This window comes from Rosa chinensis, chromosome 6 (genome assembly GCF_002994745.2).
Source record: "Rosa chinensis cultivar Old Blush chromosome 6, RchiOBHm-V2, whole genome shotgun sequence".
NCBI classification, from domain to species: domain Eukaryota; kingdom Viridiplantae; phylum Streptophyta; class Magnoliopsida; order Rosales; family Rosaceae; genus Rosa; species Rosa chinensis.
This window is the reverse complement of record NC_037093.1, coordinates 6,956,650-7,100,828: the sequence shown is the minus strand read 5'-3', so window position 1 is coordinate 7,100,828 and position 144,179 is coordinate 6,956,650. Positions and strand designations below refer to the sequence as shown.

The 144,179-nt window shown below is 38.6% G+C and overlaps 9 protein-coding genes, 3 long non-coding RNA genes and 2 pseudogenes across 23 annotated transcripts; 8 read left to right on the top strand and 6 right to left on the bottom strand.

Moving 5' to 3' along the window:
• Positions 1-19,007: 19,007 nt before the first annotated feature.
• LOC112170070 (basic leucine zipper 23) lies at positions 19,008-22,657 on the top strand. 6 transcript variants are annotated; one of them, XR_002925008.2, is made up of 4 exons: positions 19,008-20,316; positions 21,288-21,400; positions 21,760-21,817; positions 22,640-22,657. XR_002925008.2 is itself a non-coding variant. In XM_024307216.2 (2 exons), the coding sequence occupies exons 1-2, from the start codon at positions 19,515-19,517 to the stop codon at positions 21,314-21,316; spliced, it is 831 nt and encodes a 276-aa protein (XP_024162984.1). In that variant the 5' UTR covers positions 19,008-19,514; the 3' UTR covers positions 21,317-21,643. The 6 variants fall into 6 exon arrangements, 2 of the variants coding, with proteins under 2 accessions (XP_024162984.1, XP_040364288.1); XR_002925012.2 differs by lacking the exon at positions 22,640-22,657 and adding an exon at positions 21,918-22,266; XR_002925009.2 differs by lacking the exon at positions 22,640-22,657 and adding an exon at positions 21,913-22,266.
• Positions 22,658-23,651: 994 nt separating this feature from the next.
• On the bottom strand, positions 23,652-25,322 carry LOC112170072. Its single transcript, XR_002925016.2, has 3 exons — positions 25,193-25,322; positions 24,607-24,674; positions 23,652-23,768 (listed from the first exon to the last, which is right to left on the bottom strand). It is a non-coding gene; the product is annotated as an uncharacterized LOC112170072 (long non-coding RNA).
• Positions 25,323-25,425: 103 nt separating this feature from the next.
• LOC112170071 lies at positions 25,426-26,940 on the top strand. Its single transcript, XR_005801636.1, has 4 exons — positions 25,426-25,623; positions 25,863-25,975; positions 26,353-26,410; positions 26,506-26,940. It is a non-coding gene; the product is annotated as an uncharacterized LOC112170071 (long non-coding RNA).
• Positions 26,941-28,666: 1,726 nt separating this feature from the next.
• On the bottom strand, positions 28,667-31,972 carry LOC112174831 (WD-40 repeat-containing protein MSI3). Its single transcript, XM_024312648.2, has 6 exons — positions 31,511-31,972; positions 31,021-31,344; positions 30,773-30,916; positions 30,175-30,299; positions 29,345-29,440; positions 28,667-29,226 (listed from the first exon to the last, which is right to left on the bottom strand). Exons 1-6 carry the CDS (start codon positions 31,814-31,816, stop codon positions 29,004-29,006), a joined length of 1,218 nt encoding a protein of 405 aa, XP_024168416.1. The 5' UTR covers positions 31,817-31,972; the 3' UTR covers positions 28,667-29,003.
• A 22,520-nt stretch (positions 31,973-54,492) lies between these two features.
• Positions 54,493-55,682, bottom strand: LOC112174515 (heavy metal-associated isoprenylated plant protein 26). Its single transcript, XM_024312295.2, has 2 exons — positions 55,463-55,682; positions 54,493-55,084 (listed from the first exon to the last, which is right to left on the bottom strand). Exons 1-2 carry the CDS (start codon positions 55,538-55,540, stop codon positions 54,701-54,703), a joined length of 462 nt encoding a protein of 153 aa, XP_024168063.1. The 5' UTR covers positions 55,541-55,682; the 3' UTR covers positions 54,493-54,700.
• Positions 55,683-70,766: 15,084 nt separating this feature from the next.
• LOC112172417 (probable BOI-related E3 ubiquitin-protein ligase 2) lies at positions 70,767-72,247 on the top strand. The gene is made up of 2 exons (XM_024309748.2): positions 70,767-71,217; positions 71,358-72,247. The coding sequence occupies exons 1-2, from the start codon at positions 70,915-70,917 to the stop codon at positions 71,889-71,891; spliced, it is 837 nt and encodes a 278-aa protein (XP_024165516.1). The 5' UTR covers positions 70,767-70,914; the 3' UTR covers positions 71,892-72,247.
• A 1,418-nt stretch (positions 72,248-73,665) lies between these two features.
• LOC112172701 (SKP1-like protein 1A) lies at positions 73,666-74,801 on the top strand. Its single transcript, XM_024310157.2, has 2 exons — positions 73,666-74,073; positions 74,400-74,801. The coding sequence occupies exons 1-2, from the start codon at positions 73,753-73,755 to the stop codon at positions 74,571-74,573; spliced, it is 495 nt and encodes a 164-aa protein (XP_024165925.1). The 5' UTR covers positions 73,666-73,752; the 3' UTR covers positions 74,574-74,801.
• Positions 74,802-75,400: 599 nt separating this feature from the next.
• On the bottom strand, positions 75,401-76,474 carry LOC112170714 (annotated as a pseudogene).
• A 10,998-nt stretch (positions 76,475-87,472) lies between these two features.
• LOC112174144 lies at positions 87,473-88,360 on the bottom strand. The gene is made up of 5 exons (XM_040507572.1): positions 88,347-88,360; positions 88,140-88,250; positions 87,948-88,017; positions 87,746-87,844; positions 87,473-87,597 (listed from the first exon to the last, which is right to left on the bottom strand). The coding sequence occupies exons 2-5, from the start codon at positions 88,196-88,198 to the stop codon at positions 87,499-87,501; spliced, it is 327 nt and encodes a 108-aa protein (XP_040363506.1). The 5' UTR covers positions 88,199-88,250; positions 88,347-88,360; the 3' UTR covers positions 87,473-87,498.
• A 10,345-nt stretch (positions 88,361-98,705) lies between these two features.
• LOC112170713 (putative UPF0481 protein At3g02645) lies at positions 98,706-100,370 on the bottom strand. The gene has a single exon (XM_024308033.1). It carries the CDS (start codon positions 100,368-100,370, stop codon positions 98,706-98,708), a length of 1,665 nt encoding a protein of 554 aa, XP_024163801.1.
• Positions 100,371-108,697: 8,327 nt separating this feature from the next.
• Positions 108,698-109,800, top strand: LOC112170712 (annotated as a pseudogene).
• Positions 109,801-110,517: 717 nt separating this feature from the next.
• On the top strand, positions 110,518-112,868 carry LOC112174095. The gene is made up of 4 exons (XR_002925852.2): positions 110,518-110,654; positions 110,805-111,100; positions 112,029-112,107; positions 112,760-112,868. It is a non-coding gene; the product is annotated as an uncharacterized LOC112174095 (long non-coding RNA).
• Positions 112,869-113,261: 393 nt separating this feature from the next.
• On the top strand, positions 113,262-117,716 carry LOC121049701. Of its 4 annotated transcripts, none has more exons than XR_005801103.1 (10): positions 113,262-113,338; positions 113,992-114,065; positions 114,838-115,344; positions 115,444-115,551; positions 115,773-115,897; positions 115,983-116,064; positions 116,225-116,357; positions 116,466-116,623; positions 116,946-117,328; positions 117,416-117,716. XR_005801103.1 is itself a non-coding variant. In XM_040507666.1 (10 exons), the coding sequence occupies exons 5-10, from the start codon at positions 115,538-115,540 to the stop codon at positions 117,079-117,081; spliced, it is 648 nt and encodes a 215-aa protein (XP_040363600.1). In that variant the 5' UTR covers positions 113,262-113,338; positions 113,992-114,065; positions 114,838-114,993; positions 115,075-115,344; positions 115,444-115,537; the 3' UTR covers positions 117,082-117,390. The 4 variants fall into 4 exon arrangements, 2 of the variants coding, with proteins under 2 accessions (XP_040363600.1, XP_040363599.1); XR_005801104.1 differs by having other exon boundaries at positions 117,501-117,714; XM_040507666.1 differs by lacking the exon at positions 117,416-117,716 and having other exon boundaries at positions 114,838-114,993; positions 115,075-115,344; positions 116,946-117,390.
• Positions 117,717-122,257: 4,541 nt separating this feature from the next.
• On the top strand, positions 122,258-126,712 carry LOC121050170. Of its 4 annotated transcripts, none has more exons than XR_005802242.1 (10): positions 122,258-122,334; positions 122,988-123,061; positions 123,833-124,339; positions 124,440-124,547; positions 124,769-124,893; positions 124,979-125,060; positions 125,221-125,353; positions 125,462-125,619; positions 125,942-126,324; positions 126,412-126,712. XR_005802242.1 is itself a non-coding variant. In XM_040509496.1 (10 exons), the coding sequence occupies exons 5-10, from the start codon at positions 124,534-124,536 to the stop codon at positions 126,075-126,077; spliced, it is 648 nt and encodes a 215-aa protein (XP_040365430.1). In that variant the 5' UTR covers positions 122,258-122,334; positions 122,988-123,061; positions 123,833-123,988; positions 124,070-124,339; positions 124,440-124,533; the 3' UTR covers positions 126,078-126,386. The 4 variants fall into 4 exon arrangements, 2 of the variants coding, with proteins under 2 accessions (XP_040365430.1, XP_040365429.1); XR_005802243.1 differs by having other exon boundaries at positions 126,497-126,710; XM_040509496.1 differs by lacking the exon at positions 126,412-126,712 and having other exon boundaries at positions 123,833-123,988; positions 124,070-124,339; positions 125,942-126,386.
• The last annotated feature ends 17,467 nt before the right edge of the window (positions 126,713-144,179 follow it).

Sequence of the window (144,179 nt, the reverse complement as noted above, 5' to 3'; positions counted from 1 at the left end):
GCCACTTACAAGAGGTATAGAGAGCCTAAAGAACAAGAGGCTCACTATATGGAAGAAGGAGGCCATGACCCAGATGTCAACCTCACAATTGCAGACTTCAATGGCAACAAGGAATTTGCTCAGTCAATGGATGGACTAGATTTTGACTGATCTACTTTCTCTATTTATTTTCCAAAGATAGTTGTGAAGGCATAATGCCTTATTTTTAATTAGACTATTGCTTGGTCTTAAAGTTTATTTTCAATCATGGATTGATGAATAAGATTTCTGAACAAGACCTTGATTTGATTATCGTTGGCTTATTAATAAATTTTGAATTTTATTCTGAAGCACTGAATTTATTCAAATTTATTTATTACCTATATTTACATGGTTCGAAATAGCACTATAAAGATGTAAAGCAATACATCTAGAGAAAAAAATTATTTGAATGAAAAGATTATCATTCTACCAAAATAGAAATACTCTAAAGAATATGAGATATGCTTTGTATGCAAAAAGAGCTAATCGAACCTTGTTAAGTTTCAAAGCTATTTGTGCCAACGGTTATCCAGTAGAAACACACTATGAGAATGGAATTGAATACCTTTATATTACCTCTAATAAATGTGGAAGGAAACGCATTTTAGAGAAACTTATGAGTCAATCTGGTGGACTGTATCTCACTACGATTCAGATCATTGAATCCTATACTGTCACCAACAATGAAATGTGGGACACTGACTCATACAGGCTTTGGCATGACCGCCTATGGCACCGAAGTCGTGACATGATGATCCGTATTTTAAAGAACTCATATGGACATCCCTTCTTTCGAGTGAAAAATAAAGTGGGAGAAAAATCCGTCACACTGCAAGGTGTCGGTCATAGTACTGCTCAAATGCAGTCATTGCTTTCTGAAGTACCAGAAGCACTACCTCCCATTATGCCTCATTGACTATTTCAAAGGCACACCACTCATTTTGCAAAGCCTGCTCTTTAGCAAAAACAGGATGGAGACCTTCCTATGCTAAAGACACAAACATTTCATTCTTACAAAGGATACAAAGAGATATCTGTGGACCTATCTATCCAAAATGCTGACCATTCAAGTACTTCATGGTTTTGGTGGATGCTTCGACAATCTGGTCACATGTCGTTTTATTGTCCACAAGAAATGCTGCAAAACTCCTAGCACAGATTATACGTTAAAGGGCTCACCACCCTGATCCCTATCAAGTCTATAAGGCTTGATAACGCTGGAGAGTTTACATCAAAAGCATTTGATGAATATTTCATGTCTATTGGGATCGAGGTAGAGCATCCTGTACCCCATGTGTATACACAAAATGGTCTCGCAGAAACCACCATCCACAGGCTACAGATGGTGGCTAGGGCATTGGTTATGCGCACCAACCTGCCTATATCTGCATGGGGTTATGCAATATTGCACGCAGCTTTACTTATTCGTTTCAGACCCACAGCTAGCCAACCATTTTCTGCGTACCAGTTGGTAACTGGATATGAGCCTGACATTTCACACTTACGCATATTTGGTTGAGCAGTATATGTGCCTATTGCGCCCCCACAGTGCACCAAAATGGGTCCTCAGAGATGATTAAGTATTTATGTTGGATACGAATCCCCAACAATTATCCGGTATTTGAAACCCTTGACAAGCGATCTCTCTACCGCTAGATTTGCGGATTGTCACTTTGATGAGCCAATCTTCCCGTCGTTAGGGGAAGATAGGAAAAAGGATTTTCCAAGGGAACGACAGGAATTATCGTGGTTTGTTCCCACTCTATCTCATTTTGATCCCCACACTTCACAATGTGAAAGTGAAGTGAAAAGAATAATTGATCTTCAGAATGTAGCAGATTCGATGCCTGATGCGTTTACTGATATCGCAAAAGTGACGAGATCACATATACCACCTGCAAATGTGCCTGCAAGGTTAGAAGTCCCCAACAAGGGGCACGGTGCCGCAGATAGAGGCACTGCAACCACACTTAGTGGAGGTGTGGTTGAGGCCGTGGCTCCTCAAAAGAAGAAGGGGAGGCCACTTGGTTCGATTGACACTCACCCAAGGAAGAAGAGGGCGAGTAAGGCACAAACCAATCCGTTAATCATCAATGTAGAGTATCCCTCTCATGAGATTGTCTCTGATTATAGTTATGTCCATGAATCAATACTGGAGGACGCTCCGATGTTTGAAATGATTCCAGAGAACAAAGAAATCTCAATGGATTATGAGAGTGCGTATGAGTTGATAGAAAGATCTTCCATACACAGTGATGATGTATTTGCATACACTGTTGCTCAAGAAATCATAGAGCACGATGATATCGAACCACGCTCAAGTGCAAAATGTCGACAAAGAACAGATTGGCCTAAATGGAAAGAAGCAATCCAGGCAGAATTAGATTCTCTGACAAAGAGACAGGTATTTGGTCCGGTAGTGCTGACCCCACCAAGTGTAAAGCCTGTATGACATAAATGGGTCTTTGTCAGAAAGCGTAATGAGAAGAATGAAGTCCTGAGGTACAAGGCTCACCTTGTGGCTCAAGGTTTCTCACAACGCCCTAGAATTGACTACGAGGAGATATACTCTCCCGTAATGGATGTTATAATGTTCCGCTACTTAGTTAGCCTAGTAGTTTCCGAAGGACTGGAAATACAGCTCATGGATGTGGTGACTGCATATCTCTATGGGGATCTAGATTCAGAGATATATATGAAAGTGCCTGATGGCCTTACATTACCCAAGTCAAGTGACTCTAAACCACGGAGTGCGTTTGTAATTAGGTTGAAACACTCACTATACGGATTGAAACAATTCGGGCGGATGTGGTATACCCGTCTAAGTGACTACTTGATTGGGAAGGGATATAAGAACGATGAATTATGCCCCTGCGTATTCATAAAGAAAACAAGCTCCGGATTTGCAATTGTAGCAGTATATGTCGATGATATGAATATAATAGGTACTCTTGATGAAATAAGAGAAACCGCGAGTTACTTGAAATCCGAATTTGAGATGAACGATCTTGGGAAAACTCGATTCTGTCTAGGCCTTGAACTAGAATACCGAGTTTATGGAATACTAATCCACCAGTCTGCGTATGTCCAAAAGATGCTCAGGAAATTTAACATGGACAAAGCGCATCCTGCTAGCACTCCAATGATCGGTCGAAGTTTGGATGCAAGGAAACATCCATTTCGTCCAAAGGAAGATGATGAAGAGGTGTTGGGAGCTGAAATTCCCTATCTAAGTGCAATAGGCGCATTATTATATTTAGCCCAATGTACTCGACCAGACATTGCATTCTCAGTGAACTTGTTAGCTAGATTTAGCTCAGCGCCAACACAGCGTCACTGGAATGGTATCAAGAACATTTTCCGATACCTAAAAGGAACCATTGATTTGGGACTGTTCTTTCCCTACAGAGACACAAGAGGGACCGCAGATGGAACTGCAATCCCTAAAGGAAATATTTATGGCGAAAGCGCCACTCACTACACTGAACGCCAAATGACGTTTTGGTTGGTTTTGCTGATGCTGGGTACCTCTCTGACCCACATAAAGGTCGTTCCCAAACTAGTTATGCATTTACCATTGGGAACACGGCGATATCTTGGAGATCAACCAAGCAAACCCTTATGGCTACCTCCTCGAACCACTCAGATATCATCGCTCTACATTTGGCGGTTCGTGAGTGTGTATGGTTAAGAGCTATCATCACACATATTCGAGGGACTAGTGGTTTGAGTTCTACCACTGAAGAGCCTACTTGCATTTATGAAGATAATGCAGCTTGCATCGAACAGATGAAGCTAGGATATATCAAGGGTGATAATACAAAACACATATCGCCAAAGTTTTTCTACAATCAGCAACAACAGGCCCTCCTCAAGATTCAAGTGAATCAAGTAAGGTCTGAGGAGAATGTGGCAGATTTGTTCACTAAATCACTGCCTAAGGCCACATTTGAGAAACATGTGAAAAGCATAGGAATGCGAAGACTTTCCAAGCTCGCTTGATTAATGTAAAGATCAGTGGGAGGTGTAGACGTCAGGGGGAGTCTAACACACACATGTCATCCTCAAATGTAAAAGGTGCGTTGTGCTCTTTTCCTTCGACCAAGGTGTATTTTTTTCCCACAGGGTTTTTATTGTTACTTGGCAAGGTTTTTAGTGAGGCAACAACTCATGCACCATTTCATCTTTGACTTGGCACAAGGGGGAGTGTTAAAGGAAAAACATATTGTGTGCCTTCGTCAAAGCAACTGACGGAGAGGGAATCAAGGAATCAGTGGTTACCATCAATCAGCACAATTACTGATCAATCAGCACTTAGTATTATTAATGTAATTGATATTTCCGTTGTAATTCTATCCCTATATAAAGGGACTATGAAATGAAATGAGTAGACCATTCCAATTATCATTTTACTTTTATAATTTCTTTATTTTTAACCGAAATTTTCTTAAATTTGAAGTACCGAAATCGAAACCGAAACCAAAATTTGAAACCTTGGTAAGGCTTTGGTCTTTCATTTGAGAGGTCAGGAGTCTGACCTCTATCAAAGGTAACATTGGGTTTCTTTTTAATGCACGATGATTTTGTATTTTCATTTTTTTGTTTTGCTAGGAAATATAGTAAGTGTACTTTATGGTAAATAGATAGAAATAAAATATGTATCAAGAAATATATTGATTTAAAGTTAGTTTATGTGTTTTTTTTTTTTTTGAATAATGGTAATTCCATTGATAATAGCGCATGCCAAGAAGGCCATTACATACTCACCCGCCGACACATAACAATGGCCAGATCAAGGTTTCGTGGAGGAGCCACAGTAGTACATAGGATAGACCAACTATATTTGAACTAATCGCTCACCTTAAAAGCGAGCCAAAAAGCTATGGAAACATAGTGAATAGACAAGCCAAACTACACTCGTTAGGTTCTTAATACAAGAAACTTATTGTAATTAGATAAAAGCTAAAAACATAGGTTTGGGCCAAGAGCCTAAACCCTAGCCCAAATTAGAAGCTATTGGACTAGGGTAGAAACCCCAGCCCAGAATGGACTAGGGTAGAAACCCTAGCCCAGAAACTCAAAGCCCACCAAAGCAAAGTCCACCCAAGGCCCATTCAGCCAGATCCGGTCCAATCCACCCACTTCCACATCCCCGTCGTACGAACCAGCCCAACCCTGCTCCGTCCGCCGCACCCCGCCACGACCTGCACCTGCCTCAATCTGCGCCGCCACTAGCGCCCACCGCCGTCGACCCAAACTGCACAGACCACGCCACCACAGAGAAAAACCAAACCCCGATCCAGGAAACTCATCTCCCACCACCACCAAGACCGATGACACCGCCATCAGGGTTCGATCGCCGAACTTGTTAGCACGACAACCTCTGCTCACCATCCCAGCCAGAACCACCAAGCAGCCTCGAGCAAAACTCCCTCTGATGGAACAAGAGCAATAGCCTTGACTACCCGTCCGGCAGCAGATCCCAAGACGACGTCGAGGCCAGAGGCCAGCCCATTAGTCCGAGCGCCGCCGGACGAGAAGGATTGCTCCGATCGGGACGCCGCCGGGCTTTAGGGTTCTCTCGTGGAGAGAGACTTTTGTTGGTTAACAGCAGTTTGCTTTCCAAGTTAGTTTATGTGTTAGGAAGTTAGAATATGTATTAATTGAAAATATTATCCATGTCGAAAGATTGAAAAATTATGTTTCATTCATTGTAGTATTTTATATTTGTTTGTTCAACCTTTTTTTTTGCCCCCACTCACAAAAATTTATGCGTCCGCCACTGAGTGGAATGATGAAACTAAGTGTCGTTGAAATTACTTTCTGGCGGCAATAGACTAGGAAAGCTGTGCTTTTGGTAATTATGATTCGTTGTAATCGAGCTATCTTTCCCGTGTGTCATTGCTATGTCAAAGAAAATGGAGTAGCCAGTCGTGGACTCTTTGCTAATTGGTGCTTGTTAGAATACACGTAATTTGTAAAGACTCCTGATATTATTTTGGGACGATCTCTAGGTGCTTATTGTAATCAAAAGTTTAGGCTCAATGTCCCCCCCTTGTATTCGACAGTTTCATTAATTAAGGCTTGTGGGCAGCCGCACCAGCCCTTTATTCAAAAAAAAAAAGTGACGTTAGAAATTTCCCTGTGTGTTTGGCATACACCCATTTTGATGAATATTTTGGACCATTGGATTAGTAATATATCAAATGGTCCAAAATATTTAAAATGCGGTAACCAATTTACTTAACCAAATCATTAATAATTAGATATGGAATCTTTTCCTCTAAGAAAATAAAAAAATTAAGGAGTCTTTCTATTACTAATTAACTGCATCATCAATACTAAATACAAGTGTGACAACAAATTTGTTGTCATAGTAGTAAATCTTTATTTTTTATCATTAACGAAATGATTACTTTAATGACTATACATTTTACCCCAATTCATAACAATTGATGTATGGAATGGTAAGTTTTGTTATATTTCTGATGATAATTACTTCATATATGACATCATTTACAAGATTATCAATCATTTTACAGCTATGACAACATTTGTGTCCTGAACATGATAAAGTTAATATTAGACCAAAAGATTTGAATCAGGAAAATTATATATTCATCACAAGTCAGAATAGGCCGTTACATACCCTTCCATTGTCATTTAAGGCCATAGACTGACAAGAAGATAGTGGTAGTACCCACAAGTGGTACGTTCAAATAGCCCTACTCATTATACATTCAAATAAGTAGAGGTAGCAGAGACCCTCCTTTGGTACTATTCTAGAGGCGTTAGAGGTACATAGAGTGCACTAAAAAGTGCATTAGCAGAGGCGGAACTACATGGGGGCGGGAGATGGCCCTGCCCCCCCCCCCCCCCCCCCCCAAAAAAAAAACTTCGGAAAATATAGACGTGTGCATTTGTAATTGATTGTGGATTTAATGAGATTGAGACCATAATCATCATGATTGGCCCCCTCAATTACTCAGCTATGCATGAATTGATGAAAGCAATAAGAAATAATAATATATTTCACACTTGTATAGTATAATTTATTTATCAATTTATTTATCTAATCTATTAATAAATGCTTGTGAAAAAATAAAAAGAAGACCTAAATGAATACTGTAAAAGAAAACATTAATACGTAATTTAAAATATTAAAGGTTGATTTACAACTGATAAATATATCATACGTTAAATTAATTTTTATAACAGATTTTTTTGTCAAAAATACTTCATCATTTTTTGCCCCCCCCACATGTAATTGTCTAGTTCCGTCACTGTGCATTAGCTTCCTAAAAGGAATTTATTGTAAAAAGACAAGCTAAACCATTAGAGGACCAAGGCAAGAAGCCCAGCCCAAATTATTAAGCCTAAGAGCCTCAAAGGAAGAGTGCCACTCAGAGCCCATCAAGCTTGGCACGATCCAGGCCCGCATCTCCCACATGCCATGTCGTTTGCACCAACCTCAGCAGCTTCGCTTGACCCGCTCCGCCTGGCTTGTGCCGCCATGAACCACCGCCACGCCACTATCCAAAACGTCGCGCACCACCCCTCCACAAATTTAACCGGTCCTCGATCCAGCGCCCCACAATCCTCACCGCTGTCAATGCGAAATCCATGCCACTGCTGATACAAGCCGCTATCACCAAGGCCGGCTAGTCTTGGTCAGCACGATCGATGCTCAGAGATGCAGTCCCCGACAACGATGCCAGAGCCGTCCGGTTACCCTGAGCACTGACAATCACCCAATGAGCCCCGTCGAACAATAGAAATAGAGAACCAGTCCGGCAGTAGCCTGCAAGACATCAACGTGGCCTAGAGGCCAGCCCAGACGCCAGGGGCGCCACCAGACAAGCACAAACATGCAGTCGGAGAGAACCAGCCTTTAGGGTTTCGTCTTTAGGATTTCGTCTTAAAGCCGAGAGGTTTACGCAAACAATTTTGTATATCAAAAGATATATAAGTACTCGGTATACGTAATAATCAAATTTTACTAAGTGTAATTTATTATTTTGAGAATATTTATTACATTGTTCAGAAACAATGTTACATAAGTTGTTAATATGGTAAATATTATTTTTATAAATGACACATATCAACATTTTAACTTATTAAAAATAACAAAAAGAATTATAAAGAAGAATAAAAATGTATCAGGCTACCATAGATGACCCCAACAGCAAAGCTTGTTCTTCTGGCATGTGAGGTGGATCACTGGAGCTAGAAGTACCCTGCCGGGTAAAATACCTGTGGGCATGGCTTGCCACCTGAGTAGGAGTCCTAGTCTTTACATAATTTCCCGCTATCCCACGCCAGTCTCCTTTCCCCAATTTCTCAAGACCAATTAAGAACATTCGATGCTCCTCTTGTGCCCATGGGATCACTCTTTTTTGACGATCTCCACGGCGATTGGCGGAGGAGGAGGAGGCATGGGCCGGGTCGTCAGACAGGTCACCGTCGCGGACGTGAAGCGGTGGGTCGTAGCTGGGAGGAGAGTCCGGATTAGGAGAGGCGGATCCGTAGTCTTTCTTTTTCTGTTTCTCTTTCCGATTTTCTAAAGACATGAAATATGTGCCGCGAGCAATGGTTGCACTGCATATAGTGGATATGGCGCTACAGGAGACGACCACTATACACCAAAAATTTGTAGGCCAGTACAAGTATATAGCAGCAAAGCTCACAAATCGCTCAATCAACAATAAAAGATAATATTCTCCCAGCGCCTGCTATTAATATAAACGTACACAACCAAAATAAATTTGTTCAAACATAATAATCAATCATTTTGTTCCTCAAATTGAAGTTGAAGTAATGAAGTGTGCGCGTCTATAATATAAACACTTACCACTGATGTCAGATATCCGTACGACACTGAAATATGTAATCTCAGCGGAGTAAAGCCTGTGGAACAGAAAAAATGAACAAAGCTGGGATAGCTTAACAAAAGCCACATTGTAAGCCTCTCAAGTATGACGAGGAGAATATCTAAGACGATGAGTTTGAAGTTGATCTTGGTCTTGGTCTTTCTAATCTTTTGACTCTCAAGATCTGCCATTGTTGCCTTGCAGCAATATCAATTAACCTATCTAGCTAGCGTTTCAGATGTTGAACATATATATGTATGTGTGTGCATAGAGGACTCCTAGCGTATTTGATATGACTATTGACTACTATTACGCATCTAACGGCTTAACAACTGATAGAGTCATAGAGATATAGGAGGACTAAAACTGGTCAACTATCTATTATTATAAACTCCTTTTGTTTTTTTTGTTTTTTGTTTTTTGTTAGTTTCATCACTGAGGAAATACAATGTCCGTAACCATTTAGCTCGTGGATGATGAGTCGTTATTTGATAAAAACAAATAATTACATAGAGATTAATCTTCATGTGCCAAAACAAAATAGAGAATTCGATACATCCAATGATCTAGTAATAGAATAAATCACGGAAGATGCTTCCAATTGCAAAATTAGTATAAGCTGGTTCTCGCACAATACGCTTCTTTGTGCTGCAACGCTTTTCAATGAGATAGTCCTTGTCTTCCTCAAATGCCCAGCATTTCTCTTCCCACTCTTCTACAAGTTCAAGAAACAAATTAGCCGACTTGGATTCAGCCTCAAGCATTACATAAAGACCATAGGATTCTGGAGTGGCGAACATAATTAGTTTTTTCCTCAAGCGTGTCATGAAGATCATTGCATTTTTCTCTACTCACGCAAACAAGCTCGGTAGTAATTATATAATCACAGTTATCCTCTGCAGAAGCAGCAGTTGCTTCTGCAATCATAGAGTCAAGTTTTGCAGCTATAGAGATCTTCTCCTGCTTCCATTTGCGGCAATCTCCTCGATAAGCTCGACGCCTTGCCAACATTTCCAAGTCCTCATCTTTATTCTCCTTAACCAAGGGAGGAGCTCGAATACTACAGAACAAATCCTCCTTCTCTTCCCATTTGATATCTTCTTCTTTTTCTTCTCCCTCTTCTTCTTTAATTTGAGAAGACTTTTCTGGATTCAGTGGAATATCTTCCTCACCTTTCTGTTTCTCTAATTGTTCAGCCTTGTTTGTTGGAGTTGAAAACATGAAATCGTAATAATAATATGAAAATATAAGGACAGAATACGTTTTCTGGAAAATGGGGATTGCAGTATATGGATCAATCCCTACTGGGCAGAAATCAGAAATAACAAACTAAACTCCAGATTTTTGGTTACGTAGTAAAAATCTCAAATATGAGATTAAAAACACTGCGGAGCTCTTACTCTTGAGAACCCAAAATAATAATGAACTTATTCAAAAGGATATGTTCTTGTACAAACTTGTATAGCACTTGCTCGGCTATAAGATTTAGACAAAAGCTAACTCTAAGTTTGTCTTCCTTCTAGAACTCCTTCGCTTGAATGATCTTCAATTCTTGTTCTTCTTTCTTCACAGTCTCTCTACTGATCTCGAGAGAGTATTATGCATATGAAACTATGATCACAAACACTTATACATGGACCAAGTGTTTTGACTCTTTGTGAAGACCCAAACTCAAACAAATATGCAAGACCCTATCACCAATTCTTGCGTTTCTGAATCACCCTTTTGCCGTGCATATTTTTTGAATATATATCAAGCACCAACGGCAAAACCTCTATCCCAAGATTCTAACCTAATTCCTCTTTAATTGAGAAAGAGACTTTCCATATAAAAAATACAATAAATCTTAATAGAATATATATCAAGCACCAACGGCAAAACCTCTATCCCAAGATTCTGACCTAATTCCTCTTTAATTGAGAAAGAGACTTTCCATATAAGAAATACAATAAATCTTAAAGGAAATCAATTACACAATTTCATAAACAGAAAAAATATCTTTAAATAAAGGAAGTTAAACCTCAAGGATATTTTCCCGTTTTGTATGGGAATGCCAACACATCAAGTTGATCAAAACTTGTACCTACAATCTCCCCCTTTGGCATTCCTATACAAAACATAAAGTAGGACAAACTCTCCCCCTCAACAAGTACAGGAGGAGCATCACAACTCACAACTCTTCATCCATTCATTCCTGAAACATTTCTCACATATTGGTTAAATGCATAAGATAAAATAATGTTATCATATTTATGCATTTCTCACACATCTAAGTTCTCCCCCTTTTTGAATAGGAATGACAAAGGTAACTGACGTAGCGGAAGCGATGTAGAAGGATCACAAATAGATGGTGCACAATAGACACTAGCCCAAGTCGAATCAATCAGAGGAAGATAGTCCAAGTATTAATACTCCCCCTAAGTGTGATCATGTTATGAAAGATGCAATAATGAAATGCAAACACACAATGAGTGGGTTGTATCCAAATGCTAAGAATAGATTTAATTCACATAGCTTTTCCAACAAGAGCAATACCACTTAACCATAAATAAGAGTGCAAGAAAATAAGTTCACACGAGTGAATTTATTCCGACAATCACAAGGTAAGATAGAGGGTGATCAAGTATTCTATACCTCTTGTTGAAAAGTGAACATATCTCAAGATGGGGTGGGTAATATTTGTGGAAACCTGAAAAGCAAGGCTCACATACGAAACACATTTAAGTACATAAACTTTATTCCCCCTTATAACACCGTGTGGGCATGATTTTGAATTTTTCTTTTGGCCTTTCACACAAAGTAACATTTTTGCTCAAGAAGACTACGACCTTTGTAACGAGTATTATGCTAGCAGCTCCCAAGTCATATGACTTTAGGGTACTAGATGTAACAAGGACATCTCAAAGAGCACATCTACTCGAGTCAATAGTTTCACAATCCACCGGGGTGACCAAACCATTCCTGTTTCTTCCCAATCCACATATCGTTCGTCACGACCAAGGCTGGTTTACTTTGGGAATAGTGGCCATGCTCCATTAACCAACTTTTTTTTTTTTTTTTTTAAATTTTAATCAAGGAGCAACCAATAAGAGAAATTTCGTACATGAGCAATGAGAACAAGCCAACCATCAATTAAGACTTACCACCACTTAGAGTATGTGTGCATGTGAGGTTTCAAGATTGTAGAGAATATGTTGTTCAAGCTCACAATTACAGAGTGACGTAAGTACAAGTTCAAAACGTGCTAGGCACCTTATTGCACACACATTTAAAGAAAAGAGTATGGCCCTTGTCAATCTAAGTTCAAAATAATCTGTCAAACACTCGGGGATACAAACCACTATTTTTCAGTCCTAAAATTCCAGAAACTGAACCTAACAATGCAGAAACGTAAAGAAAATGCACCTATACTATCATGAAGACATACACCATGAATGCATGCAAAATGAATCAAGCGAAGTGAAAGTATCAATACTTAGAGCATCCACCAACGGTGCTTCTAAGTGATTCAAATTGAGTTATGTCTAAAGGCCTAGTAAACGAATTAGCCAATTTGTGATCAGTAGGAACAAAAGCACGCTCAAGCATATTATCAAGATTATCCATATGAGTAGAAAAACGATTATTTGATCCTTTTTTAATCCAGATTTGTTTCTTCTTCGTTTTTGTTTCCAGATCCACGGGGATTGAAGCCAGCTTTGCAATCCTCGCGATCAGATTCAGACCCTCTTTCAACTCAGCTTGCAACGAGGCAGGTGAGTTAATTCTCAACGTTTTCCTCTGATTTTGAGTAACCCTGCGAAGCATATTGCACCTAGGACGTATGTGTCCTAATTTTCCACAATAATGACAAGTAGGAATGAAGTTTTTGGGGTTGTGAATATACCTGGGCTGACAAAGTTTGTCAGGACTTTCCGAGGAGCTTTTCTGAAGTGTTTGGTGAGCCACACGTGGTTTTGATTTTGCAAGCAACTTGGAACCAGACCCATTTTCACAAGAACTTTGTGACTGACTTGAAGAACTCTCACCTCCCTTACTTTTTACAAAAGCCGATGGTTTGCAGGATTCACCATTATATCCTAATCCTTCTTTATTCCCATGAGCTTTGCCATTCCCATCATCTTAGAGACTTTTTCAGATCCAATGGAGAATTTGTTAAAGCTTTCCTTGACCCTCTATAATTCTTCTTGCAATTTCTCATTCTCAAGGGTTAGAGACACATTTAAGGAAGATTGAGCCTTAATTTCAACTTTGATTTTGTTAGTAATCTCATCATGCTCCTTGTCCCAATTTTGGGACTTGACCTTACCTTGCAAAACATTTATCTTAGCAACAAGGTCAGTACGCTCATCTTCCCATTCTTTCAAAGATATTTCAAATCTTTTCTCAATCTTCTCTTTCTCACCCCTTAAGAATTCAATTTCCTCTTCAAGTTTATTATTTTTCTTAAGAACAATTCTTGAGGCATTATACAATTGCTTGCATTTTTCATTTGTTTCTTCATCAAAAGTGTCATCTTCTAAATCAGAAACATCAGATAAATCAGAATTAAAAGAGGAAGTAAGAGCAAGATTTACCTCTTCATCACTATCACTCCATGTGGTCTTTAAAACCTTGTTACCACGTGAATTATACTTCTTGTTGCCACAATCGACAGCAAGATGTCCAATTCCACCACACTCAAAGCATTTAGGTTTGTTAGGAAATTTTTTTGAAGAGTTTCCAAAGGAGTTTTTGTTTTTCAGAAAATTTTTGAACTCTTTTGTCAACAACGATAAATCCACATAAACATCATCAACATCATCTTTCTTTTTAACAGAAGAGAAAGCAATATTTTTTACCTTTTTCTCGGGCTTGATCCTCATCTCAAAGGTTTTGAGATTACCTATCAGTTCGTCAAGAGAATAGGTGTCCAGGTCTTGAGTCTCCTCTATGGCAATTTGTTTGGCTTGAAATTTTGAAGGAAGAGCCCTGAGAAATTTCTTGACTATTCGGTGCTCCTCAAAAGGATCATCAAGGCTACAACATTGGTTTGTCACATTGAGAAGTCGAGCGTGAAAATCATCAATTGATTCTTCTTCCCCCATGGTCATGTTCTCAAATTCCAATAAGAGTCTTTGAAGCTTCTGACCTCTAACCTTCTTGTTTCCCTCATAAGTAAACTGAAGTAGATCCCAAGCTTGTTTGGCTATGTCACAGTGGCTAATTCTCATCCTCTCCTTCTTGGACAAAGCTGTGAATAGTGAATTCCTTGCCTTAAAGTCACAAGTTCTATCACGAACTTCCTCTTCTGTCCATTCCTTCCTAGGTTTGAGAACCCTTGCAGAGGACCCTTCTACTTTCTTTGATTCCTCTGCCTTGGTTGGGTGTTCCCATCCCCATTCTCAACTATATTCCACATGTTTTCATCTTGAGAGTAGAGAAAAGCCCTCATCATAATCTTCCATTGTGAATAGTCTTCACCATCAAACAAAGGCGGGCAATTTATAGAACTAGAGGCTCTGTTATATTCACGTTCCATCCTTGACCACGGATCAACTAAAAAAACTTTAGAACCCGCTCTGATGCCAAATGAAAATATAAGGACAGAATTCGTTTTCTAGAAAATGGGGATTGCAGTATATGGATCAATCCCTACTAGGCAGAAATCAGAAATAACGAACCAAACTCCAGATTTTTGGTTACGTAGTGAAAATCTCAAATATGAGATTAAAAACACTGCGGGGCTCTTACTCTTGAGAACCCAAAATAATAATGAACTTATTCAAAAGGATATGTTCTTGTACAAACTTGTATAGCACTTGCTCGGCTATAAGATTTAGACAAAAGCTAACTCTAAGTTTGTCTTCTTTCTAGAACTCCTTCGCTTGAATGATCTTCAATTCTTGTTCTTCTTTCTTCACAGTCTCTCTACTGATCTCGAGAGAGTATTATGCATATGAAACTATGATCACAAACACTTATACATGGACCAAGTATTTTGACTCTTTGTGAAGACCCAAACTCAAACAAATATGCAAGACCCTATCACCAATTCTTGCGTTTCTGAATCACCTTTTTGCCGTGCATATTTTTTGAATATATATCAAGCACCAACGGCAAAACCTCTATCCCAAGATTCTGATCTAATTCCTCTTTAATTGAGAAAGACACTTTCCATATAAGAAATACAATAAATCTTAAAGGAAATCAATTACACAATTTCATAAACAGAAAAATATCTTTAAATAAAGGAAGTTAAACCTCAAGGATATTTTTCCGTTTTGTATGGGAATGCCAACACATCAAGTTGATCAAAACTTGTACCTACATAATATATGTTGAGAGCAAGAATATAGTTGAAAATGCGCAGAAACCGATCGGGACAGTTAAATTCCATAACTTTGTAGGCCAAACCAAATATAAATGCAGAACGCTAATAAATCGATCAATGATAAACAATAGATCAGTATAATAATAAGACAGCATATGCATATATAACTGATGTGGGAAGCGTGAACACGACAGTAAGGGGCTCCGTTAAGCGTCGAAAGCCATATGAGATAAGCTAGAATCCACTAGCAATTACGGCTGTGTCCGTAAGAAACATAGAGAAACTTCTCTAATATTTGGTTTTTTTTATTGATAACTTGAATGAAAATTACAATCTAAGATGTGCCGGGCACATAATATAAACCTAATACAACTAGAAAATATATAGAACAATTTATTGTAGACTAAAACTAGGAAACCTAATTAAACTTGATTAAATAAGAATCAGAAATAAAATCCTAGATACTAAAGAATATTACGCTTGGAATCCCAATCAAGATTTTGCTCGAGAATCCTGATATATCCAAAAGAGTACTTTATGATTAATTTCATCATTAAGAAGCCTATTTGAATACCAATTTCTAATATTCAAATTATTCTTCTTAATGTGAAGACGCTTCTTTCTTTTCAAGATTTTTGGTTGAAATTAGCTAAAATCTCGTCCTACATCAGTCTCCTCCACTTGAAAAGAACTCGACCTCGAGTTCCTCTTGTATGCAGCTCAATCATTAGTAGAAATAAAACATGATAAGCCATCAACTTCAATATTCTCGAAATTAAAAGGTATCACCATGAATCCAATACCGTAGACAAATTTAGAATAAGCATCTTGAAACTTGAACTCCTCCACTTGAAAAAGAATGGGCAATGACTTCTCCTTGGGTTGATCTTGAACACAATTAGGCATGCATGACAATGATATCGAAGTGATGAATGGATCAGCTTCCTTATCCTTAATGAGTTTCTCTTCAATCTTCAAAGTTGCTTCTTCATGTTCCTTTTCACACACCTCAGGATGGTCATTCTTGATGTTCTTCCTTCTAGGCTTGATTTTAATTTTGTGCGACTCCCACCTAAATAAATATGTGTTGTCTTTGGAATAACCACCTTTGACGCTTTCATGCCATGGTCTTCCAAAAAGCACTTTAGTGTAGTCCATGTCAATCACATGACAAATAATCTCTTCTTTATAAAATTTTCCCATAGAGACAGGAACTTTACAAACCTCTGTTACTTGTGCATATTCATCCCCTCCAAATGGAATCCAGTACGGATCACTCAGCTTCACTGTCGGTAAATGAAAATAATCCACAACTTTGTTTGCTACAAAGTTCTCTCGTAGACCACTGTCAATTATTACAAAGCATACCTAGTCTTTGATGACACATGTAGTTCGAAAGTCGTCGTAATCCAGCGTTGTGAATATCCAACGTTCCATGTTTTTTTTTTTTTTGGATTGATGAGGTTGTCCTAGGGCGAATCCCTTGGCATATTCCTCTTCAACGGAACTTTCTTTGATAGATACTCTACGACCAGCGTCGTTGAGGTTGGTGGTAGTGAATTTCTCCCTTGGATCGTCCTCTGCTAAGGAGCGAGCGATACCCACTCTGATACCAAATGATGCGGGAAGCGTGAACACGATAGTAAGGGGCTCCATCAAGCGTCGAAAGCCATATGAGATAAGCTAGAATCCACTAGCAATTACGGCTGTGTCCGTAAGAAACATAGATAAACTTCTCTAATATTTGGTTTTTTTTATTGATAACTTAAATGAAAATTACAATCTAAGAGGTGCCTTATATAGGGCACATAATATAAACCTAATACAACTAGAAAATATATAGAACAATTTATTGTAGACTAAAACTAGGAAACCTAATTAAACCTGATTAAATAAAAATCAGAAATAAAATCCTAGATACTAAATAATATTACGCTTGGAATCTCAATCAAGATTTTGCTCGAGAATCCTGATATATCCAAAAGAGTAATTTATGATTAATTTCATCATTAAGAAGCCTATTTGAATACCAATTTCTAATATTCAAATTATTCTTCTTAATGTGAAGACGCTTCTTTCTTTTCGGGATTTTTGGTTGAAATTAGCTAAAATCTCGTCCTACATCAATAACACAATCAAAACTAGTTAAAAAAATTTATGTATAGATACAAAATGATGATTTTGAGCACACAATTATTGAAGGTACGTAGATATTGTAGTTATATACAATATACTTACATCTGATGGAGCATGAAGACAATATCGGCAGACAACTAATTAAGTATACTAATCTCATCATAGTAGTCAGAACGCTGCCCATGTTAAGATAGTGTAGGTTGGGTAACAAGAAGCCACATAACAAACCTCTCAAGTATGAGATGGTGAAGCATTTTTAAGCCGGTCTTGATCTTTCTCTTCTGAATTACATCCGCCATGGTTGCCTTGCTACTATAGCTAAACTATCTAGGTTTTAAGATTGATGAAGAATTGAAGATATAGGAGGGGCCCGGTAATTGGTCTCTGAATTTAATTATTTATAGGCTCGCCAGCTAGCTAGGTAGGTATGTATCAGATACATATATATACTGTGATCATATCAGATAAATATGATCAACTCAATTACCGATAAGCTGGTTAATGTAAAATATGATGGTGATCATCTCATCGGATACTTAGTTTCCGGTTTGCGATGTCATTTCGTTTTTACTATATTATTGCACGTGAAATTGACGTCGTGCGAATATTTACAAGACTTTTTCATGCATTTTATAAAGATCGGATGGCTTACGTCTATTGCAATAGGAACAGGTCTTGTTACTATATATATATGCACATGACGTAAATGCTCAGCAAGCTTTTGGTTTCCATGAAAATTTTGAGAACTTGAATTTATAAAAAATACATTGAAATTTTGAAAACTATTGGCCAATATTGATAGTTAAATACTGATTTCAAAGAAATTTTCAATTTCAATCAAATATTTATGAAGTCAATTACACGTGGGAGTTTCAGTAGTGTCAAAGAAATTTAAACGCTTAAATATATTTTTTTCCTAGTAAGGATACTGTAAATCGTATTGACAATTGAGGATGAAAATTATTATTTTATTTTTTTTCAAATTTTACATTCTTCACAAAGTTGGTGCACATCATAGAGAAAATAAAGCAAATTTCGATAACATGACCCAAACCAACAATCGACATTAACAATCAACAATGACTATGACATTTACAGTTTTACACATCTATACACCGCTAATACACATGATGTACGTGGTAACTTTCGACACCATTGTATGTAACCAACTTTGGCTCAAATTGCCACTCCCATTTGTATCTTTTCTCCATCTCTCTTTTGGAATTTTGATAAATATCTGTCAATAACTCAATATCAATACTTAAACGACAATGTTTGCAAAAACGGAAACGTAAGTCGAGGTGCTTTGAATCTTTGATGCTCTTGTGGAGTCATAAGGCAGTAGGACAATCATAGAGTTGCAATCACGGGGTGCGTAGTGTACTAGTGTACCGGAGAGAGTCGTGCACCACACATTAGCGCACTAGAAGCTAAGCTGTCCCTATTACCCTGACTCCCTGAGGAGGCCAACATGCACTTCCCGATATAGAAAAGTAAACGGCCAGAGGCCAGACCATCATTCCCTCAAAAATAAAATAATCTTCCAATTGCCCCCACAATTTCACATTCACCTCCAACCTTTGAATTTCTTATGATTAATCCCCAAAGGTTTCTGAATTTACGTTCCGGTCCTCAAATACCTATATATTGAGAGCGAGGACATTGTCATCTGACTTTTTGGCAAAAGGAGGGGAGACTTGGTTCGGGGAATTTCTGAACCACACCACTAGCCAAATTCTCAATTTTCCATCTCTCTCTCTCTCTCTCTCGCTCCCTCTGGTACGTCCATTTGTTTAGGGTTTCCGCCATTTATAAACAGCCTCTGTGCTCTACTAGGGTTTTTACACTAGTATCAAAAGTTGATGATGTGCCGCGCAGCTTTAATCGCCTTTTGAATCCTCCATACGCAGTTGTGATTTCTGCTCAAAGTTTTGATTTTGGGGATTTTAGGGGCTTTGCACGGCTGAAATCTCATCTGGGTGGTGATTCAATTGGGGCTAATTTCACTGTGTTCGTTCAGCGCATTAGAATTTCCGATCTGGGTTTAGCTGGGTTCGGTCAATTTAAGGTTCGGGGATTGAGATTTCATCTGGGTTGGGGCCAAAATTTGAAATTTTGGTACTTTTTTATATTTCGACTCAGTTTGAGAATTAGGGTTCTTTCTCTCTGTGGCGATGGACGACGGAGAGCTTGAATTTTCGAACCAGGAGCTTGATTTTTCGATTCCAAACATGACCGGTGAGCTTCCGAGTAGTTGCTCCATGGAGAATATTTTCGGTGACTTCTTCAAGGATACTGATACCGCTTGCACTCACAACCACATTTGCAACCCTCCCTCGGGCCCTGACTCGTCTCATAGGCACACTTGCATTCATGTCCACACTAAGATTTTGTCCTCTGGGCAAAGTGAGGACAAGGCTGGAACTGATGATACTGCCGAGTCTGGGGAGAAGAACTCCAAGAAAAGGCCTTTGGGTAATCGGGAAGCTGTTCGCAAGTACCGGGAGAAGAAGAAGGCTCGAGCTGCTTCGTTGGAGGATGAGGTTACCAGGTTGAGAGCTTTGAATCAGCAGCTGATGAAGAGGTTGCAGGGTCAGACTGCATTGGAGGCCGAGATTGCGAGGCTCAAGTGTTTGCTTGTGGACATTAGGGGAAGGATTGAAGGAGAAATTGGATCTTTTCCGTATCAGAAGCCGGTGAATCCGGGTCTGCAGAGTCACAACATGACCGGTACTTATGTGATGAATCCATGTAACATGCAGTGCAATGATCAGCTTTATTGCCTTCAACGAGGGGATGATGGAAAACGTGGAGATGGGACAGGAATGAATGGCCAAGGGTTTAGTGGTTGTGAATTTGAGAATCTTCAGTGTTTCACAAATCAGGATGGAGGATCAATGGGTCTTTCTGGATGTGATCTTGGAAATGTGATGTTAGAATCCAATGTCAATCTTTCTGGCACAAAGAAGAGGAAAGGTGAAAATTAGATGCCTTAATCTTGTAAGCTGTTTCTATTTACAATTACGACTACTTTGCAGTTAGTTAGTTGGCTAAAAGGAATCCTTTATATGGTTGTGTATTAGTCTGTAAATGTGTTGCTTGTTCTATTGTTGTGGTAGTAGTCTACTTGTTCACGTCAGTCTTTTGTGGATATATTGAATGTATGGTTCTTTGGGGCTCTACATCTACGTTTGAAAGATTATTTTCATTGAATCCTGATCGAATTAATATGCAATGTGAGTTGTGTTGTTCATTGTGAGGTTTGTTTAATGTTCTATGCCTCTCTAGATTTGGGATTTGGATTGGTGGAATACAAATGTTAAACCTGTATAGTTTTAACTAGCATATTAATACACAAGTCTTGTTAACTCTGTGAATCTTATTAAAACGTAGCAAAGTTTAGCTACACCTTTTTAAAGATTGGCTAAAAATATTCTAGTTCGTTGTGGCTAAGTACTTTATATTGTCTCTGGTCTATTAACTGCAAAATCAGCTATTCCTACCGTATAACGAGACGTTCTCGTGGAAGATTGAACTGATTAGAGAAGTTGAGGATGCCATTGCACCGCTGTGGAGACTAGTGGATTATGAAATAGTGCAGTAAGTGGAGACTTTTTAAACTGAATAATACCTTAAAATATATTAAGATATCACTCATAGGAGCAGAGTTTAGTTGGAAAAATCAAGAGAGTTGGAAAAGGATCTCCTATGTGATGATTCCAGACAAACTTGCTATTGTAAGGATTGGCAGTATGTGCAAATCTTCTGTGTTTATTCAGTAATTCAGAAAATGGGATTGTTGAACCACTTGGGGGGTGGGTGAAGATTCTTCTTTTGCTCAAGATTAAAGGAATGGACCTAATTACTGCTATAGGAATTCTGCAATTTTTTATTTTTTTTTACTTTCCAAAGTGTGGCACTGATTATTATGCTGTCTGTTTGGTTAGGAGGGGCTCGAGCTGCAGCAGCGAATTGAAGGAATGGGAAAGTAGTGTCATCAAGAGTACATATGGTCTTGCAATAAGCAGTTTGTCAACTGCAACATCAGCTTTCCCCTCAGGTCGTTCTGCATTCTATTGTTAAATTTTTCTCATTGAACCATTGTTGGGTTCTTTGAAAGGGCATGATTTACTTTTATCAAGCTGAAGTTTACTGGAATCACTGCTATTTTAGTTTGTCTTTTGGGTCAGAGAATAAGTACAACTTATGGTAGACCCCAATTTCATATTCATTTTATTCTCATCTTCCTAGTTGTCTTGGACTATACATATGTCAATCAAATTTATTTGTCTTTGTTATGTTACTTTGCTAATTATTAATTGAATCTGTTATGAGTAGGTCTCCTTTTCTTTTTTGGTGACTCCTTCAGCTTTTCCTTCTCTTTCTGAGCTACATGAATCCTTGATCTCTTAATTACAGAACATAGAGAAGCTGGCATGTGATTTCAATCATGTTTCAGTGCTAGAGCTGTGAACAGGTGAGTCACAAAAACTCACTTTGTGTGAAAGCTTTCTAAGTTTCTAGCTTCATTCATCCACAAAATGGTCACTGACTGGTAGATACATTTCACAGTATAGTTACCCCTTACTGATGCATCTGGCCATCGCAAATGTCAATGGGAGCCTCTTTCCAACGTTGGGGTGAAAAATGACTATGCCAGGAAGAAGGATCTCCTTAGGTTCATTGCTTTTAGATGGTCAGCCAGTTCATTAGAAGAATGTGTATAGAAAAATAGTTGGGTGATTTTCATAAATGAGAGGTGCCTTTGGTCATGAAGTGGGGAAGGAAGTACACCAAAAGTTGATTTATGAAAAAGCTTCCATAAAACTCATTTTAAAGCGAGAATAGAATATCAGTATATCTTTTGTCTCCTGCCACTAATATTTCAGAAACTAGTTAAGCTTTCTTAGTTTCTCGTTTATTCTACTCCCTTCTTTGGCCAAAATAAACTAGACCGTTGTGCTAGTAATATTGTCTGGAAATGTCTAGCTTCTTCATTGTGGTCTAATGGTATAGCCTTCTTTGATAATACTGCAAAGATTTTCTGCTCTAGCTCGCACTATTTTTCGAGTACTTCACATTTCTTAAACAAGTGATGTAACAGATAAAGGGATAAATTCCTGTCCACCTCCATATGAGACTTTTTTCACAGAATCACAATGCCATCTCCCAGTTTTCATCCTCGAATGAATTGCTGGATACAACTAAGAAGCCTTCCTAGTTAGCAACTGAGATGAATTTTCAAATAAAGCCTTCCTAGTTAGCAACTGAGATGAATTTTCAAATAAATGATTCACAGGGTTGCGGATTATTGGATTCTCTCTCCACTGAGATTGGAAGCATTCATCAATGTTGGTGTGGTCCTGCCAGACAAGTTCTTCATGATTGAGTAGGCCTTGTGAATATTTTCTATGGTTGTGTGTATTCCGAGTTTCCTCTTCTGCTTGGGATATTATCCTTTTCTGAAAGCACGGGACAAACATTTTGGTCCCCTCATTTGGTGGCAACCAGCGGACTCAAATATCAGATTTCTCTTTGCATCTTCAGGGGCCAATTCGATTAGGTATGTCTGAGGAAAACCGTATGATACTAGCGTACTTTCTCAAGAACTGCCTTTCATTCAAATTTTCTGCATGAGTGCACAGAACTAAAAATCATTGATAGTTAAAAGAGAAGCTAACAAAGCGGAGGAAGCACAAAAAAGTGGCCTCAGATAGATTCCGATGATTCAAAATTCATCGCACTAATTAGTAGTTGTTTTCATCTTATCGTCATGTAGTAGATGAGAGAAATCAAGGGTATCCATCTTCAAATACCAGCACCCTCAGCAAGGATCTGATACCATATGAGCACTAGTACAAATAGCACCAACAGCACGTTCGGCTTCAAGCTCCACTCTATTTTGCTTTGGACGCAAGGTACTCGCATGTTAAAAAAAAAAAAATGTTTTCAAGTTGACAATCTTTTTACTTGAACATCCAGTTCGTTTAGACATTAATGGACTTCCTACTTATAAACATACACATTTCTAGAAGTTTTAAAAGAGCTCCTACCAAGAGCTTACAGCTCAAAATTAAGGAACGAAGATTGCAACAACAAAACATAGGTTGAGAATTCGAGACGTATCATCGTCAGACATCAGAAGATTCCCCTTCTTGCACATCGAGACGTAAATGCCATCAGCCATTTGCCAGACCTGGAGAGTGTTGTCTTCGGCTACACTTGAAATGAGCCATGGAACTTCTTTGTTCCATGAGAAATCTGATATCTTTGCTCTATGACCGCCATGTGAAAACAGTTCTGGTGGCCCATCATCCCCATCACCCTCCAACTGCTCATCCCCATCTCCCTCCAGCCATCTTCCTCCAGCGTAAGATGCCAGTACAGTATCATGATTAGGGTCCCATTCAACCTGGAATACCTCCTTTCTGCAAGGAACAAATGAAGAATGAAGGATTACCCCGTGTGTTTTGCAGATAGTTATTTTTAAAGAGATGTTTGAAGTGCAGCACCAAGAATAATTTTTCATATGAAAGAGGGAAAAAGAAAATTAAGTCAACATAGTATGAGTAGGCCATCCCCTATAGATTTAAGAAATCTGAAAAGGTTACTAAAATTCTTGAAACTTATAGTTTGTCCTCAAAGGCTTAATATGTGTGCTGAACGTGTACCTTTGATTTTCAGGAATGTCTACTTCCCAAATGAAATATCATATAGAGGGCTGACAAGCTGTAATTCTTAACTGCTCACTTGAAACAAGGGATCTAAACTTGCCTACAACCATTTACCAGTTGGGAAAATGTGTGCACGTAAGTTTTCTGAATCAACTAGTAGTGGCCATAACTTTTGTATTGCATATGTCATTGACATATCACAGAACCACGAAAAAAAAAATGAAAGTGGATGCAGCAAGGCCTAATATTGCTTTACAAATATCAGACCCAGAAAGCACAATACTTCATCATCCAAAATATGTATTCAGGTACTTCAACCACAAAATGGACGGTAACCTACATATCTTATCATGAAGATATGTATTAGCATAAATGTGGGGATGCTTTGAATTTTGATATTAAATTCAGTGATTTAAACTCTTATAGCACCAAAAGCAGAGAAGTGAATGATATTCAAATCTTGTTCAAAAGCAATACTGATTGCATAATTCTAGATCAAGAGAAACACAAAAGAAGACATTCAAATTAAAGAGCAGAGATGATGGTTATATGAATAAATTTCAAGGAGGGGAGCAGGGGAATAAGAGCATACGTGTGGCCACTGAGAGCATACCGTCAGCTTCCGCATATCAAACAGACCCACAGTAGTGTCTGAAGATGCTGTAGCCAGATAGTTTACCAGAGACCAGCAAACAAACAAGAGAGAGAAAGCATGGTCAGTAACAAGATCCTTCTATATGAGAGATATGATAATGAGAAGTGAGGCGGGAGAGTTATAGGTAACATCACTGAAGTATATTTAATAAGTACGAAAACCAGTCTACAAAATGTCCAGTATGGACATTTAAGACATTGCAAATAACAGTAATTTGTAATATATAACCAGTGAGAACCTCCAAACCATTCCAGAACTAACTCTATCTACTTGTGAATCTAATTGTCAACTTTGAACATTTATAGAATGGCAGTGAGAACCATGCAAATCCTGAGAGAAACCATCAATAATACTTCTGGAGAAACTAGATACCAACATAAACTAGTATGAATGATAGCATCAACGTGAACTGATATGCAAATTGTACATTCTCAAGCACATGTGAGATTTCAAGTGTGTGACTAGCAAGTGTGAATCCTACAAATGCAAATCATATAAATGATATTGTTAAAAGTTGCTTCACCTCTTTCTCATGAACTTTGACAGAGTCTTGGGCTTGATTTGTTCTCAAGTCCCATATCATCAATGGACAATCGTCCCCAAAAGACCCAAACAGATTCTCGTTCTTCAAATGCCACGACACATCATTAACCACACTTTCATGACGCTGAAAACACACATTAATTGGCATAGTCAAACCATCATATCCCTCATAAGTCATAACCGAAACAAGTATACAACATATCAAAAACCTAAAAGTCTCGAGTCCCAAAATTACCTCAAAAACATGCATTGGATGAAGCACTCTATCTTGAGCCAAAGCAGACACATCCCACAAGCAAATATATTAAGATATCACTCTTACAAGCAGAGTTTAGATAGAAGAATCAGGAGAGCTGGTAAAGGATTTCCTATGTGATGATTCCAGACAAACTTGCTATCTATGGGCTAGCAGTATGTGTAAATATTCTGTGTTTATTCAGTAATTGAGAAAATGGGATTGTTTAACCCCTTAGAACTTTAATCTAGTGATGAGTGAAACATTTTTCCATTACTACTTTTTGTCTCTCACTTAGGGGGTGGGTGAAGATTCTTCTTTTGCTTAAAGGAATGGACCTAAATGCTATAGGAATTCTACAATTTTTTTACTTTCCAAAGTGTGACACTGATTATTATGCTGACTGTTTGGTTAGGAAGGGCTCGAGCTGCAGCAGCGAATTGAAGGAATGGGAAAGTAGTGTCATCAAGAGTACATATGGTCTTGCAATAAGTAGTTTGTCAACTGCAACATCAGCTTTCCCCTCAGGTCGTTCTGCTTTTTATTCTTAAATTTTCATCACTGAACCATTGTTGGGTTCTTTGAAAGGGCATGATTTATTTTTATCAAGCTGAAGTTGCTGGAATCACTGCTATTTTGGTTTGTCTTTTGGGTCAGAGAATAAGTACAACTTATGGTAGACCCCAATTTCATGGTTTTCTATGAAACTCATATTCATTTTATTCTCATCTTCCTAGTTGTCTTGGACTATACATATGTCGACCAAATTTATTTGTCTTTGTTATGTTACTTTGCTGATTTTCAATTGAATCTGTTATGAGTTGTTCTCCTTTTCTTTTTTGGTGACTCCTTTATCTTTTCCTTCCCTTTCTGAGCTACATGAATTCTTGATTTCTCAATTACAGAACATAGAGAGGCTGGCATGTGATTTCAATTATGTTTCAGTGCTAGAGCTGTGAACAGGTGAGTCACAAAAACTCACGTTGTGTGAAAGCTTTCTTAGTTTCTAGCTTCATTCATCCACAAAATGGTCACTGACTGGTAGATAAATTTCACAGTATAGTTACCCGTTACTGATGCATCTGGCCATCACAAATGTCAATGGGAGCCTCTTTCCAACATTGGGGTGAAAAATGACTATGCCAGGGAGAAGGATATCTGTAGGTTCATTGCTTTCAGATGGCAGGCAGTTCATTAGAAGAATGTGTATAAAAATAATTGGTCATTTTCATAATTGAGGGTGCTTTCAGATGGTTCTTGCTTTCAGAACCCGGCGAGATCAAAACATTGCTTACTGGATTTTTAATATCACAATAAAGTTTTCCTTTTTCTGTTTTGAATTTGAATTTTGGTTTTGATACATTTGGTTGAGCTCCGATGATGAATTCTTCGATGCCTAAGTGCCTAGCTCTCTTATGCGATTATCGTTCCAATTTCCGAAGCTTAATGATAACATAGAGCTTCTATGTGGAACTCAAGGGACATCTGAGGAGGTCAAGCCCCTTTTGATTCTGCCTCCCCTTAGATTTTGTCACTTCTCCTTTTTTTTTTTTCCTTTCTCACATTTTTTTTTATTTTGCTCTTAAGGACTTTCATTGAAACAAATCAAATGATACTTCTTATCTCGATGTTCTGCTAGTGAACTATGAGACAATTTTGTGGTTCATTAGAAAAAAAGTTTCGCAAGAATTGGTATTGATTCATGGTTCTTTGTTATTTATTGCAAAATGGCACATTTTCAAATCTCCATGTACGTGAATTTGTCTTCCTGTTTTTGTATTTCAGCTCTCTCTTTTTTTTTTTTTTGGTAGTATGATGTTCCACCGAGTATCATTTTCATGATCACTAATACCAACTCAATATGAATGATGTGTGAGACGCAAATTTCTTGTTTGACTCGTGCATTTTGGTGTTGGATTCCATCATAAAACAAGTAACAATGAAGGCCTTGGACTCCATAATAAAATGAGCAACAATGAAAATATATGCACTTTTTGATAGTTTAGACATATGATTATGCTATTAAATAGTTTACAGAGCAATTCAAAATTTCAAATTGAGATCTTAGAGGAAACTAAAGGATGAGTGATGAGTTCAATTAGTTGTAAGAATGTCTCCAATAGTGAAGGTGCTATGGATAAATTCTCTAAAGTTAAATATAACCAGCAAATTTTTAATTCTCTAAAAAAAATTTGAATGTGAAACTGTTTTTACTTTTTGTTATTTTCTGTCTAAATTTAGCTCAGCTTTGTTAGCTTCTTGTTTGTTTTACTCCCTTTTTGGCCAAATAAACAAGACCATTTTGCTAGTAATATCATTTGGAAATGTCTAGCTTCTTTTTCTTCATTGTGGTCTAATGGTATAATCCTGTTCTTTGAACATTCTTCTTTGATAATACTACGAAGATTTTCTGCTCTATCCTGCATATTTTTCGGATACTTCACATTTTTTAAACAAGTGATGTCAGTGATGTAATAGATAAAAATGATAAATTTCATGTCCACACCCATATGAGAGTATGAGACCGTTTTCACAGAATCATAATGCCATCTCTCAGTTTTCATCCTAGAACGAATTGCTGGATACAACTAAGAAGCCGTCTTTAGTTAGCTACTGTGAGATGTATTTTAAAGGAAAAAAAAATGATTCATAGGATTACGGATTATTGGATTCTTTCTCCACTGAGATCGGAAGCATTCATCAATGTTGGCGTGGTCCTGCTAGACTTCTTGATTAACTAGGCCTCGTGAATATTATCTATGTTTGTGTTCAATTCCGAGTTCCCTCTTTTGCATGGGATAATGTCCTTTCCTGAAAGCAGAGGACAAACATTTTGGTCCCTTCATTTGGTGCCAACCAGCAGACTCAAATATCGGATTTCTTGGCATGCTGATTCCCAAAAGGGGCCATCATAAAGTATGATCCTTGCATAATTCTGAAGACATACCTTTTATTCAAACTTTATGTGCGTATGGAGTGCACAGAACTAAAAATCAAATTTCATTAATAGCGAAAGAGAAGTTGACAAAGCGAAGGAAGCTCTAAAAAGTGACCTTGTCAGATAGATTCCGGTGAAGCAAAAGTTAGAGCGAAGTTAAAAAGAGCATCGCACTAGTTGCTAATCGTTTCATCACATCATCATGAGAGAAACCAAGGGGGGTCCATATTCAAATATCAGCATTCAGCACCATCACTCTACCTCTAGGCAGTGAAAAGAGATGGACTCAAAACCATGAGCCAGGGATATGATTTCTTACATGAGCATTAGCACGAATAGCAGTAAAAGCACGTTGGGCATCAAGCTCCCCTCAATCGCATGTAAAAACTAGAAATTAGAAGGAAAAAAAAATTACGTTGCAAGATTGACGATCTCTCTCTTACTTGAACATCCCAGTTCGTTAAGACAGTAACGGACTTCCTACTTATAAACCTACAGGATTTTTCTTGTCATAATCATCTCCAGGTTTTAAAACAGCTCCTACCAAGAGCTTAAAACTCAAAAGGAATGAAGTTTGCAACAACAAAACACAGGTTGAGAATTTGAAACATATCATCATCAGACATCAGAAGCTTCCCCTTCTTGCCCATCATCGTCACCGTATATGCCATCAGCCATTTGCCAGACCTGGAGAGTGTTGTCTTCAGCTACACTTGAAATGAGCCATGGAACTTCTTTGTTCCATGAGAAATCTGATATCTTTGCTTTATGACCGCCATGTGAAAACAGAAGTTCTGGTGGCCCATCATCACCATCTCCCTCCAACTGCTCATCCCCAATCCTAAACATATCGCATATTGACTTAGATGATAATCAAGCAAATGAAACACAGATGAAACATGTAAAAGAAAAAACATTTCATTTCTCACAGCAGTTTTAATATTGGATAAGGTAGATACCTGTTAAGGTCCCAAACTATCAACCTTCGGTCACCAGCATAAGATGCCAACACAGTATCATGATTAGGGTCCCATTCAACCTGAAATACCTCCTCTCTGCAAGAAACACATGAAGAGTGAGGGATTTGATATTATTCCCTATGTTCTAATAATTATTTTTGAAAAAAATGTTTGTAGTGCAGCACCAAAAATAATTCTTCACATGATACAGAGGGGGAAAACTATGTCAACAGAGTATGAGTAAGCCAGCACATATGTAATTTACTATAATTCTTGAAACTTATACTTTGTCTACAAAGGCTTCATATTTGTGCTGACCGAGTACCTTCAATTCTCAGGAATGTTTACTTCCCAAATGAATTATCTAGCAAAGGGCTGACAAGATATAATTGTCAATTGCTCAATTGAAACAAGGGAATCTAAATATGTCTACAACTATTTACCAGTTGGGACAATGTGTGTGTACATATAATTTTTTAAATCATCTGGTAAGTGGCTATAACTTTTGTATTGCATGGCACTGACATGTTACACAATCGTGAAACAAGAGAATGAAAAGTAAATGCAGCCGCATTTGCTTTATTTTTGTCACGAAGATATGTATTAGCATAAATGTCATGATGCTTTGAATTTTGATATTAAATTCAGTGACTTAAACTCTTATAGCACCAAGAGCAGAGAGGTAAATGATATTCATATCTTGTTCAAATGCAATATTGATTGCACAAATCTAGAAAGAGAAACACAAAAGAAGACATTCAAATTAAAGAGTAGAGATGACGATTATATGAATAAATTTCAAGAAGGGGAGCAGGGGATGAAGAGCATACGTGTGGCCACTCAGAGCATGCAAAGGTACCGTCAGCTTCCGCATATCAAACAGACCCACAGTAGTGTCTGAAGATGCTGTAGCCAAAACCCACTCATTACACGGATGGAAAGACAGATAGTTTACCTGAGACCACCAAACAAACAAGAGTATAAGCATGGTCAGTGACAAGATCCTTCTATATGAGAGAGATGATAATGAAAAGTGACGGGGGAGGGTTATAGGCAACATCATTGAAGCATACTTTAATAAGTACCAAAACCAGTCTCCAGTTTCTTTTAATGTTCAGTTTGGACATCCTAAGACATTGCAAATAATAGTAATTTGTAATATATAACCAGTGAGAACCTCCAAACCATTCCAGAAATAACTCTATCTACTTAAGAACCTAATTGTCAACTTTCAATAATATTTCTGGAGAAACATCATACAAACTCGATACCAACAATATAAACTAGTATGAATGATAGCATCAATGTGAACTGATATGCAAATTGTACATTCTCAAGCACATGTGAGATTTAAAAGGGTCTGTGACTAGCAAGTGTGAATCCTACAAATGCAAATCATATAAATGATATTGTCAAAAGTTGCTTCACCTCTTTCTCATGAACTTTGACAGAGTCTTGGGCTTGATTTGTTCTCAAGTCCCATATCATCAATTGACAATCGTCCCCAACAGACCCAAACAGATTCTCATTCTTCGAATGCCACGACACATCATTAACCACACTTTCATGACGCTGAATACACACAGTAATTGGCATGGTCAAACCATCATATCCCTCATAACCAAAACACATATGCAACACATCAAAAACCTAAAAGTCTCGAGTCCCAAAATTACCTCAAAAACATGCATTGGATGAAGCACTCTATCTTGAGCCAAGGCAGACACATCCCACAAGCAAATTTTACAATCATTTGAACCACTCAAAAGGTAACCCTCCTTAAATGGACTCCATGACAAGCCATACCCTTCTTTGTCATGACCCCTCAACCTCAAATCAGGATCACACTCACCATCTTGAGACTTCAGCCCCTGCTTGGTACAATCAAACACATACACCTCGCTACCGCTGGTTTTCGCCCCAACCATATTCGGCTTCTGCAGCATACACCTTGCCCTATTCACTTCCCCATCGACCCGAATCTTCTGCGTAATCTCAACCTACAACCGCACAACGCATTAATACAAACATTTCTCTCCTAGGCATTTTCACAAACACTTTGTAGGCACAAAATAAATCTTCAAAATGTTGATAATCCCAGAAAATCATTCCTATAAATCGATATAGATCTCTGAATAATTAACGAACGCAGTGATTTTGAATTACCTTAGGGAGAGTGGGCTCGTCGGAAACGGCGTCAACGTTGGGTTGAGATGCGGGGAGGAGGGCGTCGGCGACCATGAGGTAGTTGGGGTAGTCGTCGGAGGTGTGGGTCCCGAGGATGAGCTTGTGGACGGCGAGAGACGGGTCGGAGTAGGGCTGTGGGGCCGAGGGGACCCAGTGGACGGTGAGAGATGGCCATTCGAGAGGGTGGGAGATGATGAGGTCGTAGAGGAACGGAGTGTTCTTCTTCCAGACGGCGTACTCTTCCTCAACGACGGCCGCGTCTTCTTGGTCGTGATCGTCGGCCATGGCTGTGGATGTGGGTTGCGGCGGATCTCCTGAGCTCCGAGCTTTGCCGCTTCTTTCTGATTTTCCCGCCAAAATGTGGTGAGGGAGGTGAAGATGCGAGCGAAGCGCCAAGAAGGGTTTATAAAGGCGGGGAAAAAGAATTGGACCCTATCTTTTATGGGATGATCAAAAGAAAGCCCAAGTTCATTTCTTCTTTTTGTAGAGAAACCATGTTGGTGACTCATAGCTATAACTGCACTCGAGAATTTGATAAATGCGCCATAATCCAACAAAAACTTGGAACTTGCAACATTACTCTCTTAATATTTAGAACTGAAAATGTTTTTTGAAAATGGGAAAAAAATGAAAGAAATATTTACATGTGGTTCGATCACCATCTAGCTCCACAAAACTCAGACTGTTCTTGGTCTAGGGTTTTGCAATTTTCTTTTTGTCCGGCGGCACTCATGGTCGGTGTTGGCTCGCCTTGCTGGCTAGAGGCTGCTGCCCAACGGGAAATTGAATACTAGAGGCCTGGGAGCTTCTTGGCTCAAGGTTTGGACTAGATGCTTTTGGCGATGAGCACCGAACCACGTCTTCAGCACGGTGGTGGTTTGTACAAGGAGGGTGGCCCTTGTCGAGGGACTTCCAAGATCGACGATTCAGAGGTACTCGGCAGGGTGCGGGGTGCTGGATTGGAGGGCACTGTTTGGCTCCAGTTTTGTTGCAACTGGTCACCAGTATCTTTTCTGCGCGGGCGTGCCAGCATCGTTTTGGTGTGGTTGTCGGGGGTGTCCCTTGACCTGACTTCTTTTGAACAATTGTGGACGAGGAGAGCACCAACCTTGTAGCGGGATTCTTTGTGCCTCGTGGTGAGGACTTCTGCTAAGCTTCTTCGAAATCACACAATCGATACTCGACGTCATAGATCGAGCAGAGCGAAAATCACTGGGAAGTGGGGAGAACTTGCTAAAGCATGACTTTAGCTAAGTTGGTTTGTGAAGGCGTTACCCTTGCTTGGCTGGTTCCGTAACCGTTGTGGTCGCGGTACTACAGTCAGCTCTCGAGGAGACTAGGACCGAAGCACGTTGATAGAGGGTTTGGTGGCACTGACAGTAGGCTCCTAAGGATTCTGGGACTGGAATGTGGTCACCGGTAAGAGAAGGAGAGGGGTTGCTCTGGAGAGGCTTGGATAATCGTAGAGATTAGTTGATGAATTGTATGTCCCTTGTTACTTCGTCGTAGCCTCTATATATAGGTTGCCGGGCCAAAGTGGTTGGCCTTAAACAAATCATGATGAAGCACTAATGGAATTATGGAGCACTAATGAAATTATGGTAGGTTTTCCAATTAAGCACTAATGGAATCATGATAGGTTTTCTAATGTTGGCCACCATGAAATGTAGTTGAATGCTTCCCCACGTGCATGCCATATTCCTTAATTGAATGGAGTATGAATATTTGCATGGGCTGCCTTTTCTTGCAGCTTGCATAATCTTCCATAATTCTGCAGGTAGGCTTTATTTAGCCTCTAAATAATATATTTCGAATTTGTCGATAATATATAGCTTAAGCCACTGACATTGGCTCAATTTCTCCAAGACACGCCTTATCAGGCCAAAATGCTCATTTTGGGTTCAAACATTGGCCCCCAGACCTCGAAGTCAAAGGTCTTCGTCTTGACTGAAAAGGTCTTGAATCAGCACTGCTCTTATAATGTCGTTGCTCCAAAGCCACTTGTATTGGCTTGACTGAAATTACTTGACTGATTCTATATAGGCCTCTAAATAGGTCATAAAGCTTGAATGCCACAATCTGAATTGCCTTTGTCATAAACTAACGCTTTCTTTGCCAACTTTATTGCCCCCATGTATCTGATGTCTGGTATGCAGTGAATTGGCGAAACTTGGGTAGGTTGTAGGAGATCAGAACTTTAGCGTGCCCCCTATACGAAGGAGACTGTTTTTGATCACGAATGAGGATTCTTCTCTTTCTTAGTGGTAGCTTCTCCATGTGTATAGTACCAAGTATCTGCCTTGTTCGCTGGCTCTCTGTTGATTTTTTCAAATGTAGGTGTTGGAGCCACTTCGCTAGCTAGATCAAGTTTGATCAAGGCCTACAGTACTTGGCGAAATAAGATGCAGAATAGCAAACTGTTTGTTGTCATTTAATCCTTCGTGAATCTTATGCTGAAGAGGATGATTGAATCATGGCTATCGACATCATGACATGTGACCAAGTGAACCCACCATACTTGCTGCAACTTTAGCATTTAAAAACGCATGGGTTTTAATCATGTTTAATTAAAAACATCAGGCCACTACGCTGGCCCTGCGGTTGTAGGAAAAGGTGCAATACCATCTCTTCACCGCCGCCTCAGATGCAATTGTAATGTCCCGAACCTAAATTTACCAGTTTACTAGTCATTTGGACGGTAAACGACCTTTACTTTCACTTTTACTTTCGGTTTAGTACTTTTAGTGGCCCTAAAAGTTGATTTTTTGTTCGGGTCAAAATTTGAGAAAATGTTCTTCATGAAAGTTGTAGGGGACGTTAAACCGAGCGCGTGCATATGTAGTACGTAAAAATCGGAGCTCGTATGTGAAAGTTATAAGCGAAAATGTGAAAGTAAAGGTCGTTTACCGTCCAAATGACTAGTAAACTGGTGAATTTAGGTTCGGGACGTTACAATAAATTTACACTTCTAAATCACCCATCATTATTCTCCTGGAGCCACCCTGCTCCCCCAAACAACATCAACCAAAATCATATGACACAAAACACAACTTAAATAACATTAATTTTCACATTTTCGCTTATAACTTTCACATACGAGCTCCGATTTTTATGTACCACATATGCACGCGCTCAATTTAACGTCCCCTACAACTTTCATGGAGAACATTTTCTCAAATTTTGACCCGAACAAAAAATCAACTTTTAGGGCCACTAAAAGTACTAAACTGAAAGTAAAAGTGAAAGTAAAGGTCGTTTACCGTCCAAATGACTAGTAAACTGGTAAATTTAGGTTCGTGACGTTACAGCAATTCTCAAGATGGAATAATGATTAATTAATTATCAACTAGAGCCACTCACTGGCCCAGCTAATAAATTAATCATCAGTCGTCTTCCATTTCTGAAGAAACCCAGAAATGGCACCGAAAAACCATTCATTATCGATCAGGCAGATGAAATCACTGAGAAAGCTGCATTCACCTGGCGAACTAACATGAGTGTTCAATGCAGAAGTCAGACCGGAGAGGAAAGAAGTCGACTGATGGGCTTTGGTGGAGGTGATAATCAAACGAGTCTTGGTCCTACACCTCGTGATCGTTTGCCAGATGATGCTATGGCCTATTATGGGCTTCCCATCTGCCGTTCCATAGCTGCTCTTCGGCAAGTGCCTGGTGATTTTAGCAGTTGGGGGCCAAGGAGGAAAGCGGGTTTCTGGCCTACCATCGCTCTCGATGAAAATGTTTGGTATCAGGAGGTCTGAGCGAGAGATTTGGCCAGTTGGGATGCGATGGGCATCACCCAAACCATCGATCTATGCTTCTGTCTTCCTCATAATACCAGCCATGTACTGCTAGCCGCCGCTCTTTGCTTTTGGAACACCTCCAACAATACATTCGATTTCCAGTTTGGGCAGATGAGCATAACTCTGCTGGATGTTCTTACCATCACGGGGTTGCCCATTGACTTTGACCCCTATGTGCATGGTCAGTTTGATGGCATTCAATTTCCTTTAAGAATGGATATGGCTGGTCGGGGGCATCGCAGCAAATCCTACCCATTCTAGCGCGACTATTACTGCACCCAGCGTGACCACACAGGAGGTATCGCATTCCTGGAATTCTAGTTTTGCAAATTTATCTTTTGCACTTCTTCCAACAAACCTACTGGGCCCTGGAATTCTCTGGCCACTGCTCTCTACAATGGTATTTGCGTTGGCCTTAGACAACCTGTATTGGGTGCGTTATATCGCTCCTTTTATAAAGTCATAATGTGCCCCTTCGATACCGACATTAGTGGCCCTTTCTAGATCCTCGCCTTTTGGCTGCAGATTTATTTCTCTCACTTCCGTCGCGGTGATATTCCAAAGGATCCTCCAGTCGATTCCCTTTTGGGGAATTGGCTTTGCCGCAACGTAAGGTATCGAGCTCCACCCTACTCTGAGTGTTTTATTTACTTGTACTTGCTGGAAGAGATTCCGAACCCAAAAATAGTCATTTCTAGGCGATTCCCTCCTCCCCTTGATGATGGCTTTCTGCCCAGTGGACGGGATCATAGCGAAAGAGCCCTCCTGGCCTTTCATCGCACCATCTCCTGCTTGGATATTCGTCTTGCCACCGACCGCGTAAGCTACAAGCTCTATGCCCCTAACCACTTTGCTCGCCAATTTGGGTTGGCCCAGTTGGTACCCTGGCCTCTGGTTGATTCTGCCAATTACTACACCTCTTGGCGAAGATTAGCCCTGCCTGGGTCTGCCTCCTTTCAGAGTCAGTTTACTTTGATAGTGATTCCCCTTAGGGTCAGAGAGCTGTACACCCTCAACGATGTCGACGATGATTATGCTGATTGGTGGAAAAAAGTGTTCATGAACTGTTGGGACCTGCCATATGACGAACTCTTCGCCTTGATCTTTCGTGGCATGAATAGTCCTGGTCCGGAGGACCGCGAGATTCTTGAGCGCTTCTCCAACCCTGCAGCACAACCCCTGTGACCTATTCTACCTTTTTGTTCATCGCGTCCAGGGATACAAATCCACGAGCCTGGGCAACAGTAAGTTTTTGTCTTTCTTCACCATTCTTTTTCCTTGTCTTGATTTTCCTGCTCTTATTCCTGAGTCTGTTTTGCAGGGAACTACCCGGAGCAAGACAGCCTCTGTTCAAGCCGAGAAACAAAAGGCAATAGCAGAAGAGACTCCTGAGGGAGAGTCTTCTCATGATGAAGATCCTATTGAGGTAATTTGGTTAAGAACGATCCCAAACTTGTATATTTGTGATTCCCCCCGAATATTTGTTGTGATTCTTTTCTCGTATAGGCCACTGATGTCTTCGCTCGCAAACGCGATCGAGCCCAATTTGTCGAAGAGAGTTTTGAAGATGACGAACCTCTGGGAATGCGATTGGTAAACTCCGGCCCCGTCTTATCCTATTTAAATTTTAGAATATGGGTAGGATCTTCACTATGTATCTTTTGACAGGTCTGTTAGAGGACCGCTAATCCCTCTCGCATGAGCGAGGCTGGATTCTTAACCGCTACAAAAGAGCCAACTCTCTCGCTAGTTCAAGCACCAACTAGCCCCATGGCGCCTCTTCCCTCTCCCACATCTACAGAGCATCCACAAGGTTCTACCATTCTAATAACGATCTCTGATGACGACTCCCCGGAGCATGAAAGCGTGGAACGCCACTCTGAGGCTTCTGCGACTTATGAGGAATTAATGACGACAGAGATTCCCGCGGCACTAGAGGTCCAAGAGGTGAATGAAGCGGGGCCCCTACAGCTCGAGAGGTAAGCCACTGTTGGCCAATGCTTTCCATTTTCCTTTAGATCCAAACCCACTCTCTGACATTTTTGAACCTGACCCGGATTCTGTTTGTACCGAGGAGGTGGTCCTTAACGCCGAAGCTCTGGTCAGCGGGACATACATCCCAGGTTTGGGGAATGAGGCGAGCAGTGGTGGTCTCTTGATTTCGGAAATAGACGAGGCGAGCATTGAGGCCAAGGGTTCTGCTTTCGGAGCTGCTCTTCTCCAACACTCTACTGTTGAACCTCGCATTGAATTTCCAAAGTCTCCCGCGGCTGAGATGACAGACCAAGCTCAGGGGGTCGTTAAGGGAAATTATGCTGAAGATGAAAGAATTGAGGAACCAATCGACCCTCTAGCATTGGTGACTTATGATCGTGCTGTGAATCCTCCGCCTCCTCCTCTCATTAGGCTTGAAAAGCTAGCTCAAATCCTTGAGGAAACTCCTCCTACCGCCGCTGAACTAGCGAGGAGAGAGCTTCGAAACCTTATGGGACAGCGGCGGCTGGGGCCTGAAGAACTCCCCAGGATCTAGGAAGCCATTGTGTTCCTTCGCCGAGAGCATGTTGTCAATCCAACTCAGCTCGACACTATAGAGAAGCTGTTGAAATACCTTGACGTGGCCCGCGCTCACCAATCTGCTGTGGAGGCTCGAGCTCATGCGGCCCGCGTGGTACAGAATAACCTCGCTAGTCAGATGGAGACTCTTCGCGACACCTTGAATGATCGGGCCACTCGCATGGGGGAGATAAGGCTCCAGAAGTTAGACTTAGAAGCCCATATCCGACATCTCCAAGCTCGTTTGGCCCATGTGAATAACGAGATCAGCGCGGAGGAAGCCCAACTGGAAGCTCCCTTGGCTGCCTCTGAAAAATTGACTCGCCGCTTGGCCCAAGCTGAAGAACCAGCCTTGTTGATTAAAAACGGGCCCTTGCTGCAAGCCTCCAGGTTGAGGTGCTTTATGTGAACTGTGAAGCTTGATTTTGCGGGCCGACCACTTTAGGCCTCTTATGACTTATAGTAGTGATTTCCTTAGGCCCAATTGTAGTACAATATATATATATATATATATATATATTCTTCTTGTAGTACCGACGGCATCTTTATTTCTTAACTAATATTTATCTTTTGGATCCACTTGCTGGCCTCAACTCAAAACTCTTGGTTTTATCTTCTTAATGATTCTTTAACTTCGCATTAAGTAACTATTGAAAACTCCACCGTGAGAAGATAATATTGAAAATGGAACAGTTACCTCCTCGAAAACCGTTCGGTTCCCCATGCGCCAATAATCCATTCTTGTCCGAGATTTAGGGCAATTTAATCAAGATTTACTGACACTTAGTTTGACTCTTCGACTGTCCATCCAAGGGTGGAGATTTGCATACCATGTTCCTATAAATAGGTGCATTTTGGGGATGGGAACGTTCACACCAAAAACCTTCCTCTGTGTTTCAAGTCCTCAACAATGGCTTTTCAATCTTTGCTTCTCTCTCTCCTTCTTAACAAATCTTCCCTTCAGGAAATGGCCCTTAGCCTCTAAATTTTAGGCTTTATGGTGTAATCTCAAGCCTGAGTTATGCCTTATGGCGTAATCTCAGGCAACCCCTTGTTTCGGCCTTCTGGAGGTCTGGATGGAAAATTCCAGGCTTCAGATTGGTTTAGAAACGCGAGGAGGCTCCAGGTGTGGGATCTCCGGTCATGCAAGATCATCTTTGTTAGAATCCCACACGCAGAGCGAAACGGGGAAAGGGAGGAAGGCCACTTTGTGGTTCGTCTTTCCTCCTTTGTTTCCTTCCTTCTAGTCCCGGCCCGTGTTGTGCCCTCCATATGGAAGGGGCTTTGGTTATCACCTCCTTCTCCCCCTCTCTCTTCTTGACAGAATCTTGGAGGGATGAGAAGGGATGGACTTTTTGAAGGAATGGGTTCAAGCTACAGAATGGTTGTTCCCATACTTCACGTCCAACTAATGGTGGTTACTAAGGCTAAAGGGGGTGTAGAGACTCAAGCCGATATTCGGTTCCTTCACTCTCTACCCCTCTAGGAGATAATGGCGCGGTTCAACCCGACGTTGGATTCAAAGCTGCTTCCAATTGAGGGGGCTTGGAGGCTCCATTTTCTTTCACTGGAGTCTCCCTTTCTCATGGATAATGGCATTGGCCAAGCCTATGTTGGATTCCTTTGCCGCTTCTATTTGAAGGGGGCATGGGGGCTCCGTTCCTCTTCTTTTTCCTCCTCTTTTTCCTTCCCTGAAGTCTGCCCCTCCTTGGGATAATGGCGTGGCTCAAACCAATGTTTGGTTCCTCAACTGCTTCCATTTGAAGAAAGATTCAGAAGATATCTGAAGATTCCTGTTTTGTATTTTAGCCAATTTTGGCTTTGTAATGAATGTATTGCTTTTGGCCGCAAAGCCACTTTATGAATACAATAATATTTTCTTATCCTGATATTCAAATATCCATGAGGAGCCAATAATTGTGTCTCGCAAGGCCCCAAATATAGGCCCCCATAGTTGTATATTTAGGAGCTTTGAAAATAATTTGAACTTTAAAATATGCTCCGCGTCAAATAGAGCCTCGCGGCGAAGGTTTTGAGAAAATCCACACCTCGACCCTATTTTCCTGCGAAGGTGATTTCTCTGTGAGAGAAGAGACAAAGCTCAAAAAAAATTTCTGGAGCCGCTAACTTGGCTTAGTATAATGTAGTGTTGCCCCCCCAGTGTTGCTAGGCATAGCGAAGAAACGATTATGGGCCTCAAAAACAGGCCTTCACGAATAGGCTTCGCGAGTGTAGGAACACTAGAATTTCCCCCCATGTCTTATGAGAAGAAACCGTGTATGACTCCTCCGAGCCTCATGTCTTATGTGAAGAAACCGGCTAATTAATTAATCTCTAAAAATATCTCAGCCACAAATCAAGATATAGTAAGTTCTTGATACTTTTCGCGGGCTCATTTCGCTCAAAATTCACCTCTTGTCTGTACTCCATTTGCAGACTTCATGCAACTACTTTTTGTGGTGGATCTTTTGCGAAGCTTAGGAGGCAGATTTCGCTGTGCTCCAAAGTGTTTCGCTCAACTATTTCTGTGACAGCTGTGGGCCTTTGGGATGCTTCGCGAACAAATAGGAAAGGCCTCCAAAATGATAGCTTATCCAGAAATTCTTTGAAGAGAAATCTTCTCAAGATATATCAGAGTAAGAAGAAATCTTCTTAAGGTAGATCCAAGTGAGGAGAAATTTTCTCAAGGCAGATCCTAGTGAGGAGGAATCTCTTTGAGCTTGGTGAAAATGTTCCTCGCGAAGACTTCGCTGGCTATTTGGATCGACTCCGCCTCAGTGTTTCGACTCCTCAGTAATTTTTGGCGCACTAATGGAATCATGGTGGGTTTAAATGATGAATTGAATAAGTAGTTGAATTCAATAAGACACTGTGAATCAAAGTTTAGACAGGCGGCCCAAGTATAGTCACCTAGACACAAATTTTCTTTCAAATCCTTTGGGCAACCTTACTGAAATGGCCAGGTGGGGGAGGACGAACAAGAGAGGCAGAATCCATTTTGGCATGAGCTACTCCCACATAGTGGTTTAGGCCCATTTGCACGTGCTTCTGGATTCAAGAACCTGTCATGAACGTTGTCCCCTTTCACGACACCATTTCACACAGGTTATACTTATTAAGATGAGAAATGTCATAAGTGTGAAGATAGTTCAACAAGTGTTAATAAAAGCCATCCTTAATCTTAAGGGACCTGAACTAGGCACCAATAAGGAGTTTAGGCCAGTATTAATAAAAAAGACTTCACCTATTCCGTTATGATTCACAACCCCTTAACAATCTCAACTTCTTAATAGTGGTGTGATTTACATGGAGATATTTCAATCCCCGGCAACGGCGCCATAAATAAATAAGTGTTTCCACCATTCGCCGCCTCTACAAGATCACGGGGGAGGCCATTTATTCTTCACTCCAAGCTCCGATGTATCAAAATTTGTAGGGTAAAAATCCCTCCTGTGAGAGCTTGTAGGAAAAGAACAAAGATACTTCGCGTTGAAGAATTTGGAGGAATTTGGCTCGTGAGAGGGGTAATCTTGCCCCCCAAGTATCCTTGTTGGTTGGCGAAGCATGATCTTCAATTGCAATTTTGGAGATGAAGATGAGTATAGATCGGCTTTGTTACCAACTACCATATCATAGAACATGGTGTCTTCAGAATAAACCATGAATTGACTTTTGCATTTGACCACTTGTTGGTCTGAATTCTCCACATCAAGAGCTTCAAAGAACTTGAACTCCTTCATATGACTTTTGAAACCAATAATCAAATTATAATTATCATCATATCTATCATACATTGGCTCTGTATCGAGATCAAATTTAGAATCACCAAAATTCGATGAATCGATCAAAAATAGGTATATCAAATATTTGTTTGCCTCTATATTCTTTCCAGGCATCATATTGAGACGCCTCTATGGATTGTTCAGTATCATAGACAAATTTCTTTTGCAAGAAATTTGGAGCTGCATAATTGTAAACAAGAGTTAACTCGTATTAATGATACTCAAATTTACAGTAGCGAAGGACAACTTGGCTACTAGAATAATTGTTCTAGCCATTCATGCAACGTGGGTTGTAGATGTGCCCTCCACATATATCAAAGCCACCACTTGGCTTTGAAGAATATATGAAGAACTTCAAGTTGAATTGATTAATAAAGCCACAGATTGGCTTCTGTAGACCACAACTTAATTGATAATTAAGTTGGCCATGGCTTAATTGATTAACTCCACCATGATGTCCAGCATGGCCAAGGCTAAATTGATGATAGTAAGGTGGGCCCTGCCCTTGACCCTTTGCATAATCATGATGACGTCCAGCCACCATATTCCATCTTGATTGATAATTGAGTGGGTCATGTTGACCATGCTCTTGACCCTTTGTATGGTCATGATGACGTCCAGTAGCAGAGTCACAATTGAATTGATCATGAACTTTCTTCTTTTGATCAAAGGGATGATCATGGGTCATATCTTGCCCCCCATGCATCTGACCAGTAGCCACGTATTTGGCTTGATCAGTGGAGAAATAAGCTATTTGTTCAGAGACAATTTTCTTGTCAGAAGAACAATCTTGTTGATCCTCTTCTCCATATTGACGCAGACGGATTGATATCTAGGTTTACCAGCAATAAACCTAAGCAAAGGATTCTGGAGTCCACCAGAGATAAAAGAGAATAATCTCAATTTTATTGATAAAAGATAAAAGATGTATTCTACAGCCTTAAGGTGGCTTATTTATAAGAAAATAAACCATAGGGCGACTAACAATGAAACCCTAAAGCCCATGGGTAAAAACGAAAACAACCCGAAAATAACTAGGAAAACCAAAACACCGAAAAATAGAAAAATGCAGTTTTGAGGCCCTAAACGACCCCGAAAGCCCGAAAAATACCACAGGTAGTGGCAAAGCGACGAGTTTGATTTCTGGCGCGATTCCCTTTCCGGAAAGGTAAGGTACGTCCCAATCAGACTCCGAAAGCTCGTTTCGCGTCTACTAGTCACTTTTCGTTTTCCTTCTTTAGCACGATCCAACTGTTCTTCAAATTGGGTTGCCATCTATTCTGCATCAGTCTCCTCCACCTCCGGAGAACTCGACCTCGAGTTCTTGTCAGGATAAAGAGCCTCATCTTCATGAAACTCATGCAGATCAGCAATATTGAAAGTGTTAGAAATGCCCATCGAATCTGGAAGTGCAATAACATAAGCATTATCATTGATCTTTTCACCACCTTAAAAGGACCATATTTTCTGGGCTTCAGCTTGTTATAGGTACCAACAGGAAATCTCTCATTCCTCAGGAACAACATCACGTCATCACCTTCCTGGAACACTTTACCTCGCCGATGCTTGTCAGCTGCAGCTTTATACTTTGCATTAGTTTGTTCCAACTTGGCCTTAACTGATTCTCTAACAAACTGCACATCCTTGGCCATGCTTTCAGCAGCAACACTAACACCAGGAACTTTAGGAAGCTATACCAAATCCACCACATGTCGAGGAACAGCAGTATAAACTAAGGAGAATGGGGACTTCCCTGTTGCACTATGCACAGCACTGTTATAAGCAAACTCCACCTGTGGTAAAGCATAATCCCATTCTTTGGGCCTATCTCCACAAACACTCCGAACCATGTTACCCAAAGTTCTATTAGTGACCTCTGTCTGTCCATCAGTTTAAGGATGAGCTGTGCTGCTACGGTTCAAGGCTGTTCCAAACATTCTCCACAACGTAAGCCAAAAGTGACTAAGGAATTTCGTGTCTCTATCAGAGGTGATGGACTTGGGCACTCCATGTAAACGAACCACCTCCCTGAAAAACAGTTTGGCTATATTGGACGCATCAGCAGTCTTCTTACAAGCTATAAAGTGCGCCATCTTGGAGAACCTGTCAACTACCATAAACACATAATCCACACCTCTTTGGGTACATGGTAATCCCAGCACAAAATCCATAGCAAGATCCTGCCAAATATCATCAAGAACAGGTAAAGGAAGATAAAGTCCTGTGTTTTGGGACTGACCCTTAGAAACCTGGCAGGTGTAGCACTTCCTCACGATAGTTCCTGCATCCTTTTTCAACTGTGGCCAGAAATACCTCTCCTCAAGGCTAGCAATAGTTTTGTCTCGGCCCAAGTGTCCACTCAAACCCCTTCCATGCAGATCTCTAATCAGTTTCTCTCTCAATGAAGAACTAGGGATACATAGCCGATTGCCTTTGAATAAATACCCTTCATTCACATAAAAATCTGCAACTGCATTATTGTTACTGCACTTGGTCCAGATCTCCTTAAAATCAGTATCTTCCTCATACAACTCCTTCAAGAGCTCAAACCCCACAATCTCCTGAGCTAAGGTGACCAGCAAGGAAGCCCTCCTACTCAAAGCATCTGCCACCCTATTAAGAGTACCAGATTTATGTTGAATCACAAAAGGAAATTTCTGCAGAAAACTCACCCACCTTACATGCATCTTATTCACAGTTTTCTGACTATTAAGGTACTTCAAGGCTTGATGATTCTTGAACAGTACAAATTCTCTCTGAATCAGGTAGTACTCCCATTGCCTCAATGCTCGAAACACTGCATAAAATTCTTGATCATAAGTACTCCACTTCTGACGAGCTTCACTCAGCTTTTCACTAAAGAATGCTACTGGTTTCTTCTCTTGTGACAATACAGCACCTACTCCCATGCCACTAGCATCACATTCAACCTCAAAAACCTTATCAAAATTAGGAAGAGCGAGAACTAGTGCAGTACAAAGTTTCTCCTTGATCAAGGCAAAACTCTTCTCTTGTTCCTCTCCCCACTGGAATTTGCCTTTCTTCAAACATTCAGTAATAGGGGCAGTAATGGTACTGAAATTCTTCACAAACCTCCTGTAGAAGGTAGCTAAACCATGAAAACTCCGCACCTCAGAAGCTGTTTTTGGAGCTGGCCATTCTCTTATAGCTCGTAACTTCTCTTCATCAACCTGAATGCCTTCTTCTCCAACCACAAATCCCAGAAATAATAACTTGCTAGTGCAGAATGTACACTTTTTTCAGGTTGATGTACAATTTATTCTCCTGTAAAGCTCCCAAAACCTGCTTCAAGTGTACCAGATGTTCTTCTTTGGTCCTGCTATATATCAGTATATCATCAAAATACACCACTACAAAGGAACCTATAAAAGGACGAAGAACCTGGTTCATAAGCCTCATAAAAGTGCTGGGTGCATTAGACAACCCGAATGGCATAACCATCCACTCGTACAAGCCATCCTTGCTCTTAAAAGCTGTCTTCCATTCATCTCCTGGCTTGATTCGAATCTAGTGATATCCACTTTGAAGGTCTATCTTGGTAAACACTTTGGAACCTTCTAGCTCATCAAGCATGTCTTCCAAACGAGGAATAGGAAACCTTTACTTCACAGTTATCTTATTAATGGCCCTGCTATCAACACACATCCGCCATTGATTGCCCTTCTTAGGAACAAGGAGGACTGGAACTGCACAAGGACTCATACTCTCTCGAATGAACCCTTTTTTCAACAAGTCTTCAATCTGCTCTCTCAGAATCTCATTCTCCTTGGGACTCATTCGGTAATGTGGCAGATTGGGCAAGCTAGCTCCAGGCACCAAATCAATCTGATGCTGAATGTCTCTCATAGGTGGTAACTCGTTGGGCAACTCATCCGAGATCAACTCTTCAAATTTTCCCAACATGTCCTGCACTTCCTTGGGGATCACCACTTCTTCCTTTTCTGCAGACAACAACCCCTTTATCACCACTGGACAGAAAACCTCAGATTCTTTAAAGGCCCTCTCCATCTCAAGTTCACTGCTAGACAAGGTCAGGAAACTCTCCCCTTTCTTCACACCAGGTTTCTCAAATTGACACACAGGAGCCATAGCAATTTTATGGTTATTCCACATAAACAACATCACATTGTCCCTGCCTTTATAAGTCATATCCACATCATATTGCCAAGGTCGTCCAAACAAAATATGACAAGCATCCATATCAATAATGTCGCACATAACTTCATCTTTATAATGCTTACCAATGGATATCGGTACTTTGCAGGATTCAACAACTCGAACTTGTGGACCTTTCTTGACCCACCCCGAGGGAATAAGGTGCCTCATGAGGCTGCGTAGGTAACTGCAAATACTCCACCAGTTTCTTGGCTACAAAATTTTTGCAACTTCCATTATCCACAATTAAATTGCACACTTTGTTATTAATGGAACAAAGTGACCTGAAAATATTGCGCCGCTGCCCCTCTTCTTTAGGACATAGGAGAACCCGCTGCAACACAATATTAACCTTCTCAGGAGACTCCTCCTCCGCAAACTCAGCCCCATCATAATCGCCATATCTTCCAACTTCTTCTTCATCCTCATCATAATCATCTATAAGGGCAGTTCTCCTCTCAGGGCATACATTAGATCTATGACCAAGCTTGTTGCATCGATAACAAATTTTTGTTGTAGGCCTAGCATAAGGATTATTAAGCCTCTGGTTTGGGGCCCTGTTTGGAGCACCACTAGAACTGCCAGCCCCTTTAAAAGGAGGATTGGAAGCCCTAAAAGCACCTTCTGTTTTCTGCAGTGTGGTTTTATCCTTGTCAGTTGAGGCGTTTACTAAATCTGTGCTCCTTTGGTAGTTATATCTCTGGAAAGAAGAAGCTCGTGAAGGCTTCTTTAACAACTCTGCCTTCAATGCTAGGTTTGAAGCTTTTGCCATAGTATGAACAGTTTGCAACTCGATTTTCTCCTGAATGGAAGGCTTCAGCCCACTGACATAGCGAGCCACCTTCTGGCCTTCAGTTTCTCCTAATTCATTACGCTCTGAGTAGCGTAAGAACTCAGCGGTGTAATCAGCCACTGTCCTAGTTCCCTGGACACATTCAATATACAACCTGTACAAAATCTGCTCATAATCGTCCAGCAAGAACCTCTCCATCATCAGCTGCTTCATTCTTCGCCATGTTTTAACACCCTGCTTCCTCTGCTTCTTTCGAGTGTTCTGCAATTTATCCCACCAAACTGCAGCAATACTCTTCAATCTCTATGCAACATGCTTAACCTGCTTGTGTTCAGGAACCTCCATAATCTCAAAGAACCTGTCCACCTGAAGCTGCCAATCTAGATAATCTTCTACACCCAAGTTGCCCGAAAAGAAAGGAATTTCGGCCTTGACTTTGTAATCTTGGTCAGCTTGCCCTTGTGGTTCATATTGCACAATCTCTTCTTCAGACTCAGATTCTGAAGTATGAACAACAACCTCTCTACGTGGGGCCCTAACTCGCTGGCCTCCTTCCCTGCCTCTATTCTGATCGTTGTTGTTGTGGTTGTTTCTCTCTCCCAACAACCCACGAATTTCTCCAATCTGCTGGTCCATCCGATTGTTCATGGTGTTGATGGCAACGGTAAACACTGCTGTGAGAGCTTCGATATCAGATTTTGTAACTTCACCTATTGCTACCAAGGTAAATAGGAGAGACAGGGAAGACCTGCTCTGATACCACCTGACGCAAACGGATTGATATCTAGGTTTACCAGCAATAAACCTACGCAAAGGATTTTGGAGTCCACCAGAGATAAAAGAGAATAATCTCAATTTTATTGATAAAAGATAAAAGATGTATTATGCAGCCTTAAGGCGGCTTATTTATAAGAAAATAAACCCTAGGGTGACTAACAATGAAACCCTAAAGCCCATGGGTAAAAACGAAAACAACCCGAAAATAACTAGGAAAACCAAAACACCGAAAAATAGAAAAATGCAAATTTGAGGCCCTAAACGACCCCGAAAGCCCGAAAAAGACCACAGATCGTGGCAAAGCGACAAGTTTGATTTCTAGAGCGATTCCCTTTCAGAAAAGGTAAGGTACGTCCCAATCGGACTCCGAAAGCCCGTTTCGCGTCTACTAGTCACTTTTCGTTTTCCTCCTTTAGCACGATCCAACTGTTCTTCAAATTGGGCTGCCATCTGTTCTGCATCACATATGCAGCCTCTGTGCAAGGCTATGATTTACCAGTGGGCAAGCTGATTTCTTCTTCTGCAACATACTGATCTAGACGAAGGTTTTCACCTTTAGATTGATCGCCACTTATAGGCAATTCAATCTCGAAAACAGCCTTTTTACACTTAAACTTACTAAAGATCGAGAAATCGGTTATTTTGTGAGAAGTGACCTGTTTGTCCTCGCCAATGACGATCACAAAGAGTTGATCATATAGCGCCTTGCTCTGCTGAGCGTTCCACCGAATTTGGCAGTCAATACTTGCAAGCTCCCTTTCTATCTCTTTTCCATATCTTTCGCTATTGCCCCCCAGTATTATGACCTTTTCTTCGAAACTTGCATAATCTAGGATGGGAAGCGGAGCGAGCTTGTCAGCCTCAATGGTGCTATTGTCCATCTTTTCACTTTAGGAATTTCCTTTGGTAAAAATTTTCCCCTGGCATCCCAATAATGGTGAATACAAAAAGACTCTGGTGTAGTCCCACTGGGCATGCCAAAATGTTTGGCTCCAGTTTTGTTGCAGCTGGTCAACAGTCTCTTTTCTATGCGGGCATCCCAGCACAATACTGGTGCGGTCATCGGGGATGTCCCTTGACCTGACTTCTTTTGAGCGATTGTGGACGAGGAGAGCACCAACCTCGTCGCGGGATTCTTTGTGCCTCGTGGTGAGGACTTTTGCTAAGTTTCTTCAAAATCACACAATCGATACTCGAAGTCGTAGATTGAGCAGAGCGAAAATTACTGGGAAGTGGGGAGAACTTGCTAAAGCATGACTTTAGCTTGGTTGGTTTGCGAGGGCGTTACCCTTGCTTGGCTGGTTCCGTAACCATTGTGGTCGCGTTACTACAGTCGGCTCCCGAGGAGACTAAGATCAAAGCACGTTGACAGAGGGTTTGGTGGCACTGACAGTCGGCTCCTGAGGATTCTGGTACTGGAGTGTGGTCACCGGTAAGAGAAGGAGAGGGGTTGCTCTGGAGAGGCTTAGATAATCGTAGAGATTAGTTGATGAATTGTGTGTCTCTTGTTACTTCGTCGTAGCCTCTATATATAGGCTGTCGGGCCAAAGTGGTTGGCCTTAAAGAAATCATGATGGAGCACTAATGGAATTATGGTAGGTTTTCCAATTAAGCACTAATGGAATCATGATAGGTTTTCCAATGTTGGTCACCATTAAATGTAGTTGAATGCTTCCCCACGTGCATGTCATATTCCTTAATTGAATGGAGTATGAATATTCGCATGGGTGTGCCTTTTCCTGCAGCTTGCATAATCTTCCTTAATTATGCAGGTAGGCTTTGTTTAGCTTTTAAATAATATATTTCAAACTTGTCGACAATATATAGTTTGACCCACTGACATTGACTCAATTTCTCCAAGACACACCTTGTCAGGCCAAAATGCTCATTTTGGGTTCAAACAGGCACGACTTAGCGGTGAAGCTGAAGCGTAGCAGCGCGGCTCAACAGGCAGCAGTAGTGGCATGGGTAGGGACAGCGCAGGGCCCAGCGACGACATGGGTCGAGATGGCGTTGGGTCGCGGCGGCTGGAACCAGCGGAACTGCACTGAAATTGTGCATGAGTCCATTAGGTAAGGAAGATGGAGTGTGGGCTTGGGTCAATGCAATCCTTTTGGGCCTTAGAGTATTGGACCTCTTTTCGTAGGCTACCTTCTTGGGCTGGATGATTTTGGGCTAGGGCTCTTACCCTTGGTCCAACTGTATGTTTTTAGCTTTTTGTCTAATTACAATAAATTTTCTTGTATTAGGAACGTAGATATCTAGCTCCTCCTGCATAGTACCAATGAAGGATGCCCGCTACCTCTATGTATTTGATTGTATAATGAGTGGGTCTATTTTCATGTACCACTGTGGCTACTACCACTATTTTCTTGTCTGTCTATGCCCTTAAATAGCAGTGAAAGGATATGTAATAGTCTATTCTAGCTTGTGATGAATATATATGACAATCATTGATTGATTGATTCAAAAAAAAAAAAAAGCATGTCACCATTCCAATCTTGGTAATAATTTTCTCGCAGGAAAATTATGAATTCATTCTCTTATAATGTAGGGAGTTGTGTTAGGATTAGGTTAGTGAACGAATTCAATGTAATAAAAAAAAAAAATTAGTACAGCGTAGGCCTGGGCATTTTAGCCCGAAAGCCTGAAAACTCGGACCTTCAGGTCCAGACCGGGCTTTGAGAAAAAAAATACATAAAAAAATAAAGCCCGGACCGTTTGCATTTAAACGGGCCAGTCCCAGGCCCTGATATTCATAAGCCCCAAAGCTCGAAGAAATATAACCCTACATCCCTAAGTATACTGCCTTGACTAAGATTTCAGTCAACATTCAAACTCATCGCAATCTTCTTCTGCAAATGACCCCGACCCTTTCCCAACATTCAAACTCGTAGCCTTCTTCTGCAAATTAACCCTGACTTATTTGAAATTCCAGCCTGCAGCCTTCTTCGGCTCTTCTTCAGCTCAAACCCACACTGTAATGCCTCGTACCTTAAAATTTTTACTAGTTACATTTTACCTTTATTGACAGAAGAGTGACTTTTTCTTTAGTCCGGTAAATTAGGAAATTTCCTTGTGAATGTCATAGTATACGAAAAATTGAGTTCGTGGACACGTAGTTTGTTTAAATCGGAATTTCTACGGAAAAGTTATGATTAAAATAGAAGTTACTATTCCTGGATGATGTTTTAAAGGGGGTTTCCCTTTTGTGAAGAGAGAGAAAAGCACAAACAAATCCAAATCCGGAGAACCCGATTCTTCCTCCCCATTCCTCCTTCTTTTGGCACACAGTAACCAGAGAAAGCATTTCCGGCGAGTTTGGCATCGTTGAGCCACCTCAAGTCATCCCACCGGTCGGGGAGCTTCCTCTCTTCCTCCTATTTCATCTCAGCTTGATTTCGCTAGAGGAAGTGAGATTGATGATGAACAGTAAACATCAGATTTTCTAATTTTGGAATGAATTTCCAGCCATTTCCCCTTGAAATTGGTTGTTGTCACAAGTATAGAAATTGTTGGGCTTGTTGTGGAGAGTGTGTGGGTAAAATGTTGTGGCCAGTTAGGGGTTTTGGAGTGGTGGTGCGTGAAGCCATGCATCGCCATTGGTGGTGGTGTGTGGAGGCTCTGTAAATCCTTTAGAAAAGCTTTATGTTAGTTTTTGCATTACACTTGGTGTTGGGAACCCTTGATTTGCTTTGTTTTAGACTTGAGGTTGTTTGGGTATTGAGATTTCTTGGAAATTTAATGTTGGACATAGTTTAAATCTCTTGGTTAAAATGATATTGGTTATATTTTGGTTTGAATTATTTGTTGGGAAATTGGAGAAGTGGTTGTGGTTTAAAAACAAAAATTAGAAAGAATTTGAAATTGTTAGAAAGGAAATTATTTTTAAAGTGGTGGTTAATTATGGTTAAGGGATTGGATTTAAATCGGCTTTGTTATTGAACGATCTTTGTGAAGGTTAAAGATTAATCAAGGATGTGGAAATTGTTAAGAAATTCATAAATTCGAGAATTGAAATCCTAAATTGAAGAATTGGTCGTTAGAGGAATGTTTGAGTAATGAGTAGTAATTTTCGAAGGATTAAGCTTTGTTTCTTAGATTAATTCTTTATTGAGGTTAATTATATCCTGCCAATTATTACAGGACGTACTGAGCCCTCGAGCAAGGAGGACACAAGCAGGCAGCAGGATTAGCTGCGAGATTCACCTGTGAGTGGACTTTTATTTTATTTAAATGATGCATGTAGCATGGCATTAAATTATAACTTGATTATTGCTTAAATAACGAGGTTTTCGTGGAAAGAAATGTGTTTAAAGAAACGAGTTGGCAAGGAGGCTATTTTGGGCGCATGCGTACATTACCTAGTCGGCAGTCCTCTCTAGGTATTAGTCTGGTTGGCAGTCCCCTCCAGACTATATTCCGGTCGACAGTCCCCTCCGGTGAGTCATCTGGTCGGCAATTCTCTCCAGATGAGGTAGTTAGTCGGCAGTCCCTTCTAACTGCCTGTGGTTAGTCGGCAGTCCCTTCTAACTGCCTGTGGTTAGTCGGCAGTCCCTTCTAACCACCGCCTCCTACATTCTGGTCAGCAATCCCCTCCGATGAGTCATCTGGGCGGCAGTCCCCTCCAGATGGCATGAGATGACTAGACAACAATCCTCTCTAGTCATCGAACGATGTTTCATGAAAGGATGGTTTTTAAAGGAATGAGTTGGAACTGTTTTATAACCCGCTGCATGTCGGATTTTTATTAACGAGAAAATGGGAAAGCATTCAAGTATTGGTTTCATAACTTACTTCAGTTTTGTCCACTCACTCTAACGGTTTTTAAATATTTTTCCCCTGGGCTCTTCGGTTTTAAATACCCAGATTTCACATTTGCCGAGATCACGTCCTGGAACTCGAGGCATAGGAATCAACGCTTCCGTTTTGTCCGTAGGTTATTACTTAACCTACCTTGTATGATATCAACTTACTTATGTAGAATTGCTCTGATAACCCTTTTAATTTGGAGAATGTTATTGCTTGAGAATCTGTTATCGTATTGAAGTTAAGGTGACATTCGTACTTTCGGAATGTAATATATACACTTGGAAAGTAATCTTGGAATACGTATTTGAGTATGAGTTTAGTTTTAATCATGTCCAGGTTTTGAAGTTTTTTGGGTAGTCCATTTTAGGGGAGGTTCTGTCGATTTTTATGTAGAATTTTACCTAATGTGGGCCCCACAGGCTCGTATCTGGGTTTAGAGGTGAAACTTGGGTTAGGTTCTGTCACACACAAACAAATCAACCAAATCTCAAATCTTTGAGCCCGACCCAATTTACCTCGAATCTCAACGAATCACACTAACCCAGAACTGGAGAGAGAGCTCGGAACGGAAGCATAATCGAGAGGGCGGCGATGGCTTTGTGGGACCTAACGGTTTTGGTTATCCGTCAGGGTTTCGAAACCCCAAGCCTTCTTCGACCACTAACTCGAAGCCTCTCTTCAATCTTCATCACTGGGTCTTTGGCAATGGAACCCAAAGCAGCTGCAGTTATTGGGGACGAGTTAGTGGTGGCTTCCATCCAGTCTGAGGGCGGTGATGATAGTGAGCAGGCAGTCTGAGGGCTGCAGTTAAACTTTGAAACTTCATTTGTTTGTACTTTGTAACTTTGAAGAAGCTATGAAGTTTGGATGTTATTCTATTCATTTTGTAGCTTAGTTTGTGATTTGTATAATGTTATTTTCTTCTTATAAACCCAGAAAGCTCAGAAACATGATGAAATTGTGGAGAAAATGAAGGTAAGCAAAATTGGACTTTTGGGCTCGAAAACCCGACAGGACCGGCCTTGGCCTATTTGATCCGGTCCTTCACGGTCCCTATAACTGAAAAACATTATTTGAGCCCGACTAGAAAAAAAAGGCTTGGTCCAGGATCTAGCAAATTGACATGCGGTCTCGGTCCGTGCACAGGCCTAATACAGTGTACTTGCAGAGAAGAATCGTTGTTCCATTTGGGATTTTTCTTTTTCCACAAGTCAAATATTCCATTCTCTAGGCTACATAATGAAAATTAGGGAAAAGAGATGTGGGAGTTGGTTGGTTAATTGTGTATCAAATTAATAGTGACCACACACCCTTTAGTAGATTCCCCCTTGCCCAAGAAACCATTGCATAACACTGGTGATTTGGTCTCTAAACTTGAAGCCCAAGATATGGGCGGTTGGATACTAGGATCAAAGATTCCATTTGTCATCAATTTTCATTAAGACTTGTCTTAACCAAACTTCCTGCCACAATATTAGAATTTATGGGTTGCGTGACATTTTTGTAGAGCATATTATTAGGTTTGTTTATCATCACACTCTTGACCATAACACTGAATTGCACCACTAGAATACAAAGTGCCATCTGCCTCTTTTTCAATTCAAAGCTTAATGATGACCGCCCTAATGCAAATTGTCCACACTACACCACACGATGGAATTGTTTTCAGATAAGTCATTACGTGCTTCTTTTTATTTTCTCTCTCTCTCTCTCTCTTGTAAAAAAACAGTAATTATGGGTTCAAGCGCATACTATGTGTTTCTTTCTTTAGGTACCAGTACAAAGAACCTTTGGGACCTCAGTATCCGACCTTTGAAGGAACAATAAAAATCGAATATGTCCTCCAAAATCTTTGTTTTTGAACTTTTGAGACATACGTAAATGTACGGAAATCAAAATTTATCAATAAAAGATATATAAATAACTTCTTTTCATAATTTATCTAAATTTTTATATCTACAGTAACATCTTATATTCATCATACAATTTCTCAAAGTGACTTGGTCATTTCTCATTTCAAGCCAAGACACAAAATTGTACAAGTCAGGTACTTTGATAAGGATTTGTCTAAGTTCAATACATAGATAGACTAGAGATAGACTAACTCAATGATATAGACTAATTTGAATTTGAGATCAAGTCAAGTTAGTCTATTTATACATCATAGAGAGTCGGTGTGACTTTGTATCAAAGTCTAATCTACATGATATTAGTATATACCGTATAATTTTCTCTAATAAATATATACACTAACACTCGACAAGTATATAACCAAATAGTACGTCCACTGCATTTCCATTTACAATACTCAAAGGGCAAACTAGCCACATTTCATATGATAGATTTTCTTGACAACCCTAAAGTAGAAATAGACCAAACAAATTCGAAAAATGTGCATCACACAAATTACATTGGCATTTCCAACAACAAGAAACTAAATTAGACACATCACATCAGCAGCCGGTGACAAGTCATCACATGACAGTGCAGGCAGCTGGGTTTTCATCACTGAAAGCCGTAGTGTACCTAACTTCGGTGGAGCTCGCACGTGCGAGTCCCCCCCCGGACATCTGCTGGTCGCCTCGCACGTACCCCGCCGGAGCCTTCTTGTCGTATACCCCCTGTGCGTAAGGGTGGTCGACGACGTCGTACGGCACGTACGGCCAGATCTCCACCCTCTTGCCCGTCCGATGCGCGACGCGTGCCACCACCTTCTTCGGCTCCACGTATCCGGTCACCGTCAGCTTGCTGGCCTTGCGGTCTATGTCCACTTGTGACACCCCCTTCATTCCCTCCACCGATCTCCTCACCTTCCTCTCGCACCCTTCGCAGTCCATCTTCACCTTAATCTCCACCGTCTGAGATTAAAATCAAATAAACAAGGTTTACGTTAGTATGAGCGGCAATGCACACGTGGCGGATTCTCATTGGTTTGTACTGGGTATCCAGCTCTAAAGATAAAAGCAGCAAAAGAAAAACGGAGACAGCTTTATATAAATTCTGTGCCTTTTTTGTTTTTTACAATCATTCTGTTTCACTTTTTGACTTGCTAAGATTCAAAATGAAGCTTCTCTTTCTATACAAGAACAGCATGGATCTAACAAAAATCTGACCTAATTGCCTGAGATCTGCTGGGTTATAAGCATTTTCAAGAGTTTGGAGCTCAAAAACACTAATAAAGACATGAACTTTGAGAGCTGAAACACTTTTAGAGGCTTTAGAATGAAGTAAAATACCTGGAAATTCTTTCGCTTCTTGTGATGACCCGCACTTGAGCAATCAAATAGATTAGAAAAATGATCTAGAGCACCCATCTTAGCTTTCGATGCGACACAGATTCAGAACCAGATAGCAATACCAAACAATTTATAGAAGAACTTGGACGATTTTTCTAACTCAGATTTGCGGAGAGAAAAATAACTGATTGGAGTATGGAGAGCTGGACAAAGGAGTCAGTTGGTAGCTCTACTTTTATAAGCAAAGAAAATAATATCTGGGATCTTTTTATTTTATTTTCTTAATTATTAAGTCCATCGGGAGAATCTGGGTCGTCGGTAGTCAGTGACTCGACTATGATACGGTTTATCGTCCTGGGTTTCCGACACGTGTCCCTCTAGGTACAGTGTGATATTATCCTACGGGGGCGAGAGGATTTGAAACGGAACGGTGCTATCTATTCACCGACCATGAAGGTCCCTATGGGGTTTGGGTTCACATCGGATTTGAGTCGCACGCGCCTGACGGGAATTTCGAGATGTGTCCGTCCCTGGGTCGCTTTAGTGGTGGTGGGAACGGGAGCGAGGACTGACAATACCTTTAGAAATGGGGCCCGGCGAGGTGTGCGGTTAAATGTGTGGTGGGGGCCGGGTTGAGTTTGATGGGTAAGGCCACCGCATGGGTGGCGCGTGTTCACGCGTCTTCTGTACAGTGTTGTCGTGATGGGCATCTTTGGTGGGCATATGCCAGACCAGCTGTTTGGGCTCAAAATCCAAAGCTGTGGTCCAACTGTCTTCTCCTTTGATAAAACATAGTGATATCCATCTATTTACATATGTATTTTTCTCCAAAAAAAAAATATAAAATAAAATCTATTTACTTATGCTAGTCTCAAGATATCAAGATAGAAACTTCTTGTCCAAAAAAAGATAGAAAGAAACTTTGTACCTCACATTTACATTTACAGGGTAGAAACTCTCAAACATGTACGATAAGATAATAATGAGGTGAAGTTGACTCAAGCATATATAAATCTCTTCATGGATTCAGAGTCACTATTTAATTAATATGCCGACGTGTCATTGTGAACGATGTTGGCAATAGTTAGTCGAATTATGAGTCTCCTTAGTCTGTGTGACCAATGTTCCTGCCTCATGGTGTACCGGAGATATAGCAGCTCCATTAATTAGGAAGTTTTGTTCAGACTTGTTGGTCTGACATTATGAGTGGGTCATTAATTAGTGGCCCTTGATTGTATTGTTCATACCACTTGTAACACTTATGTATGAATCAACTTATTTAATAAAAAAATTAACAATGAAAATTGATGATAATATAGAGTAAAAATACGGGTGTGAATAGGAAAGTGTGGAGAAAGCTAAATTGCGAATCATGCATGGAGGAAAAAGTCATGAGGCTTGTTATTCTTTTATTACGATCAATGATAGAATTAAATTTTCAAACAACATGTAATACGTCTGAATAAATCACCTAAAAATATAACGTGTATTAGATGAATGCATGAAATGATGAGATACATAAATGATTACTAGCTCGTTCTTCTTGGTTCTTTACATGTTCACCATTGTTATCAAGTTGAGTTCTCCTTTTCCATTCTAATTGCATTGATATGATCGAAAGGTTGCAGGAGTGTGTACATTCAGCGCGCTCTCTCAGCACTACTGGATTTTCTTTGATTAAGCAATATGGAAGTCGCTTTACAAATATACAGACGTTCTTTCACAAGTAGCTTTGAAAACTTACACGCTAAGTTTTGGATGATTAATGTGAAAGGACTTCAAACCAATCTGATTTAGAAACCAGCTCCAATACAGTCATATGTTTGTTTTAAGGTCTTAGCAGAGCCAAGTGTGTCTGTGGATTAAAAAAGCTCGATCCACACACACACACATATAGGTCGCATCCTGTGAGATCGAATCAGCTAGACTGCTAGAATATTATTCATGAACTTATAGCAGCAGGTTTCATACTATAAAGTATCTATAACTAAATAATCTTCTTAACTTCGAAGTCTTTTATTAATCTCTGCATGTGCATGGCAGTTGTGCTAATCGATCTTTATGATTTTCAATACCAGATCTCTGCAGGGGCTCTGGCATGCATGTTTCGTTGACAAAGATATATACATGTTATTGCTTCGAATTACAGACATCTAGTGTTTCAATTAATGGCAAGGCCTATATATGTTATTGCTGGGAACTTTACAGATATATAATACTATTATTCACCCTTTACAAATTAAAAAGTGTATCAGTACGTACCGATCGATCTTCTATTTACTAAGTTGCTGGAAATTAAGTACCGGTAACATGGTTTTTATAATGGTAAATTGTGGAGATGCCTTGACGTCTAGATCTCTATGCATGCATATTTATTTGATTTAACAAAGAACCTAAAAACCCTAAACCCTTGATTCGAAACTGTGAATAATCCAAGCTAGAACCCTGCCCAGATTATAAATATATACAATGGGTAGGTTTCAGATACCATTATTTCTTGTCGTCTTCAACCTTTCTTCAACGCCTGCATATAATATATAGCAACAGCGAACAGTTAATGTTTCCATATGAAGGTGCATAATGGAACTGCTTTTGGAATATTTAACTTGTCGGTGTCAAATATATAAGCCAAATTGTTCATCCTTAGACAAAGATCTAGTGCCCCTCTGCTTACTACACCCACCACCAGACTCCAAGAGTTTAACTGTATACTATCCCTCCAAGAGAAACTCGGTGGCATGGTGTTCAAAGAACCACGTACCAAATAATGACTCATTTCACTGGTAATGCTTTCACTTGCAACATGAATCTAAGAATATATGACGTATTAGATAGAGCTGTTGTTAATGCTTCTTGGTTACAACTTATCCCTTGGTCTCTCTTACTCTAGACTTCTAGTTTTCAGGTTTATGGCAAATTGGCAATCCTTATAAGCAAGAAGAAGAACTACATGCATTAAAGCTGTCCAATAGACTTATGCTCATGACAGAGATCCTATTCATCTTGAAACTGAAAAAGACCTTGATGTTCACTTAACATAGGATTTCTCATTTTCTCTTGCTGAGAAACTTTCTGGCAACAGAAGGCTAGAGCAAATTGGCTGTTTTGGTGACAAGAATACTGTTAGTCCAATATTTATATGAATGGCATTTTCTAAGCGCAACAATCGAGAGTCAAGTTTTCATATAATAATTTTTTACTCTTGGATCCCTAGAAGAATGGAATGTTTTAAGCTTCATGCACAACTCGATCTCATCAATTATGTATGTCATGCATGCATATGCATGCTCTGGTCAAGTGTTTACGACTAAACTTGTCATTAAATCCTATTGTATGATGAAAACATATTTTTAATCCTAATGTGCTAATTTGCGAATTTCAAAAATTTCTATCCAAAAATTAAACATTACTTAAATTTATTTATGAGATTTTCTAAATAAGGATTTTATTTTAATCTATAATTTTTATAAGATTGTTTTAATTCCTTTTACTTTAAAATTTCTAGCTTATTTTTTCATATGTGTGTGTGTGTGTGTTTGTCTTAGGGTTGTTGAGAGTCCGTGAAATATCAGAATATTTGATCGTTGCCTTATTGAGAGCTTTTTGCATTTATCTTCATAAAGCATTGAGCTAAAATTTCATGGGTGAAAATTCTTCATGAGCTATTCCTTGTTTGGCTCGTGGAGGATTTGTTAAACAACGACAAGCGTGACCTGTAGCCTGTCATTATACCGATATTGTCTCAACTTAACCACTCATTAGGTGTTAGGTTTTAATCACAAAATGTCTCAGTACAATTAGGTAAGAGCCACCCACTTATAAGTTATTTTTTCTTTTCGTCACTTTTTCAATGTGGGATCTTTCCTCTCCAACAGGGTTATCAAATCTCAAACCTTTTGTCAAAAAGTTTTCTGGCTTCATGCTTCTTGTGTGTTGATAGCTCATGCATGGTTTGTATCTTGAGGTGAATGACAACTGAGTTGAGAGTTGTGTCATCTCAAGATTGACAAAGGGGATCAAATCTACTCATTAGATTTTGACAAGACCCACCCCGAATTCCACCCTGGAATCCGAAGTGGCCCTGCGGGACCCACCTTTAAAGGAGATTTATCAAAAATTTCGGCATAACCTCCCTTAAAAATGGATAACCCAAAATCCTGCGGAAAACAAAATTCACTTCTAATAATCCAACCACAACTCCTGGAGCCACCCTGCTCCCAAATTCCACCAATCCCATCTCAAAGCTAACAACATCAAACATAATCTCCAAAATGTACAAGTTACTACAATCACCAAAGTTAGGTCATAGACCTCAAATATAATTCATACAAGTTTGGGTCACACATCCCTTAGTAATCAGAGCATTCTAGGAATATAAGTTTAACATAGAGTACAGTAGGCTAAATAAATAACCTACAAAATATGATGACGGAAGCGGATGGGGTCACTATGGCTCACTTCAGAACGCCGAGCAGCAACACTGAAAACTGGGCATTTGAAACCGAAGGGCCCAGGGGGAAATACATAAAAACGTTAGCGTGAGTGGACAAAAATAAAAGATTTTTAAACCAAATGGATTTTATACTTTCCCATATTTATTTCTTTAAAATTCCCGATGCATGTAATGATCAACGAAAATAAAACAAAAGGAGTCCCACTCATGAAAGCCGACTAGCCCCGCTAGTCACAAACGAATAAAAGAAAAGGTTGAAACTCCGATACTCAAAGAAATAGAACCAGCCCCGCTAGCTAAAATAAATCGGACTAGCCCCGCTAGTCGAAAATAGTATAAAGAGTAGGGGAAGATGATAGCCATATGAGTGAGCCACCCAGGCTCGGGTGATAGCCTCCCAGGCTAAAGTACTCCCATTACTCCCGTAATATACCCTTACGCCACTATGTGTAGCGATAGGATACTGGGCTTTAGAATTACTGTCACAAAGACAGTAACCAGCGCCACAAAGGCGGAGGGCTTCGGTGATCCCATCACCTCGCCACAAAGGCGGAAGATCAATGCTAGCAATGATAGTAGTCACCCTAAGTATGGCATAAGAAACTCGAAAACCAAGTAAAACCACAAATACATAAAGCTTCCCCATATCCAGTAAAAGAATTTCCCATGACGTGTCCCACACGCCAAGATAATCTAAAGTTCGAAATAAATAGGAGATAAATAAGTATAAAGATTTACTCCATCGAAATCTCATTAAAAAAATCACAAATCACCGAATATAAATAAAATATAAATAGTATAAATCCGGAAATCCCATCGGAGATAAATAAATAAAGGAAAATAAGCATAATCCAATGACGTGACCCCGCACGCCATAAAACCTTCAAATATTCAAATAACCAAACCCTTCCTGAAATTAACCATATACTCGGGAAATTAATACTATAAACAAATTATAAACTCGGAATCAATTAAATAAATGCATGCATCATTCTTTGAAAAATAAAAGTCCACTCACAATATATGCTCAATCCTGACGTCGCTCGGTATTTTCCTCGTACGAAGACTCCTCTTGTCCTGTACGAATAGCACTCGTAAAAATACATTTATAGGACGACAATTAACTTTACGATAATTAGAAATTGAAATTCATAACGTCCCCCCCCTTCCAAATCCAACTCCTTAATTCACAATAAATCCATCCACAATATTCCATCAATATCCATTCATCAATAAATAAATTCTAGAGTGAATTCGAAAGAATTCAGGCGATCGAATTCATGTAAATCGTTAATTAATCAATTAAACTCAATTCGTAATTCCTCCGATTTCCACCAAACTTCATGTATAAACTTCTACAATCGTTAAGGGATTTATGGAGCCAAAATAGAAAATAAATTGCAGCTCCACGCGCCACCCACAGTGGCTGCGCGTGGGGCCCACGCACCACCGGCCAACCACCACCAATGGCCACCAAATTTTGGCAGCACCTCCTACTCAACATGCCTAATCTCTTTCTCAACTACAACAAGTGCCAATTTTGCCTAGAAGAGCTCCAATTAAGCCGGTGAAAATTTTCCAGAAAAAATTCAAGAACCCTAGGATCGGGTTTGATCGATTCGACCTCCACACTGCAAATTGAGAAGCAAGACCTTAGGGGAAATCATCTCCAGCAAAAACCCGACCTTCGACGCCGGTCTGGTGACCAGAGAAGGCCGGAATCGCCGGAAATCGGCAAAAATCGCAAACTGAAACCATTACCTTCCTGGCGCGAAATCAAGCTTCTCCTGCCAAATCTTCACAAAACTCCACCGCCAATGTGTCAAGGGGGAGGAGACGAGCCTGGGGGTAGCCGGATTCCGTCGTGGGTCGGCCGGTGGAGGGAGAAATCGGAGGTAAACCAGTTCGGGCCGAAAGGGGAAGGGGTCGGGGGAGAAGAGAGAGGGAGAGTTACCGGGTTTCCAAAAATGGAAACCTACAGTGGTAACTTTCCATATTTATATTTTTGTTACCATGAACAGTAACTTTCACATTTTAAGCTATAACTTTCATATACAAACTCCGATTTTTACGTACCACATATGCACGCGCTCGGTTTAACGTCCTCTACAACTTTCATGAAGGAAATTTTCTCAAATTATTAACTCATAAAAAGTCAATTTTTAACCACCCCCTAAACGTTAAAATTATAACCGCGAACGGTAACCATAAAGAATTTCATGTAACTCAGTAAAAAGGGTATATCAGATGTGGGGTGTAACAGATTTAGTAGCAAAGACAAGATGAAGCTGCCTTTGTAGTAGGAGACTAGTAAGTACGAGTTTATGTAAGATTCTTTATATACTAATCTTTTTATAGTGGATTGTTCATCGGCATAGTGATCACAATTGTTTACCTCTTTAGATGGTTTTATTGCGTCAATAAATCTTGTGTTATTTGTGATGATTTTACTTTTGAATGGTTTGACAATTTGAGAAAATCATAACATCTTCAAAAATATTGAGATTAGCATATTCGATATTCATGTTATACTGCAATCGTGTATTAAGATGACGCAGTCGGAAAAGTAATCCTAGGTTTACAAGTAATAAACCTAAACAAGAATTTTGGAGTCCACCAGAGATGAATGAGAAAACTTTCAATTCGATTGATAATTTGACAAAAGATAAGTTCTGCAGCCGTTTAAGGTTGCTTATATATGGGAAACCCTAGGGCGACTAACTGAATTCCTAAAGGCCACAGGTTTGTTCCAAAACAAACTAGGAAACTAAAAATTCTGAAAAATAGTAAATCGCAGTTTTGAGGCCCGAAACGATCCCAAAAACCCGAAAATCTCACACATCGTGGTAAAGGGACAAGTTTTGTTCCTGACATTGTTCCCTTTCCGAAAAGGTATAGCAATCATGATTCAGACACCGAATGCCAAATTTGCAGCAGACCAAGTTTTCCTTTTGATTGATCGAGTTGTTCTTCGATCCTTCTCGCCATCCGTTCTACATCATACGATGTGAACGAGTCTGCACTCCTAAAACGATTCCCAAAGTTATTAGTACATTGACTCAGTTCTATTAGTTTGGGAAATACATATCCATTCTGTAATTCCAAACACATCCTACTTTCACACAGACTTTTAATCAAAACTTGAAAGAACCGAGAACAAAATTTAAAGATTCAAAATGATAATAGACTTTGGATCGATGTCGACCCTGTTGAAACTTCTCATATTTTTTAATACTTCTCATAACCACCATTCGAAACTATCGATCAACGATCTAGAATCCTATCTAAACCAGATTATAAATAGATGCATGGCAAAGGGTGGGTAGGATCAGATCGATGCTAGTATTATTTCTGTCGTCTTCAATTAACCTTAATTTCTTGTCGTCTTCAATTAACCTTAATTTCTTGTCGTCTTTAGTGATAAGCTGTTATATGTGTTGCAGCTCATATACCTTTATTTTTTGTATCCTTTCCCTTGATACAACGAGCAAGTCAAGACCATTTGAGTACTTGAGTCTTACAAGTTTAGTTGTCATCGGTGCCATAGTCAAGGTTGATCATTGATGATACAGAAGTTATTGGTTTCCTTCTGTCAACAACAATAATTCCATGACGCTCCAAAATGTTGGAGGGAGCCGGATTCCTTCGCTTCAAGCTGGGGGTTATTGCATCGTTCACATTATGGGGAGGATTCAGTCACATCATGGTGAATTAGATTATATGCATTGTTCTTTCAAGATTATGTGCTATTGTTAGTGTTCATAATTACTGTTAGTGTTTCTTCTATTTGATTTCAATAAAGAGTCTTTTTTCTTTGTTGATGTTATGGGTTCAAACTTCTCTGGATAAACATATTGTACTATACAAAACAAATACATCAGTGTTAATATGGGACTGCTCAATATGAGGTGAGTGAGCAAAAATCTTGAGCACATTCCTAGAACTGCCAGAAAATTTGTCTCTGGTCCATAATTAAAAGCACTAATGGAAGCTTCAGCAACGTGAAATATTCACAATACTATGATCCTGAACTATATTATATTAACAAACAATTAAGGGAAAAAAAATGCAATGTTTTAATGTGTCGGTGTCCGTATGTATTAACTATAGATAGATAAACATGCATATATGAGCCAATGCTCATCCTCTGAGAGTCTGAGATCTACCACTTCATATCATTTCACTCAACTAAATTGAGCGCAACAAATTCAAAGCCGCCACAAACTTGGGCCTATTCCAGTCTATCAACAGTAAAGACCGGATCCAGTTTATGATTTTTAGTTTAATTTGATGGTTCTATTATGTTTTTGACTTTTTTCTGTCATAAGAGATGAATTGAAATTAGTGGTTTGATTCTGATCCAATTGGCTATGCTTCTATAGTTCTATTATTCAAGGTAAAGCCATAGATCATAAATTGTTATATAGGATATCAATTCTTAATTTGATGATTCTAGCTAAGACCATCGTTAGTGTGGCTCCAGGTGGTTTTTCAAGCTCCTTGGGTGTGTTTTTCAACCATCTTCATAGATATCGTAGTATCAACTATCAAGACGTTGGAACTTGGAAGCAAAGTTCCAATCCATATAGTTCAATCATGTATTATTTCTCGAGGGGAACGTGTTAGCTGAGATATTTCCTAATCTCTCACTTTTGAATATTACAACCACAGTCGTGGCTGGTTTAACAAATTTTCTCATAAGCATGTCTAAAACATCCCTCAAAAACTTCATTCCAATGTATTCTAGACATCGATCAAGACGAAATTATCGATTTTAATTCTATGTCATTTGAAGTTAATTAGGATTAGCCTAGCCCGGTGAGATATATGTGTCTAACGATTTCAGTAAACTACATTCATTTTGCCCTCCTCCGTTATAAAACCAATTCAATTTCGGTAACCAATTGTACTTCTAGTGTGATGCAATCCAACTTCTTCATCGCTTTTTTTGTCACAAAGCATATATTCTCACACGCACACTATGAAACATGTAGTAAACTTTTGAGATATTACTTATAATTTTGAATACTCCAAAACTCATTGGTGAAGTCATACGTGTTCATTGCCAACTCCCCTCTGTCAATGTGTTTGCTGAATATGGAGACATCTGGTTACTCTTTGTGCAAGTTCTCCGTGCAATTGGGAGTGGCAAGGATTCTATATTTGCATTGCACCGATATGAGTTAATTTGGCACAGAAATTGTTCAAAGCTCCTTACTAAAATTAGAAGTCAAATTGGTGATCGAGAATTGAAATTCAATGCAATATACTACATGAAAATCATGTAGAGTTGGAGCAATGCAATCGGTTACGACGTAGGAAAGGAGAGGTAGGCTTAGCTCACAACGCACGTCAAAGTTAGAAATCAAGCACGACCATAGACGTGTTGAATTGCTCTAAAGGTTAATAAAAATAAAAGATGGAAATTGATTTATGGTCCATTACGTACATACTTGCTGCCATGAAATTAAGCAAAAGCAAAAGCATATTGATTCGGTGAGAACGAAAACAAAATGCATGATGCAGTCAAAGATGGATGGATGATGCACCGAAAAGCAAGATATACGTCTGGGAACTGGGAAAACCTTACGACCTAGCTACTTCTAGAAAACTAGTATGCTCTGTTTTTTCTCGCCTCCATTGATTGCGTTTGATCGAGTTGTGTGGTATATCAGCCACCAGGGAAAAAAGGACGACAATACTTGACGCACAGGACCAGAACCGTTTGGAAGTTTGAAGTTTGAATTTTGAATAGAGCTGCAGCATGGGTTCGAAGTAAAGGAGCTTCACATGAGTAGCGTGTTATGGATCAGTGTGGGTAGGTCTCCATAATAGTGCTGGAGCAATAACCTGAATACCTGACATACATGTATGGACATGATCGAGATTACATTATTATATCTGAACTGTTTCCTGTTTATGAGGGGAGCAACATGCAGCCAAGTAACTAGTAACTGATCTTCCATATTGGGAACTATGGACCTCTTTACAAACAGACGTGCAAATACATTAATCAGTCTTCAATTTACTACTTTACTCTGGTCAGTAATCAGAGGTGGTCAAAGTCTGTGTGTGAAACTGAAAGTTTTGGCTCAGTTAGTTCTTTCCTCGATCGTAAGGGTGAAACGCGTTCAGTCTTGTGGTTCAAACATGTGCGCACAATGTGATTACTATTTGATCAGTTAGGTAAGAGTTTTTTTTGATGACATCAATTAGGTAAGAGTTGGAGATTGGTCTTGTGATCGGACCCATTTCAAATTTTCAATGACGAGATCGATGAATTATGTAGTTTATATAGTTGTCTTGCATGAATTTGACTTGTATTTGCACACAATTTATAAATATATTATCTAATTTCTTCTCATAGATGTTGAGATTTTAATTATTTATTTGTTATTCTATAAAATTTGAGAAAATTTGTCTGAAATATCTAGAAGAGTCAATGAGATATAGATTTCTTTTTTCTTTATAAGCATATTTCATATGTAATGTCCGACAAATTTGATAATTTCTTTCTTTAGTTTGGTGTTTTTATGATTTTTTTTTCTTTTCACATGTAGTTTTCCATTTTCTTTTTTGTTGGCCATTTGCCGGGAAAAGAAGAGTGACCTAACCTATCATTTCATGCAACAACTATAGAAATTGAAGTTTCTTGGTTGTAACCTAAGTACCTCGATCTCACAATCATATAATTTCGTCTAAAATAACTTTGGACCAATCTCCATATGTCTTGATAATGACTATAATACGCATTGATCTATAGAAACTGGACTTGAAAGTTGAAAGAGATCATTGATTATTCACCAAGAAAAAGTGCATTGAAATTATATATAGCTTTTTTCTCCATACTTGTATTATTAATTTCTTGCACAAAGGTCACAAAAAGACATGGCTGCCGCAAAAAAAGGGACAAATAAAGCTTGACTATTTATTATGAAAGCCTGACCTAGATAGCTTAGCTTATCCAGGTGCATCTGGACTTTATATTAAAACCAACCATATTTATATAATGCACATAATTCCCATCACGATTGTCCAGAGGACCACCACAAATTAGTAGTGTGTCGACTACCTATTCAAAATTTCAGGTCATCAATTGAGGCTTAAAAGGATAAGACTTCCTACAAATCACACCCCCAATGCCTCTTTATTCTCTCTAGTCGGTTTTCATCGGCTAGGAAACTCCCATGAACCAACCACCGCTTTAATTTTGTGGTCCTTTTGGTCTTGGCTCGATCTAATCAAAGTTCTCACTCATCCGAAGACTTGTATTTCATTAATCCACGTAAAAACGTCTATTTTCATTGAACTAAAAGTGTTCTTTGAATTTTTTTCATACGGGTTCGGTCGATCTTATCATTCATGTCTATGTGTTGCCTATCAATAATGCAATATTGCAATTGCCTAGAATTGAGACTGAGAAAAACTATATAAGTTAGGTGTAATTCATGTAATAGAAAAATATTATACTCAAAATTTCATAGTAACGAAATCTAGGCTATCATGTCAAAAAGTAGAGTTGAATTTATTAACTATCTAGAATTTCATTCAAGTCTTGACCAAGTATATGACTCATGATCATAATGAGTTTGCTCATTTTAATCTATGTACATGTTCAAATTAAATTATTTTTTAAATGAATATAATTTGAATTGCTATAAAAATATTTTTAGTATGAGAGACGATCATTATTAATTTACATGTACTTCACTTGAATAAAGAAGAAAGAGAACACGTCTGATTTTATCATGATCTTTACAGTATTTTAATTCATTATAATAAGAGCAACTCCAATAACTTTCCCATAATTTATGTATTATAGGGAAGTAAAAGTCAAACTTTTAGCCTCTTTTTCTACTCCAACTCCAACAGATTCTCTATTTTACAACAATCTCTAAAATCTCCATATGCTTCCTTAAAATTTTAGAGTTTGCTGTAAATATAGGGAATTTGATTTTCTCTTTCCTCACTTTCCCTAAAATATGGATAGTTAGAGCAACTCCAACAGTTTCCCTATAATTTTTGTATTATTGAGAAGCAAAAGTCAAACATTTAGCCTATTTTTCTTCTCCAACTCCAACTGATTCCCTAGTTTACAGTAATCTATAAAATCTCCATATTCTTCTTTAAAATTTTGGAGTTTGCTGTAAATATAGGAAATTTGGTTTTCTCTCTCCTCACTTTCCCTAAAATAGAGATAGTTATAGGGAATCTGTTGGAGCAAAAGAGGCTTATTTTTCCCTAAAGTAGAGAAAGATCAAAATATAAGAAATCTGTTGGAGTTGCTCTTATAGAGAATCTGTTGGAGCAAAAGAAACTTATTTTTTCCTAAAGTAGAGAAAAATCAAAATATAGGAAATCTGTTGGAATTACTCTTAGTAAACATATAGTTAGATCATTAAAAGTGATTTTTCTTTATCTTTACTCGATCATATTTCTTGTTAATGATGGTTAGAGAATTTCACATTTACTTGGATGCCACCTTTTTCACCGAGCTCCTAAAATTTCTATATCTAATCGATCACTACCAAATTTTTTCCTGAACTTTTATCATCTCCTGGTGCCCCACTGCAAAGATCAAAGGAGGAGATTTGGCTTTGCCCCCCAATTTGGGGAAAGTGCGAAACCCGGGGCAGGGTTGGGCATGCAGTGTTGGAATAGCAGCTAGCCCTGAGTTCACGTCCATATCACTTTGCCGAAAGCAGGCAAAGCAGGCTATAGCTAATTAGCTATAACAAACAAACAAATAGAAGCGGTTGGGAAGTTGCAGGAACCATCAGAGACTTTTCCGCATCAAAATTATATACCATACTCTCGCCTCGCTCTGCCTTTTTGGATTTTTCCTCTGCACACACCTCTTGGTCTCCTCAGTCTTCTCAGAGACTCAGAGTCACTCAGATCCTCCATGATAATAAGTAAACAGGGTCAGTCAATGGAGTATGAGATGCGTTCACATGGATTGTGCACCATTCTACTACCCAAAAGAACTCAAAGGGTCCACTGCAATCAATAGCAACTTTGGTTTTTTTTTTTTTTTTTTTCTGCAGGGTAAAAACAGAGTAACTGTCTGGGTTTTTGGGTTTTTAATGCCTTGCACAGAAGAAGTTGTGGTTTTGTTTAGTGGGTTCTGTTGTTGAGAATAGAGAGCCTGAAACTGACCTAAATTAGTGCCACATCACTGCTATGCCGGTGGTTAAAGGGTGCATGTTGAAACTATTTACAGAGTGAAAGGGAGTGCAAAATTAATTTCATTTTCCTTGGTATTACCACTATTTACCAGCCCAAATTCTTGTAGAAAGGAATTGGTAATCTTTTTTCGGTGAATAAGAGGAATCCGTAATCAAACATATTGGTTTTGGGTTGATGAAGTTTTCTCATTTTCACTTGGGCAATCTCGTTATGACATGATAACAGGTCTCACATGCATAAACAATAATGAAATTATAATTATGTTATAGATAATTTATAGTTACATTAACATTGTATTTCTCGCGTAATTGTAAAAATTGGTCTTCCATATGCATACTACATTATCATGTGTTGTGATAATGAAGTTGCATATAACGTATTGCCAATGATTTAATAATCTTTGCATAACAACAATACTATTCGTATTTTACTATTTCAATACGCACATAACCGCTTGCAAGTGTGCGAGAAAAGGAGAATGATTGCATGAATAATATTTTCCATAATGATTCATTAGCCTCATTCAATGTTCCATTTAGAATCTTACTGACAATTTCATTTCATAGTTTAATTTGTTCTGTTAGCTTTCCATGTACTAATAAAGAATCTACTAAATAACACATATACTATTTTCCTATTACGAAAAAATAAAACGCCTTTTTTAGAATACCAACACCGTTGCATGAATTGTAAATGCATGAATGTGATTTACCAAAAAATCATTCAGAAATCAGAACAGTAGTCTAGTTCCTAGAATTGTGGATTATTTTTCTTTATAGACCATTTGGTGACTGACAATCAAGCTTTCAAAGTCTCAATCAAACTCTGCATTCCGTGTAGGAAAAGTTGTAGGGATGGAAACACGTTTTCCTTGATGGTAAAACTATATCAAATACAAATACAAATACACCAAATATCCAAAAAGTGAGTTTTAAGTGTGTTGACCAAGTAAAAAAAACGAAGAAGTTATTATTGACCTGTATTTAATCCTGGAAAAGATATGCATGTAACACCTTCCCAATACTAATCAGATTCACACAATTCATAGGATACACACCTCATGTTTTGCTGTTAAAATCATAATGGAGAGAAAATTAAATCACATAAATTTTCTTAAAAACATAAAAATGGGTAGGTGAGGTGTGTAAATTATGAGCCAAATCTGTACGGTATTAAAATTTTACTCTTCCAAGAGTTATAATAGGAAGAGAAATAAAAGGGTGTTCTCCTATTCTAAGCCATTCCAGAGGAGTGACCAAACTGACAAAATCAAATAAATACGATGATGGAGGAAGGAAGCAAGGGAAAGGAAAACTGACTCGTTCACAGGGCCTCTCACTCTCACCCACTTGGAATTGAATTCTGCGTTTGTTTTCTTGTTTTCTAATTCAAAAACAAAACAAACGCACCCTCTTCCTCCTCCTCCTCTGAAATCTCTGACCGACCCGATAGTTTAGTCACAATATCTGCATGTAGTACGTTTTTGTTTGTTTTCAGCCCATTGATGTAGAGCAAAAAGAGGCAACAAAATCCTCGAACTTTAATTAATATAAAGCACAGAGAAAATTAGAGAGTGAAGCATCCTATGCCCATTTTTTACCTTTTCCCAATTTTCTCTATTTTTTTATAAACTCGGTTTTGTGGGTCTGCCTCTGTTATATATATATATATAGCTCCTGCTCGCCCACTTCTAGCCCACCACCTTTCTGCCAAAATGAAACATTGAGAGAGAAAGCTCGAGAGATCTGTGAAACATTGAAAAAGAGTTCATCTTTGTTCTGATTTTGGGTGTGGTTTAGAGTCTAAGATCATGGCTATTGAAGCACAGTTGTATTCAGAGAATCTTGGGTTTCCGATGTTTGGCTCACAATCGCAGAATTTGATGGTGGACAACAACAATGGTTGTGGTGGTTCTGGCGGTGGGTTTAATCAGTTCTGTTTCAATGTCCAGCAGAAACCGCCGCAGCTACTACAATACCAGCCACCACCGATGAATCCTGGTGTGCTTGTCCCAGCTTTGCACAACAACAACATCATGGCGTATACTCGACAGAGTATTGCAGCTCAGGAAGCCAAGCAAAGACAAGAGATTGATGACTATCTCAGATTACAGGTTAGAACCCATTTTTCAAGAACAAATTTTTTTGTTTTGGTGTTGAGTTTTCAATTTTTCACCCAATTTGCTTTTACTTTCATGATTTTAGTCCTTTTGGGTTTTTGCTCAATGTCCATGTTTTTGTTTTTTGAAAGCAGAATGAGAGATTGAGATTGGTGCTACAAGAGCAGAGAAAGCAGCAACTCGCAATGTTGATGAAGAAAATCGAATCCAGAACAGAACTACTATTGAAGCAAAAGGATGAAGAAATAGCACAAGCGGTGAAGAAGAGAATGGAGCTCGAAGATTTCTTGAGGAAATTGGAGGCTGAAAACCAAGCGTGGCAAAGAGTGGCTCAGGAGAAGGAAGCCGTGGTTGTGTCCTTAAACAACACTCTTGAACAGTTCAGAGAGAGAGCCGCTTGTGGTGCCATGGAAGATGCAGAGTCTTGCTGTGATAGTAAACAAGAGGAGGAAGAAGAAGACACAGGGGATTACAGAGGAGGCTTTAATAATGGCGTGAACGAAGAGATAAAGATGATGGTTTGCAAAGGCTGCAATTCTAAAAGGTCGTGTGTCTTGTTCCTCCCCTGCAGGCATCTTTGTTCATGCAAAGCCTGTGAGGCTGGCTTTGATGCTTGTCCTGTTTGCACAACGCCAAAGAAGGCTAGCATAGAGGCATTGATTTTCTAGGCTGATTTTCTGGGAAAAAGTGGGAGAAAGAAACAAAGAAAAGGAAAAGAAGAAAAGGGTTTTGAAGGATTTGGAACGGTGATGATGGTGGTGCCATTAATGGGCGAAACAGAACACTGAACAGAGCCAATTTCAATGCAATGCCAGTGGTGCAAATGGTTTTTTTCTCTTTCTTAATTTGCCTTTTTGTTTTGTTTTTTGTTTTCTCCTTTTTAGGGTCTCTGAGTTTAGGTTTAGTTTGTGAGTTTTGAACAATCAAAGACCAATTGGACAGGAAATACAGAACAGAGGGCATCTTTTCCTTTCATGGAGATGTCTTGCTTGCTTTTGCCTTTTTGAATGTTGTGTTTTTGTGGTTTTATTCTTGTCATGGTGGGATTGATTTGATTATTCATATCAATCAGATTGTACAAATTGGTCCAATTATTTTGCCTTTGACAGGAGGAGGATAGCAATTTCAGATGAAAACAACTTGTCATGCTAGTAATTAATGAGTCTTATTCAAGTTCTATGTGCTTGATTAATAAGGATTTATATCAGGAGTCAATGAACAAAGCTAATAAGGAGTAGATTAGATTATGAAGCTTTGAATTGGATCTTTTGCTTGTTTTGTCAAAGATTTGTTAAATGACAATATACCATTGGAAACATCTGATTAAAAAAGAGAAGTCAAGTTTGCATTTGATGGGGATGAAATTGTGGGTATTCGTTAGGTCGATGAAATTGTGGGTATTCGTTAGGTCCAAATATGTGTGCATCTTAATTGTCAAGCATAAAATGGTCCATCTCATTCCCATTTTAGGTAGCTATCCTAACCTCATGTTGACATGTTCACGCAAGAATTTTGTTCTTTCCTATGCATTAAGAAATCATAAGGTACTAGTTCTAATAAATAATTAGTGAAAGTCCTAGAAAATCATAAGGTACTACCTCTCTTAATCACTAATGACAACTGTGATTTAAGAAGCCAAATATGCCAACAGAGGCATCTCTTTTTCATATTATAATTGATGAAGTAGGGTTGTGATATTAGTAATTGAAGGTGGTAAATACAAGGTGAGAGAGTAAGCGTTGATTGGAGATTTCAGTGTGATGATCCTCCTAATTATCTAGTACTTCCAACTCTACAGCAAATACTTTCTTTCTTGTTTGTATTGATTTTTTTTCTTTTAGTGTGTGTTCACGTGTGATATTTTGCTCTTGTTTCTAAAATCGTAACTTAAGTAATTAGTGGGTTTATGTTTGCTAAAAGTAATTAGCAGTTGGATTTTGGATATATATATAAAACGAGAAAGATTAAATGGATGGTGACTCAGGGTCTCAGGGAGATTTTGATCATCATGGTGATGGTCTTCCTCCTAAATATCTAGTGCTTCCCAGTCGTAACCATGTATTTGCACGTGTGATATTTCGCTATTGTTTCTAAAAATGTTTATATTGAACAAATACATAATAAATTTCTAAATGGTAAATTATTTAGAGTGTGAAAATTTAGATTGAAAGTACATTAATATCATGGGTTCAAGCCTACTTTGATCCATACTCCAAATACTCGAGGTTAAGTTACCGGAGCGAATATCGTTGGCAATGATAAAACCCAAGTGAAGGGTAAAACCAAACAGAGAGTAAATTTACAGATTCCCCGGGGGTGTATCTGTAATTCAGGCTCAAACCAAATTCTGGAACCTTCCGCATTTCCCACCAAACGGCGTCGGGTCTTTCATAAAATGAGCAACGAATCCTGACCGTCAAATAGTCTACTATAAAATGAGTGAGGGGCTAGGGTTGCTCTTCGCCATTCTTACTCTTTTACTGTTAAAACCCAAATTTCCAAAACCCTCTCAGCGCTACACTCAAAACGATGTCGTCTCAGAAGAAATCGATCACCCTGAAGAGCTCCGACGGCGAGAGCTTCGACGTCGAGGAGGCGGTGGCTTTCGAATCGGTGACCATCAAGAACATGCTGGAGGACGTCGGCGCCGAGAATGCGATCCCCTTGCCCAACGTCACCGGCTTAATCTTGGGGAAGGTGATCGAGTACTGCCGGAAGCACGTCGAGGAGGGCAAAGATTCCGACAAGGATAGGGCCGGCGATTTCGTCAAGCCCGGCGACTCGCCTCTCAAGGCTTGGGACGCCGATTTCGTCAAGGTCGAGCAGAGTGTGCTGTTTGACATCATTTTGGTTAGTCCGTCTGAACTCATTCTTCAATTTCGCTTCTTCATAATTAGGGTTTTGATGAAATTTTAGGGTTAGGGTTTGCTGATTAGATTAAAGAGGGGTATTATGGTCACAAAGAATACGGAATTTTTGTTTGTTACTTGTATGTAGAAGTATTGGTGATGCGAATTTGTCAAGATTATTATTGTGTTACTATTTGATTCTTGGTTGTTTGTTCTTTTCTTGGGTTCTATTCAATTTTGTTAGGATTAACTTTTATCATTGACATTTAGATTCTGTTTTTGTTGATGTGTGGGATTGAGTTGTGATGGGTTGAATGTGATTTGCAGGCTGCAAACTATCTGGACATTAAGGGGCTGCTGGATTTGACGTGCCAGACTGTGGCAGACATGATCAAGGGGAAGAATGCAGAAGAGATTCGCAAGCATTTCAACATCAAGAATGACTACACTCCAGAGGAAGAAGAGGAGGTTCGGAGGGAGAATCAATGGGCATTTGATTGAAGCCAAGGGCTGTCTATTCATTGTTGATAATGTGAATGGTAGGAATGTCGATATAACTACGGGCCGATCATTAGGGTTTTTGTGAAGTTTGCTTTTTGTTTTAACAATGGAGTGGTGCTGTTAGATTGCTTAGTGTTTCGAAGATTTGCAAACCTCTTTTGTTATCCTAATATGATGCAGTTTTATTGCGTTAGTTTTCAGTCTTCTGGCTTTGATATTGTTTCTAGATATATGGTTGCACTCTATGTTTTAAGCACTTGAAATGCTGCAACTCTGAGCTTTGAATGTGTGTTGCACAGATGTCTGGGCTGCTATAGGAATGCTGGTCAGTTTCTTCTGGCCATGCTGCTTTAGGAATGCCTTATGCCGATTCCATTCTTTGGCTAATTGGATTTTAATCCTACGGTTGGTATGATTAGCAAGTGTTCATCCTGAAAGCTATGGCTGACCATAGCTGCTTGCTAGCAAGCTGCCTGAATCTGTTTTATCTTTCTATGGTTGACTTTGGCCAGAGGCCAATATGTATGTTTTCGAATGACTATATCCTTTATGCGCTGCATACTAACACCGTGAGACTCGCAATACCATGAATACTAAATCTAGCAGCCATCTCTTTCTTCATCGTTAGCATTTTTCTTCTTGAAGTTGATCTCGCAGATGGGCATAGGTTGAGGATGGACTTTCAGCGAGCTTTGCAGAAAGATATTTGCATCTTGCTCCCAAGGCCTCTTTTGCCAACATTTTCTTCTTTTTTTTAGACCAAACGATATATTAACATATAATAGTTTATGATGCCCTTTGTCATCACTAACTTCACCAGAGAAAAATAACAAAGAAAGAAACAATCAAATCATTAAGAAATAAGTACTACAATCTTTTTCAGTCATTGCAAGAAAAGCAAACCAAACCATCCTTAATCTTTTTCGCAAGCAGAAATTAAGAAGGGTCATTGAACAAGATGACAGTGAAACTTATAAGCTATTTATTAGTGGTCTTGATATGAAACATGCGACTGCAGCTATAGACTGAGCAAAATGCTTCCAATGTCATCAAGAGCAGGAGAAAAATGGTAGCGAGCGAAGCCAGAAATTGCCAAGAACCTAACACATAAGTTTTCAAAGACTTCCTCATCTTCACCTTCCATCTACCATGGTAGTACTTGTTTGCATCTTTGATTGCCTTATCCAAGAAGGGCACTTTGGTCAATCTAATGGACCTGCTCATGCCACTGAACAGCTTTGCCACTTCTTCATCACTCTTCAAATGGTTCAAGATGATACCCTTCTCTCTAAGCAACTTAGCGTCCTCCTCGGTGTCTATGATTCCGTTCATCAACTCGGTGTAGCGAGTAAAAACCAATGGCCCTGATGCAGTTGATGCCTCGTCGGCCACCAAGTTTCTCAGGATCACCTCTATATTCCCATCTAAGCTTGTACTCGGGAGGTAAAATGAGCAAGTCTTAGCATCGAAAGAGATGGTTGAAATAGTACTTGGGGCAAGAACTTGACACCTGATTTTGAGAGTTTGGAGATTGATGGGATGGTGATCTCCTCTATCAACGGCGGTCTATTGCTTGATTTATCATCTCCGGGTTTGACTGCTTCTTTGTCTTGGGAGGAAAGTAACTTGAGAGGTTGTTTCCAAATTGCGGGTCCAGCATGGTTGGAAAGGATAGTCCAAGGCAGTTTGCGTAACACTTTTATAGGTCGAGAAATTAGATTTTTTTTTTCCAGAAGACGTATCGGGCCCTTGTTCAACTTCGATAGCAGCTTCCCTACCTTCTCCAGAAATTGTTTGACAAAATTCGAGTTATCTGAAGACTTTCCCTCGTGTGGTGTGGCCGGACCATCCTCGGTTTCTACAATTTCGGACGGTCTAGTTTCTAATTTGGGGGTGATCATGCGGTACAAAAAGTCTAGCAAGTGTGATGTAGGACGAGATTTTAGCCAATTTCAACAAAAAATCTCGAAAAGAAAGAAGCGTCTTCACATTAAGAAGAATAATTTGAATATTGAAAAATGGTATTCAAATAGGCTTCTTAATGATGGAATCAATCATAAATTACTCTTTTGGATATATCAGGATTTTCGAGCAAACTCTTGATTGGGATTCCAATCGTAATATTCTTTAGTATCTAGGATTTTATTTCCGATTTTTATTTAATCAGGTTTAATTAGGTTTCCTAGTTTTAGTCTTCAATAAATTGTTCTTTATGTTTTCTAGTTGCATTAGGTTTATGCTATGTGTCCTATATAAGACACCTCTTAGATTGTAATTTTCATTCAAGTTATCAATAGAAACCCAAATATTAGAGAAGTTTCTCTATCTTTCTTACGGCTGTGCCCGTAATTGCTAGTGGATTCTAGCTCATCTCATATGGCTTTCGACACTTGACGGAGCCTCTTATTATCGTGTTCACGCTTCCTGCATCATTTGGTATTAGAGCCAGTATCGCCCGCTTCTTAGCAGACGACGATCCAAGGGAGAAGTTCACTACCACCAACCTCAACGACGTTGGTCGTAGAGTATCTATCAAAGAAAGTTTCGTTGAAGAGGAACATGCCAAGGGATTCGCCCTAGGACAACCTCATCAATCCAAAAAAAAAAAAACATGGATCATTGGATATTCACAACACCGGATTACGACGACTTTCGAACTACATGTATCATCAAAGACAAGGTATGCTCTGTAATAATTGACAGTGGTTTGTGAGAGAACTTTGTAGCAAACAAAGTTGTAGATTATTTTCAATTACCGACAGTGAAGTTGAGTGATCCATACTGGATTCCATTTGGAGAGGATGAATATGCGCAAGTCACAGAGGTTTGTAAAGTTACTGTCTCTTTGGGAAAATTTTATAAAGAAGAGATTACTTGTCATGTGATTAACATGGACGACACTAATGTGCTTTTTGGAAGACCATGGCAAGAAAGCGTCAAAGGTGGTTATTGCAAGGACAACACATATTTATTCAGGTGGGATGCGCACAAAATTAAAATCAAGCCTAGAAGGAAGAACATCAAGAATGACCATCCTGAGATGTGTGAAAAGAAACATGAAGAAACCACTTTGAAGATTGAAGAGAAACTTATTAAAGACAAGGAAACTGATTCATTCATCACATCGATATCCATGTCATGCATGCTTAATAGTGTTCAAGACCAACCCAAAGAGAAGTCAATGGACATTCCTTTTCAAGTGGAGGAGCTTAAGTTTCAAGATACTTATTCTAAACTTGTCTACGGTATTGGATTCATGGTGATACCTTTTAATTTCGAGAATATTGAAGTTGATGGCTTATCATGTTTTATTCCTACTAATGATCGAGCTGCATACAAGAGGAACTCGAGGTTGAGTTCTTTTCAAGTGGAGGAGACTGATGTAGGACGAGATTTTAGCCAATTTCAACAAAAAATCTCGAAAAGAAAGAAGCGTCTTCACATTAAGAAGAATAATTTGAATATTGAAAATTGGTATTCAAATAGGCTTCTTAATGATGGAATCAATCATAAATTACTCTTTTGGATATATCAGGATTTTCGAGCAAACTCTTGATTGGGATTCCAATCGTAATATTCTTTAGTATCTAGGATTTTATTTCCGATTTTTATTTAATCAGGTTTAATTAGGTTTCCTAGTTTTAGTCTACAATAAATTGTTCTTTATGTTTTCTAGTTGCATTAGGTTTATGCTATGTGTCCTATATAAGACACCTCTTAGATTGTAATTTTCATTCAAGTTATCAATAGAAACCCAAATATTAGAGAAGTTTCTCTATCTTTCTTACGGCTGTGCCCGTAATTGCTAGTGGATTCTAGCTCATCTCATATGGCTTTCGACGCTTGACAGAGCCTCTTACTATCGTGTTCACGCTTCCCGCATAATTTAGTATTAGAGCCAGTATCGCCCGCTTCTTAGCAGACGACGATCCAAGGGAGAAGTTCACTACCACCAACCTCAACGACGTTGGTCATAGAGTATCTATCAAAGAAAGTTTCGTTGAAGAGGAACATGCCAAGGGATTCGCCCTAGGACAACCTCATCAGTCCAAAAAAAAAAACATGGATCATTGGATATTCACAACACCGGATTACTACGACTTACGAACTACATGTATCATCAAAGACAAGGTATGCTCTGTAATAATTGACAGTGGTTTGTGAGAGAACTTTGTAGCAAACAAAGTTGTAGATTATTTTCAATTACCGACAGTGAAGCTGAGTGATCCATACTGGATTCCATTTGGAGAGGATGAATATGCGCAAGTAACAGAGGTTTGTAAAGTTCCTGTCTCTATGGGAAAATTTTATAAAGAAGAGATTACTTGTCATGTGATTAACATGGACGACACTGATGTGCTTTTTGGAAGACCATGGCAAGAAAGCGTCAAAGGTGGTTATTGCAAGGACAACACATATTTATTCAGGTGGGATGCGTACAAAATTAAAATCAAGCCTAGAAGGAAGAACATCAAGAATGACCATCTTGATATGTGTGAAAAGAAACATGAAGAAACCACTTTGAAGATTGAAGAGAAACTTATTAAAGACAAGGAAGCTGATTCATTCATCACATCGATATCCATGTCATGCATGCTTAATAGTGTTCAAGACCAACCCAAAGAGAAGTCAATGGACATTCCTTTTCAAGTGGAGGAGCTTAAGTTTCAAGATGCTTATTCTAAACTTGTCTACGGTATTGGATTCATGGTGATACCTTTTAATTTCGAGAATATTGAAGTTGATGGCTTATCATGTTTTATTCCTACTAATGATCGAGCTGCATACAGGAGGAACTCGAGGTTGAGTTCTTTTCAAGTGGAGGAGACTGATATAGGACGAGATTTTAGCCAATTTCAACAAAAAATCTCGAAAAGAAAGAAGCGTATTCACATTAAGAAGAATAATTTGAATATTGAAAATTGGTATTCAAATAGGCTTCTTAATGATGGAATCAATCATAAATTACTCTTTTGGATATATCAGGATTTTCAAGCAAACTCTTGATTGGGATTCCAATCGTAATATTCTTTAGTATCAAGGATTTTATTTCCGATTTTTATTTAATCAGGTTTAATTAGGTTTCCTAGTTTTAGTCTACAATAAATTGTTCTTTATGTTTTCTAGTTGCATTAGGTTTATGCTATGTGTCCTATATAAGACACCTCTTAGATTGTAATTTTCATTTAAGTTATCAATAGAAACCCAAATATTAGAGAAGTTTCTCTATCTTTCTTACTGCTGTGCCCGTAATTGCTAGTGGATTCTAGCTCATCTCATATGGCTTTCGACGCTTGACGGAGCCTCTTACTATCGTGTTCACGCTTCCCGCATCATTTTTATCTCAGGAGATTGTGGGGTTTGATCTCTTGAAGGAGTTGTATGAGGAAGATGTTGATTTCAAGGAGATTTGGTCCAAGTGCAGCAACAATAATGCAGTTGCAGATTTTTATGGGAATGAAGGATATTTATTCAAGGGCAACCGGCTATGTATCCCTACTTCTTCATTGAGGGAGAAACTTATCAGAGATCTGCATGGAGGGGGATTGAGTGGACACTTGGGGCGAGACAAAACTATTGCTAGCCTTGAGGAGGGGTATTTCTGGCTATAGTTGAAGAAGGATGCAGGAACTATCGTGAGAAAGTGCTACACCTACCAGGTTTCTAAGGGTCAGTCCCAAAACACAGGTCTTTATCTACCTTTACCTGTTCCTAAAGATATTTGGCAGGATCTTGTTATGGATTTTGTGTTGGGATTACCCCGAACCCAAAGGGATGTGGATTCAGTGTTTGTGGTAGTTGACAGGTTCTCCAAGATGGCGCATTTCATCGCATGTAAGAAGACTGCTGATGCTTCTAATATAGCCAAACTATTCTTCAGGGACGTGGTTCGTTTGCATGGAGTACCCAAGTCCATTACTTCTGATAGAGACACAAAGTTCCTTAGCCATTTCTGGATTACCTTGTGGAGGATGTTTGGAACAGCTTTGAACCGTAGCAGCACAGCTCATCCTCAAACTGATGGACAGACAGAGGTTACTAACAGAACTTTGGGTAACATGGTCCGAAGTGTTTGTGGAGATCGACCCAAATAGTGGGATTATGCTTTGCCACAGGTGGAGTTTGCTTATAACAGTGTTGTGCATAGTGCAACAGGGAAGTCACCATTCTCCTTAATTTATACTGTTGTTCCTCGACATATGGTTGATCTGGTGAAGCTTCCTAAGGTTCCTGGTGTTAGTGTTGTTGCTGAGGGCATGGCTAGAGATGTGCAGGCTGTTCGAGACGAAGTTAAGGCCAAGCTGAAAGAAACTAATGCTAAGTATAAAGCTGCAGCTGATAAACATCGCAGAGTGAAAGTGTTCCAAGAGGGTGATGACGTGATGGTGTTTCTGAGGAAGGAGAGATTTCCTGTTGGTACCTATAACAAGCTGAAGCCCAGAAAATATGGTCCTTTTAAGGTGCTGCGGAAGATCAACGACAATGCTTATGTTGTTGCCCTTCCTGATTCCATGGGTATCTCTAACACCTTTAATGTGGCTGACCTGCATGAGTTTCGTGAAGATGAGGTTCTTTATCCAGATGAGAACTCGGGGTCGAGTTCTTCGGAGGTGGAGGAGACTGATGCAGAACGGATGGCAGCCCAATTCGAAGAACAGTTGGATCGTGCTAAAGGAGAAAAACGAAAAGTGACTAGTAGACACGAAATAGCTCGGTGTCCGATTGGGACGTATCTTACTTTTCCGGAAAGGGAATCGCGCCAGAAACAAGACTCATGGCTTAAGCCATGAGATGTGGCCTTTTTCGGGCTTTCGGGGTCGTTTAGGGCCTCAAAACTGCATTTTTCTATTTTTCGGAGTTTTGGTTTTCCTAATTATTTTTGGGTTGTTTTCGTTTTTACCCATGGGCTTTAGGGTTTCATTGTTAGTCGCCCTAGGGTACTTTTCTCTTATTTATGCAGCCGCAAGAGGCTGCAGAACCCATCTTTCAACTTTTAATCAATAAAATAGATATTCTCTTTTATCTCTGGTGGACTCCAGAACCCTTTTTGTTAGGTTTATTGCTGGTAAACCTAGTTATCAATCCGACTGCGTCAAAGTGACAAGAACTTGACACTTGGATCTTTGGCATAGCTTCATCATTCATCTTGAATGGGAGAGCTCTTTGCACAGTCCCATAAACATGGAAAGAAGCATATCGTCGATGTATTCTAACGTTGGTAACGTGGTTTCTATAATGTTACTACTACAAATAGGTTAATATATTTGGTTTTTAGCAACTATTCGTGTCCCAAGCACAATGCATAACTAAGATATAATTAAAAGGAAAAATCATCCGTACTGTACCCAATCTTTTCGCCATTCTAAATTTTTGTACTTCAAGTTTCAAAAATATCAAAAAGGTATCTGAAATTCTGACCCTGACTGAATAATCATACCTGGAGCAGTTAGCTCCATTTCGGAGGCTGCCAGCTGGCTTATTTTGATGGATATTTTCGTCCATTCATGTCTGAGGAGTTTTATATACACTTCCCCAATTACTTAATGCACAACCCCTAAATTATTTTGTCATCAAACTTCCATCTATACCCCTCCTCATTAATAAATAAATAAATAAAAATAAAACCAAAGAAGAGTCTACAAAAATAAAATAAGAATTAAATGCTTTACATATCAAAAAACTAATTAAATATTTTCTTATAGGTTAAATTTGTCATCGTCTTCATAATACAATCGACGTCTCATCAAGATCATACGTGGACGTCAATAACAGCTTTAATAATTGTAGTCAACATGAAGAATTAGCAAGCAACTTAATTGGTTGAATCATATTGAAAGAAGTTATAAAACCATCAAATATATCTTGGTTACATGAATAAATCATGATTAATTCCTTTTTTTGCAAAACAATCACCATGGCTCATTCTTTAGCGATTTTAAGATTGACCATTACTATATCGATCACGAAGATATTGACATATATTGAATATTTTAAAATCTTAGAGGCATCAAGTTTTTCAACTTGAAAAAAAAACAAAGGTAAGAAAGTTAAGTTATTCAATCTTCTAGCGATATATCAATCTCATTGATGTGAGAAAGAAGAAAGGTAATTTGTAATTACCATATTGATATGTCTGAAATTAATTAGCAAATTAGTTCCACACTAAAACAAAAAGAATGTATTAAATAAAAATTTATGATACATAGCCAACCTTTTTTTTTTTCCCTCAATTCTCATTTATTTATTAGGGTGGTTCTAGTTAGACCTCCTAATTTGCTCTTTGGACCTCCCATCCCAATTTTTTTATCCAAACTTCCTATTTCGCCCTTATTTGTATTTTACTCATTATACCTCCTATGACATGCCAATATACTTCCAGTTCCTTTGATGTCTGATCAAGAATGAATGAGAAAAATAGCCTTTGCCAACTTTGCATTGGCCATTAATTAGGAGCACTTCTACAAATATTGAGCATCAAATTCCCAACCAATCTATTCTAAATTGAAGCGAAAGCCTCTCTTTAATTTACCAATCATTGTACCCCTCACTCTATTCCAATTTTGAACTACTGCAAAATTTTCAACATCAATTTAATTCTTTGATCTTCATCTAGTAAGAAACTATATACAGAGAGGGGAGGAAGGAATATATGAACACTGTTATCAACTTTAAAGCTTAATCTCTATGATTCATACTACCTATTCAGAAAATATTTTCATAGGGAGGGAACTCAGAGAAGGAAAAGAAAAAAATAAATTGAAAATTTCATGGATGTGTAACCAAAAAGAAATAACAAATTACGGATCCTTAGTGGGTAATAGTGAAAAGAAAACAATGGATTCTAAATTTATGACGACTGTCGTTCCTCTCTCTACGTCACTTCTATCGCTAATTATAGTTAGATTGCCATGCCGAGATTAATCACCATACTATGATTGGGTTAGGCAGGACGTTTATGTTTGTCAATTGGCTAAGAACTATCGCGAAGGGAAAGACTATTCTTAAAGATGACTCTTGCGTTTTCATTGTATTCAGTTTTTTTTTTTTTTTTTCAAGTTATAAAGAGGGGTAAAATAAGAATTAAATTTTGATAAAAAATTAGGTAGGTATAAATAGCAAATTAGGAGGTGTTAATAGAACCACCTTATTTATTATTTAACTAGCAAGACCTACCCACTATGTGTGTGGAGAGAAGTGAAAGGTAGTGGGGAAGTTTTTCATATAACTATCATGTTTTCTATTATTTCTTTTATATTTTATTTTACAATTTACTGTATTATCCCTATTAATTAATTATATATCAGAGTTTTTTTTAACATATAAAGGTTAAATTTATAAATAATTTTAGTTTTGGAGAGCAAATTCTCTTCTCTTAATAATAGTATAGATAAGGAGGGGCATAGATGGAAGTTTAATGAAAAAATGGGATAAAAAAAATATAAGGGATGTGCATTAAGTAATAAAAATTTCTCTCTTCATGTCTTAATTCATTTTTTTTTTTTCTAAAATCTTTTTCTATTTATTTTTCCTTAGGGGCGAAAGGTCATGGCTTGATTCAAGGATTGAAATATCTATGATATTTCTTATATATCCCTGATATCTCCTTTTATATCATATGGGGAAAATATCTTATCTTTCATCGTTTCTGCGAAATTTCTCCAATATCGTCAAATATACTCGATATATTAGATATTTGAGATATATCAGTAAAATCTGATGGAAAAAACAAAAAATAGAAAGAAAAAAAAAACTCAGCTATTCACGGTGAAAAATATATTATGGAATATAGAGGTTATATTAGGGTGTAAAATTTTAACAACGGTTTCTAGTTAGGATATGGCCTAATAAAGAGGCAAATTTAACCTGTTTGGGAAAAATACCTTGAAGTGAAACCTCTGAAGGCAGATTTGGGTGAAACGAAATCTTCTCAAGGCGAATCTGGGTGGAGAGAAATCTCCTCAAAGCTATTATGGGTGAGAAGTAATTATCTAAATGAAAATTTGTGTGAGGAGAGATCTCCTCACGACGAATCTGAGTGAGGAGAAATACCCTCAAAGAGATTCAGGGTGAGAAGCAATTCTCTAAATGCAAATCTGTGTGAGGAGAATTCTATTCAAGGCGAATATGGGTGAGGAGAAATCTCATCAAAGAAAAACTGGGTGAGGAGTATTCATTTCGAGGAAAATTCAAGTGAGGAGCGGAATCTAAGTGGGATCTCAAATGAATCTTATGAAGGCAACAGTCAATTTGGCTATGATGCTTATGGATATAATTAATATGGATAAGTACATGATCAGACATCAGTTGGATTAATTCTTATTATCCCCTTATAAAGGAAACAATTGGTAGCTCTAAAGAGATCTATAACTATCATGTTGATCACTACAATTCGTATTATATGGGTCATATGTCTTGGTCTGATTATTGTACTTTCGTAGACCAGCGAGCAATTTTTCAACCACCTAGAGTCTCTTTTTGGATGTAGATGAAGTTGACATTCATATGTATTAATATGTAATTCCAATAAATTAACTCTTTTAAAAAAGATATATTTTCCCAGATATTCTCCATATTTTCTTTATCTTCATTTTTCAAAGTTTCGATAAATATGTAGATACAGATATTTTAATCATTGCAAGGATTAAAATATCTGCAATATTTCTGATATATCACATGATATCTCCCTTTTTTGGAGGGATTGATATATCATAGGGACAAAATATCTTATTTTCCACCGTTTTTGCGAAATTTCTCCAATATTGTCAAATATCTCATATATATATATATATATATATTAGATATTTGAGATATATCCCCGATAAAATGAAAAAATACATGTAAAATCTTATGAAAAAAAACAAAAAATAGAAGAAAAAAAACTCAGTTATTCACAGAGAAACATACATTATGGAATGCGGAGGTCATATCAGGATGTAAAATTTAACAACGGTTTCTAGTCAGGATATGGCCAAATAAAAAGGCAAATTAACCTGTTTGGGAAAAAAATCTTGAAGTAAAACTTTTGAAGGCAGATTTAGGTGAAGCGAAATCCTCTCAAGAGGTATCTGGATGAGGAGAAATCTCCTCATGGCGATTTTGTGTGAGAAGTAATTCTCTAAATGCAAATCTGTCTGAGGAGAGATCTCGTTAAGGCGAATTTGGGTGAGGAGAGATACACTCAAGGCGATTTTGGGTGAGAAATATTTCTCTAAATACAAATCTATGTGAGGAGAGATCTTATCAAGGCGAATATGGGTGAGGAGAAATCTTCTCAAAGCGAATCTGGGTGAGGAGTATTTCTTTCAAGGGAAATCCGAGTGAGGAGTAGAATCTAGGTGAGACCTCAAATGAATCTCATGAATGCAACAACCAATTTGGCTATGACGCTTATGGATATAATCAATATGAAGAAGTACATAATCAGACATCCAGTTAGATTCATCCTTAATATCTCTTTATAGAGGAAACAATGGGTAGCTCTAAAGATATTTATAACTATCATGTTCATCACTACAAATCGTACTATATGGGTCAAATATCTTGGTCGGATCATTGTAATTTCGTAGACCAGCGAGCAACCTTTTAACCACTTAGAGTATCTTTTTGGATGTAGATGAAGTTGACATTCATATGTATTTATATGTAATTTTGATAAATTGACTTTTAAAAAAAAGATTTTCTCGAATATCCCCTATATATCTCTGATATTTTATTTTTTCAAAGTTTCGATAGATATGTAGATACATAAGGATTAAAGGTATGATCAATCCATATAGCACAACACAGAGTCTGTTTTGAAATCCTAAATTCCTGATCTAAACCCAAAATTGAATGCGTACGTCATCAATTTCCTCCACAGCTAAATCTCTTAGCAGCCAAGTTTTAATATTCCATGTCCCAGAATTTAATATGTAAGTGCTAACTCCTCAGATTTAACAATGAAGGAGTGGAGCGGCCGCTGATTTGGGCAGGCGGATTGGATGACTCTTGGGTTTGGTCAATTGGGCTTGGGAGCTACTTGTGGGCCCGATCTAGGCAGTAGATTGGGTATGGACTCACTTCGTGGGCTTGGTCCTGGCTGTTTATTTCTTGGGCTAAATACTAGTTACACTACTCCAAAAATTGAATCAAATGACTGCTAAAAACTATCGTCTAATATGAAGGCAAACCGTCGTATATTGAGGCGCCGTCTGATGAAGGTCAATTGTAGGAAACCGTCGTGTGAAGGGCTCGGTAGCTTCTCGGCAGCATGTCGACAGCATTAGCTGTTGTGTGACTGTTATTCAGACAACAGGCAGATTTAGAAACTGTTGTGTGATTGCGATTTACATGTCGCTTTATTTTGTACCCGTTGTGTGAGTTTAAGTCACACAACTCTCTTTACAAGGCAACTGTTATCTGTTTTGAATTCAGACGACGTTTTTGGTATTTTTGTGTGCGTTGTGAGACTCTTATTCACACCACTCTTTTTGTTTGTAAGCATCCATTGTGTGTTTTGGATTCAGACGACGATTGTTTATTTTTGTGCGCGTTGTGGGACTCTTATTCACACCACTCTTTTTGTTTGTAAGCATCCATTGTCTGTTTTGAACTCAGATGATAGAAAAATAGCTAGATGTAGGCTTTCACACGACAGTTCCAAAATCAGTAATTACCAAATGAACAGTAATTAGATATATATTAATATAGATCAATCTAATATTGTTATAACCCACATAAATTGTACCTAAATGGATTACACAATACAAAATAAAGAGCATCTGTATATGCTACTCCAATAGCAAAATAAGGAGCACATCTATATATGCTACTTCAATAGCAAAATAAGTGAAGAAATGTACTTTAAATCCTCACTTCAAACCACAAAAACACATTTCTAGCCTATTTCACTTCAGAGGTTCTAGGCCATGAGCAACTGCAGACTTTACAACTTGAGGATGTTCTTGAGCACATAACTTGCGAGCTCATTACACACTTCATCAATTTCCACTTGACTATAAACATAGTTAGCTCTCCTACCCCACTGTAATAGTTTAAAAATCAAAAATCAAACTCATGCCATACCATTTGAAAAACTGAAACAATATATAGTATGTACTACTTTGAAAACTAACAGCAAACCTGCAGACTTTTTCATTTCAAAATAGCAAACTAACAGAAAACTCAGTTACCTTTTCTGCAAAACCCAAGTTTGTATCATGTATGATGTCTCTCATATATCTCATCACATAATACCCACACTGTTTGTCGTTTGGCTGTGATGGAATACCCTACAAAAATACACAACGTGCACCATCAATCAACAACATACATATACTACCCCTTATTGATTGAATTATTATTCAAAAGAAAATGAATATATCAAACACATACTGCCATGTTCTTCCATTGAGGAAAACCTCGTCCTTTCCTGTTGCGGTCTGCTCTAAACATTGATATGGCACTATATATATATAAGCAAATCAACATTAGAAAAGACCAACAATGTATAAGGTGACTAACAATAGAAAAGGACCAGCATAGTTGAACAAACTTCCAGTGAAAAGTCAGTTTTGAGCAACTTACGTGTCAACAATATCTTTCCATTCTCCGTTACCCCCAAGGCGTCTTTTTAACGGATCCATGTAATAGACAGTGTCATTGTCCGGATCGATCACAGTCAATATCCAATGAGCACTACAGTTCATTAAAATCATTTCAAGAAAATATTCATGTGCATGTAAAAGCGGCAAATATATGAATAATAAAGCTTTGGTTTAAGCATATACATACGATGCATTGTAAGGCACCAAATTCTCACAACTTTGTTTTAGAAGGGGAATAACGATTTTGAGTGTTTCCCAAATTGTCACAAATTTTTTGAACATTACCATTACCACTTCTTAGATACAGTCTAAGAAGGTATTATTAAATCATTACTTGGCTTTCTAGAATCTGAGATCAAGGGGAAAAAAAAAAAACATATTTACAAAGATTCATCTACGTATCATTTGAGTTAACATGGTTATGGTGATTATGTTAGAGATAAATAGTAATGCCAGCGAATGCATCGACTTCATTAAAAGCTCCCAAGTTTACGAGCAAATGCTAAAATTCAACGAAACCCATCATAATTCAGCTTCAAACAAAGTCACCCAGATGCCAAAATTTGAAAAACCCACATTCCCAAATATAATAACAGAGAGGTATTGAGAGCTAACTACCTGTAAAGAAGCACAAATGGGAAGTCGGTGGTTTGTTGAATTCCCCAAGATAAAGCTTTTCTGTGTTGTGGGCTTTTTGTCTCTTCTGCTTTGGCTTGTAGGAATTCAAAAACTTGATCTTTCAAACTTCTCAATATACGTAATGTTCAATCCCCAACTATACAAAAAACTACAAATCAAATTTTCAATGTCAACCAACGTTAACAATAATCAATAAATAAATAAAAATTTCATAATATCTAAGTGAAATAAAGCAAAGACACAGAGTTGAAAGTAACCATTTGGTAAACAGAATGGGAGCACTTCCAAAAATCCACCATCAAGTGAAATGAAAGTGTTCACCTTTATTGAAGTTACTATGCAAATGCATGCATATAAGCTCAAAACATTAAGACTTCATTTAAGACTGGACTCAACCAATCTAGTCAATGGACAATCTTTTGTTTGTTGCAAAATCAAATTCTCTCAACCTAGTCCAAAAATCAAAGTTTGACATCAAATTTCTTTTCATCCAAGCTAATGTAATGAATTTGAAAATTAAATAATTAAACATAAAAAACAAATATCATGAATCCAGTATCTTCCATTGAAAGCCATAAGCCATAAGCAGGACCATTTACTAAACAACAAAACAGGTGAAGGAGATTAAAAACAAAACCTTTCCACTTTGTTTCCAGTCCAAACCTTTGTCTTTGAGAGTGCCAAAAGTCTTGGTTTTCTCAGCTTCTTGATTATAGGATTAAAGACCAGGCTGCATTTTTTCAACATCAATGAGATTTTCAGAAGAAGAAAAAAAGGTCTAATTATTGTAAATGAGATGACATATTTTGAAAATTTATCTATGAGCCACAAAGCAGTCAACCCATATTTTTTTGATCTAATATATACCAGAAAGAAAAATTCCTTTGACCTTCATGATCAAGTAATTAACGTTTTTATCTGGTCAGTCATTTCTCTCACCTAAACAGTAAGGCATCTTATATCTAGGGCTGTCAATGGGTCGTGTCGGGTTGGGTTCGTGTCGGGTTAAAGTATTTGTCGTGTCGCAAGATACAAACCCAAACCCAACCCATTTAATAATCGTGTCAAAAATTTAAACCCAAACCCAACCTATTTATTAAACGGGTTACCCATTTCCAACCCGCTTAACCTATTTAACAAATAGGTCCGTGTCGTGTTAGACAAAATGATCCATTTAAGGGTTAATAATGCGATCCATTTAACTAAAAAAATGCATAAATTGATTAAATTCACTAAAAACTCCACAAGACGAAGAATATAAATAATTTTATATATTCATAAATAATTAAATCTAATAATTATAAAGCAAAATATTTCAAATTATCTAATTCTATGATCAAATACTCCCAACGTCCAAAATTTCAAGAATAAGTATACCATAATCGGGTTATACGGGTTCACTTCGTGTTGGCGGGTTGACCCGTGGCCAACCCATTTATTAAATGGGTCATGGCGGGTTGACCCACGGCCGACCCGCTTTTTAATCGTGCGGGTTCAACCCGCTTTATTTCGTGCGGGTTTCGAGTCGTGTTATCGGGTCGTGTCGGAATTGACAGCCCTACTTATATCAAAGGGAAAGTAGCCCAAGGGTCAATTAGCCAAATCATTTTGGAAAGTATCAAATTATCTAAAACCTGGAATTCCCATTTTCATTCAATTGAATTCTCAGTTTCCAACCAACAATTAATTATTTAACATGCCATCTCAATTGTGAACAGCACGGGAAATTCTCCATCAACATGTTGTAAACAATGTAAAGGTTCCACTTTAGTTCACTTAAAGAAAGTTTAAACAGTCAAATAGGATAAATCTCCTTTCAACAAAACAATAGGGTCAACGATTGCAATAAAAGCCATACATGCATTACACATTCCCAGATATGTTGAAATTACAACAAAATATCGAAACTTGAGAGGACCCAAGTGAAAACAAGACGTAATAGCAAAGCCCAGTTACAGAATCGAAGAGAATCAACAGAAAGAAACGATTTTCATACCAGAAATTTGATCTTCCAGCTAGGTGCGACAGGAAAAAGAAGCAATTTGGTCTCGACCTGCAGCTGGGTGCGACGAGAACCAGTCGGAGCCGCTAACAGTGCTTCGTTCCAAGGGAATCGACTAGATCTGGAGAGGCTAAATTGGCGTCATCTCAGTTCACCGGCTCAATCTCAGTTCACCTGCTCAATCTCATTCTCAGAGAGATGAGATTGGTTAGAGAGAAGAATCGTTACTAAGTTGGAACCGTATGTGATTAGGTACTTGACGAAGTACATTAGACGGTTATTTTGTGGAATTGGCGGCTTTGTGCTATATTGAAGACGCAGTGGGAGTTTCGAGGTGAGTAATCTCACAAGGTTCATTTACTAACGGAGTTACCATTATTGTTTTGGCGTTATTTATTTAACTGCAAACTATAGTTGGTATTAGTAGGCATTCCTGAGCGAATGACTACGTACATGTATATATATATTTACGTGAAATATATATATTCTTGTGGATGATGTGTGATGAATAATATGCATGATAGTGTTCATATTATTGTTGAATGTGACTTTTCAGGAAACAATATTGTGGAAAAAGATGTTTTCTATTGTTTGAAAAGTATTGAGCTTGATGTTACATTTTTGAGTCAAGCGTGACTCATTTTAGATGTATTGGTCTTTGTACCAAGGGTCACGGATGGTGAGCAGGGATTGGGAAAGCCGAAACTAGATGTTTGTAACGTTTTAGGTCGGGTGCGACTTACTTAACGTTTGACTTTAAGACCAGATAGGGTCTAAAAAGATTATATGTCACAGATGGTGACCTTGATGTTTGATTTTATGACCAGACGGGGTCTGAAGATCACATGTCACGGATGGTGACAGGTCGCAGATGGTGACCTTAATGTTGATTCTAAGACCAGATGGGGTCTGAACATCACATGTCACAGATGGTGACCAAGGCAGGAAATAGGTAATCACGTTCGTGGCCGGACGAGTGATTACGATTTCAGTAGAGCTATATTCTGTCTGCCATTATAGCTTATGAGGGTAACGGTCGAGGTTGCTGGAGACTCATAAGTATGTAGTTTAAGGGAGAGTTCAGAGTGCATTCTTCCTTTATTGTCTAGATGAGACTTGAATTGTTTCTTGATGGTTAAGTTAGCAAATATAACATTGTCACAGCAGTGATTTATGTTGTCCTTTCGATGGAAAGGTTATGGGGTGTTAGAAGGAATCATGGTTGCATGGTTTCCTTAAGCTGATGTGTGTGAGTTGTTGATTGATGTTCATGAGTTACTCATACGAGCTTTCATAAGCTTACTGGGTTTTGTTGTATGGAAATCCGGTGACCATTCTATGGTGTAAGGGTTAATCCTGCAGGTCAGGGTAATCGTGGCTGAAGCTGAGATAGCTTGTTGGCAGCTGGGTGCGACGAGAACCAGTTGGAGCCGCTAACAGTGCTTCGTTCCAAGGGAATCGACTAGATCTGGAGAGGCTAAACTGGGGTCATCTCAGTTCACCGGCTCAATCTCAGTTCACCTGCTCAATCTCATTCTCAAAGAGATGAGATTGGTTAGAGAGAAGAATGAGGGTTTCGGAGAGTGAGGTTTAGGCTAGAGAGTAAGGATTTTCGTTTTGGTTTGGGTATGTTGAGATAGAGAGAAGAATGAGGCTATGGGAGAGTGAGGATTCTGGTTTTGGTTTAGGTCTATCGAGAGTGAGGCCACCGCGCGCAAGAGAGAGGTTTTGTTTAGGTTTGGGTCTGTCGACAGTGAGATGAGTCAACATAGAGCGAGGGCTAGCTGTCGAAAGGGGGTTTTGCTATTGTTGTGTTTGGTTTTGCTATTTAGTTATTTTTATTATGTTTTTTGCACCAAGTGTTAGGGTTTCAGCCGGATTTGTGAGGCCCTATGAATTTGGACGAGGAATCACACAACAGATTTATGTAAGAACGTGGTCTGAATGCAGCCATTTAAATTTGAGGCTCGTCTCCTAGTAATTGGGCTTCCCTCCTTATGGAGTTGGAGAAAGATGGTGGAGGGAAATTTCCCTCCTTTCGGTCAGACATATTTATTACACCACAGGTTTATTGTTTATCGTCGTCTGACTGGGGAAAATTTAGGACTTCAAATGGCTTTGGCACCACATAACATGGTGGGAAACTTGGCGCTCAATTTTTTTTAGGGTCATACAACGGTTCTGTCCTTATACATCTTCTGAACTAATTTCTAATTCCATATCAGACGACAGATTTTTTAAAAACAACGTCCAAAAAAAAAAACAATCAGATGACGGAATACTATAATGCATCGTCTGATTCAATTTTTGTAGTAGTGTTAGTACCCTGTGGTTTTAAGTCCAAAATCAATTCAGTCCCTGGACTTCTAATTTCATCAAAAACACCCTTGCACTTTCAATTTTGATCTAATATGTCCAATTCGTTAATATTCTGTTATGGGTTCAAGTTATAGTTGGATTATTTGTTGAAAAACTATTTATTTTTAATAGTAAGACTTACTCCTAAATTGACTATGCAGATCACCTCGACACCACGTTATAAAACATAGGTCATATATGAGCCACATTAATAAGTTAAATAACTCAATTGTCGGAAAACTAACAAATTGGACCTATTAGATCAAAATTGAAAGTGCATGGGTGTTTTTGATGAAATTAGAAGTTCAGGGACTGAATTGATTTTGGACCTAAACCACAGGATAGTAATTTGTATTTAGCCCTTATTTCTTTATTGTTTTTACTATTTTATGTTTTTTAGTTGTTTTGCGCTTTTTGCGAGCAATAAGTCCCTATTTGTGTTGCATATATAGGGCTAGTCGGACTAATTGCCTGTGACAGGACCCGACCCAGATTTCACCCTGAAATCCGAGGTGGCCCTGCGGGGCCCACCTTAGAAGAAATTTTTCCAAAAATTTGGCAGAACTTCCCCTAAAATGGACTACTCAAAACCTGTAGAAAGGAAATTTACACTTCTAAGTCATTCATCCTTATTCTCCTGGAGCCACCCTGCTCCCCAAATCACAACATCGTCCAATTCACATAACACAAAACATAACTTGAATAACATTAATCCCACAGGTAATCAGAGCAATTCTAATAGAAAGGTAAATAAGGAAAACCTAATTCAAAGGCAAACGCGGAAGCCCTACAGTTGACTATGCCTCAACTCCATGTACGCCCGACCTCAACTAATTTTGCCTGAAAACTGGGCATTTGAAACCGAAGGGCCCAGGGGAAAGTAGACGAAAAACGTTAGCGTGAGTGGACAAAAATAAACAATTTTAAAGGAAAAGAAATTCATACTTTCCCACATTTATTTCATTAAAAACCGATGCATGCAACAATTAGCAAACACAATTAGCTTTAAATCTGAGGATTTCAAACGATAAACCGACTAGCCTCGTTAGTCATAACATTCGAAAAAATATATTGTAAAACCGAAATCTCATTTCTCAAGAAGATAAGACTAGCCCCATTGGCTAAAGTGAAAATCATACTAGCCCCGCTAGTCAAGCAACGATAAGAAAGGATTGAAACTCCAATACTCAAGAAATAAGACCAGCCCCGCTGGTAAAACGGAAAATCGGACTAGCCCCGCTAGTCAAGAATATAATGAATAGGGGAAGATGATAGTCATACGAGTGAGCCTCCCAGGCTCGGGTGATAGCCTCCCAGGCTAAAGTACTCCCATTACTCCCGTAATATACCCTTACGCCACTATGTGTAGCGATAGGATACTGGGCTTGAGAATTACTGTCACAGAGACAGTAACCAGCGCCACAAAGGCGGAGGGCTTCGGTGATCCCATCACCTCGCCACAAAGGCGGAAGATCAATGCTAGCAATGATAATAGTCACCTAAAGTATGGCAACAGAAATCCGAAAACCAAGTAAATCCATAAATACATAAGGCTTCCCCATCTCTCGTAAAAGAATTTCCAATGACGTGTCCTACACGCCAAGATAATCTCAAATTCAAATAAATAGGAAGAAAATAATAATAAGCATGTTTTCCGTAAACCAAAACAAAACCAATTTCAAAATCATCATCAAGGCATTCCCAATGCCAAAACCGAAGTCGATAAATAAATAAGGAATATAACTCCATCGAAATCCCATTTCGAAAATCCTTTAAAAGTCTCAAATCGAAATAGAATATAATTAAGGGTATAATTCCGGAAATCACCTCGGAAATAAATAATTCGTCAAATAAGATTATAAATCATAATCAACTTCCGAAACAAATCATTATCGAAAGCACTTATATGAGATAAAGCGAAATCAATCTCTGAGATTAAAATCACACGCTTGAAATGTAAATTGATAAATAAATAGAGCATATTCAAAGAAATAAATGCATGCATCATTTAAAGTAAAAGTCCACTCACTGTACTATTGGGCGACCACGCAAACGAGTTCCTTCATCGAGCGATGAGTCGGTACCTCGTCCTGTACACAATTATTCGTACATAAATAATTATCGGACGGAAAATAATTTTACGATAATCAATAATTAAATCTCAAAACCTATAACCTCAACTTCTCTAATCCTCTTCTGCATCCGACCAAACTTCACCAACACTGCCCACTCATCGATTTCAGACTATATAACAATTATGGAGGAAATCCGACGATCGGATCCACGATTAACATTAATCGAAATCCAAATCTTTAGAAATTTATAACCGATTCAAAACTCCACCAATCCTTACCAAACTTCATATATAAGCTCTATGATAATTATAGAATTTAACTAGCCAGAAATTGAAATTAAAAAGCTACCCTAGCCGCCGTTACAGCCGCCCAAAGTGGCGGCTGCGCCGCCACTGCCACCAACTCCAATGGCCACCAAAATTTGGCAGTAACACCTACTCAACACACCCATTAATTCTTTCAACTGTGACCAAGTTAGAAAATGAGTGGAAGTACCTCAACAATTAAGGGGAAGGTTGAACCCGAACCGTGAATAGTAACTTCAAACTTCAAACCGTCGATTCTTCCTCCACGCTTCAAATCTCGGCAAAAGCTTCCGGGAACATCATCTACGTCCCAAGGCGCTCCCAACAATCTAACTTGGTCGTCTGGGGTGGCCGGAATCGGAAGATATCAGCCGGTGAAGGGAGGCGATTTCCAGCTCGAGCTATGAGGCTTCTCGGCCTTGCAGCTCCCTCCACAGTTCGTTTTTCACCCCGATGTCTTCAGAGAAATTATAGGCAACGTCAAGGTGAGAAAAATTGCTTTTGGAATCAAGTCGATTGGAGGCCTGTGGAGGAAGATATGGTCGGACAAAGAAGACCCCAGAAAGCTCGGTAAGTTTCTGGAAAAATATCGAAACTTACCACAGTACTTTCTCTATATATAGAAAGTTACTATAAACAGTAATTTTAGTATTTTGGCCATAACTTTTGCATACGAACTCCAATTTTTACGTACCATATATGCACGCGCTCGGTTTAACGTTCTCTACAACTTTCATGAAGAACTTTTTCTCAAATTTTGACTCGAACAGAAAGTCATCTTTTAGGGCCCCCTAAAAGTACTGAAACGACAGTAAAAGTGAAAGTAAAGGTTGTTTACCGTCCAAATGACTAGTAAACAGGTAAATTAAGATACGGGACGTTACAGCCTGTGTGTGCACTCAAAGTGCCTTGTCTGCTCTAAGTAGGCAGCGAACTCTTTGCTTTGTCAAATGGTCACTACCTCCTAGTGGTAGAGTGAAGTTAAGTGTTGTCAGATTTACCCTCCGACGGCAACATAATAGGAAAATTGTGCAATTGGTAATTATGCTATGTTGTATTCGGATTACATATCGAGTTATCTTTCCGTTATATCACTGCTATGTTAAAGTAAATAGGGTAGCCAATAGAGCATTCTTTGCTAGTTGGTGCTTGTTAGAATACAAGTATTCTATAGAGATAGAGATTCCTGATATTATTTCAGGAATTACTCTGGGTGCTTATTGTAATAAGGGGTTTAGGCTTAATGTCTTCCCTTTGTATTCAGCAGTTTCATTAATCAAGGCTTGAAGACAGTTGCACCAGCCCTTTATTAAAAAAAAAAAACAAAAACAAAAACAATGAAGCTATACTCCAAAATTGAATTTGATTTTACAACCATGCAATTGATTTCACACCCATTCAATTATGAGCTCTTCATTAGGATCTAATCACCAAAGCTAGACTCATGACTCTGTGAACGGATTTGGCAGAGAAAGAAGGGGAAAGGCCTCTCATAGATTCACATTACGATGCAAAGACTCTCAAAGAAGAGGAGAAGCTCTCACATAAAGTGAGAGTGGCAGCGTAGAGATTTGAGAGGATGAACGATATGAGGGGTCTGAAAAAAGCTATCTATGTAATTATATGGGATTATAATGGGAAATACTTGAGGGATGAAAATACCTTTCAAAATATGGCAATTGACAGTCTCTGTAACGGAGCTAATGACTTCAGGTATGATTATTCGATCGGGGTCAGAACCTCAAGTACCTTTATAATATTTTTAAAATTTAAGGTACGAAACTTTAAAATGATGAAAACGTCAGGTACGATAGAATGATTTTTCGTAATTAAAAAGACATAGTACATGCAAACAGACGTAGATCAGATATAGACCAATGCTTGGTTTGGAAAGGCTATTGCTTATAATATACTATTTGTTAGTTAATAGCGTGATTCCAGAGCTAATTCCATTAAAGAAATAGAATTTATGTACTTGGTAGCAGTTAAATTAGACAGATCTCTAAAAGAGATTTGATTATTATTCGAACTCTGGACATGCCTTTTTTGCTTTATGTTAGACTTTGCTTTGTGAAATTGTTATACTAAATTTCTTGGGGATTCCCAACAATCTTCTCATCTATCTCTCATTTTTATCCTTTTTCATTTATTTACTGCCGTGTATCCTCTTATTTTACTCAAAACGATAACATTAATGTTTTACAAAATAACTTTTGTATTTTCCGAATCTGTCCATAATTATTGCACAAACACATATTTCTTATTTTCTTTTTATTTCCATTCAGATTCTTTTCTCTTTCTCGTTCTCTCTGTGAACGATTTCTACCTGTCCTTTCCACTTCATCTTCCTTTCCTTCTTCTCTTTGTATCATTCTTCTTTGGTTCAATTCAATATCAACCTTTAGGAAACAATTGCATAGCCTCGATTAGAAAAAAAAAATTCAATCCTAAAAAAAAAAAATCTATTAGCTTCCGGGTTCAATTGTATAGTAATTTCCACGCTCAGATTAAAGAAATTTTCCACGCTTATAACATAGTAAAATACAAAAGTCACCCATTCAGATCCTAGAAACCTTTTTTTTTTTTTTTATGAAAGGAGAAACCATTCTTTTCTAAGGAAAAACAAAACGAAAAAAAAGAAAGAAATAATGATCGAAACCCAGCAACCTTCATTGTTCTCTACATTATTTGTACTCAAATCATATGTAGTTTGTGTTAGATCCTTTATGCACTGCATACTAACACGGTGAGACTCTAAATACCAATTCATAAATCTAACAGCGATCTCTTTCTTCCTCGTTAGCATTTTTCTTCTTGAAGTTGATCTCGCAGATGGGCATAGGTTGAGGATTGTCTTTCAGCAAACTTTGCATAAAGATATTTGTCTCCTGCTCTTAAGGCCTCTTTTGCCAACATTTTCTTCTTTTTTAACACCAAACGATATATTAACATAAAATAGTTTATGATGCCCTTTGTCATCACTAAAATCACTAACTTCACCAGAGAAAAATAACAAAGAAAGAAAGAATCAAACCATTAAGAAATAAGTACTACAATCTTTCAGTCATTGCAAGAAAAGCAAAAAAGCAAACCAAACCATCCTTAATCTTTTTCGAAAGAAGAAATTAAGAAGGGTCATTGAGCAAGATGACAGCGAAACTTATAAGCTATTTATTAGTGGTGTTGATATGAAACATGCGACTGCAGCTATAGACTGAGCAAAATGCTTCCAATGTCATCAAGAGCAGGAGAAAAATGGTAGCGAGCGAAGCCAGAAATTGCCAAGAACCGAACACATAAGTTTTCAAAGACTTCCTCATCTTCACCTTCCATCTACCATGGTAATACTTGTTGGCATCTTTGATTGCCTTATCCAAGAAGGGCACTTTGGTCAATCTAATGGACCTGCTCATGCCATTGAACAGCTTTGCCACTTCTTCATCACTCTTCAAACGATTCACGATGATACCCTTCTCTCTAAGCAACTTGGCGTCTTCCTCGGTGTCTATGATTCCGTTCATCAACTCGGTGTAGCGAGTAAAAACTAATGGCCCCGATGCAGTTGATGCCTCGTAGGCCACCAAGTTTCTCAGGATCACCTCTGTGTTCCCATCTAAGCTTGTACTCGGGAGGTAAAATGAGCAAGTTTTAGCATCGAAAGAGATGGTTGAAATACTACTTGCGGGCAAGAACTTGACACCTGATTTTGAGAGTTTGGAGACTGATGGGATGGTGATCTCCTCTATCAACGGCGGTCTATTGCTTGATTTATCATCTTCAGGTTTGACTGCTTCTTTGTCTTGGGAGGAAAGTAACTCGAGAGGTTGTTTCAAAATTGCGGGTCCAGCATGGTTGGAAAGGATAGTCCAAGGCAGTTTGTGTAACACTTTTACAGGTCGAGAAATTAGAATTTTTTTCAAAAGACGTATCGGGCCCTTGTTCAACTTCGATAGCAGCTTCCCTACCTTCTCCAGAAATTGTTTGAGGAAATTCGAGTTATCTGAAGACTTTCCCTTGTGTGGTGTGGCCGGACCATCCTCGGTTTCTGTAATTTCTGACGGTCTAGTTTCTAATTTGGGGGTGATCATGCGGTATAAAAAGTCTAGCAAGTGACAACAACTCGACACTTGGATCTTTGGCATATCTTCATCATTCATCTTGAATGGGGAGAGCTCTTTGCACAGTCCCATAAACATGGAAAGAAGCATATTGTCGGTGCATTCCAACGTTGGTAACTGAAATGCCAACACTTCTCTCAAAACAAATAGTGGCATTTGGTTCTCAAGCATCACCAAGTCCCTAAGGATGGCATGATGTGCTGACTTCCTTCCTGCATAGTCAACCAAATGTGCCATCCTTGAAGAAACTCTCGTCGATGTGTTCCCTTCTTGGACTACATAGACTTGGAGGATTTCGAAGAAAAACGAAGCATCAATAGCCATCATCCACCCCAATGTCTCGCCATTAAACTCCAGGTACTTGTGGTAACAAGCCCGAATCCTCAGCTCGAACCTTGTCAATTGGTCAACAAGGTCCTGGAATTTGAGGGTTTGGAGCTGCTTTTGGGTTCTTTTAGCTGCAGCCACTTTATACCTCACCATCTCATACAGCTCCGGACGCCAATGATGGTAAGGACCAATCGCAACCACTTGAGGGGTGTACGATTCTGGGTCACTAGCCATGAGGGATTTGGGGACGTTGAAAATGGAGATAGGGATTTCAATATCATGCTCGAACTCTTCCTCTAGGAATTTTTGGATTTGAATCACCCATTGAAGCTCATTGAAGTTTGAACTAGAATTGGAAGAGAATGTTGGTTGGAGAGAAGACATATTTAGGCTATTGTTCTAAGCTTTCGATGAACTTTTGGCAAAGGTTGCTGATTAGCATTAATCGTGGTTTCTATAACATTACTACTACAAATAGGTTAATATATTTGGTTTTTAGCAACGTTAATAATAGTGTGCCAAGCACAATGCATAACTAAGATATAATTAAAAGGAAAAATCATCCGTATTGCACCCAATCTTTTCGCCATTCTAAATTTTTGTGCTTCAAGTTTCAAAAATATCAAAAAGGTACCTGAAATTCTAACCCTTAGAGTGTGTTTGGATGAGGGAAAAAATGATGGAATTTAATTGAAAGTGAGGATTTCATAATTCCTAGAAGCCAATTCCCTTGTTTGGCATTATCAGATTGGAAATTTTAAATTTCTCTGTAGAAAAAAACGAAGGAATTCGTTATTTAAATTCCTCACTTTAATTTCCACCAAAATAGGTGTCATTTACGAATTCCTTTGAAGTATTCAATTTTTATTTCCAAAATAAGACTTTTTTCTATTTTATCTTTTTATTTGTTTTAAACTTTCTTAATTTATTACACATTTCAAATCCTAAATAGATGCAACCAAACAATAGAAATTGCAATTAATGGAATTTTAGATTAATGGAGTTAAAGATTCCATCATTTATAAATTCCTACGGATTTTATAATTTTCTCATCCAAACGCACCGTTACTGAATAATCGTACCTGGAGCTGCAGTTAGCTCCGTTTCGGAGGCTGCCAGCTGGCTTATTTTGATGGATATTTTCGTCCATTCATGTCTGAGGAGTTTTACATACACTTCCCCAATTACTTAATGCACAACCCCTAAATTTTTTTTGTCATCAAACTTCCATCTATACCCCTCCTCATTAATAAATAAATAAAAATAAAACCAAAGAAGAGTATTCAAAAATAAAATAAGAATTAAATGCTTTACATATCAAAATACTAATTAAATATTTTCTTATAGGTTAAATTTGTCATCATCTTCATAATACAATCGACATCTCATCAAGATCATACATTGACGTCAATAACAGCTTTAATAATTGTAGTCAACATGAAGAATTAGCTAGAAACTAAATTGGTTGAAACATATTGAAAGAAGTTATAAAATCATCAAATATATCTTGGTTACATGAATAAATCATGATTAATTACTTTTTTTGCAAAACAATCACCATGGCTCATTCTTTAGCGATTTTAATATTGACCATGACTATATCGATCACGAAGATATTGACATATATTGAATATTTTAAAATCTTAGAGGCATCAAGTTTTTCAACTTGAAAAAGAACAAAGGTAAGAAAGTTAAGTTATTCAATCTTCTAGCGATATATCAACCTCATTGATATGAGAAAGCAGAAAGGTAATTAGTAATTACCATATTGATATGTCCGAAATTAATTAGCAAATTAGTTTCACACTAAAACAAAAAAGAATGTATTAAATAAAAATTTATGATACATAGCCAACCTATTTTTTTTTTCTCAATTCTCATTTATTTATTATTTAACTAGCAAGGCCCACCCACTATGTGTGTGGAGATAAGTTTTTTTTTTTTTACTTTGTCAAGGGGAACCCAAAGGCTTTCTAGGTCCAATATAGACCCCTTCGGCGCATGTGAAATGCTCCAACTGTGCATTGCAGCATAGTGTCTGGCCACTTTGACAGCTTCGGGGTTCGAACCTAGGTTGGGGAGCACATCCAACTAGGCAAGAACCACTAGGCCACTTGCAGTGGTTGTGTGGAGAGAAGTTAAAGGTAGTAAGAAAGTTTTTCATATAACTATCATGTTTTCTATTATTTCTTTTATTTTTTATTTTACAATTTATTGTATTATCCCTATTGATTAATTATATATCAGAGTTTTTTTAATATATAATGGTTAAATTGGTAAAAAATTTCAGTTTTGGAGAGCAAGTTCTCTTCTCTCTTAATAATAATATAGATAAGGAGGGGCATAGATGGAAGTTTAATGAAAAAATGAGATAACAAATATAAGGGATGTGCATTAAGTAATTGAGGGGGTGTATTTAAAATTTCTCTCTTCATGTCTTAATTCATTATTTTTTTTCTAAGCATCTTTTTCTATTTATTTTTCCTTAGGGGCGAAAGTTCATGGCCTGATCCAAGGATTGAAATATTTGTGATATTTCTGGTATATTCCTGATATCTCCTTTTTTTTTTTGGAGGGATTGATATATCATATGGGGAAAGTATCTTATCTTTCTCCGTTTCTGCAAAATTTCTCCGATATCATCAAATTTACCCGATTAGATATTTGAGATATATCTATGATAAAATGAAGAAATATCTGTAAATTCTTATGGAAAAAACAAAACAATAGAAGGAAAAAAACTCAGCTATTCACGGTGAAACATATATTATGGAATATGGAGGTTATATCAGGGTGTAAAATTTAACAATGGTTTCTAGTCAGGATATGGCCTAATAAAGAGGCAAATTAACCTATTTGGGAAAAATACCTAGAAGTGAAACCTCTAAAGGCAGATTTGGGTGAAGTAAAATCTTCTCAACACGAGTCTGGGTGAAGAGAAATCCCCTCAAAGCGATCCTGGGTGAGAAGTAATTATCTAAATGAAAATCTGTGTGAGAAGAGATCTCCTCAAGGCTAATCTAAGTGAGGAGAAATACCCTCAAAGAGATTCTGAGGGAGAAGCATTTCTCTAAATGCAAATCTGTGTAAGGAGAGATCTATTCAAGGCGAATATGGGTGAGGAGAAATCTCATCAAAGAAAAGCTGGGTAAGGAGTATTCCTTTCGAGATACAACTTTTTTCCATATTTATCTTCATAACCTGTTTGGGAAAAAAATCTTGAAGTGAAACCTTTGAAGGCAAATTTGGGTGAAGCGAAATTCTCTCAAGAGGTATCTGGATGAGGAGAAATCCCCTCATGGCGATTCTGTGTGAGAAGTAATTCTTCAAATGCAAATTTGTGTGAGAAGAGATCTCTTCAAGGCAAATTTGGGTGAGGAGAGATACACTCAAGGCGATTCTGTCTAAATGCAAATCTATGTGAGGAGAGATCTTATCAAGGCAAATATGAGTGAGGAGAAATCTTCTCAAAGTGAATCTGGGTGAGGAGTATTTCCTTTAAGGGAAATCCGAGTGAGGAGTAGAATCTAGGTGAGACCTCAAATGAATCTCATGAAGGCAACAACCAATTTAGCTATGACGGTTATGGATATAATCAATATGGAGAAGTATATAATCAGACATCTAGTTGGATTCATCCTTATTATCTCCTTGTAGAGGAAAAAGTCGGCAGCTCTAAAGAGATTTAAAACTATCATATTCATCACTACAATTCGTACTACATGGGTCATATGTCTTGGTCTGATCATTGTAGTTTCGTAGACCAGCGAGCAACCTTTTAACCACCTAGAGTCTCTTTTTGGATGTAGATGAAGTTGACATTCATATGTATTTATATATAATTTTGATAAATTGACTTTTTGAAAAAACATATATTTTCCTGAATATCCCCTATATATCTCTGATATTTTTGATATTTCATTTTTTCAAAGTTTCGATAGATATGTGGATACATATATTTTTAATCCTTGAGTATGATCAATCCATATAGCACAGCACAAAGCCACAAAGTCTGTTGTGAAATCCTAAATTCCGTATCTGAACCCAAAATTGAATGCGTATGAAATCAATTTCCTCCACAGCTAAATCTCTTGGCCATGAAACAATGTTTAGCGGGCAAGTTTTAATTTTCCATATCCCAGAATTTAATATGTAAGTGCTAACTCCTCAGATTTAACAATGAAGCTATAACCATGTGGTGTGGTGTGTTGGTCGAGCGGCCTAGTTTGGAACCCGCAGGTCTAGTGTTCGAATCCTACCTCCACCCCGTGGCCAGCAGATTTGAGGGACCTAGGTCGATTAAACACCAAGGTTCGTGCGTCTGCGGTGCAGTGATTAATCTGGCTACGCTGGGATACACTGCATGAGGGTGTGTGTGTGGTTACTATTGTCGTCCAAACCTCAAAAAAAAAAAACAAAACAATGAAGCTATACTCCAAAATTGAATTTGATTTTACAACCATGCAATTGATTTCACACCCATTCAATGATTCAATTATGAGCTCTTCATTAGGATCTAATCACCAAAGCTAGACTCATGACTCTGAATGGATTTAGGCAGAGAAAGAAGGGGAAAGGCCTCACAGATTCACACTACGATGCAGATCGAGACTCTCAAAGAAGAGGAGAAGCTCTCACATAAAGAGAGTGGCAGCGTAGAGATTTGAGAAGATGATCGATATAAGGAGTCTGAAAAAAGCTAACTATGTAGTTATATGGGATTATATTGGAGAAATACTTAGGGATGAAAATACCTTTTAAAATATGGCAGTTGACAGTCTAGTAACGAAGTTAATGACTCCAGGTACGATTATTTGATTGGGGTCACAACCTGATATTTTTAATATTTAAGGTACAAAACTTTAAAATGATAGAAACGTCGGGTACTGAATCATTTTTCATAATTAAAAAGACATAGTACACGCAAACAGACATATACCAGACATAGACCAATGCTTGGTTTGGAAAGGACGTTGTTGCTTATAATGTACTATTTGTTAGTTAATAATCTAGCGTGATTCCAGAGCTAATTCCATTAAAGAAATGGAATTTATGTACTTTGGTAGCAGTTAAATGAGAGAAATCTCTAAAAGAGATTTGATTATTATTCGGACTCTGGACATGCCCTTTTGCTTTATGTTACACTTTGCTTTGTGAAATTGTTATACTAAATTTCTTGAAGAATGCTAGCAAATTATATCCCCTTTCTACCTTTTCCATTTATGAAAGGACAGATGACAGCTTATTTTACTCAAAACGATAACATTAATGTTTTATAAAATAACTTTTGTATTTTCCTAATCTGACCATGATTATTGCACAAGAAATATGTGTTTATTTCCATTTAGATTCTTTTCTCTTTCTCGTTCTCTCTGTGAACGATTTCTACCTGTCCTTTCCTTCTTCTCTTTGTATCATTCTTCCTTGGTTCAATTCAATATCAACCTTTAGGAAACAATTACATAGCCTGGATTAGAAAAAAAAAAAATTCAATCCTGAAAAAAAAAATGCTGCCACAATATAATGAATTATCAAAATATATTAGCTTCCGGGTTCAATTGTACAGTAATTTCCACGTTCAAATTAACGAAATTTTCCACGCTTATAACATAGTAAAATACGAAAGTCACCCATTCGGATGCTAGAAACCATTTTTTTTTGAAAGGAGAAACCATTCTTTTCTAAGGAAAAAAAAAACGAAAAAAAGAAAGAAATAATGATCGAAACCCAGCAACCTTCATTGTTGTCTCTACATTATTTGTACTAAAATCATATGTAGTTTATTTCAAAAAAAAAAAAAAAAAATCATATGTAGTTTGTGTTAGATTCTAAGGTTTTATAAAAATTAAATCAGAATTTGAATAATAGGTCATCAATCTCCTTCAATTAATTAATAATGATTTGTTAATTGATATGATCAGAATTGGGGATTTGTATTGAACCAACAGAATAAAGGAGCCAAAAAGAGGAGGAGGAGGAGGAGGAGGAGAGAGAGAGAGAGAGAGAGAGAGAGAGAGAGAGAGAGAGAGAGAGAGAGAGAGAGAGAGAGAGAGAGAGAGAGAGAGAGAGAGAGAGAGAGAGAGAGAGGAATTTAAATAGAAAGAAGAAAAATAATAAAGTTGTTAATAATTAGAGGCATATTTCAGCTTTAACAATATTAATATTATGATTTTAAATGAAATAAGAGGACACATGACGGTTAGTAAGTGGGGAAGGAAGAAAGAAAGGTAAATGAGCAATGTTGCTAGCATTCCTCAAACTTCCTACAGAAATCACATCTAATTTATGTAGAGAACCTTTTTACCATATATAGTCTCACATGAATTGTGCCATTAAAATCCATATCTATTATTTCCAAATTGAAACTTTTTCTTTTGAGGAAGGTGTTGGAGAGAGATTATATGGTAATCTCCCATCTTCAATATTCGAGAAGCCCTAGACGCACTCATTTTACAATTGATCATGGGGAGATCTCAAAACAGAAAAACACTCCGATGCCCAAGTCCTTGTCTATTTAAAAAGAAGAAAAAGAAATTGAATCGATACTTAGTTACCATTTGTTACCCATAATTTCTCCCCCCTAATTCCTCATAAGCTTGAGGATTTATAGTCATCCATTCCTTGGTCCTCACTTCATGGTTCTTGGCCCTTACTCCATGATGTAGTGGGAGGAGTGGTGTTTGCATGTTCTCCACTACTCGATCATGTTTTACTGTTTTTCTTTTTATCTACCAGTTAGTCACTTTAGGACTTTGATTATCAAGCTTGGTTTAATGGGTGGGGGCCCAAAGACAAAATTTTGTACCGCCATATTGCCCATTTTCCCTTTCCGTACGAGCTTCGAGTGTGGGAAGGAAAGTCATCATTTACCGGATACTTAAATGGAAATTAGTTGTTAGTCCATAAGAGTAAAAAAAATAGCAACAACAATTTCATGCCTCAACTAAAAAATTAAAACAAGATTTATCAACACATATATGAGAATAAAACAAGATTTATAAAACTATATGAGAATATTATGATAAAGTTAAGTTAATGAGTGAGAATTCAAACAACTTATTTGCATCTCGAGAGAGTATTTGGCACCTTTAAGGGCACTGTTTAATGTCGCAAGGACAAACCATTTTAAGTCTCGGAGACTCACTCTTTATGCCGCCTCTAGAGAGGGTACAAAACTGAAAATCATGTTAGCAAACTTTGTAATAACAAGATATTTATGACAAATTGTATATAATGCAATAATCTTATCTGTAAGTAAAACAAATTTTCATTCAACTCCTTTAAATGTCTTGCTTTGAGTTTAGCTACAACTCTGTCGAAATGACCTTGCCCCCGATCCAAGCTTTCATGACCAACATTGAGCCATAAACAAGTGAAAAATTCGGGTTAAGCATCAAAGTCGCAACTTCGCATGATCTAACTTATGTACACATCACTCATGCAATGATAAGCACCGAGTTGAACATCACACATTGAGTCAAATAACCAACAAGAACCGTATAAGATGTCATGTGACACCCACCATGCAATAAGAAAAGATTAGCTCCAGGTCACTGACTAAATCTAATATTGGTTCAACAACTTCAAGTCACACACCTATAACATATGATTTTGCAAACAAGAAAATCTTTGAGACAAAGCACAAGGACAAATGAAATATATATATATATATATATATATATATATATATATATATAATCTTGCTCTGTTAAGGAGGTCCTTAACTTAGCTTACGGAACAAATTTTCATATTTTGACCACTTTTTGATCATATATTCACATCTTAACCGTTCAGTTTTTAGGTCCTAATGTATAGATCACTTCTGCAAATTTTCAGCCAAATTGATGAGCGTTAAGGCATCTAAAACTGCAATTTACACGAATGAACCGAATCTGTCCAACCTGAACCGTTCGTGTAAATTGTAGTTTAGGATGCCTTATCCATCATCAATTTGGCTGAAAATTTGCAGAAGTGATCTACTCATATATACCTAAAAACTGAACGGTTAAGATGTGAATATGCGATCGAAAAGTGGTCAAAATATGGAAATCTGTTCCTTAAGCTAAGTTAATGACCTCCTTAGCATAGAAGGCCTATATATATCTCTAACACTCAGTTTCCACAACCGAGCATATGATGATAAGAACAAAGATTTATAGAATGTAGACCGTGAAACAAGATAGTCGACGGATACGAAACCTAGACATGCATACACTTAAATGATAATTGATAAACCACAAAACAAAGGTGGTAGCTAGATGAACCTAAACATATATACACATCAAAACACAGTTTACCAATAATAGTCGAGACGTTTGTAGCTGGACTTGGTTCATGAAGCACAATTTGAGAAGGTTATATATAGTATGGTTCAATGCAGTGAATTTGGATTTGGATTTATATGCTTTGGAATACAAGAACAGGGCCACCATAATCACGTAGATCAAATAATGCAGATTAAATAGCAATTGAAATCCTTCCACACGAACAATTCAAAAGCTTTAAAAGTCTAAAGCTGATCATGAACCATTTCTGCCTGCTTAATAATCAACAGAACCTTATATACATAACTCAATAACCAAAATGGTAAAGACCCGTACCTCTAATCAGTCAATAATTTAAAAAGAGGTTACCAATTACGAAGGTTGCTAGATAACACCCTTTACTCCTAGGTTTCCTGTCAACCATAATTTAAAAAGAGTGAAGCATTGATGGAGACTCATGGAGATTTTGATCCTCATGGTGACGATCGTCATCCTAATTATCTGCTGCTTTTCAGTTGTAGCCACGCATTTGCAAGTGTGATATTTCGCTCTTATTTATAAAAACGTTTGTGTTAAACATATACGTAATGAATTTCTAAATGGTAAATTATTTGGAGCATGAGAATTTAAATTGAAAATACAGGTTCATGCTCCAAATACTCGAGGTCAAGTTACCGGAGCAAATATGGGTTGGCAATATAAAACCCAAGTGAAGCGTAAAACCGTAAAACCAAAAAATAAAGTAAATTTACAAATTCCTCGGGGGTGTATCTGTAATTCAGGCTAAAACCAAATTCTAGAACCTTCCGCGTTTCAATTTCCCTCCAAAATGGGCTACCCCAAAACGATGTCGTCTCAAGAATGCGATTCCCTTCCCCAACGTCACCGGCTTCATCTTGGGGAAGGTGATCGAATACTGCCGGAAGCACGTCGAGGAGGGCAAGGATTCCGACAAGGATAGGGCCGGCTATTTCGTCAAGCCCGCCGACTCGCCTATCAAGGCTTGGGACGCCGATTTCGTCAAGGTCGAGCGGAGTGTGCTGTTTGACATCCTTCTGAACTCATTTTTTCAATTTCGCTTCTCGATAATTAATTAGGGTTTTGATGAAATTTTTGGGTTAGGGTTTGCTGATTAGATGAAAGAGGGGTTTTATGATCGCAGTTTCGATTCTTGTAATTGTACGGAATTTTTGTTTGTTACTTGTATGTACAACTATTGGTGATGCTAATTTGTCAAGATTACTATTGTGTTACTATTTGATTCTTGGTTGTTTGTTCTTTTCCTGGGTTCTATTCAATTTCATGTAGATTGGATTTTATCATTGAGATTTAGATTCTTGAGGTGTGGGATTGACTTGTGATTTGCAGGCCACAAACTATCTGGACATTAAGGGGCTGCTGGATTTGACGTGCCAGACGGTGGCAGACATGATCAAGGCCTCAAGGGGAAGACTCCAGAAGAGATTCGCAAGCATTTCAACATCAAGAATGACTATACTCCAGAGAAAGAAGAGGAGGTGCGGAGGGAGAATCAATGGGCGTTTGAGTGAAGCCAAGGGCTGTCTATTCAATGTTGATAATGTAAATGGCAGTGGCGGAACTAGAAAATTATATTTGGGGGGCCGAAAAATAATGAAGTATTTTTAATCAAAAAAAAAAATTATAAAAAATAATTTAACGTAGGATATATATACCAGTTGTAAATATTAAATTTTGATATTTTAAGTTACGTATTAATGCTTTCTTCTGTGGTGTTCGTTTATATGTCTTCTTTTTATTTTTTCACAAGCATTTATTAATAGGTTAATAATTATACTGCACAAGTGTGAATATAGTACTATTTATTATTGCTTTCATGCATGACTATGGTCTCAATCTTATTAAACCCACAACCAATAATAGTTTGGGGGGTCAGGGCCATCTCCGGCCCCCATATATTAGTTCCACCATTAGTGAATGGTAGGAATGTTGATATAACTACAGGCTGATCATTAGGGTTGTTTGAGCAGGAGAAGCAAAAGGCGTGAGATACTGAGAGGGTTGTTTGACTAGGCGAGGTCAATTTTATTTTGTTCTTTAAAATATGAATCATCCATCTAATCTGATGGTGGAAATTATTATACATACATCTAAAGCCGAATCACTGTTCCTAGCACTGTTCATTCAACTGTTCATTTAATAATAAAATGACTATTTTGCCCTTGCTCTTTTCCTTCAATCACAGTCTGCCATCCTTCTATAATCTTCTTCTCATTCAATTGCTGCCAGAACAATCCAGAGAGATTATGAGAGAGGGAGAGAGAGAGGGAGTGCGTGTGTTTCTTTGCTTTGCATGAAGAGATAGAGAGAGATCATCATCTCAGCAAGAGGTCAGTTGCTCTTTGTCACGAGTGTGATCGGAGAGGTACTTAAGGAAAGAAGTGGGAAAGGGATTTGGGTTTTGATTACAGGGTTCTTTTTTTTTTGTTTCTCTTTTGAACCTTGATTCTGTTGTTTCAATTTTGAATTGTTCTCTTATTCTAATGTGGGATATGTATTGGATTTGGATTTGCAGGTTTTTATTAGGTGGTTTGTATCAAATCTCTTCTCAGCTTTCATCACCAACTCTAAAAATTTGGGTTCGTCATCCGCAAGGTAATTAGTTGAGCGGATTTTGGGTGTTTTCTCATCTTTGGTTTTGGGTGACAAGCTATTTAGTTGTACCCCGGATACTCATAGAGACAGAGAGGAGGCAAAGTTAAGAGAAAAGAACAGGAGAAGAAGACGACGACGTTCATAGGCTATCAGTTCAGTTGTTTTTGTCCTTTCAACACATCGGCCTTTGGAATGTTCAGTTGTTCAATTTGATCGGTTAGTCCGCCTCTCTTGCACCATTTACATTTACTGTTTCTGGGTTTTTGTTTGTGTTCATCAAAACTGTTTCTGGTTTAGCTTTGACTAATGTTCATTTCTTTGTTAAAGTTTGAATGTTTGATCGGATTGATTGATGTTTGATCAGGTGGTTGTGTAAGAGCTATTAATTTGAGAAAATGGGAGTGTGGGAAATGTGATAGTAAACAACTCTATGAATTTTGGTTTCGCTTTAAACTACTTTTGTTTTTATTCTTTGATACCCACCACATCAAGGGGAATTATTTCAACCTCTCAACTACACATGTTATGATGTTGTCTTAATAATTGAAGGAAACCATAGATGTTCTTCCCTATGTTTGTGTGTGCAATATTTCATTGCAGATGCATTTGCGCCTTTAGGTTAGTGGATCACTAAAAGTGGATTTCATATGTAATGATTAAACTGGTTGGAATGGCACATATATGGTATGATTCATTAGATGTCTTATTAACTAGCAAAAATGAAGATTTAAAGGTGTGATCAATTCTGTGGAGGTGTAAATGTCATGATTTAGAAAAGAAGAGAGACCAGGAAATATTTTGTAATAAGACTACTAACATCTGAAGTAAATCTCTGAACACTTCTGTATGGAAGTAGTATAGTCTATGTGAAGTGAATCTAACATGTAATCTACTAAAAAGGTAGAAAAATGGAATACTTAATGTGCTGCTATACATATAAAAAGGACATAAATCTTACCATCTTATAAGAGGGAATATTCGCATCCATGTTTACTTCTTGGGGTGAGTTCAGTTTTCTTTTCTTTTTTTCTCCTCATAATATTTTTGGTTTAGTTGGCTGTACCTTTCATTCTATCTGGTTATTTCTTTATTAAATATCATAGAGCTCTAGCTTTATTAAATCGTCAGTAAACTTATCTTACAGGAAAGACAGAGAGTTCAAGGTCTGCATCAAGTTGGCGAACAAACCTGACCTGTATCAACCAATTTAATTTGTAGACGCCGTATGTACGTTTTGGTTCCTTTCAAATAATAACTTATACACATTGTCATGCTGATAGGCACTTTAAGGATAATTTTAGATATAGCTGTAGTGATATAAATGAGAATGTCCTGATTTGTGGCTGCATTTTTTGGCGGTGGCTATCTACAGAAGTATAATTCTATTTAGAGCAGAGAACTAAACTGCAGTTGGAGCCTTATACTTATAGTTTCGATCTGGTTATAATCCTGCATTTTTCAGTCCTGATATTTACGTTTTTTGAGTTCTTGGGTTGCTTTTTTTCAATCCCATTGTCAGACCTACAAATAATACATTGTACTTTGTTGGATACATTAAAAGCTGAGGTTTACATAAGAAAATTAACCTGCCAATAATTTGCATTACAATACTTCTCTTCAATCATGTTAACGGTGTTGTTAGTTATCTACTTTCGTAGGTCAACTGTAGGTAATCAAATCGTCTAAGGAAAATTCTTTTTGGAAGTTGAAGACTATCGTGGTGGTTAATGGTTGACAATCACTTAGATTTGTGTTTTTCAGTTTGATTTGTACTTTACAATTTTATGCATAGAAAGAAACAATAACAAGTTTTCTTATACTTTGCAATGAAATTTTATGTTTCTCTACTTATGGCTGTAGTTGCTTACTTTGTAGGTTCATATACTTCTGAGATTCCTCTAATTTCTCATTGCACCTCTGTTTCTGCTAAATTTCGAGTCTCGCGGCAACGCGCGGGGTGCTATTTCTAGTAACTATACTAAAGCGCAAACAGCAAGAGGACAAACAAAATGAATAGTGACGCGACCATTCTACCCCTCTCTTGCTTGGTCTTTTACGAAACTGTCCCTCCAGCTGTTCAATTTTTGTGGCACCAACAAGATTACACAGTCTAGCTGTTGATCTACGGAGCCACCGCCAAATTATCGACCTCTTGCGTCTCTTTTCTTTGCTGTGAGAGAGAGCCAGAGAGTGGTGATTTCTTTTAGTTATACACATGGATAGAATTTCCGAATAGCCAAAAAAAAAATTGCAGTTTAAAACAAACAAAGTTCCTTACACGTATCACCACAACGTTCACCAGTGCTTACACGTATCTGCAGCACCTTCACCAGCTCTTACACGTATAACTCAATCACCCTACACGTATGACCTTTAACAAACGCTTCCAAAGTAAACCGCTCAATTCAGCTCTCAGCCAGAAACAGAGACGCGACAGAGCTCATACCAAGAAAGGTAATCACACTTCTTCTTCCTGTACTCTTATTTTGAGCAGCTACTCGCATGCATAGAGCCATCTGGCCTGCTGCATGTTTGATTGTCACCATTTCCACTTCTTATACAATTCATCTGTATATTCCTTTCTATTTGCTTTCTATGTCAATTTGTATCCATTAATTTAAGCTAGAGGTTTAAGTTTTTTCCCGCAATTTAGCTTCAACAGAATCTTTCAATGATTTATCACAGGTATATGCAAATTCAATCACTTGGACAATGACTTTCACTTCAACTCTATTACTTTTTCAATTAAGTCTTTGATAACTCATTGTTCAAGTGGTTGAATTTCCATATAGCTGTCTCGACGACACTCAATATATAAACCCATAATATGCAACGATTTAGGACAGATATATGCAAATTCAACCACCTTAAAAATGAGATTTGGTTGTCTTGAGTAGAACCTTTCAAAACTCATTGTTAAGGTGGTTGAATTTCCATAGACCTGTCTCTACAGCATTCAATATGTACAGCCTAATATTATTTTCGTTTGGTGCAGTGTGTCTTCAATCTTGCTTTTGGGCCTAAAGGCAATTCAATTCAATTAAAATAATATCTTCTTATGTTTTAGTATCTCTCATAGTAATTACTTCGATCTGTATTCTGTCTAGAATCTCTTCTTTCTTGCTTCTGGAGCCTTCTAATTGGAGAAGAGAAAGAGAGAAAATCATCAAGCCCAATAAAGGTATTGCTTCTTCTTGCAGTGTGTCTTTTCAAAACTGAGTATTGCTTGCTTTTCTGAGTTCATGGCTATTTGTGTGCATGTCAATAGAGAAATACTGACTCAGATCCATGAAGCGAAAAGAGACAATCAGTTGCAAAATGAGAAGTTAATTGCGTATGAGTTCACTTTTTGTTGCTAGAACGACGCATTAGACTATAAGAACACCTAACAATTACATGTATACATAGACAAAAGATCTGCAATAATGTCATTATATAAATTTCATTCTATAGAGTATTGTTTTTGACCATTTAGCCTTCTTTCTTATTTTCAATTTTCTGATTTTCTGAACACAAAATTAATAAGGCTCACTCTTGCTGAATTCAATAACGCTCACTAAGCTTCCATATCAATAAGGCTCACTGATTACACTGATATAATCATCTTGCTGAGTTCGTTAGGCAACCACAAAGTAGATATCTATTTACTTCCTGCATGTAAAGTGAAGTAACATTGAAGCAATCATAGTGCTATGAGTTTTTTATAATAATATATACTGGGACTTCATATATTTCATTTAATCAGTTTGCCCAATGTCATTTCCTTTTGCATATGAGTAGAAAACAGAATCCAAAAAAAAAAAACAACCTATATAATTCAGCAACATACTTATATTTTTGTAACTATTATGAGCATCAAAAGCAATCTATATGTCATTAAATTTTCCATGAAGCTAACAAAACTCATATAAACATGGATACCAAATACTGACATTTAAACCAACTGTGTGCAGGAACTCATGGCAATACGCACTGTCCGAATTCGTGACATTGAGCCCTGCCAAAATAACATCCAGATCAGAGTCCGTGTATGCAGGCGTTGGGAATCAAAAAAATACAAACCTGTGGAAAAAAATGAAGGCCTCCAATTTATATTGGTGGATGAAATGGTCAGATACTTAATACCCTACTTCATTTCTGATTACTAAATTAAGCAAGAAGAACATTAAATTTTTATATTTTACAATTAGAATGATGCAATCCACGGATTCATAAGACAAGGGAACTGCGAACTACTCGCATCCAACATTGTTCAAGGAAATATATATGAAATCAGCCGCTTCTTTACAAGCTACAGCCAGCCAAGCTACAAAATAGTACCACACCCTGCACAAATCCATTTCACTGGCAAGACCATTATTAAGCACATTCCAGAATTACCAGCCTCTATTCCACTACATCACTTCTACTTGATCGACTACAGTCTTCTTGCCAGCCGTTCAAAGAACGAAACCTCTCAGGTAACTGCTGACCATTAAACTTTTTGAGTATTAGAATACTTTTGAAACAGCTACATTCAGCATGCTAAATAAGTGAATTCATTTAAAAAAAAAAAACAGACATTTTCGGCAGAATCAAAATGATTCAACCTCCTGAAGAGAAGCTGACATCTGACAACCGAATCACGTTGCGATGTGAGTATGTGACATCTACATGCAGAATATACGGTAACACAGCAACTTCCAACCAAAAAACAAAATTACATGCATATTTTCTGACGCTATTTCATATCCATAACATCTAACTCACATCTACATGCAGAATATACGGTAACACAGCAACTTCCAACCAAAAAACAAAATTACATGCATATTTTCTGACGCTATTTCATATCCATAACATCTACTGAAATTATATTAAACGTATCTAATTGAAATTACAATTACAGAAAAGAAGATGTACAAGTCACTTTGTGGGGAGACGTTGCACGCACAGTTAATGTTGATGGTATTAGGACAACGCCTCCACCTGCACTTGCGGTTTTTACAAGCCTTAAGGTTACCAAGTATCCAAGTATGTAATCCTAACTTCAAACATGCAATAAGAATATAATTTGAAAACAGACAGCATCCTCACTTCAACTACTTTCATATTGCAGACAAAATTGCACTATCAAACACAGGGAACACCTTCTTTTTCCTGAATCCAGATATCAAAGAGGCTGAGGACTACAAACATTAGTAAGCATACAATTTCTCATCTTTGCACAAAATTTATTATCTTCGCAAGTTTGAAACCTGTTCCATTTCATTTTATATTTCATCTGTACTCTATCACTTGAAATGAAATTTCTTTCTCTAAGATCTCTACAAAACTAATTAGTTTCGTATTTAAACACAGCTTTGGCGAACCTCATCATGCTGCACACATTTTATCAAGCCAACCCAAACAACCAAGGACTCCGGCAGAATTACAGGCTGTCAAACAGATGTCTGTCTCAGATTTAAACATCTGTGATCCAAACAACTATAAGGTAAACAATTTACACTCCTAATTACTGAACAACAAAATAATTATTCTCACTTCACCTATACACAAATACGATGTCATTCTGATATTTTGTTTCTACTGTACATTACAGAATATACCGGTAAATTGCACAGCGAAGATAGGCAAATTTGTGCCAGAAGAAAGGTGGTTCTATTTAGCTTGCCCAAAATGCTTCAAGGAAATGAGGAAAAAGCCACAAAGCCAATTACTAATCTGTACAGAACATGATATGCAGCAACCTCTTTACAGGTAACGTACTAACTTTCATTCTGCTTGACTATCAACATAACTAATTCATTGCTCAACTAAACTTTCAAAATAAAAATTCCAAGTTAATAAAGGTGCAGATTTCATCTTTCATGGAATACTTATGACTGCTAACCACAAATAAACCATAAGGGATGAAAAGAAAGTTTATACCCTAAAAAAGAAGATGTACAAATGAAAAAGTTCAAGTACAATTGAGCCAATTCGTGCGATTACTATATTTTGATTTTGCTTTCCAATTGTCTAGCTTGAGTTACTAACCCTAATGCAAATTTTTTTTCTTTTCTTTTTTCTCTTTTTGCAGATTCATAGTAACTGCATTGATAACTGATGAGGCATCAGCTATCATAAAGGGGAAACAAGCGGAGGAACTATTTGGTACGACATGTGAGGACCTCATCCTCAACCAAATATACTACCACCAGAAATTCTCCGAATAGAGGGCCAAATCAAACTGCTGGAACTTGAAATAGGCACTGCACAAAATGTTATTGTCAAGGGAATACATGAAGATATTCGTGGACTAAATCCAACTCAGAGAATTCAGCCCTCTAGCTCAACAGCCGACAACATCCAGCCCTCAAGCTCAACACCCGACAAAGTTGCAACAAAAAAAAAAAGGAACAATCAATCGTCTGAGTCTGACAAACAACTTTCCAAAACATATCCAACCAAAAATCTCAAAATGTAAGCACAATTACTTTCACCTGTAATGTTTACACAAATCACAAAATTTAACATATACAATAATAATGTTATTTTCATTTACTACAGGAATGACATCCTCACAGATTCACTTGAAGACTCATTTCGAGAAATTTAACATATACAATAATAATGTTATTTTCATTTACTACAGGAATGACATCCTCACAGATTCACTTGAAGACTCATTTCGAGACTCATCTGAAGACCTGATGTAAATAGCTACCGGTCTTCACATGTCTGAAGACCTAATGTAAATAGCTATCCATCTTCACATGTTTTGGCCAAGCCTAACTATTTTTGGCACAATGTACATAAACAACTACTTGGTTAGCATGCATATTTTTGGAAATCTAGCTAAATACCAGATTTATAATCTGGAAAAGGCACCAGATTTTTGGTTAGCATTAGTAGCCTTTAACATCTGCCTATAATGTAGTTTCAATGTGATATATCTATAATATAAAACAATGTGTTTCAATGTGATATATCTATATATCTAGAACGTAGTTTTGATGTAAAATTTAACCATATCAATAGTATACCCGCAGCACCGCACGGGCCTTCTACCTAGTTAAAATTCCTAAAATAGAGGTCCATATTAGAAGGGCTCCCCATAACATATATCTCTATGAATTGGAAATTTGTATTATTGCTCTACTTCTTCCCAGGTGGCTAGGTTGAGTTTGGAATTAAGCAGTGCTGCACCTAATGTTAAGTGTATGGAAGTGGTTGTAATTCATATATTAATCAGGCAATAACTTTAAAACTAAATTGATGTCCATATCACCAAATGTATTGTATGCAACTATATGCATTACTATCAAGTGATAGAATTAATGCTTTCCTGCTCCATCCGCGAATGTTTGCTAAAGTGTGTTCGCGAGATGAGTGCGAGCGAGAGAAAGTCACTGCGGGGAAAAGTTCGCGAAGTAAGTTCGTCGCGAATGTTCGCTAAAAGTGTGTTCTCGAGGATGACGTCACTGCGGGGAAAAGTAAGTCTCGAGTTTGCTGAGAAGTAGTGTTCGCGAATAGCAGTTCGCGGAATAACTAAGTCTGTTTGCGAAGGTTGAGTCTGTTCACTGTCGCGAAACATGCTGCGGTGAAAGATATTTTGCAGCCACTTGCATTACTGTTTGCTCGACTCAAATTAAGCTAGATATTTTGTATCTAAAGTACTTTCAATCTAATTTAATATGCTTTCATCTTAGATATTTTTGTTGAATCATAATTCATATAGATATTTGTGCCCTAAAACATGAAAATTACTTGTTCTAAAGTCCAATTTAATGTTGACTAATCCAATTCCATTATTTTCCTAATCGTGTACTTTTGCTTAACCTTTGTGTTTATTTATATATATTTATTATGTGTTCCTTATCATGCCAAGAAATGATGGAGAATCATGGAAACACCACTACAATTTCGGGCAATAGCCACATGCACTATTGGTGACAATTTTGGGCCAAAGGCCACATATGTGTGTGTCTATGACCCATTGCCACATTACAACCACTTTTAAATGGGTCAGTGCTCTGTAGGTCTGTTGCAATGGTTTGATGTAGTCATGTTTATATGCTTTCGTGGGCTACAATGAGTTTGTCATTGTGGTGGGCCATCTGGTGGGTCCCCTTAAATATTTTAATTTCTTTTTTATTTTTTGGTTAATCATTGTTGTGAATAATAATGACTATTCATGCAATATGTATTGCTTAATGTATGCGATTAACAGACTCGTAATGTATGCGATTGACATACTTGTAATGTGCGATTGATTAGTATAGCTATTATGTATTGCCTTTTGTATACATGATGTAACCCTATATAAACCTCATAGTGAGATGAATACAATACATTTTTCCAATTCTCTACAACACGTTATCAGCACGATACTCTGACCCAAGCTCTAGCCAGGAAAAAAAAACTCTAACACCCGAAATTTCTTTCACCAAAAACTGCAGTAAGCTCCTAGCCCTTGCTAGCCATACCGTGCTCTGCTCCTGCAGCCCTAGAGCACCTGTGTGCCTCCTACTGCCTTTGCAGCATCGCCGCACTCCTACTGCCCCTTCAGCACAGCAGCACGCTTGTTCCTGTGCAGATCAGCCTGTTTGCACACCCTGAAACATCTTGATCCGGACCTCAGATCAAAATCCTTTCTTCATCAAAGTTGTTCGTCTCTGCCTCTTCTATCTGACCTCCAAATTTCAGCCCTATTGGAGTCGTTTTGAGATATATACACTATTCGAAGTGGGAGCTGTTCAGAAGCGAATCTGCTCCGAATTTCAACAAGTAAGTTTTAAAGATTAAAGTTCCTGCTTTCTTGTCTTTTAAATTCCTTTATTTTCTGTAGGGTTTTCAATATATGAACATGGGTTCGATTATTTAATAAAGCGGAATTGTGGGGATTCACGCTTAACGAACTAAGAGTGTTCGTATAAACTAAGAGTGTTCATAATGCTCGGACTAAGAGCGTCCGTTAGCATCAAATTGTGACCATATTAAAACATTATTGTTTGGTCTAATCCAAAAGAGATTCTTGGAAATTGTTTTCTTGGTAGCATAGCTTGAAAATCTTATTATTTTAGTTTTCGTGGAAGTTTAGCTCCGAAACTAATATATCTTCTCTTCTTATTTTCAGGATGTCGAATGAACCTAGACTCGACTTTCCCATGCATGACTCAACAGGCTCAGATTACCACAGTTGGGTAACCGATGTTGAGAACCACCTCACTTCAAAGGGAATATTACCCATAATCCAGGCACCTAACCCAGATCGTGTGTTCGTGCGAACACATTACACCAAATATAGGCTTTAGAGACAGCCACAAAACATCTCTAGAAATATATTAGTGACTAAAATATACTTAAATTTGTCTCTAATAGAAGGAGTGACAAATTAGACTTTCGTCCCTATAGGTTGCGTCTCTAAAACCTATTAGAGACACTTAGATAAAAAGTTCTGTCTCTATTACTTATTCACTGCCACATGGACAATAACTGCCAATGACAATTTAAGGTGTCTCTATTACTTTTAGAGACAGAAGAAATATTTTATTTAATATATTTTTTATTAGAATATTTGATATTACTAATAATAGAATCCATCTATTATTAACCACCAGTACACCAATTCGATTGGCATTGGAAAGAAACAGTGAATCCATCTATAAGTGGATTTCATATGTAATGATTAAACTGGTTGGAATGGCACATATATGGTATGATTCATTAGATGTCTTATTAACTAGCAAAAATGAAGATTTAAAGGTGTGATCAATTCTGTGGAGGTGTAAATGTCATGATTTAGAAAAGAAGAGAGACCAGGAAATATTTTGTAATAAGACTACTAACATCTGAAGTAAATCTCTGAACACTTCTGTATGGAAGTAGTATAGTCTATGTGAAGTGAATCTAACATGTAATCTACTAAAAAGGTAGAAAAATGGAATACTTAATGTGCTGCTATACATATAAAAAGGACATAAATCTTACCATCTTATAAGAGGGAATATTCGCATCCATGTTTACTTCTTGGGGTGAGTTCAGTTTTCTTTTCTTTTTTTCTCCTCATAATATTTTTGGTTTAGTTGGCTGTACCTTTCATTCTATCTGGTTATTTCTTTATTAAATATCATAGAGCTCTAGCTTTATTAAATCGTCAGTAAACTTATCTTACAGGAAAGACAGAGAGTTCAAGGTCTGCATCAAGTTGGCGAACAAACCTGACCTGTATCAACCAATTTAATTTGTAGACGCCGTATGTACGTTTTGGTTCCTTTCAAATAATAACTTATACACATTGTCATGCTGATAGGCACTTTAAGGATAATTTTAGATATAGCTGTAGTGATATAAATGAGAATGTCCTGATTTGTGGCTGCATTTTTTGGCGGTGGCTATCTACAGAAGTATAATTCTATTTAGAGCAGAGAACTAAACTGCAGTTGGAGCCTTATACTTATAGTTTCGATCTGGTTATAATCCTGCATTTTTCAGTCCTGATATTTACGTTTTTTGAGTTCTTGGGTTGCTTTTTTTCAATCCCATTGTCAGACCTACAAATAATACATTGTACTTTGTTGGATACATTAAAAGCTGAGGTTTACATAAGAAAATTAACCTGCCAATAATTTGCATTACAATACTTCTCTTCAATCATGTTAACGGTGTTGTTAGTTATCTACTTTCGTAGGTCAACTGTAGGTAATCAAATCGTCTAAGGAAAATTCTTTTTGGAAGTTGAAGACTATCGTGGTGGTTAATGGTTGACAATCACTTAGATTTGTGTTTTTCAGTTTGATTTGTACTTTACAATTTTATGCATAGAAAGAAACAATAACAAGTTTTCTTATACTTTGCAATGAAATTTTATGTTTCTCTACTTATGGCTGTAGTTGCTTACTTTGTAGGTTCATATACTTCTGAGATTCCTCTAATTTCTCATTGCACCTCTGTTTCTGCTAAATTTCGAGTCTCGCGGCAACGCGCGGGGTGCTATTTCTAGTAACTATACTAAAGCGCAAACAGCAAGAGGACAAACAAAATGAATAGTGACGCGACCATTCTACCCCTCTCTTGCTTGGTCTTTTACGAAACTGTCCCTCCAGCTGTTCAATTTTTGTGGCACCAACAAGATTACACAGTCTAGCTGTTGATCTACGGAGCCACCGCCAAATTATCGACCTCTTGCGTCTCTTTTCTTTGCTGTGAGAGAGAGCCAGAGAGTGGTGATTTCTTTTAGTTATACACATGGATAGAATTTCCGAATAGCCAAAAAAAAAATTGCAGTTTAAAACAAACAAAGTTCCTTACACGTATCACCACAACGTTCACCAGTGCTTACACGTATCTGCAGCACCTTCACCAGCTCTTACACGTATAACTCAATCACCCTACACGTATGACCTTTAACAAACGCTTCCAAAGTAAACCGCTCAATTCAGCTCTCAGCCAGAAACAGAGACGCGACAGAGCTCATACCAAGAAAGGTAATCACACTTCTTCTTCCTGTACTCTTATTTTGAGCAGCTACTCGCATGCATAGAGCCATCTGGCCTGCTGCATGTTTGATTGTCACCATTTCCACTTCTTATACAATTCATCTGTATATTCCTTTCTATTTGCTTTCTATGTCAATTTGTATCCATTAATTTAAGCTAGAGGTTTAAGTTTTTTCCCGCAATTTAGCTTCAACAGAATCTTTCAATGATTTATCACAGGTATATGCAAATTCAATCACTTGGACAATGACTTTCACTTCAACTCTATTACTTTTTCAATTAAGTCTTTGATAACTCATTGTTCAAGTGGTTGAATTTCCATATAGCTGTCTCGACGACACTCAATATATAAACCCATAATATGCAACGATTTAGGACAGATATATGCAAATTCAACCACCTTAAAAATGAGATTTGGTTGTCTTGAGTAGAACCTTTCAAAACTCATTGTTAAGGTGGTTGAATTTCCATAGACCTGTCTCTACAGCATTCAATATGTACAGCCTAATATTATTTTCGTTTGGTGCAGTGTGTCTTCAATCTTGCTTTTGGGCCTAAAGGCAATTCAATTCAATTAAAATAATATCTTCTTATGTTTTAGTATCTCTCATAGTAATTACTTCGATCTGTATTCTGTCTAGAATCTCTTCTTTCTTGCTTCTGGAGCCTTCTAATTGGAGAAGAGAAAGAGAGAAAATCATCAAGCCCAATAAAGGTATTGCTTCTTCTTGCAGTGTGTCTTTTCAAAACTGAGTATTGCTTGCTTTTCTGAGTTCATGGCTATTTGTGTGCATGTCAATAGAGAAATACTGACTCAGATCCATGAAGCGAAAAGAGACAATCAGTTGCAAAATGAGAAGTTAATTGCGTATGAGTTCACTTTTTGTTGCTAGAACGACGCATTAGACTATAAGAACACCTAACAATTACATGTATACATAGACAAAAGATCTGCAATAATGTCATTATATAAATTTCATTCTATAGAGTATTGTTTTTGACCATTTAGCCTTCTTTCTTATTTTCAATTTTCTGATTTTCTGAACACAAAATTAATAAGGCTCACTCTTGCTGAATTCAATAACGCTCACTAAGCTTCCATATCAATAAGGCTCACTGATTACACTGATATAATCATCTTGCTGAGTTCGTTAGGCAACCACAAAGTAGATATCTATTTACTTCCTGCATGTAAAGTGAAGTAACATTGAAGCAATCATAGTGCTATGAGTTTTTTATAATAATATATACTGGGACTTCATATATTTCATTTAATCAGTTTGCCCAATGTCATTTCCTTTTGCATATGAGTAGAAAACAGAATCCAAAAAAAAAAACAACCTATATAATTCAGCAACATACTTATATTTTTGTAACTATTATGAGCATCAAAAGCAATCTATATGTCATTAAATTTTCCATGAAGCTAACAAAACTCATATAAACATGGATACCAAATACTGACATTTAAACCAACTGTGTGCAGGAACTCATGGCAATACGCACTGTCCGAATTCGTGACATTGAGCCCTGCCAAAATAACATCCAGATCAGAGTCCGTGTATGCAGGCGTTGGGAATCAAAAAAATACAAACCTGTGGAAAAAAATGAAGGCCTCCAATTTATATTGGTGGATGAAATGGTCAGATACTTAATACCCTACTTCATTTCTGATTACTAAATTAAGCAAGAAGAACATTAAATTTTTATATTTTACAATTAGAATGATGCAATCCACGGATTCATAAGACAAGGGAACTGCGAACTACTCGCATCCAACATTGTTCAAGGAAATATATATGAAATCAGCCGCTTCTTTACAAGCTACAGCCAGCCAAGCTACAAAATAGTACCACACCCTGCACAAATCCATTTCACTGGCAAGACCATTATTAAGCACATTCCAGAATTACCAGCCTCTATTCCACTACATCACTTCTACTTGATCGACTACAGTCTTCTTGCCAGCCGTTCAAAGAACGAAACCTCTCAGGTAACTGCTGACCATTAAACTTTTTGAGTATTAGAATACTTTTGAAACAGCTACATTCAGCATGCTAAATAAGTGAATTCATTTAAAAAAAAAAAAACAGACATTTTCGGCAGAATCAAAATGATTCAACCTCCTGAAGAGAAGCTGACATCTGACAACCGAATCACGTTGCGATGTGAGTATGTGACATCTACATGCAGAATATACGGTAACACAGCAACTTCCAACCAAAAAACAAAATTACATGCATATTTTCTGACGCTATTTCATATCCATAACATCTAACTCACATCTACATGCAGAATATACGGTAACACAGCAACTTCCAACCAAAAAACAAAATTACATGCATATTTTCTGACGCTATTTCATATCCATAACATCTACTGAAATTATATTAAACGTATCTAATTGAAATTACAATTACAGAAAAGAAGATGTACAAGTCACTTTGTGGGGAGACGTTGCACGCACAGTTAATGTTGATGGTATTAGGACAACGCCTCCACCTGCACTTGCGGTTTTTACAAGCCTTAAGGTTACCAAGTATCCAAGTATGTAATCCTAACTTCAAACATGCAATAAGAATATAATTTGAAAACAGACAGCATCCTCACTTCAACTACTTTCATATTGCAGACAAAATTGCACTATCAAACACAGGGAACACCTTCTTTTTCCTGAATCCAGATATCAAAGAGGCTGAGGACTACAAACATTAGTAAGCATACAATTTCTCATCTTTGCACAAAATTTATTATCTTCGCAAGTTTGAAACCTGTTCCATTTCATTTTATATTTCATCTGTACTCTATCACTTGAAATGAAATTTCTTTCTCTAAGATCTCTACAAAACTAATTAGTTTCGTATTTAAACACAGCTTTGGCGAACCTCATCATGCTGCACACATTTTATCAAGCCAACCCAAACAACCAAGGACTCCGGCAGAATTACAGGCTGTCAAACAGATGTCTGTCTCAGATTTAAACATCTGTGATCCAAACAACTATAAGGTAAACAATTTACACTCCTAATTACTGAACAACAAAATAATTATTCTCACTTCACCTATACACAAATACGATGTCATTCTGATATTTTGTTTCTACTGTACATTACAGAATATACCGGTAAATTGCACAGCGAAGATAGGCAAATTTGTGCCAGAAGAAAGGTGGTTCTATTTAGCTTGCCCAAAATGCTTCAAGGAAATGAGGAAAAAGCCACAAAGCCAATTACTAATCTGTACAGAACATGATATGCAGCAACCTCTTTACAGGTAACGTACTAACTTTCATTCTGCTTGACTATCAACATAACTAATTCATTGCTCAACTAAACTTTCAAAATAAAAATTCCAAGTTAATAAAGGTGCAGATTTCATCTTTCATGGAATACTTATGACTGCTAACCACAAATAAACCATAAGGGATGAAAAGAAAGTTTATACCCTAAAAAAGAAGATGTACAAATGAAAAAGTTCAAGTACAATTGAGCCAATTCGTGCGATTACTATATTTTGATTTTGCTTTCCAATTGTCTAGCTTGAGTTACTAACCCTAATGCAAATTTTTTTTCTTTTCTTTTTTCTCTTTTTGCAGATTCATAGTAACTGCATTGATAACTGATGAGGCATCAGCTATCATAAAGGGGAAACAAGCGGAGGAACTATTTGGTACGACATGTGAGGACCTCATCCTCAACCAAATATACTACCACCAGAAATTCTCCGAATAGAGGGCCAAATCAAACTGCTGGAACTTGAAATAGGCACTGCACAAAATGTTATTGTCAAGGGAATACATGAAGATATTCGTGGACTAAATCCAACTCAGAGAATTCAGCCCTCTAGCTCAACAGCCGACAACATCCAGCCCTCAAGCTCAACACCCGACAAAGTTGCAACAAAAAAAAAAAGGAACAATCAATCGTCTGAGTCTGACAAACAACTTTCCAAAACATATCCAACCAAAAATCTCAAAATGTAAGCACAATTACTTTCACCTGTAATGTTTACACAAATCACAAAATTTAACATATACAATAATAATGTTATTTTCATTTACTACAGGAATGACATCCTCACAGATTCACTTGAAGACTCATTTCGAGAAATTTAACATATACAATAATAATGTTATTTTCATTTACTACAGGAATGACATCCTCACAGATTCACTTGAAGACTCATTTCGAGACTCATCTGAAGACCTGATGTAAATAGCTACCGGTCTTCACATGTCTGAAGACCTAATGTAAATAGCTATCCATCTTCACATGTTTTGGCCAAGCCTAACTATTTTTGGCACAATGTACATAAACAACTACTTGGTTAGCATGCATATTTTTGGAAATCTAGCTAAATACCAGATTTATAATCTGGAAAAGGCACCAGATTTTTGGTTAGCATTAGTAGCCTTTAACATCTGCCTATAATGTAGTTTCAATGTGATATATCTATAATATAAAACAATGTGTTTCAATGTGATATATCTATATATCTAGAACGTAGTTTTGATGTAAAATTTAACCATATCAATAGTATACCCGCAGCACCGCACGGGCCTTCTACCTAGTTAAAATTCCTAAAATAGAGGTCCATATTAGAAGGGCTCCCCATAACATATATCTCTATGAATTGGAAATTTGTATTATTGCTCTACTTCTTCCCAGGTGGCTAGGTTGAGTTTGGAATTAAGCAGTGCTGCACCTAATGTTAAGTGTATGGAAGTGGTTGTAATTCATATATTAATCAGGCAATAACTTTAAAACTAAATTGATGTCCATATCACCAAATGTATTGTATGCAACTATATGCATTACTATCAAGTGATAGAATTAATGCTTTCCTGCTCCATCCGCGAATGTTTGCTAAAGTGTGTTCGCGAGATGAGTGCGAGCGAGAGAAAGTCACTGCGGGGAAAAGTTCGCGAAGTAAGTTCGTCGCGAATGTTCGCTAAAAGTGTGTTCTCGAGGATGACGTCACTGCGGGGAAAAGTAAGTCTCGAGTTTGCTGAGAAGTAGTGTTCGCGAATAGCAGTTCGCGGAATAACTAAGTCTGTTTGCGAAGGTTGAGTCTGTTCACTGTCGCGAAACATGCTGCGGTGAAAGATATTTTGCAGCCACTTGCATTACTGTTTGCTCGACTCAAATTAAGCTAGATATTTTGTATCTAAAGTACTTTCAATCTAATTTAATATGCTTTCATCTTAGATATTTTTGTTGAATCATAATTCATATAGATATTTGTGCCCTAAAACATGAAAATTACTTGTTCTAAAGTCCAATTTAATGTTGACTAATCCAATTCCATTATTTTCCTAATCGTGTACTTTTGCTTAACCTTTGTGTTTATTTATATATATTTATTATGTGTTCCTTATCATGCCAAGAAATGATGGAGAATCATGGAAACACCACTACAATTTCGGGCAATAGCCACATGCACTATTGGTGACAATTTTGGGCCAAAGGCCACATATGTGTGTGTCTATGACCCATTGCCACATTACAACCACTTTTAAATGGGTCAGTGCTCTGTAGGTCTGTTGCAATGGTTTGATGTAGTCATGTTTATATGCTTTCGTGGGCTACAATGAGTTTGTCATTGTGGTGGGCCATCTGGTGGGTCCCCTTAAATATTTTAATTTCTTTTTTATTTTTGGTTAATCATTGTTGTGAATAATAATGACTATTCATGCAATATGTATTGCTTAATGTATGCGATTAACAGACTCGTAATGTATGCGATTGACATACTTGTAATGTGCGATTGATTAGTATAGCTATTATGTATTGCCTTTTGTATACATGATGTAACCCTATATAAACCTCATAGTGAGATGAATACAATACATTTTTCCAATTCTCTACAACACGTTATCAGCACGATACTCTGACCCAAGCTCTAGCCAGGAAAAAAAACTCTAACACCCGAAATTTCTTTCACCAAAAACTGCAGTAAGCTCCTAGCCCTTGCTAGCCATACCGTGCTCTGCTCCTGCAGCCCTAGAGCACCTGTGTGCCTCCTACTGCCTTTGCAGCATCGCCGCACTCCTACTGCCCCTTCAGCACAGCAGCACGCTTGTTCCTGTGCAGATCAGCCTGTTTGCACACCCTGAAACATCTTGATCCGGACCTCAGATCAAAATCCTTTCTTCATCAAAGTTGTTCGTCTCTGCCTCTTCTATCTGACCTCCAAATTTCAGCCCTATTGGAGTCGTTTTGAGATATATACACTATTCGAAGTGGGAGCTGTTCAGAAGCGAATCTGCTCCGAATTTCAACAAGTAAGTTTTAAAGATTAAAGTTCCTGCTTTCTTGTCTTTTAAATTCCTTTATTTTCTGTAGGGTTTTCAATATATGAACATGGGTTCGATTATTTAATAAAGCGGAATTGTGGGGATTCACGCTTAACGAACTAAGAGTGTTCGTATAAACTAAGAGTGTTCATAATGCTCGGACTAAGAGCGTCCGTTAGCATCAAATTGTGACCATATTAAAACATTATTGTTTGGTCTAATCCAAAAGAGATTCTTGGAAATTGTTTTCTTGGTAGCATAGCTTGAAAATCTTATTATTTTAGTTTTCGTGGAAGTTTAGCTCCGAAACTAATATATCTTCTCTTCTTATTTTCAGGATGTCGAATGAACCTAGACTCGACTTTCCCATGCATGACTCAACAGGCTCAGATTACCACAGTTGGGTAACCGATGTTGAGAACCACCTCACTTCAAAGGGAATATTACCCATAATCCAGGCACCTAACCCAGATCGTGTGTTCGTGCGAACACATTACACCAAATATAGGCTTTAGAGACAGCCACAAAACATCTCTAGAAATATATTAGTGACTAAAATATACTTAAATTTGTCTCTAATAGAAGGAGTGACAAATTAGACTTTCGTCCCTATAGGTTGCGTCTCTAAAACCTATTAGAGACACTTAGATAAAAAGTTCTGTCTCTATTACTTATTCACTGCCACATGGACAATAACTGCCAATGACAATTTAAGGTGTCTCTATTACTTTTAGAGACAGAAGAAATATTTTATTTAATATATTTTTTATTAGAATATTTGATATTACTAATAATAGAATCCATCTATTATTAACCACCAGTACACCAATTCGATTGGCATTGGAAAGAAACAGTGAATCCATCTATAACTAGCGACATATATAAATTATATATATAAATTTTTTCTGGGCAACAAAATATAATATAAATTTATTTCCTGTTCAACAAATCTGTACTGATGCAACTTAAAATCAAGTCTACAAAATACTTGTTACTAAAAAAGTCACAAATTCATCTAGTCAAATACCTATCAATTAGCATCTAATTATCAATAAGGGAAATAATAAAAGTCTATTGCTCAGATCCACGAGAGCTTTGATTAGATGAAGCTCTAAGCTGGTTCAACAAATCAGTTTCTTGGACACTTGTATCTCCCATAAGCAATCCAGTTAGTCCAGTGGTAGGATAAGCATGTTGAGGCTGATAAGGCATTTGAGGATAGATCTGCGGTTGAGGCCAGTACATTTGAGGAGGATAAGAAGGCATCTGGAAGGATGGTTGCTGCAAAGGTTGAGAAGATTGTTGCGAAGGTGGAGTAGATTGCTGGGATTGTATCATTTGCTTTAACATTGCCAATTCTTGTTAGGTTTGCAAGAGTTGTTCCTGAGTTTGAACTTGCTGCACCTGTGCTTGTTGTTGTTGTTGTTGGTACTTGGACTCTAACTCCATAAATTGTGACTGCAAGTGAGCATAATGTCTTCCATGTGATCTGTGTGATGATGAGCTACCATCAATTTGAAGATAAGGCACCATATCAGGTATTACACCTAGTCCATAACCACGAACTCTGTGACGTTTCTTAGGTCCCATCACTGCAACATATGCTCTTTCTCACATCTCTGTAGTCTCATTACCTTCAACTGCTACAATTTCTGCCAACTTCTCTTGCATACCAGCCTATGAGAGAAAATACTTAACTTATTATGGGCTGGTTATATTTAGTGTGCAACAGATTATGAAATATATAAACAAAGCTCACATGTGTCCGCTCAGCAACTTCATCAATCCAGGTTTTTTCTTTGTCATTCCGTGTATGCTTATCATAAAAAAACTGAATAGGATCGGGCTCATGACCATGCTTCTTGAGCTAAACATGCAAAGCAGAAGGGAAATAATATCTAATCAAGTCTGATGCCATCATTTCAAACAATAAAGGAATATAATAGCATGTAAATAATATATTTCAGAAAATATTCAAACATATCATAACAAAAAATGCTCATTCCAAATCATGAGCCAGAATACAATTAAAACCACATTTTATAGAAGATAGACACAAGGAACTTAGACCAAAAGGCATTTGATGTATTAAAATATATTGCAATCTAGTGGTTGCTGGTTCTTGGTGAATTTGAGCACTCTAGGCTTACTTAGCACATTTATTAGTTGAGGTGAAAGACTAATTTACATAATCTTTATGCGGCCGTGCAACACTCTAGACCTACCCTCCTTGTCCAAATGCTATCTTTCTCAAATTTACCTACCCTCCTTAGAGCAAAATTGATGATAATTGATTTTTTACAAATGCACAGTAACATGGAACCATCCTGCAGCCTTATTATTTGATGCAAAATTGGTCATTTTATCATGCAACTGTTCACTAGCATATGCTATCAACATTTAATCTATTAAGTTAAGCTTTAGATTTTCTAGAGCAACAATATTATTTACTTACATATTCTGCTCGACTGCGTGCATAAGTCTTGGTGCCAAAAGTGTGATTGTATTTTTGTTCTTTTCGATTTGCAGAATTCTTCTCAGCAATTACCTATTAGGATTAATTTCAGTTTACCCCCCTGAAGTTTGGGGGTGTCATCATTTCACCCCCTCTACTTTCAATTTTGAATTTTTACCCCCTAAACTTTCCAATTTCAATCAGTCGTGTCCAATTTCTACTATTCCGTCCAAATTGGATGTTAAGTTTGACTTTTGAAGGCTAAAATGGTCATTTCAACATAAAAAAAAATAAAAAAATAAAAAAAATATTCTTTCTGTTTTTTTTTTCTTTTTTCTTTTTCTTCAACCTATACACCACAAGTTATAATAGGTTTATAAAAACAAAAAAAAATACTCTAGGTGGTTGAAAGCCGCTCGCTGGTCTACGATATTTGTGATATATCTCTGATAAAGTGAAGAATTTTAGGATATATCCCCAATAAAGTGAAGAAATATTTGTAAAAAATAATTTTACACTTTATCTGTAAATAAATATCTATATATCCCCAATAAAGTGAAGAAATATCTATGTAAAATCATTTTTGGTCTACGATATTTGTGATATATCTCCAATAAATTGAAGAATTTTATGATATATCCCCAATAAAGTGAAGAAATATCTGTAAAAAATGATTTTACACTTTATCTGTAAATATCTATATATCTCCAATAAAGTGAAGAAATATTTGTGTAAAATCATTTTTTACAGATATTTATTTACAGATAAAGTGTAAAATTATTTTTTTACAGATATTTCTTCACTTTATTGGGGATATATCTTAAATTCTTCACTTTATCGGAGATATGTCACAAATATCGTAGACCAGCGAGCGGCTTTCAACTACCTAGAGTATTTTTTTGTTTTTATAAACCTATTATAACTTGTGGTGTATAGGTTGAAGACAAAATAATATAAAAAATAATAAATAAATAAATAAAACGAAGAAACAGAAAAAAAAAAAAAAAAAAAAACTAAAAAAAACTAAAAAACAGAAATTTTTTTAATTTTTTTAATTTCTTAATTTTTTTATGTTGAAATGACCATTTTAGCCCTCAAAAGTCAAACTTAACGTCCAATTAAGACGGAATAGTAGAAATTGGACACGGCTGATTGAAATTGGAAAGTTTAGGAGGTAAAAATTCAAAATTGAAAGTACAGGGGGTGAAATGATGACACCCCTAAACCTCAGGGGGGTAAACTGAAATTAATCATACCTATTATTTAGAAAAGCAAATAACATCATAATAAATTTACACAACAAAACAGAAAAAAACTTGCAAAGAGAAGGACTTACTGTTGTCTTTTCAGTATCCCAATATTTCACCATTTCGCGCCATTCAGCTGCGTTGACATTTTTATTCCCACACACTCAACGTCCTGGTGTGCCTATTTTGGGATCATAATGAGCTTTCTTAAGTCTGTTCTTGTAGCTTCTCCAATATTTAGTAACTCTTTCCATTATATTATGCTTTATGAGAGGTAGACGAGGAAGATCTTCAGGTTTCCATTCAATAGTTACCTGCACACAAAATGTGTTGGTAAAATATCACCAAAATGTGTAATAAGATAAAAAAAAATACCATAACAAAAGGAAAAAAGAAATACATACATATATTTGGTCCCATAAGGGATCTTTAATAGTACTTGAGACTTTAGGCCAAGGTTTAGTGACGAGCGGAAGTACATTAGAATCTCGAGCTCACCCATGCGACGCCATATGGACAAGGCACTCAGATTGGAGTATATGTCGATCAAGGATGCAAGAGAGCTATGGGTAGCGCTAGAAGAGTGCTTTGGCAATGTCCAAGATTCCCTCCTCCCTGACTTGAAGGTTCAATGCAACAATCTGCGCTTTACTGATTTCAAGGCTGTTGCTGAATATAATTCAGAAGCTCTTCGCCTACAGTCCATGTTGAGGTTTTGTGGACAACATGTCACAGAGCAAGAGCTAATTGAGAAAACTCTCTCCACCTTCCCTGTTTCAGCCATTGTGGTATCAAAGCAATACCGCACTGAAGTCAATGCTGGACAGATCACGAGGTTTCATCAGCTTATCAATCTCATATATGTAGCTGAGAAACATGATAACATACTCGTGAGGAATTATAATTCAAGGCCCATTAGAACTAAGAGCGTTCATAAGGCAAATTATAATGCACCCAAAAGAGGGCGCAAGGAGCGGAACCCTAAGAATAAGGGATATGAGGGACGTATGGGTCCATATAACCACCCTAACAAGGAAGGAAACCGCAGGTTTGGTGCGAATACACGTGGTGGGAATGCCACACGTGGGAGAGGTGGTCGTGGTATCCCTGGTAGTCGTGGTAGCGCCATGGCTCGTGGTGGAGGCGCCATGGGTCGTGGTGGTGGCGCCAACCCTCCTAGGGAACGCCCACAACGTGCACCTCAATTAAAGGGAGGCAACCACAATGACATGTGTCATCGATGTGGATCAAGTGAGCATTGGTTCAAGCAATGCAAGGCAAGCGAGCAACTAGCTTCAAGATACAGGGCATATAAGGACCTGAGGGAGCAAGAAGTGTACCTTACAAAAGAAGAAGAAGAAGATGGTGGAGATGTCAATCTCACCATAGAGGACTTCAAAGCTGAAGATGAAGTGGACAAGGATGCTGCAGACTTTGATTAGAATAGTCCTTTTATTTTCCAAGAATTTTTGTAATGGCAATATGCTTTGGTCAATAAATGACAATTGTATTAAACTCTTTCTTATGTGGTGCACAGTGGCGTATCTATGTGGAAGGCTATTTGGGCTATAGCCTAGACGAGATTTGAGCCTAAAAAGTCTCAAGTATAGGTATATTTACCATCAGCTCATAGTAGCCCAAAGAAAAAAAGAAAAAAAAATCTTATCTGCAAGACTGCAACCAGTTCCTCTCCTCCTAGACGCACAGGCAGCACAACGGCACAGCAGCCAGTTCTTCTCGAGCCCACGAGTCTAGTTCTTCTTCCTGCAGTTCCTTTCATTGCAGTCATCTTCTCTGGCTTTCCTCATCCAATCTTACAGGCTTTGTTTTCTGATTTGCTCCAAACGGCAACTCAGCGGGGCATTTCTTTTCTTTTCTGATCAATTCTTTGATTTCTCTCTTGATTGGTTTTTTGGTTTAATGGGTTTGTTGATTATGCATTCTTACCTTTGGATAGTGGTTCTGAGCTGGAATGAAATGTATGATTTAGCATTGGTTTTGGTTAGTTCATTCGCTTCAGGTCAGTAGTATTTACCTCCTCTCTTATAGATGGCATTGACCGCATTGCTTTGTGTTGATTTTGGGATTGTCTCTTTGAATGAAATCAATGAACCCAATATTTTTTATTTTCCTTGTGATAATGTTTAACCCAATCTAATCAGCTATTAGGATACAACATCTTTGATGTTTTCTAAATGAATAGTTTATGAAACTAATACTCTTTGCAGTAGTAGCTGGTAGTTTTCTATATCATCTTTAATGTTGATTACTTGATATTAGTTGTTCTTGACTTGTTGTTAGTATAACTTGGGCTCGTGTTTGATTTTGAAAATTAAACCGAATTAAGAAAAGAATTGAGGATTTGATATTGTTGATTGTTTGATACGTCGATTCTTGCCTGTTCTATGTAAAATTGAGTTTTTGGGAATACTCTTGTGTTTTACTATGCATATCGACATGTTCTATTGAGCTTTTGTTTGTTTAATTTGGGGTTGGTGGAATCAAATTTTTGTGCACTTATAATTAGTCTAGACCATTTTCGGATCCTGGATCCGCCACTGGTGGTGCACCCAATGAAATATGATGTCTAGGAAAGTCATTGAGATTAATGGTACTTAAGAAAGCCTCACTCCACCAACATCTCTCTCTACTTTCCTGGTCATATTTGATTGGAGTTACCAAACGGATAGAATGACTACAATGTGTCTTAGTTTGATTTTATTTTGGATTAGACTTTTTGGGACCTTTGATGTAATCATTGGCTATCTTTATTAATAAAGTATCGTATTATTATTCGATGTCATGGACATGTTTTAATTCCGAACTTTATTATTTTTCAGTATGTTTCCTAGAGAGTTGGAATGCCTTATTGATAGTGGCACCACACATACTATATTGCGATATAGACAACTATTTCTATGGATGACGCCTAGTCGATCTTCTGTGACTACGATGGCTGGACCATCACAATTGATTCATGGTCGAGGACCAGCTCAATTTATGTTGCCAAATGGCACAAGTATTAATGTCACCGAAGCTCTATATGCTCTTAGGGCTGGAAGATCCCTATTGAGTTTTAAAGATATAAGAGCCAATGGTTTTCATGTGGAAACACATTGTGAGAATGGACAAGAGTTCCTTTGCATCACCTCTAATGACTACGGACATAAACGAGTATTAGAGAAACTTATGTGTCGCTCTAGTGGGTTGTATGCAACCACTATTCGAATTATTGAATCCAACCATGTCATGAGAGATGACTTATGGGATTCTAACACATATAGGCTTTGACATGACCGTTTGGGACACCCAGGTCATGATATGATGATCCGTATATTAAAGACCTCACACGGACATCCATTTTTCAAAATGAAGAGAAGTTAGAACCAAAATTTGATCCAAGGTAGGGCTGGCGCCGCCTACCCCCTGCGGTCCAAAAGTGGTATTGACGCCACCAATACCTCCTTGGTTCCTTTTTGTACTTCTAAAGTCAATTGTTACTTCGTGGCTCAACCGGATACTTCCCTGATTGCTTCTAAAGCCCATCTTTCGTTTTGCATAGCCTGCTCTTTAGCAAAATTAGGATCGAGACCATCCTATGTAAAGGACACTAAGGAAAATATTTCATTCTTACACAGAATCCAAGGTGATATTTGTGGACCTATTCAACCAACTTGCGGACCATTTAGATATTTTATGGTGTTGGTTGATGCATCGACATGATGGTCACATGTAATGTTATTGTCCACAAGAAATGCTATATTTGCTAAACCCCTAGCACAAATCATTAAATTAAGGGCTCACCACCCTGATCATCCCATTAAGTCAATTCGTTTTGACAATGCTGGAGAGTTTACATCAAAAACGTTTGATGACTATTGCATGTCCATTGGGATTGAGGTTGAACACCCTATTCCTCATGTTCACACCGAAAATGGTCTTGCAGAAGCTGCCATTAAAAGACTTCAAATGGTCGCTAGAGCATTGGTTATGCGCACCAATCTCCCTGTTTCTGCTTGGGGCTATGCAATATTGCATGCTGCTGTGCTCATTCGTCTAAGGCCTACTGCCACTCAACCCTTTTCTGCGTCCCAGATGGTTACTGGATATGAGCCTGATGTCTCACACTTACGCATATTTGGGTGTACAGTTTATGTGCCAATTGCGCCGCCACAGCGCACCAAAATGGGTCCTCAAAGATGATTAGGCATTTATGTTGGATATGACTCTCCAACCATTATCCGCTACTTAGAACCCTTGACAGGCGATCTATTTACCGCTAGATTTGCAGATTGTCACTTTGATGAGACAGTCTTCCCGTCGTTAGGGGGAGATAGGAACAATAATGTTCAACAAGAACGATAGGAATTGTCATGGTCTGTCCCCACTTTGTCTCATCTTGATCCCTGAACCGCACAGTCCGAAATTGAAGTGCGGAGAATTCTCGATCTTCAGAACGTAGCAGACTCTATGCCTGATGCATTTTTTGATATCGCTAAAGTGACAAGATCACATATACCTGCTGCAAACGTGCCTGCAAGGATTGATGTCCCTAAAAATCATGGACATGGCTCCACCCCTAGGGGTATTGGGCATGGCGCCGCCACCACTAATAGTGATGGCAATGTGGCTCAGGCCGGGGTCCCAGCAAGGATACGTGGGAGGCCCAAAGGTTCGATGGATTCTCACCCGAGAAAGAAAACGAGTTTGGCACAGAAAGATCCATTAATCATCGACATAAATAACCCGTCTCATGAAGATATTCTTGATTATGGTTATGTCTAAGAGACATCATTGGGGGACACTGCAATGTTAGAACCAATTCCAGGGAATAGGGAGATCTCCATGAATTACATTAGTGTACATGTGACGTTGAATTTAGATTCTATTATCCTTGATGATGTGTTTTCATATTCTATTGCTCAAGGAATTATAGAACACAATGATATCGAACCTCGCTCCGTTGAAGAATGTCAACGAAGAGCAGACTAGCCTAAATGGAAAGATGCGATCCAGGTTGAATTGGATTCACTAACAAAGAGACAGGTATTTTGGCCTATAAAGCTGACACCCTCAAGTATAAAGCCTGTTGGCCATAAATGGGTCTTTGTTAGAAAGCGTAATGAGAAAAATGATGTTGTTAGATACAAAGCCCGCCTTGTGGCGCAAGGTTTCCCACAACGCCCTGGAATCGACTACGAGGAGACATATTCTCCCATAATGGACGTTATAACATTCCGCTACCTTGTCAGTTTGGTAGTTTCTGAAAAACTTGACATGCAGCTTATGGATGTGGTTACAGCATATCTCTATGGAGATCTAGATTCAGAGATATATATATGAAGGTTCTAGATGGACTTCAATTACCCAAGTCAAGTGGCTCTAAACCACGGAGCGCGTTTTCAATAAGATTAAGACGCTCACTATATGGATTGATTCAATCCGGACTGATGTGGTATAACCGTCTAAGTGACTACTTGATTGGGAAGGGATATGTCAACAATGAAATATGCCCATGCGTGTTTATAAAGAGGACAAGTTCCAGATTTGCAATTGTAGCAGTTTATGTCGATGACATGAACCTAATTGGAACTCTAGATGAGTTAAAGGAAACTGCTAAGTACTTAAAATCTGAATTTGAGATGAAAGATCTTGGGAAAACACGGTTTTGCCACAGACTAGAACTCGAGCACCGTAGTGATGGGATTATGATCCATCAGTCAACATATACTCAAAAATTATTAAGGTGCTTTAATGAAGATCAAGCAAAGCCTGTGAGTACTCCCATGATCGGTCGTAGTCTTGAGCCTGAAAAATGTCCGTTTCGTCCAAGGGATGAGGACAAAGACTTATTAGAGGCTGAAGTGCCCTATCTAAGTGCAATAGGCGCATTATTGTACTTAGCTCAATGCACAAGACTAGACATCTCATTCGCAGTGAACTTGTTAGCTCGACACAGTTCTGCGTCAACACGCCGCTATTGGATTGGCATAAAGACAATCTTTCGATACTTGAGAGGTACGATTGATATGGGCTTGTTCTATCCCTACAGAGAGAAAAGAAATAACGGAAGTGTGGGATCGAACTCCACAAGGCAAAACGCCACCTTCCGTGCTCCTCCTCCCTTCCATCAAAATGACAACAATGTCTTGATGGGTTTTGCTGATGCAGGGTATCTCTCTGACCCTCACAAAAGTTGCTCCCAAACGGATTATGTCTTTACCATGGGAAGCACTGCGATATCTTGGAGGTCTATAAAGCAGACCCTTGTTGCTACTTCCTCAAATCATGCAGATATTATCGGCCGTGCGAGAATGCATATGGCTAAGGTCTGTAGTTAGACACATTCGAGGAACTTGTGGTTTGAAGTTTACCACATATGAACGTACATGCATTTATGAAGATAATTCAGCTTGTATTGAGCAAATGAAGTTAGGTTTCATCAAGGGCGACAACACCAAGCATATATCGTCTAAATTCTTTTACAATCAGCAACAACAAACACTTCTAAATATTGAAGTGAATCAAATCCATTCAGAGGATAATGTAGCGGACTTGTTTACCAAGTTGTTACCTAAATCTACCTTCGAGAAACATGTGAAGAGCATCGGATTAAAAAAGTTATCCGAACTCCCATAATTGTAGAAGTCAGGGGTAGACCTTGACATCAGGGGGAGGTATGATGTCTACATGTTTGATCTAGAAGAGTGAATGACGTATTGTGCTCTTTGTACATGCATGTCCATTTGCAAGCATAATTAGCTATAATGAGCCACGCTCATGGTACCACCGGGGGTACCAACGCCCACCATATGAGTGACTGACGTAAAGACAGTTAGCCGGGTTACCGCCTGAGCCCCGGATCAACCCCAAAGCACCGCCGACGCGCCGCCACGCGCCGTGTCAAGATGGCATCAGAAGCTACTGAAACTGGGAACTGAAGCACCATCAGTCCCACATCGAAAACAAGGAGAAGATCATCCTCTTCCTCACCTATAAAAGGTCCTCTCCTCTCTCCTCATTTATTACGCATTCAATACTTACCTACTGTTACTTTGTCAACATAAATACATTGACTAACTTAGGCATCGGAGAGTTGAAGACCGCCCGGCGCGGTCTCCCTCTGACGCCCATTGTATTTTATTTGACAGGTAACGGGAACCATTCACAACAAAGGTATCGATCCGCCTGCCGGATCAGCGTTAACTAAGGTCCAGCTACCGCTAGACTTTTAGACATTAACATTGGCGCCGTCTGTGGGAATCCTTGAACGGAAGGTCATCCCATCACAGTTACCATGACTAACGGTAGCGGGGGAAATATCGGGGAGCAGGCAGACCAGTCCGCCGTTCCCCAACCCGCCCGCCCAGCGGTAAGCATCAACCGCGCACTATTCAACACCCCGGTCAACCCAGGCGGTGAAACAAATCCAAGCAGCAGCCGTCCCCCAGGTCAGGACCTCACCGCCTTGTATGAATTGGCGCTGGCGGACCTCCACAAAGCAAACAGAGAGCGCGAGCAGGAACGCAAGGAGAAGGCGGAGGCCCAAAACCAAGTGGCCACGCTGATGACACGTTTCGACGAACTAAGGCGAACGCTGGACGCAAACGCCAACCCTGCACGAAGTGAGCAGTCACACAGCACCAGACACAGCCGGCCTACCGCTGGTATAGGACCCATCGTGCAAATGCAGGTACCGCTAAGCCCACCTGAGCTGGTAGGAATGGGACCACCCCCTATCCCACAACTGCCGGAGCAGGAGGCGGAGTCATCGCTGCGCACCCACCACTCGAGGACTAGAACAAGGACTGAGGGTAATCTACCCATTCCCGGGAGGACTAGAACAATGTCACATTATAGCGGTAAGACCGATCCCTTCGTCCACATGGACACGTTCAAGAAGGTCACCAACAACAAGGGATTTGATGACGCCACCCTGTGCCACTTGTTCAGCGAAACGCTGGATAGTGAGGCAATGAGTTGGTTTTTCGAGTGTCCGCCAGGGTCCATCGACTCATTCCACGCATTATCTCATGCTTTCCTCTCTCGATTCATCTTGTTGTCCGCCGGTCATCACAACACGAGCCAGTTGTTTGGCGTCAGACAGGGAGGGGACGAATCATTGAAGGCATTCGTCACAAGATGGCGAGCGGCAGCATCTCAGTGCCGCGATCTCGATAAAACAATGGCTTCGGCGGCTTTCAAGCAGGGACTCCTCAAGGGACCATTCCTATATCACCTCAACTACAATCATCCAAATGCGGCGTATGATCACCTTATGAGTGAGGCGGTCATTCATGCCCAGGCAGAGTTTATCACATATGGAGAAACCCCACCGCCACCAGCAACACCAACAAAGTCATCTCAACCCTCCTCCAGCCATCAAGAGACCGCCAGCAAAGCCCCCACTGCACCGCCAGCTGACAAGAAGAGGGAGTGGCAGCAGGGCGGTTACCAAAGCAAGAGGCAGAAAGACAACCACTACAAGGGCAACCGCCAATCCCAGGGGGACAATCGCAGCAAGCAGACGGAATCCTCTCAGCGGTATGCAGTGTTCACCGTCCTCACAGCCTCGTACGAGGAGATTTACAATCAGTGCAAGGATCAGATACCACCGCCACCCTCGCCGAGATTCCCCAAAAAGGGTAAGCCAAGAAACACCGGCATGTGGTGCAAGTACCACGAGGACAGCGGTCACAATACCAACAGTTGCAACGCTCTCAAAACAACCATTGAGACCCTATACCGGGACGGCAAGATGGATCAATTCAAGGTGCGCCAACCGCCACCTGTGATTGCCAACATTGAGCCACTGGGCCGCATCAACGCCATCGACGACGGGGCTCCAATCACCAACATGTCTCACAGGGCAAGAAAGCGTTACGCACGCGCCAATCACCCAAAGGAAGTCTGTAACATCCGCTACGAGAGATCCACCAAACTCCCAAAGTCTGGTTGGGAGCCCATCACCTTCTCAGAGGAGGAGGAGCGAGGAGTGCATCTACCCCATGACGACCCATTCCTGATCGATGCCATTCTCGACAGATGGTCAGTAGGAAGAATCTTGGTGGATAGCGGATCTGCTGTCAATGTCATATTCAGCGGTTGTTACAACAACCTTAAGCGGAACAAGAAACTACTACAAGACCATGAGCCGTTGCTTAGCTTCTCCGGCGATATCACTCAGCCGCTGGGCTCTGACTACATGCGGTTAACCATCGGCTCCAGTCCATGTATGGCGGAGGTACATACCGAATTTATAATTGTGGACTGTTTCAGTTCGTATAACGCCATCATAGGACGGCCGGCACTCAACAAGCTCAAATGCATCATCGCCGGATACATGCTTCTCATGAAGTTCCCCACACCCAACGGCACAGGCTGTGTCAGGGGAAGTCAGCAACTGGCACGAGAATGCTACTCTACCACCATTGCGCGGTCAACCCGCCGCCACGAAATCCTAACGGTAGGAAATCAGGCACCGCCACCGGATATCTTCGAGGATCCTAGGGATGAGGAGGAGAAATACGTAAGGAAGGAACCGGTCAATCCTGAAACATCGTTGAAGGTCATCAGCATCTCTGACGAGCACCCAGAGCGGACAGTCCGCATAGGAGCTCAGCTAGACCCAGAAGTAGCCGCAGAACTCACTCAATTCCTGCGGGACAACGCCGCCGTTTTCGCATGGTCATATGCGGACATGCCAGGTATCTCTCCCGAAATCATCACACACAAACTAACCATTAAGCCATCCTTCCATCCCATCAAGCAGAGGCGAAGGGCCTTCGACGAGGAGAAATACCGCGCCATAGGAGAAGAGGTCGCCAAACTCCAGGGCATTGGATTCATCCGCCAGGTAATCTATCCCCAATGGATCTCCAACCTGGTCATGGTCAAGAAGCCTAGCGGCAAGTGGCGGATGTGTGTCGACTTCAAAAATCTCAACAAGGCGTGCCCAAAGGACAGTTTCCCTCTCCCACGCATTGATCAGCTGGTTGACGCAACCGCCGGGCTTGAACTCCTCAGCATGATGGACGCTTTCTCCGGCTACAATCAGATCAAGATGCATCCCAGCGATCAGGAGTGTACCACCTTCACCACCGACAAGGGCCTCTATTGCTACAATGTTATGCCTTTCGGTCTGAAGAACGCCGGAGCAACTTATCAGCGGCTGATGAATGCTATGTTCGCTGAACATTTGGGCAAGATAATCGAGGTCTACGTGGACGACATGTTGGTCAAGAGTATAAAAGCCAGCGGACACGTGGCAAACCTCAAGATCATAGTTACCATCCTCCTGGCCTATGGCATGCGCCTCAACCCAGAAAAATGCTTCTTTGGCGTCACCGCCAGCAAATTTCTGGGTTATATCGTCAGTGAACGAGGCATCGAGGCTAACCCGGACAAGGTGCAGGCCATACTCGACCTGGCAGACCCTGAGTATAAGGTACACGTCCAATGCCTCCAAGGCAAGTTAACCGCCCTCTCTCGATTCATCTCCAGGCTCACTGACAGGTGTGCCCCATTTTTCAAACTCCTCAAAACAACTCACAAGAAAGTCATCAACTGGAACCCAGAGTGTCAGGCGGCGTTTCAGGGCTTGAAGGATTACCTGGCGGCAGTCCCACTACTCTCTATCCCTGTGCAAGGAGAGACACTGTTCATATACCTAGCGGTATCGGTATCAGCGGTGAGTTGCGCCATTGTCCGGCGGGAGGGACAGGACGAGCTCCCAGTTTTCTACGCCGGCAGGGGCATGAACGGGGCAGAAACAAGGTATCCACCCTTAGAACAGCTAGCTCTTGCACTCATCGTTGCCGCCAGGCGCCTCCGCCAGTATTTTCAAGCGCACACAATCCACGTGCTGACCAATCAACCACTGAGACAGGTAATGCAGAACCCTGAACATTCAGGGCGCCTCAGCAAGTGGGCCATCGAGCTCAGTGAATTTGACATAGACTACAAGCCAAGAACCGCCATGAAGGGTCAGGCGGTAGCGGACTTCATCGCCGAGCTCACTGAGCGCCAGCCCAGTCCCAGCACGGAGAATGAGCCCGGGACGGAAATGGTCACCGCTAAGGAGCCAGCTCCCCTACAATCAGATTGGAACCTGCATGTGGACGGCTCCGCCAGCGCCAAGGCCAGCGGCGCAGGAGTCATCCTCACAGGCCCTGGGGGGCTGAATGTGGAATACGCACTAAAATTCAACTTCAAAGCCTCCAACAACATGGCGGAATACGAAGCACTCATTGCCGGCCTACTCCTCGCCATCGATTCAGGGGCTGACAGCGTCAACATCTTTAGTGATTCCCAGTTGGTCATTAATCAGGTCAATGACAGCTTCCAGGCCAAGGACCAACAGTTAGCGGCATACTTGGGGTACGTTAAGACACTCCTCAAGAAATTCAAATTTCATAACATCACACAAATCCCCAGGGAAAAGAACGCCAAGGCTGATTCACTGGCAAGGCTAGCAACCGCCCAGCCACATCAGAGTCCAGCGGACACAAGAGTGGAATGTCTTGACAAGCCAAGTATCACAAAAACCCTGGCGGAGATCTTCAACATTGAGGTCAATACCAGCTGGATGGACGAAGTCATTGAGTACAAGCGCAACGGCACATTGCCGGACGACAAGGTTAAGGCGCGACAACTCCAGCGGAGGGCAACCCGCTACAACATCCAGAACGGCAAGCTGTACCGCCAGGGATTCACCCATCCCAACCTCCGCTGCCTAACCCCAGAGGAGGGAAAGGTCGTTCTGGCAGCAATTCATAGCGGAGAATGCGGAAACCATTCGGGCGCCAGATCCTTAGCCAATCGCACAATGCGACAA

Bases quoted from the DNA above. Each gene is read 5' to 3' on its own strand.
- LOC112174831 (XM_024312648.2), bottom strand. From the start codon at position 31,816: ATGGCCGACGATCACGACCAAGAAGACGCGGCCGTCGTTGAGGAAGAG. The intron at 30,917-31,020 runs GTAATTTTGGGA...GTGTGTATTCAG, and splicing joins ATCCAATGCATGTTTTTGAG to CGTCATGAAAGTGTGGTTAA. The intron at 29,227-29,344 runs GTATCTACCTTA...CGATATGTTTAG, and splicing joins ATAGTTTGGGACCTTAACAG to GATTGGGGATGAGCAGTTGG.
- LOC112170713 (XM_024308033.1), bottom strand. From the start codon at position 100,370: ATGTCTTCTCTCCAACCAACATTCTCTTCCAATTCTAGTTCAAACTTC.
- LOC112174515 (XM_024312295.2), bottom strand. From the start codon at position 55,540: ATGGGTGCTCTAGATCATTTTTCTAATCTATTTGATTGCTCAAGTGCG. The intron at 55,085-55,462 runs GTATTTTACTTC...TTTTAATCTCAG, and splicing joins AGAAGCGAAAGAATTTCCAG to ACGGTGGAGATTAAGGTGAA.
- LOC121049701 (XM_040507666.1), top strand. The intron at 116,358-116,465 runs GTAAACAATTTA...TGTACATTACAG, and splicing joins GTGATCCAAACAACTATAAG to AATATACCGGTAAATTGCAC. The intron at 116,624-116,945 runs GTAACGTACTAA...CTCTTTTTGCAG, and splicing joins ATGCAGCAACCTCTTTACAG to ATTCATAGTAACTGCATTGA.
- LOC112174144 (XM_040507572.1), bottom strand. From the start codon at position 88,198: ATGGATCCGTTAAAAAGACGCCTTGGGGGTAACGGAGAATGGAAAGAT. The intron at 88,018-88,139 runs GTAAGTTGCTCA...ATATATATATAG, and splicing joins TGGAAAGATATTGTTGACAC to TGCCATATCAATGTTTAGAG. The intron at 87,598-87,745 runs GTAACTGAGTTT...AAACTATTACAG, and splicing joins ACTTGGGTTTTGCAGAAAAG to TGGGGTAGGAGAGCTAACTA.
- LOC112172417 (XM_024309748.2), top strand. From the start codon at position 70,915: ATGGCTATTGAAGCACAGTTGTATTCAGAGAATCTTGGGTTTCCGATG. The intron at 71,218-71,357 runs GTTAGAACCCAT...TTTTGAAAGCAG, and splicing joins ATGACTATCTCAGATTACAG to AATGAGAGATTGAGATTGGT.
- LOC112172701 (XM_024310157.2), top strand. From the start codon at position 73,753: ATGTCGTCTCAGAAGAAATCGATCACCCTGAAGAGCTCCGACGGCGAG. The intron at 74,074-74,399 runs GTTAGTCCGTCT...TGTGATTTGCAG, and splicing joins TGCTGTTTGACATCATTTTG to GCTGCAAACTATCTGGACAT.
- LOC121050170 (XM_040509496.1), top strand. The intron at 124,894-124,978 runs GTATGTAATCCT...TTCATATTGCAG, and splicing joins TAAGGTTACCAAGTATCCAA to ACAAAATTGCACTATCAAAC. The intron at 125,354-125,461 runs GTAAACAATTTA...TGTACATTACAG, and splicing joins GTGATCCAAACAACTATAAG to AATATACCGGTAAATTGCAC.
- LOC112170070 (XM_024307216.2), top strand. From the start codon at position 19,515: ATGGACGACGGAGAGCTTGAATTTTCGAACCAGGAGCTTGATTTTTCG. The intron at 20,317-21,287 runs GTGAAAATTAGA...CTGTTTGGTTAG, and splicing joins TGGCACAAAGAAGAGGAAAG to GAGGGGCTCGAGCTGCAGCA.